The sequence below is a fragment of the Lactuca saligna genome, chromosome 8, assembly GCF_052625555.1.
Source record: "Lactuca saligna cultivar CGN05327 chromosome 8, ASM5262555v1, whole genome shotgun sequence".
Classification (NCBI taxonomy): Eukaryota; Viridiplantae; Streptophyta; class Magnoliopsida; order Asterales; family Asteraceae; genus Lactuca; species Lactuca saligna.
In genome coordinates this window covers 89531687-89675865 of record NC_136424.1, presented here as the reverse complement: position 1 = coordinate 89675865, position 144179 = coordinate 89531687, and the positions used below count along the sequence as shown (strand labels likewise).

The 144179-nt window shown below is 37.0% G+C and overlaps 13 protein-coding genes, 1 long non-coding RNA gene and 6 pseudogenes across 16 annotated transcripts; 6 read left to right on the top strand and 14 right to left on the bottom strand.

The window, feature by feature from the left end:
- Positions 1–126: 126 nt before the first annotated feature.
- On the bottom strand, positions 127–3294 carry LOC145008115 (putative leucine-rich repeat receptor-like serine/threonine-protein kinase At2g19230). The gene is made up of 9 exons (XM_078966731.1): positions 3174–3294; positions 2520–3042; positions 1885–2366; positions 1656–1788; positions 1477–1545; positions 1196–1267; positions 954–1025; positions 624–853; positions 127–508 (listed from the first exon to the last, which is right to left on the bottom strand). The coding sequence occupies exons 1-9, from the start codon at positions 3238–3240 to the stop codon at positions 306–308; spliced, it is 1851 nt and encodes a 616-aa protein (XP_078822857.1). The 5' UTR covers positions 3241–3294; the 3' UTR covers positions 127–305.
- Positions 3295–13522: 10228 nt separating this feature from the next.
- Positions 13523–14320, top strand: LOC145009883 (uncharacterized). Its single transcript, XM_078968508.1, has one exon. The coding sequence runs from the start codon at positions 13523–13525 to the stop codon at positions 14318–14320; it is 798 nt and encodes a 265-aa protein (XP_078824634.1).
- A 26572-nt stretch (positions 14321–40892) lies between these two features.
- On the top strand, positions 40893–45683 carry LOC145012190 (calcium-transporting ATPase 1, endoplasmic reticulum-type-like). Of its 2 annotated transcripts, none has more exons than XM_078970976.1 (9): positions 40893–40996; positions 41554–43029; positions 43126–43198; positions 43294–43415; positions 43519–43800; positions 43930–44307; positions 44380–44489; positions 44562–44790; positions 44884–45683. In XM_078970976.1, the coding sequence occupies exons 2-9, from the start codon at positions 41614–41616 to the stop codon at positions 45460–45462; spliced, it is 3189 nt and encodes a 1062-aa protein (XP_078827102.1). In that variant the 5' UTR covers positions 40893–40996; positions 41554–41613; the 3' UTR covers positions 45463–45683. The 2 variants fall into 2 exon arrangements, with proteins under 2 accessions (XP_078827102.1, XP_078827101.1); XM_078970975.1 differs by having other exon boundaries at positions 40895–41038.
- Positions 45684–50411: 4728 nt separating this feature from the next.
- Positions 50412–51495, top strand: LOC145013379 (deoxyuridine 5'-triphosphate nucleotidohydrolase-like). The gene is made up of 3 exons (XM_078972170.1): positions 50412–50773; positions 50905–50996; positions 51082–51495. The coding sequence occupies exons 1-3, from the start codon at positions 50439–50441 to the stop codon at positions 51324–51326; spliced, it is 672 nt and encodes a 223-aa protein (XP_078828296.1). The 5' UTR covers positions 50412–50438; the 3' UTR covers positions 51327–51495.
- Positions 51496–67716: 16221 nt separating this feature from the next.
- LOC145008278 (histone H4) lies at positions 67717–68466 on the top strand. Its single transcript, XM_078966903.1, has 2 exons — positions 67717–67804; positions 67970–68466. Exon 2 carries the CDS (start codon positions 67999–68001, stop codon positions 68308–68310), a length of 312 nt encoding a protein of 103 aa, XP_078823029.1. The 5' UTR covers positions 67717–67804; positions 67970–67998; the 3' UTR covers positions 68311–68466.
- A 1286-nt stretch (positions 68467–69752) lies between these two features.
- Positions 69753–70514, top strand: LOC145013326 (histone H4). The gene is made up of 2 exons (XM_078972124.1): positions 69753–69805; positions 69966–70514. The coding sequence occupies exon 2, from the start codon at positions 69995–69997 to the stop codon at positions 70304–70306; it is 312 nt and encodes a 103-aa protein (XP_078828250.1). The 5' UTR covers positions 69753–69805; positions 69966–69994; the 3' UTR covers positions 70307–70514.
- Positions 70515–70640: 126 nt separating this feature from the next.
- LOC145009882 (chitinase 2 pseudogene) lies at positions 70641–71573 on the bottom strand (annotated as a pseudogene).
- A 1407-nt stretch (positions 71574–72980) lies between these two features.
- Positions 72981–74017, bottom strand: LOC145011693 (chitinase 2-like). Its single transcript, XM_078970422.1, has one exon. It carries the CDS (start codon positions 73972–73974, stop codon positions 73054–73056), a length of 921 nt encoding a protein of 306 aa, XP_078826548.1. The 5' UTR covers positions 73975–74017; the 3' UTR covers positions 72981–73053.
- A 609-nt stretch (positions 74018–74626) lies between these two features.
- LOC145009881 (chitinase 1 pseudogene) lies at positions 74627–80379 on the bottom strand (annotated as a pseudogene).
- Positions 80380–83333: 2954 nt separating this feature from the next.
- Positions 83334–84428, bottom strand: LOC145011663 (chitinase 2-like). Its single transcript, XM_078970396.1, has one exon. The coding sequence runs from the start codon at positions 84383–84385 to the stop codon at positions 83465–83467; it is 921 nt and encodes a 306-aa protein (XP_078826522.1). The 5' UTR covers positions 84386–84428; the 3' UTR covers positions 83334–83464.
- Positions 84429–85037: 609 nt separating this feature from the next.
- Positions 85038–90766, bottom strand: LOC145009880 (chitinase 1 pseudogene; annotated as a pseudogene).
- A 2954-nt stretch (positions 90767–93720) lies between these two features.
- LOC145011664 (chitinase 2-like) lies at positions 93721–94815 on the bottom strand. Its single transcript, XM_078970397.1, has one exon. The coding sequence runs from the start codon at positions 94770–94772 to the stop codon at positions 93852–93854; it is 921 nt and encodes a 306-aa protein (XP_078826523.1). The 5' UTR covers positions 94773–94815; the 3' UTR covers positions 93721–93851.
- Positions 94816–95424: 609 nt separating this feature from the next.
- LOC145009879 (chitinase 1 pseudogene) lies at positions 95425–101157 on the bottom strand (annotated as a pseudogene).
- Positions 101158–104111: 2954 nt separating this feature from the next.
- LOC145011665 (chitinase 2-like) lies at positions 104112–105206 on the bottom strand. The gene has a single exon (XM_078970398.1). The coding sequence runs from the start codon at positions 105161–105163 to the stop codon at positions 104243–104245; it is 921 nt and encodes a 306-aa protein (XP_078826524.1). The 5' UTR covers positions 105164–105206; the 3' UTR covers positions 104112–104242.
- A 609-nt stretch (positions 105207–105815) lies between these two features.
- LOC145009878 (chitinase 1 pseudogene) lies at positions 105816–111540 on the bottom strand (annotated as a pseudogene).
- Positions 111541–114494: 2954 nt separating this feature from the next.
- On the bottom strand, positions 114495–115589 carry LOC145011666 (chitinase 2-like). Its single transcript, XM_078970399.1, has one exon. The coding sequence runs from the start codon at positions 115544–115546 to the stop codon at positions 114626–114628; it is 921 nt and encodes a 306-aa protein (XP_078826525.1). The 5' UTR covers positions 115547–115589; the 3' UTR covers positions 114495–114625.
- Positions 115590–116198: 609 nt separating this feature from the next.
- Positions 116199–120791, bottom strand: LOC145009877 (chitinase 2 pseudogene; annotated as a pseudogene).
- A 4102-nt stretch (positions 120792–124893) lies between these two features.
- Positions 124894–125988, bottom strand: LOC145011667 (chitinase 2-like). Its single transcript, XM_078970400.1, has one exon. It carries the CDS (start codon positions 125943–125945, stop codon positions 125025–125027), a length of 921 nt encoding a protein of 306 aa, XP_078826526.1. The 5' UTR covers positions 125946–125988; the 3' UTR covers positions 124894–125024.
- A 501-nt stretch (positions 125989–126489) lies between these two features.
- Positions 126490–128754, bottom strand: LOC145008120 (chitinase 2-like). The gene is made up of 2 exons (XM_078966737.1): positions 128647–128754; positions 126490–127527 (listed from the first exon to the last, which is right to left on the bottom strand). The coding sequence occupies exons 1-2, from the start codon at positions 128735–128737 to the stop codon at positions 126683–126685; spliced, it is 936 nt and encodes a 311-aa protein (XP_078822863.1). The 5' UTR covers positions 128738–128754; the 3' UTR covers positions 126490–126682.
- Positions 128755–128876: 122 nt separating this feature from the next.
- LOC145008121 (uncharacterized) lies at positions 128877–129520 on the top strand. 2 transcript variants are annotated; one of them, XR_013663277.1, is made up of 2 exons: positions 128877–129005; positions 129102–129520. It is a non-coding gene; the product is annotated as an uncharacterized LOC145008121 (long non-coding RNA). The 2 variants fall into 2 exon arrangements; XR_013663278.1 differs by having other exon boundaries at positions 128896–129005; positions 129099–129520.
- Positions 129521–144179: the final 14659 nt, after the last annotated feature.

Sequence of the window (144179 nt, the reverse complement as noted above, 5' to 3'; positions counted from 1 at the left end):
ATCAGTTTAATTTTATCAATTAGAGGCATTTTCTTTTTTCTGTAATTTGTTCATTGCTCTAGTGTCTTGATAGTCGCTTATAATAAAATTTGCCGCTCCAAAAAAAGACATGTCATGAACGTTACGTTAAAAGAATGGATGGTTCCTCTTTCTCATATTAACCATTGAAACAATTAAAACACAAACGACCTTACAATCCCACAACACACATATATGCCCTATTTACACACCACCAAAACAAGAAGAATAATGCAATTTCCACATTATAGAAATAAAAAGACATTAAGATCTACGATTCATCGTGGTTATGTACGTACTCCTGTGTCTCCATACATATCGCTAGTTTGACCAGAATTATCAAGTAACGGTGAAGGCGATCCCATAGTTGTTTGCATCCCATGTTCCACTGTCCCATCATTCATCACTTCTTCACTGTTTTTATGCAAGTCATCGGAATTGCCATTTGCTCCGCCACTTGGATTCCCATTTGCTCCGCCGGCTGTATACCCTAAAACGAATTATCATAATGAACAATTAAATCAATATATAGCACAAATCGTCACAAAATTCCCCAAAAGCCTCGCTTTACATGTCAGGTTGCGATTAGGAAAAAATGATCTAACCAGAAGCAATTGGCATAATATTAATGGCCTTGATCACTGGTTTCTTTTTCTTTCGCAAAATGATGAACAAACCCACAGCTACCCAGATGAGAAAGAATATCGGGATCGTAATGCCGAGTACTACTGGTAACATGCTGCTTTTCGTTTTCTTGCTGCGAGTTAAGGTGGTGCTCCCCGGAGAAGTCGAACATGACTTACCGGATGTACACACAGAAGGGTTTCCAGTGACACTGTTCATAATCGGATAAAGAAAATGGAAATTTAAAAATTATTTACAGTGTAAGTAATATAAGAGAAATAACAAATAACAAAGAGAATGATCCAACTTACGTTAATTTCAGTTTGTTGTTCTTTGATAACGAAGTGGGTATGGGTCCACTAAAGTCATTGTCTGCCAAATTCCTATAAAGAAGAGTTAACATTATAATGAGATAAGTTTCTTGACATGCACCATTTGTTTTCACTTGTCACGAAATCATATTTTGGCTTTTGAATTTAGAAATCGTGAGTTCTATTCTATTATTGGAAATTAATTCTAACCAATAATTAATAAATTGACAAAATAGACTTACAGTTGTTGGAGATTAGTCATGGTACCAAAGAAACTAGGAATTTCTCCATCCAAGCTATTATTGTGCAAGTCACTACAAACCAAAAAACACAAATAAAAGTAAACGATAAATTCTGCATTTAATTATAGATTTTCCGATTCTATTATTTAATTAAGAATTGAGATATCGCTTTTCTATATGGAATTTTTTTAAAGCATTATCAATAATCTAACAGGTTACATTAGGTCGAATTTTCAAATGGTCTGATTAAAAAACTAGCAAAATCCGATTGTTAGACTTACATTGTCTGGAGCGCATCCATGGAACTAATGTCTGGAAGTTCGCCCGAAAGCGCGAAGCCATCAAGAAACCTGTAAAATATAAACTTTTCTTATATATAACTCAATCAAGATTCTTTTGTGACGAAAATAAATCCATCACAAATTAATATTGTAAGAGATACTCGCGAAAAGACATTTACAATGAGGTTATGCGAGGTGGTGTCTCGTTGCTACAATTGAGCCAGTCCCATGAGTATGGTGCAGGAAGACACGGGTCACCACTCCATTCTCCCAACACGTCGAATGTGTTTTGTAACAAATATAAACCCTCCACTGGTATGTTTTCCATTCATAACAGGTCAAAAATCAAATCAAACAACATTCAATATACAGATCTAGAAAAAGAAAACATTCCAAAATACTACTCACCATCATTGCTATCAGTCCCATCAGTTAAAAGTCCACTAATATTGAATCCCTCAATGGCGTTTATGAGAGGAGGGAGATCAGAAGTAGTGGTAGCTATTAAAGATATGTTGGTGATGGAATCGACAGAGTAATTATAAAGGTGGCGTTCGAACATACTCCCATAAGGTGGTGAAATTGGATCTGATATTGAACTACTTGATGCAGTTGTCGTCTCGTAAAACCTAAATGACCTCGATTCACCAGTAATGTCGAGGTTGTTTACTTCGGAGAAGTAAGTTGTTATATAGACGAGAGTATTCGATGGGGAAACTGTCGCCAAAAGCAAACTCTCAGCAGTACTGTCTGCTACAATCGCGTTATCAAAAATTCCCGATGGGGGATTATTGGTTCCGGTCGGGTCAACAAAAGTTGCATCACTGGTAACCGCCTTGGTTCCCCCAAGGGCGGGTATCCATATTCGGTCATACGGATCTTGCGGAAATCTGAAATATCAATGTTGTTACAAGTCAATAGTCGGATTGATTACCATTTACCTCCTCCATGTTGTCATGTTTATTTGATGATGTAACGTATATCTTTTCTTTAGATTGAGAAGTTAATTACTTAAAAAGTATATAAGTTCTTCAAAAACGTACCTTAAGGTTCTAGTTGCACCATAGGAAACCCTATTGATCAAGAACAAAGCCCGATTTTCATCGAGTATACTATAAACGTCAGAGTCAACACTACGGACTTCGAGAGCGGACATGAAAGGGAATTGACCGGACTTTGTTTGAGCCACACACACGCTAACGGTGTCTCCTTTTGTAACGTAAGTGACTTCGTACATTTGTAACCCGCTATTCGTAGTCTCGACAGTTGTCCAAAAGTTGCCATCAAAGTGGAGATCAAATGTTGGAGGACTTGACAATCGGTCATAGTTTCCATAATTGAAACTTGCCCGAACTAGCACTTTTTCGCCTTTTGTAACTGGGGTAGAATAACAGTTCTTTTTTCGAGTAGTAAAAACTCTAAGAGAGTCTAACACCGTAGATATCGAGTTAGTTGATTGAACTACTCGAGCAAACCCATTTGAAACTAAAGTTTCATCTGGCGTCCAAACCATTAGGTTACCATCGGTGTATATCTCCGATTCCCCGCAATTTACACTCCAAAACACTAAAATCACATTCAGAAAAAACACGTTTTAACGTTGAAAGGTAAGCATGATACAAGATTTTTAAACCTTAAGTGGTGTGTGTATATAACTTTGTTTATTTATCACCCAAAAAAGATTACGTGATACTTACCCTGACCCGAAACCGAAGATGCAAGTAGGGACAGCAAAACCGAAAACAAAATGAAATGTTCAGCCATGGTTATGAGAGTTTGAAGATTTGATTATATTTGTGAGGTTTATATAGTCGATTTCATAAGTTGACTTTAAAAGGGGAGACTATGGAGGACCTAAATTTTGCTTATCATCGTTTTTGTGTGTGGTATTCGCTGTTAAATGACAACTAATATTCTTCGGTTTAATTTTTGAACAAGTTGGTTAGAGGAAAACCTTAAATTTGCTTACTCTCGTTTGTATGTGTGGTATTTGCTGTCGAATGACAAGTGAGATTGTTCCTTTTTTGGACGTTTCTTTTTAAGGTAATTACACGTGTTGATATTCGATTGGTTATGGGTCGTAAAATTTTAGTCAATCAATCACGTTGACATTAGTGGATGAGTTAACGTTTACTTTGTACTTATATGGAGTCAACTATATGAAAATACGCGCTGTACCAGACCCAGTCGACGCCTCGAACTAAATAAACGAACGATAATTATATAAAAGATATTCTTTATTGTTTTCTATCTTAATAAAAATATTTTCAAGACATCTAAAAATTATGTTGCAAGTATATATTTTTTTTTTCTTAAATCTAATGGAGGGGTTACAGCCAAACTAGTGTTCTGTACAGAAAGGACAGAAAGCTTTGGTTAGCTGGCTGTGTTATATATATAAACAGTAAACTTACAATATGGATTCTAAAAGAAAAAATTACATTTTAAATAATAAAAAATGATTGAAAGTCAACATGAATTCTGAAAAAAAAAAAATGAAATGACTTTTCAAATAATAAATACTCATTGAAAGTATGTTGATTCACTTAGAGCATACGGTGTAGGTGTGTTGCTTCTCGTTATTACCAACGTGGAGGGTAAAAATGGCGTTACAACGAGATCAACCCCTCCCCCCATCTCGTTTATCCTCATTGTGGCATTTCTCGTTCCCAACTCCATCCAATGAAACGAACAAAAAATCGACCGTTACCACTTTAAACCGTTTGAATACGGTTGATTTAATAAAAAATAAAAACTTTAAAATTAATTATTCTTTGCCTATATAAATACCTATTATAACTAAACAATTTTTTAAACACATAACTTCTCTCTTTCTCTCTATAATCTCAATTATCTTCAAAAAAAAATTATGGATCCTTTCGATTCGTCCGATGATTCCAATGACGATATATTCTTCAGGATGATGTATCATTATTATACCAACGAGCTGCTACAACCAGGCTCAGCCCCGTTACGAATAAGACGTGCGATGTTAAACAGAAATCGTGAGGAATGACACGAGCATCGATATCGTGATTACTTTGCAGATAATTGTGTATATGGGTCGAAGGACTTCAAAAGAATATTTCGTTTGAGTAGAAATGTGTTCCTACAGATCGACAACGCTTTGGAAAGTTGGTATCACTTCTTTATTATACTTTTATACAAAAAAAACATTGTAACAGCCCGGATTTTCAGGTATCTTTTATTCGCATATTTTTGGTGTTTTGTGAGGGGACTCGGCGAGTTGGAGCTCGAACTCGCCGAGTAGGGTCGCGGTTCTGGACGCGGGTTCGCGCCTGAACTCGGCGAGTCTAAGGGATGGACTCGGCGAGTCCGCGCTGTTTGATGAAACCGTAATTTTCCGGTCCTAAGCTCTATTTAAAGGACCTTATGGCCCTTCATTGCGGCCACCTTAATCCTTGAGAGCACCAAAGCAGCTAAGGGTTCCTGTGAGTGAGATAAGAGGCTATTGTTCACCAAATTTGTGTGTTTTTGCAAGAAAGGAAGGGGATAAGTCAAGCTAGAAGAGTTGGGAGCTTGGATCTACTTCCATTTCGCCAAGGGAAGCTTCTTGAGGTATCTTTTAGAGCTTATTTTCGTGTTTATGTTGATATGGTCAAATCTAGGGTTTCTTCTTGCCTTATTTGCTTTGTAATTGAAGTGTGAGAGGTCCCATGGAGATATGGTACCTAGATCTGGACCTTAGCAGGTCCAGAAAGTCCCAAATGCTATGCTTTATGTCCTTCCTTTTGGGTTGGAGGCTAGGGTTGCCATATTAGTGATCATTTCTCCAAAAAGAACCTTGTAAGTGTTGCATGGTGGCCAAGACTGTGACTTTATGTGATAAATGAGCTTGGGAGGGCCAGATCTATGAGTTTATGGAGCGGATCTGACCTCAGAAGCAAGTTTGAGTCAATGCATGGCATGGACTCGCCGAGTCTGAAGAACAGACTCGGCGAGTAGCATGAAGATTATCCTTAACCACTTAGTGAGTGGTCCTGCCGAGTTATGGTTGACTCAGTGAGTCATGGGGAGTTAGAGAGGGATTGACAGGTGGACTGAGTCGAGCTGGAACTCGCCGAGTTGTCCTTGCGACTCGGCGAGTTGAGTCGCGATGGCCCTGCGATTCATGACCAGGTGGAACTCGTCAAGTCAGGGGAGTACTCGACGTGTCAAAGGAAATCCTTGCGAGTTGGTGAAAATGCTTAGACTCGCCGAGTCGCTCTAGTGCACTCGCCGAGTCCAGTCAAATTGACCATTCACTGTTGACCAGAGTTGACCGGTGTTGACTTGATAGGGATAGTCAACCTTAGTGGTAAAAGTATTAATTAGAAATATATGATGTTATAGGAGGATTATAGCTTGGGGGTTCGAGCACGAGTGATTTCCAGGGTTCGCGAGTTATCGAGATATACGAGGTGAGTCTTCTCACTATACTGTACCCGGAAGGGTATGACTGTGTGACCGGAAGGTCGAATATGATATGAGATATATGCATTATGTGTGATAAGTTAATCGTTATATGTGTCATGTATGATATGCTTGATATGGGCCGGAAGGCATTATGTTACGGGCCGGAAGGCGAATATGTTATGGGCCGGAAGGCGTTGTGATGTGGACCGTAAGGTTGACGTGGGTAGGACCGGAAGGTTTACCTAGTCGGGACGGAAGTCCCCTGAGACACATGGACCCAAAGGTCAGGGCTTGGAAAGGCATATGTGCGTAAGTTGTATTTTGGGGAACTCATTAAGCATTTATGTTTACAGTTGTTGTGTTATGTGTTTCAGGTACTAGCGAGGACCGTGGAAAGGCGTCGACGTGATCGTACACACACTCGGGGAAAACTATTTTTGTGATCTTTGTTATGTAATCGGTCGTGACAATATTGTTTACATTGGAATCTAAATTATTACTCGATGTTTTGATGTTTGTAAAAATGAAAATTTTGTTTTAAAATTTACATCGTTACAAGTTGGTATCAGAGCCTTGGTTTGAGGGATTCGGGTACACCTTCGGGCGTAATTGAACTCAAACCGGGGATTTGAGAAAATTTTAATTAATAAATCAATAAAATTTGTAAGTGATTTTTGAAACAACCAAAGAAGAAGGAGTGTGTACGGTTAGCCAGCGCCCGAATGGTAAAATCCCCAAAATACTCTTACAATATGTGTTATGAGATATGATATGATATGCATTCTAGTAGACTAGGTATACATATTAGGACTAGAGTGGCCTGATTTGTGATGTCTTAGTCTAGGGAAACCTGCTTCTATGAGGTGCTTTGAGAGCGAGTGGGTAGCTAGTGCATGGCAAGAATAGAGTACTCAGGATCCGGGGTTTGGGGAGGAGGACTTGGGGTGAATGCTGACGCGGTATAGTTCGTAGTATTGGGCCCGTACTACTGAAGACACCGGGTCAGTGGGCAACCCAAGTAAGAATCCCTGGGTATCGGAGACTGAGTAGGACTGCGTTATCGAGTGCGATTATGCTCGATAGAGTCTCTGATATTTTTATGTTGTATTTCAGAGACATCATGGTTGGACCATGCCACAGACCTGGTACGAGTAGTGTGACTAACGAGGAGCTTCGTCAGATGATTCATGAGGACGTAGCTGCAGCGATCCGGGCTGAGATTCCGGATATGTTTGGGTCTATTAAGACCACACTGATGGAGATATTTGATGAGCGGTATGCCGCGTTGACTGAGGCCGCAGTCGCTGCAGCTACCGCAACTGTGGCCGCTGCCAGACCACAGGGAGGTGACTCGTTGTTGTTCCGGGAGTTCAACAACACGAAGCCACCTGAGTTTCACGGGACGCAGGATCCGATTGCTGCGATGAGATGGATTGCTGATATCGAGGGATGCTTCTACACTTGTTCATGTCTGGAGCATCTGAGGGTACGGTTCGCCTTGAACCAGCTCCGCTTGGGAGCAAAGGATTGGTGGAAGTTCGTGACGGCGAACTTCACTCTCGCAGAGGTTTCAGCTGTGACTTGGGAGAGATTTACTGCTATGTTCAGAGTCGAGTACGTTCCCCAGGTGGAGAGGGAACAGTTGGTTTAGGAGTTCTTGACCCTCGAGCAGGGTAATGATTCTGTCACGGTAATCACGCGGAAGTTTCATGAGAGGGCGATGTTCTGCCCCGAGCAGGTGTCCACGGAGCAGGCTCGGATGAGTCGGTATTTGGGAGTGCTGAGGAGGGATATCCGGGAGTTCGTATCGAACTCATCATATCAGACTTTTGCTGAGCTTCAGGTGAATGCCATGAAGCGTGAGATCGAGTTGGAGACCCAGGCCAGGGATGAGGCCGAGTCTCAACGGGTGGATCGGCGGTCGGCTCAGTCTCAGCCGGCAGCCAAGCGGACCAAGTCCGCCGATTCGAGATCCGGAGGTCAGAATGGCCGCACTTGCGGAAAGTGCGGCAAGGGTCACGAGGGGGCATGTCGATCGGGTGCTTGCTACAAGTGTGGCAAGGAGGGGCACATTGCTAGGGATTGCCCCAAGGGATTCATGGTTTGCTTTCATTGCAACCAGACCAGCCACCGGAAGGCCGAGTGCCCTCAGCTTCACCAGGGATCTACGTCTGCTGCCAGGGTTACCAAGATTCGGCCAGTGAAGGCTGAGGCTCCGAAGGCTCGTGGGAGAGCTTTCCAGTTGACTGTGGAGGAGGTCCGCGCGGCGCCTAATGTTGTAGCCGGTATGTATTCTTTCATGTATTTACCTTTATGCTGAGATATTGTGCTTATATTATGATATGCGTAGGTACTTTTCTTGTGAATTATGTACCTGCTTTGGTATTATTTGACTCGGGTGCGAGTCGGTCTTTTGTATCGTTGGCTTTTAGCCAGCACATCAGTATTGATCGGGAGGTGATGAGTTGACCCCTGCGAGTTTTTATAGCAAATGAGAAAGCGGTATACGCCACTGAGGTGATTCAAGGATGCGTGCTCGAGATTTTTGGGGTCGAGTTCCCTATAGACTTGGTTCCTATAGCTATGGGGGATGTCTGCATTATCGTGGGCATGGACTGGTTGAGTAAGTTTGGGGTAGTCATTGACTGCGAGAGACAGCTGGTGACGATTCGAGACCCTAGTGGGGGAGTGCTTACGGTTTATGGCGAAGGGACCCGGTATGGGTCGGCGTTTTGTTCGGCTGCCAGGGCAAGGCAGAGTTTGCAGTAGGGCTGCAATGGATTCATAGCCTACGTGATAGATACTCGAGTGGCTGCGGGGAGGCCCAATTCGATTGATGACGTTCCTGTTGTATGCTAGTTTTCGGATGTGTTCCCCGAAGAGCTACCGGGTGTGCCTCCGGAGAGGCAAGTGGAGTTTCGTATCGATTTGGTTCCGGGAGCGGCGCCCATCGCCAAGGCGCCTTATCATCTCGCTCCACTGGAAATGCAGGAGTTATCCTCGCAGCTTCAGGAGCTGTTGGGAAAGGGGTTCATTCGACCGAGTAGCTCACCTTGGGGAGCGCCGATTTTGTTCGTCAAGAAAAAGGATGGTTCACACCGGATGTGTATCGATTACCGGGAGTTGAACAAGTTGAGGGTTAAGAACCGGTATCCATTACCTAGGATCGACGATCTGTTCGATCAGTTGCAGGGGGAATCTTGGTTCTCCAAGATAGACTTGAGGTCGGGGTATCATCAGATGAGGGTTCGAGAGGAAAATATCCAGAATACTGCTTTCAGAACTCGTTATGGACATTATGAGTTTGTGGTGATGCCTTTTAGGCTCACCAATGCCCCGGCTGTGTTCATGGATCTTATGAACCGGGTGTGCCGGCCGATGCTGGATCGGTCGGTGATCGTATTCATCGATGATATTTTGGTGTATTCGAGGTCTAGGGATCAGCATGAGGAACATTTGAGGGATATTCTTGAGGTATTGAGATCGGAGAGGTTGTATGCCAAATTCTCCAAGTGTGATTTCTGGTTACGAGAGGTCCAGTTCCTCGGGCATCTTGTTAACCAGAAAGGGATATTGGTCGACTCGGCCAAGATTGAGGCGGTATTGAGGTGGGAGGTGCCAAGATCGCCCACTGAGATCAGGAGTTTTCTGGGTTTGGCTGGATATTATCGCAGGTTTATCAAGGATTTCTCCCAGATTGTTGTGCCACTTACTAGGATGACCCGGAAGGGTGATGTGTTTTCATGGGGACCGGAGCAGCAGTCATCATTCGAGACGCTTCGTCAGAAATTGTGCGAGGCTCCGGTGCTTGCACTCCCGGAAGGGATGGAGGATTTTGTGGTGTACTGTGATGCATTTATATCGGGTTTGGGGGTGGTGCTTATGCAGAGGGGTCATGTGATAGCGTATGCTTCGAGGCAGTTGAAGCCTCATGAGTCGAGATATCCAACCCACGACCTGGAATTGGGGGCTGTGGTGTTTGCCCTCAAGATCTGGCGGCATTATCTTTATAGGGTTCGGTGTACCATCTACACGGACCACAAGAGCCTGAAGTACTTGATGGATCAGCCAAATCTGAATATGCGACAGAGGAGGTGGTTGGATGTGGTGAAGGATTACGATTGTGAGATCCTGTACCACCCAGGCAAGGCTAATGTGGTAGCCGACGCGTTGAGCCATAGGACGGAAAGCGCCCCGATCCGAGATATTTGTTTGAGGTTGACGGTAATGACCCCGATTTTGGATACTATTCGAGGAGCTCAGGCTGAGGTTGTGAAACCAGAAAACCAGAAGAGGGAGCGGGTTGTAGGTCAGGTATCAGGATTCGTCACGGATGGCCGAGGGCTTATGACTTTTCAGGGTCAGATTTGGGTACCGTTTGTGGGTAGTGCGCGTGCTATTTTGATGGAGGAAGCGCATCGATCGAAATTCTCGATTCATCCCAGGGCTACGAAAATGTATTTGGACCTAAGGAAGGAGTATTTGTGGCCCTGTATGAAAATGGATGTTGCATGGTTTGTTGAGAGATGCTTGACTTGTCGGCAGGTCAAGGCCGAGCACCAGCGACCACACGGTAAATTGCAGCCGCTAGATATTCCCGAATGGAAGTGGGGAACAAATTGCCATGGATTTTATCACCAAATTGCCGCGGACTGCGAGGGGAGTCGATGCGATTTGGGTGGTCATAGATAGATTGACGAAGAGCGCTCATTTTCTGGCCATCAGCGAGAGCTCTTCTGCGGAGAAGTTAGCGGAATTATACGTGAGGGAGGTGGTATCGCGGCATGGGGTGCCGATCTCGATTGTTTCTGATCGTGATGTGCGTTTCACTTCCAGGTTCTGGAAGAAGTTCCATGAGGAATTGGGTACTAGACTGCATTTTAGTACCGCATATCATCCCCAGACAGACGGTCAGAGTGAGCGGACGATTCAGACGCTTGAGGATATCCTCCGAGCATGCGTTTTGGATTTCGGAGGAAGCTGGGACACCTATCTACCTTTAGCAGAGTTTTCGTATAACAACAGCCATCATTCGAGCATTGGTATGCCACCCTTTGAGTTGTTGTATGGGCGGAGGTGTCGCACCCTCATCTGCTGGGGTGAGGTGGGGCAGCGGGTGATGGGTAGCATGGAGATCGTACTCCAGACGACCGAGCAGATTCAGCAGGTCAGGCAGAGGTTGTTGACCGCTCAGAGCCGACAGAAGAGTTATGCAGACAGACGCTAGTCCGAGCTTGAGTTTTAAGTCGGCGATCTTGTACTCCTGAACGTCTCTCCTTGGAAAGGAGTGATTCGATTCAGGAAGAGGGGCAAGTTGGGGCCCCGATACATTGGTCCTTTCCGTGTGAACGCGAGGGTAGGTCGGGTAGCCTACCGTTTGGATTTGCCAGCAGAGTTGGGGCAGATTCATGACACTTTTCATGTGTCGCAGCTGAGGAAGTGTATAGCCGACGAATCGGCAGTGGTTCCATTAGAGGATATTCAGGTAGATGCAATCCTGAATTATGCCAAGATACCAGTGGCCATCAGAGATCGGAAGATCAAGGTTTTGAGGAACAAGGAGGTACCCCTGGTGTTGGTTCAGTGGCAGCATCAGAAGGGTTCAGAGATGACCTGGGAGCCGGAGCGTGAGATGCGTGAGCAGCATCCGGAGCTATTTGCAGAGCGAGACTTCGAGGGTGAAGTCTAGTTCTAGTGGGGGAGAATTGTAACAGCCCGGATTTTCAGGTATCTTTTATTCGCATATTTTTGGTGTTTTGTGAGGGGACTCGGCGAGTTGGAGCTCGAACTCGCCGAGTAGAGGCGCGGTTCTGGACGCGGGTTCGCGCCTGAACTCGGCGAGTCCAAGGGATGGACTCGGCGAGTCCGCGCTGTTTGATGAAACCCTAATTTTCCGGTCCTAAGCTCTATTTAAAGGACCTTATGGCCCTTCATTGCGGCCACCTTGATCCTTGAGAGCACCAAAGCAGCTAAGGGTTCCTGTGAGTGAGATAAGAGACTATTGTTCACCAAATTTGTGTGTTTTTGCAAGAAATGCTAGAAGAGTTGGGAGCTTGGATCTACTTCCATTTCGCCAAGGGAAGCTTCTTGAGGTATCTTTCAGAGCTTATTTTCGTGTTTATGTTGATATGGTCAAATCTAGGGTTTCTTCTTGCCTTATTTGCTTTGTAATTGAAGTGTGAGAGGTCCCATGGAGATATGTTACCTAGATCTGGACCTTAGCAGGTCCAGAAAGTCCCAAATGTTATGCTTTATGTCCTTCCTTTTGGGTTGGAGGCTAGGGTTGCCATATTAGTGGTCATTTCTCCAAAAAGAACCTTGTAAGTGTTGCATGGTGGCCAAGACTGTGACTTTACGTGATAAATGAGCTTGGGAGGGCCAGATCTATGAGTTTATGGAGCGGATCTGACCTCAGAAGCAAGTTTGAGTCGATGCATGGCATGGACTCGCCGAGTCTGAAGAACAGACTCAGCGAGTAGCATGAAGATTGTCCTTAACCACTTAGTGAGTGGTCCTGCCAAGTTATGGTTGACTCAGTGAGTCACGAGGAGTTAGAGAGGGATTGACAGGTGGACTGAGTCGAGTTGGAACTCGCCGAGTTATCCTTGCGACTCGGCGAGTTGAGTCGCGGTGGCCCTGCGATTCATTACCAGGTGGAACTCGTTGAGTCAGGGGAGTACTCGACGTGTCAAAGGGAAATCCTTGCGAGTTGGTGAAAATGCTTAGACTCGCCGAGTCCGGTCAAATTGACCATTGACTGTTGACCAGAGTTGACCAGTGTTGACTTGATAGGGATAGTCAACCTTAGTGGTAAAAGTATTAATTAGAAATATATGATGTTATAGGAGGATTATAGATTGGGGTTTCGAGCACGAGTGATTTCCAGGGTTCGCGAGTTATCGAGATATACGAGGTGAGTCTTCTCACTATACTGTACTCGGCAGGGTATGACTATGTGACTGGAAGGTCGAATATGATATGAGATATATGCATTATGTGTGATAAGTTAATCGTTATATGTGTCATGTATGATATGCTTGATATGGGCCAGAAGGCATTATGTTATGGGCCGGAAGGCGAATATGTTATGGGTCGGAAGGCGTTGTGATGTGGACCGTAAGGTTGACGTGCGTAGGACTGGAAAGTTTACCTAGTCGGGACGGAAGTCCCCTGATACACATGGACCCGAAGGTTAGGGCCTGGAAAGGCATATGTGCGTAAGTTGTATTTTGGGGAACTCACTAAGCATTTATGTTTAGAGTTGTTGTGTTATGTGTTTCAGGTACCAGCGAGGACCGTGGGAAGGCGCCGGCGTGATCGTACACACACTCGGGGGAAACTATTTTTGTGATCTTTGTTATGTAATCGGTCGTGACAATATTGTTTACATTGGAATCTAAATTATTACTCGATGTTTTGATGTTTGTAAAAATGAAAATTTGGTTTTAAAATTTACGTCGTTACAAACATCTAGTACATGTTTTTTTAATTTTACAACATATACAATATATTTTTAAACTGTAGTTACTATATGTTTAGTTATGAATTTTTCCAATTGAGATATGATGCTAGAGATAGACGAGGGTTTACAACGTTGTAGAAATGTGTTGCGGCCATTCGTTTGATGGCTATGGGGGAGTCACCCGACACCATGGACGACTATATGACAATGTCCGAAAGAACGGCAAGGGAGAGTTTGTATACATTGTCAAGGGGTGTTGTTGAAATATTTGGAAACGTGTATTTGCGGAAACCTTTGTTGCATGATTTGCAAGAATTGTATGTGGTGCATGAAGAACGCCATGGGTTTCCCGAAATGATCGGAAGTATTGGTTGCACACACAAGAAATGGAAAATTTTTCTGGTAGCATGGAAAGGGCAATACGCAAGTGGTCATCACGGATCACCTTCGTTGGTTTTAGAGGTTGTTGCTTCTCAAGATTTATGGATTTGGCATGTATTTTTTTGGGTTGCGGGTTCCAACAACGACGCCAACGTTCTTGATCAGTCGCCAATATTCGACTATCTTTTGAATGGAAAGGCCATGGATGCTCCTTTCACAGTGAATGGAAACGAATACAAACATGGATATTACCTTACAGATGGAATATATCCTCAGTATTCTACATTCGTGAAGGCATTTCGCCACCCGGTTGAAGAACGAGACAAATATTTTAAGAGAATACAAGAAGGAGCACGTAAGGATGTGGAACGTGCTTTTAGAGTGCTGAATGCGAAGTGGTATATAGTTGAACATGCAGCACGGCCATTAGATTTAGAAACTCTACAATATATCATGTATGCATGTATCATAATGCATAACATGGTGGTAGAAGATAAAGAACGAAATATTGCACTGTATCTCAATGGAGCCCAGACACGTTCAGTTTCAACCAGAAACAGCAGAGTATTTGCATCGAGTTGTTGACATTTATGACGCAAATAAACACAGACAACTTCGAGAGGACTTGGCGGATTATATCTTCTATAGTAACAATAACGATAACAAATAGCGTTTAGTTTTAAAAAAATGTTTTTTTTAATGAATAATGTTGTGTGTGTGTGTGTGTGTGTGTATATATATATATATATATATATATATATATATATATATATTTGGAATCTGGATGTTATGTGTCTATGTTAATTTTAATCTTTAAAAATTGTTTTTATTAACATTATGTTTTATTTATTATGTTATATTTTAAAAATATTTGTCTAAATTAAAAATTCGGAAAAAAAATATAAAATGGAAAAAAGTTGGTGTTATAACAAGATGAAATATGGTGACCATTTCCCCAATTGGTGTTATAACACTATTGGTGATGTGGCATGTCGGGTGGCACCAAAATGGTGTTATGATTAGTTGTCTAGACCTTATACTCTTATATTAATTCGTCCAATGAAGATATGAAACAAGACTAAAAGTAATTAACTTCAACGATTATCAATAGCTAGCTTACTAATTAACAACCTAAGATAATGTAAACATATTTTGCAACCATCGCCTCCGGATATAAATATCTCGATTAGGTTTATCACATACTTCTTTGAATGTGGACATAGACTTTGCACACATTTTATATATGTTTTGATTGCAACATTATAAATCATGGATTTTTACCAACTTGCCTACTTTGCATGTTGATTCATTGTTTTTACCGAGGTCTAGCTGAAATGATCCTCATCACTTAGGCGTTATTTGTTTTTTGTAAAATTTTTTGAGATTTCTTATTGTTGTGCGGCGCAATACATGCGCAACATTTTTCATCTCGCAATTGTCTGTTTTTTAGAAGTCTTCGGAATAAAAAACATTTGTGTGTGTTCTGTTTGGGCGACACATGTATTGGCTCTTCTAACATCTTCTTCTTCTTCTTCTTCTTTTTTGCTGAAATCTTAATAAATATTGATTACATGTTGTTGCAATCTTGTTTCATCTTCTTCTTTTTTGTTTGTTTTTTCTATTCTTGCTGAATTATTTTTTTCATTTTTGTTATATTGAATAATGATAATTTATTATTGAAATATCATTATTTTTTGCTAAAATATCATAAATTCTTCTTGAAATGTCATATATTATTAAATTTTCGATATTAAAAACTATTTCCGGTTTATAAAAGAAGTTTATTTTAATTTTTTAATATCTATAGTAACATTTATATGTTAAAAATCAAACACGTCTCTTAGTACAATCTGCAGCCATTTAGTCCACTTATTCTGTTGTAGAGATGATTTGCAAACTTAATTGATCTTTACTTCAAAAAAACAAAGAGTACTTTACAATCTCGGTAGAAAACGATGATCTAAGCATCTTATAGATATCAAGATTGACATTGATTCTCATATCTATTACACCGTTCTCTCCTAATTTATCTCGTTGTTTTATTATGTTATTGTACTATAAAGATGTTTCTAATCACCAAAATAACCATATATCATATGTAAATCAACAAAATAGCCAAAAACAAATTCCAACAAGAGTTTAGAATTTGAATATATATATATATATATATATATATATATATATATATATATATATATATATATATATATATATATATACTAGTTGTGAGACTCATGTATTACATGGGTTAATTTAAAAAAATTAAATATAAATGTCCAAAAATTTGAAAACTTTGAACTTATAAGAAAAGTTAAAAAAATAATAAATTATTATAATGAAAATGTTTTTTATCTTTTAAATATAAACAAATAATTTAAATAAATAAACAAAAAAAACTAATGAGCTTTTATTTTTAAAATTTTGAAATTAAAAAGTAAGCTCATTAATGACATTAATATCCATTTATTACCATATTTATTATAATTATTACATTAAAATATTATGTAGAATTAAAAAAAAAAAAAAAAAAAAAAAAAAAAAAAAAAAACTTGTAAAATAACATGTGAAAAAAATTAATTCAAAATGACATTTGGCAAATTAAATGAATGTGGCCAAGTAGAACAAAACATTAATTTATTAGGAAGTGTGTATGTGTTTGTGTATATATATATATATATATATATATATATATATATATATATATATATATATATATATATATATATATATATATATATATTTTGAGAGTAATATAGTCCTTTTACGTTCAACTACACAAAATGACCATATGCACCATATTTGTAGCTTTGAAACTTGATGCATGCGTCGACTCCGATATCATGAAAGATATAATTTGACTACTTTGAGTAAAAATAATCACTTGTGTATAGTTGGTATCAATAGTTAACGGAAATGTATCCATCAGTCAAAGGCTAAAGGTTCAAATCTTGTTTTAGATTAAAAGATATGCATTTAAGATATGTGTCTAGCAATATCAGGAGTTGACTGAAAGTTTGATATCTTAAAAGAAATATCTCATTACCATGTTGTGCCAATTGCTAAATCGAGTTTACAAGTTTGTTGCATATACACAAAGATAACCGATCATGAGTATGGATGAGAGAAATATCTCATTACCATGTTGTGCCAATTGCTAAATCGAGTTTACAAGTTTGTTGCACATACACAAAGATAACCGATCATGAGTATGGATGAGCATAACCGGGTACTCGCCTGATTTTCACCGAAACAGAACCGGCGATTCCCAAAATATTATAACCTAAACCGGAATGGATTGTATCGATTCTCAATATTTTAGAATCGGAACTGATAACCGCTGGTTTCGTTACCGGAAACCCACTTTCAAAAAAATTACAAAAACATTCCTTTCCAAAAACTAATAACTTGAAACGTTTTACTAGTAAAGAGTTTGAACCAACTCTATATCCAAACTAAAACCAAAAAATTCAAAACTTAACCAAGCAAAAGAGCTTCACCCAACAGAGCAAAACACAAAACTGCTATAAACATAAACAATAACTCAGCAGCCCACAATTGTAGGACACCAAGAAACTATCAAATTCCTTACTCCCCTCTCGAATATAAAGGAGAAACTCTTCTCTTTTTTTCTTTCTAGGCACCGATGTGAGGGGGAACAACCAAATGTTAAACTAATTTTTAGACTTCTTTTTTTGAAAAAAGGTTGTGAATACATAAAAACAAAGGTGCTTTGTTTAATTATAGTTGAATTAAACATTTAAATCTTATTCTATGGTATGAGTACGTAGTTTTGTTAACAATCATTAAAACAAAAATTAAAAACATTCTCATATATTTTCTCCCGAAAGATCATGTGAACATAAGCTTTTACTTTTACCCCTCCACTCATCGTTATATTAACTTTTAGGTGGTTTTAATTTTAAAAAGGATGGATATTTTTAATAAATAACCAAACAGTGAATCATCTATGGTGTGTATATATATATATATATATATATATATATATATATATATATATATATATATATATATATATATATATATATATATATATATATATATATAGTTATGGTTTTATAGTTTGATTTTACATCTAAATACTTACTTCTTAAAATGTGAACCTTCCACATATTCCCTTAACACACACACACACACACACACACACACACATATATATATATATATATATATATATATATATATATATATATATATATATATATAAACCGGTTTAGCATTTGCCTAGCGGATAGCGATTCCAAAAATATGAGAACCAAAACCGCTTAGGTTGATTCCAAAACTTTAGGAACCGAAACTGCTTAAGGTAGTTCCGTCTTAGGAACCGAAACTGCTTAAGGTAGTTCCGTCTCCAGAACCGGCGGTTCAGGTTCCGTAAGCAGATACTCAGTTCCGATGTTCATCCCTAACCATGAGAGAAGACAAGGGCCAAAAGTGAAAGTCGGAATTTGCATTGCTCACTTATAACCCTACATTATAGTATGATTGTCCATATTTCACCCTGAAAATAGTTTTAAGAAACTTTTTAACTCAGACGGTCCCTAAGATATATTTTTGTTGCATGTTTGATCTCTATCAGATGTAAAAAATACTAAATTACCCTTTTATTTTGTTGGGCTTAGAAGATTGCGTCTTTTGGGCTCGTCTTTCTGTATTGTTTTGTATTACGGTATGGGCCTGTCCAACCGTGAGTCTTTTATGCTTTGTATATAAGCTTATGCTTGCATGCATATTATGTTAAGGTTTTTTAGAGATCTGAGAATACGATATTTTCCAGACGACTAAAGGTTTATTTGATCATACTTGTAACCTTCCAATCCTCTACAGTTGATGTTCTTAATCGAGCTCTTCTGAGGATTTGTTTTAATCATTCGACTCGTTTGATTCAATCTTGTTCTATTATTTTACTGTGTTTATACCGTCATTGTTTATTTACTTGTTCAAGATCTAATCGATCTTCATAGATTAAAAGATTCTTTAATCTTATCAATTGGTATCAGAGCAGGAGGCTGTGTAATTGATACACATCTTTTCTGTGAAAAAGATTTTCATTAGGGTTTTTCCGCAATCATTAATATTTATTGAGCCGTCATCTCTTTATTGACGTATCTTGATATTTATTATTTTGCCCTAATCCGCTTTATTACAAGTCTGATCTTTGAACAGGTTTTTACGATCATAATGGACGCGACACAATCAAACGTTATTAATATTTCAAACAGCATTGGTTCGACGACAAGGATTCCGATCTTATACACCAACGATTATGAAGTATGGGCACATCATTTCGAAGACTACGTTATTGGGTCGGAGGAAAATGGGTATTTGATTTGGGAAGCCATCACAAACGGACCGTTCTCTCATTCTGCAACGTCCAGAATCATTAAAACTCAAAAAGAATACAATGATCTGCTCAAGGACGTGAAAGACATTGCACAAGATGAAAAGGACAAGTTCCAATGCAATATCAAAGCACTAAGATTGATCCGGTTCGCCCTTCAGTCCGATACATTCAGATTGGTTAGCTCATGCACGACGGCGAAGGATGTTTGGGACAGACTTCGTGAACTGTACTCTACAGACGAAGATCTCGAACATTCTATTCAAACTCTGCTTCTATCTGAGTTTGGTGAATTCAGACAAGGGGCTGAAGAATCTGTGACCCAGACGTTCGATCGCTTCAATCATCTTCTCAGCAAGATGATCAAACATGATATCGAAAGGAAGCTCATCGAACAGAAGGTTACATTCTTGAATGGTCTAAGGTCTGAGTGGAGAGCAGTAGTTTCCACGGTTAAAGCCCATGAGCAATTTAAATCATACTCTTTGGCGAAACTAGTGGGAATTCTCAAGTCTCAAGAGAAAAACGTGGTGCAAGAGAAGAATGTCGTTTCCGGTCTCGGTTCGTTGGCACTCTTGTCAAAAAGTAAAGCCATTATGGAGGATGAAGACCTCAGCCTGGAAGAATATGATCTCACATCAGAAGATTATGCCTTGATGGTATCCAATCCCAAAAGGTTCATAAAGAAGAAATTTCCCAGCAACAAAAACCGAAACTGGCAGGGAAGTTACAGCTCTGAAAAGGTGGTTAATGAACCGAAAGTTGAGGAGCACAAGAAGGAACCGAAGGTTGACGGTGACTCTGGAGTGAGCTGTTTCTACTGTGGTGGGAAAAATCATTATGCTAAGGACTGTGTTCTCAAGAAAATGGCTGAGAAAGATGATGGGAACGATGAGGAAGCTGTGTTGCAGAAAAGGCTGGATGAGTTGAGAAAGAAGAAGTCTGCTACTAACCCGCCTAGTAATGCTCTTATTGTGCAGGGTTCTGTTCCAGGTGATGAGTTCGGTAGCACGGAAGTTTGGTCTACCGACTCAGAAGACGAGGAAGTGAGGCAGCCTACTCATGGAAAGGCGTTCGTGTCTAAGGAAGAAGGCAGTAGTGGTAAATGCCTTATGGTTTCTGACGTATCTCAATTGAGGGGATACAACACTGATGGAGGCAATGATGGACAGAATGCAAAGGAGGACATGTGCTTCACAGCCAAACCACTCAGCCAGCAGTTCAATGAGCTTGATGAACTGATAAAGAAGGGTTCTGATCCAGGTGATGAGTTCGGTAGCACGGAAGTTTGGTCTACCGACTCAGAAGACGAGGAAGTGAGGCAGCCTACTCATGGAAAGGCGTTCGTGTCTAAGGAAGAAGGCAGTAGTGGTAAATGCCTTATGGTTTCTGACGTATCTCAATTGAGGGGATACAACACTGATGGGGGCAATGATGGACAGAATGCAAAGGAGGACATGTGCTTCACAGCCAAACCACTCAGCCAGCAGTTCAATGAGCTTGATGAACTGATAAAGAAGGTACAATCTGTTTTTATTTCATGTAAAGTACCATCATCCTCTTATGAGAAAGAACTAAAAAGTGTCAATACAAGGATATCTCATCTAGATAGTAGCTTAACTCAAACTCGGGTCACAAATTCTAACCTAACTGATCAATTGAGCAGGACAGCGTCGAAGAGTGAGGAGCGGAGAATGTGGATAGAGTTGAAGGAATCAGAATTAGTCAAAGTTAAAGATGAAAACATTTATTTGCAAAGAGACAATTTGAAATTGTTAAAACAACGAAATGTTTTTTGTTTAATTGCTAAACGTCTGTATTCTAATATTACTCAGCTTCACTTGGATTGTGAAATAGGCCAAAGGATTCACCACATGATCTTGCCCTTCCTAGAATTTAAGGAAGATGAAATCGATGCCGAAGCCTATAATTGTGAAAGTGTGATATCGTCTGATGACATAAATCCCACCTACAAGTATGGACTGGACAAAATTGAGTCCTTCATTAAATCTAAAGACCACAAGCTCATGCTTAAAACTCTTTTGGATGAAAATGACAGACTTAAACTGAGAACCGAAACCATACAAAAATTTGACTCTTTAAACGCCAATGTAAGCTTAGAAAACAAAATTGATGTTGAAAATGCATCTGAGCTTAACGAGGACGACAATATGAGTGAAATTTCTGTAGAGGACATGGTTGACTGCTCAGAATTTATTAAAACCGAGCCAGAAAATCACAAGAATCTAATTTCTGAAAATTCTGTAGAATTCGCTCGGTTGTCCCATCAAAAGTCCCCGAAATTAATTGAGAAAGCTGTTGTGTATCAAAAGGTCAGGACTACTCCAAATCAAGTATACAAGGTAACAGGAGTAACCGAACATCAAACAGCTGAACTTGCAGCTATTATAAACGAAGACAATGCTGATGGTTGTGATGAATACTTCTGGGAAGCTCCCATTGATAATGCAGACGAAACCATTGGTTTATCTAAAAGAACTTCCTGGAAGAGCAAAGGAAGATACATACCCGAACCATTGAATAAGCCAAATAACTTCAATGAGCCGAGCACTAGTGGTACAAAAGATACTCCTCAGAAGGATGCTCACTCACCAAAAGCAGACATTCCTAAGGCTCCTTCAGCTCAAAGTAACTCTACCGCAGTTCAAATGGAACCGGTCAAGGATTCAGCAAAATCGAAAGCAAATGTTCATCATCAACCTTCTCAGATGCGGAACAGGAAGATAGAAAGGAATAATAGATACCAAAAGAACCTTTCTGAGAGGAAACAATTCTGGCGTTCCCAGAATGCATACTTCACTCATCAAGACAAGAATCTAAAGTATGAAAACATTCCTGCTGGAAAAGTTGAAAGTCACAAAAACCGAAAGTCAAGGTTCGGTTCACAAGAAGATATCAACCGAAAGTCAAGTTTCGGTTCACAAGAAGAAACTAACCGAAAGTCAAGTTTCGGTTCACAAGAAGACATCAACCGAAAGCCAAGATTCGGTTTACAAAAGGATAACAACCGAAGGCAGATGTTCAGTTCCAAAGGTAGCTCCAACCGAACGCAAAGGTTCGGTTCTGAAGACAAAAGAGTGCAAAACTCTAAGGTTGGTCCTTCCAATGATAAAAAACAAAAGGGTCACCTAGAGTCTCCTTCTAATTCTAATTCTTCTCATTCTTCTAATTCTTCTTCACCCTCTGTTTCATATCGATCTCGTTCTAAATCTCACTCATCAACTGAGCAAAAGTGGAAGCAGAAGGTCAATAAATCCACACCAGAGACCGAATCTAACTCTACTAATCTTAACAAAATAAAAGTTTACACCATTAAAAGGAAAGATAAAACAACTCTCGTAAAAAGAACTTATCTTGTTGATATCTCTCTCAGTGCTCCTGTTTCAAAGCAAAGCTCACGTGGACCCAAGAAACTTTGGGTTCCTAAATTTGTCTAAATTTTGCAGGTTATAAGTGACGAGCAGTTCGACGAAGAATGGTACATTGATAGTGGCTGCTCACGTCACATGACAGGGAGGGAAGAGGAGCTTAGGGAGTACAGATCTCTTGCAAATAGTGGCAACGTCAAGTTTGGAAACAACTCATTCGGCACCATAAAGGGATACGGGATGATAACCAATGGGGACTTCTCTATAAGGAAGGTGGCTTATGTGGAAGGTCTCCAACACAACCTCATTAGTGTATCTCAACTGGTTGGAGGTACAGGTCTCAAAGTATCTTTCGATGATGAAGGTTCAGAAATCATAGAGAAAAAGTAAAACAAAGTGATTCTTAAGTCGGAGCGAAATGGTGAAATCTTTCCCTTAAACATGAAACCCATCAAAGGAAACCCAACTGTATGCTTGTTGTCAAAAGCGCAATCCGACGAAAGCTGGTTGTGGCACCGAAGATTATCTCATCTTAACTTTAAAGATATCAACCGTCTTGTTACAGGAGGTCATGTAAGGGGCCTTCCCTTACTCAAGTTCGACAGGGATCATCTGTGTGCTGCATGCGAAATGGGAAAGCAGAGTCGTCAAAGTCATCCATCTATAATCAACACAAAAGTTGTTGAACCACTCGAATTAATTCATATTGATTTGTGTGGTCCTTCATCTATCGAAAGCATCGGTGGTAACAAGTATATTCTTGTTATCATTGATGACTTTTCACGATTTACATGGGTGTTCTTTCTAAAGCTCAAATCTGAAGCGACTCAAAAGCTGAAAATGTTTATCAAGCAAATTGAAGTACAGCTCAAGAAGGTTGTTCGCAACATCAGAAGCGACAATGGTCTCGAATTCAAGAACAGGGAGTTTGAAGAGTTTCTTGCAGAAAAGGGAATTAGTCATAATTTCTCAGCTCCCTACACACCACAACAGAACGGAATAGTCGAAAGACGAAACCGATCCTTGTGTGAAGCTGCCCGAACTATGCTAAGTTTCGCTTCTTTACCTCTTTATTTTTGGGCTGATGCTATATCTGCTGCTTGTTTTACACAGAACAGTTCATATCTCAACAAAAGGTTCGCACTCACCCCATATGAGATATTGAACAACAGGAAGCCAAATGTGAAATTTTTCCATGTGTTCGGCTCAAGGTGTTTCATCTTCAACTCTAAAGAACACCGCAACAAGTTTGATGTCAAAGCCGACGAAGGAATATTTCTGGGTTACTCTCTCACATCCAAGGCATTCAGGGTCCTAAACAAGCATTCAAGAAAAATTGAAGAGACGTATTATGTGACCTTTGACGACAACTATGTCAAGAAGCTGCAGGCTAAAGAAAATATCACTGGGGAAATCTTTCCTCCAAATGGCATGGTTACAGTCTCGGTTGCTAATCTATTCGAGACATTTCTGGGACTCTTTGACGAACCAGAGAATGTTTCACTTTCTGAAGCTGGTGCAGCAGATAACAAAGTTGATCACATGGAGCAGATTGTTGAAGATGCTGCAAGGAGAATGTATGAAGAAGTATCAATCTGTAACGACTCTCCTTCCAACGAAGCTCAAGTCGAGGGGGAGCCAAGTGCTCAAGTCGAGGGGGAGCCAAGTACTCAAGTCGAGGGGGAGCCAAACGCTCAAGTCCAGGGGGAGCCAAATTCCACATCTTCAACCGATGAAGTCTCAACACCAGGAAGCTCAGGCCCACTAGAATTACACGAACCTCATATCTTCCAAAGTGCACCAACTGAGGTAGAACGTGATGATGTGACACTCAGTTATGATATCCAATCTGAGCTAGACGAGATAATCAATGCTGAATTAGACCCAACCGTTTATCCAAATTACCCTCCTCTTATCAAATGGACCAGAGATCATCCTGTCTCTCAAGTAGTTGGAGATGTATCTAAAAAGATTCTGACCCGATCACAACTGAAGGCAAAACAAACTTCCTTATTTTCAAAGGTAGAGTTTTGCATGTTCAATTCATTCGTATCAAAAGTTGAACCAAAGACAGTTAACACTGCTCTCGATCACTCTGATTGGGTTCAAGCAATGCAAGACGAGTTGAACGAATTTGAAAGAAACAAAGTCTGGCGCCTAATTCCAACTCCTCCAGATGCTTCGGTTGTTGGTCTCAAATGGGTTTTCAGGAACAAAATGGACAAGGAAGGTAATGTTATACGGAACAAGGCTCGTCTGGTGGTAAAGGGATATTGTCAGGAGGAAGGGATAGACTACGAAGAGACTTTCGCTCCAGTAGCTCGGCTAGAATCTGTTAGAATATTTCTGGCTTATGCTGCTCACAAGAACTTTGAAGTTTTCCAAATGGACGTCAAGTGTGCATTTCTCAATGGAGAACTTGAAGAGACGGTGTACGTAGAGCAACCTCCTGGGTTCGTGAACGAAAAGCATCCAAATCATTGCTATATTCTGGATAAAGCTGTGTACGGCCTTAAACAAGCTCCGAGAGCCTGGTATGAAACGCTTACAAAATTTTTAAAGATGTCTAAATTCAAACAAGGTTCGGTTGACCCAACCTTCTTTCGCAAAAAGGAAGGTAACCACCTTATGATAGTTCAAATTTATGTCGATGATATCATCTTTGGCTCTACGAATCCAAGCTTAACGGCTGAATTCAGAAAGCTGATGGAGACTAAGTTTGAAATGAGCTCAATGGGTCCAATTAACTTTTTCCTTGGTTTAAACATAAGACAGGGACCCGAAGGCATCTTTATTAATCAGGAAGCTTACACGAAGACTCTCCTAGCAAAGTTCGGTATGATGGGAGACTCAAAAGTCAAAGTCCCAATGGCATTCAGCACTAAGCTTACCCCATCTCTACACAAACCAGCTGTTGATATCACGCTCTATCGTCAAATGATTGGATCGTTAATGTATCTTACTGCTAGCAGACCTGATATCATGTTTTCCGTGTGTTATTGTGCTCGATTTCAGGCAAACCCTCGTGAACCTCACATGCTTGCAGTGAAGAACATCCTTAGGTCTATGGTATCCATCCTTAGGTCTATGGTATCCATCCTCTGATGCTGACCTTGGAGGATGTGGACTCGACCGAAAAAGCACGACTGGTGGATGTCAATTTCTTGACGGGAAGTTAGTCAGCTGGCAATCTAAGAAACAGACATGCATGTCGCTATCCACAGCCGAAGCAGAATACATTGCAGCCGCATCATGTACATCACAAGTGATTTGGATCCAAAGCCAACTTCGAGACTATGGACTCAATATGAAGAAGATCCCACTATATTGTGACTCTGAAAGTGCAATTAGGATCTGTCATAACCCAGTGCAACACTCCAAAACCAAACACATAGCACTAAGGTATCCCTTCATCAAAGATCATGTGGAAGATGGAAACGTCGAAGTTCACTTCGTAAGGACCACTGATCAACTGGCTGACGTCTTTACAAAAGCTCTTCCTGAAGCATCATTCAATAAAATATTGCAAGGACTTGGTATGATGGAATCTGAATCAGTGCCAAACTTAAACATAACAACCGAACGTTAGGATTCGTCTCAACTATCTAACCCACTCATTTCTTCAAAGATAGTTTCTCAATGTTGTGTATTGGATGTACAATTCTGTTTTTACCAGTTTATTCAAAAAAAAAAAAAAAAAAAAAAAAAAAAAAAAAAAAAAAAAAAAACTCTTAACTGAAACCAACCAATGGTTCAGGTTCGGTTTATCAAAATTTTCTAGAACCAAAACCAACCGAAGGTTCGGGTTCAGTTTTTCAAAATTTTGTACAACCGAAACCAGCCGAAGGTTCAGGTTCGGTTTTTTAAAATTTTCCAGAACCGAAACCAACCGAAGGTTCGGGTTCGGTTTTTCAAAATTTTGTAGAACCGAAACCAACCGAACGTTCGGGTTCGGTTTTTCAAAACTTTTCTCAACCGAAACCAATCGTAGGTTCACGTTCGGTTTACCTCAAAAAATTCCAAAATTTTTTTTGTTTCTATTTGTTTATGTGGTTACACTTTATGGACTTCCTACTTGTCCCTAGAAGCATGCTGCTGTATGTGTCTCAAGCCTCATAAGATTTTGAATAAAGGCCTTCATGACCTGGTATACACAAACCTTGTCTTCCCAACAAGGCCACTTCATTTATTCTAATCGTGAGCTACCTCATTCTTTTCTCACATGAGTTAAGAACTTCCTGCTTGGTCCTTCTTCTTGCAGTAGAGGTACTTTTGTTATCTTACACCATCTCCTATTACTTCTCCACTACACTCATTCCATCATGGTAACCCTTGAGACTCTCAGCACTTACCACTGAGGTTTATGGTTGCACAACATCTGTGTTTATGATCTTAGTTTTATGACACTACGAACTAAGTGAAACCCAAAATTCAACACCTAAGGAATTGACGGTGAACGATTATATTGTTCAAGCTTTTACTAACGAATTGATGAAAGTACCATTTTATGTGATTCCTATGAAAATGTTATTAACCATAACTTTTCTTCCCCTGGGATCTTGTCCTTATCTTTCTTTCTGAGATTTCATTTAGCCGAATTAAAAGAAGCCTTTCAACATTTCTCAATAAATGGTTGATCGTATTAATAACGGACATTCCTTTTGAAATCCTAAGTTTTTCTTTGTCCTATGGCATTTAATGCGCGTGGTTAAACAGTAACGGCTTGTCCCTATGAAACGGCGATTATTGGGCGGCGTGATCCTAGGAATCTGACACTCTCTCTCCTACGTGATCATCGTCCGTCCCAACTGTCATCCATAAGAGATTTGAAACGATCTTTCTCTCTCTTCCCTCCCACTATAAATAGCCCGTTATACCTCCTTTTACCTCTTTACCACTCTCAAAATTTCCAAACCACAAACTCTCCCATACAGTTTCCTGTTCATCATCTTCTTCACACCTGCATCCATGGCTGACTCTTCTTCAGTTCATGCTACATCCCAAATCCTTCCCATTCGCCCACAGCAATGCTTAGTAATTGATCTTAACCCAAAGGCATACGATCCTTACATGTCGCCGGTTATAGAATGCCTAAAATACTCTCAACTCGAACCAGCACTATCCAGAATCGCATCGGTGCCAATGGTGGCTCTATCGCAGGTCTACGCGACTGCATATTATGACAAGGCTGTCGACCGAGTATTCTTCGAGATTGGAGACCACAAAACCTCCGTTTCTCGCTCTCGTTTCTGCTCTCTACTCGGATTTGCTTCTGACTCATCCAGAGTCCATCCGGAGTCCATTCAAACCAGTCATATGTATAGCATGTTTTACAACATGGGATACACGGAGGTTCTTACATCCGTTGCCAGATTCAAGAAGTCCTGCTTACCGCCTCAATGGAACGGTTTATTTACAGTCCTGTTCAAGGGACTGTCGGAGAGAAGCTCAGGTTCAGACGGTGCCAGTCGTCTGTTCCTTACTATTCTGTATGGAGTTTACAATGGGATCAACCTGGATTACGGGTTCGTTCTATGGCAACAACTTCTTCAGAGCCTCTCATGTTCATCCAGACACTCTGAAGTTTCATTGGCCCGATTCTGGACTCTGATCACCAAATGGGCCATGGAAAGATTCGACGTTCCCATTGCCGAAGGTGCATCGATGACTTCCGTTGGTACTTTTCACACCAAGAAGATCATCATCTCCGATGCCTCCAAATTCTCCTTTATTGGCTCGATTCCGGAGTCCATGTATGGAAGCGTACCTTCGGATAGCAGGCTTATCAGAAAGCTTAAGGAGCTAACACCTTCTGGTCCAAGGGTTCTGACCCCGGACATGCTCAGATCTATCCACGATGCAGATAAACCATTGAGCAAAGGTAAAAAGGCGGATAAAGGAAAGCAAGTAGAAAAACCTTCAAAGGGCCCTTCACCTAAGAAGAGGAAACAGACAAAAACTGCAACTTCCCCCCCACCGAAGAAGAGGAAGACTCAACCAAAGCGAAAGCTCATTATACCCTCCTCTTCGAGTGACTCTGAGGGTGAGAGTTCGGATTCTGACGACTCTCAAGAGGATGCTTCTCCTACACGAGGCAATACACCACCTCGATCCCCTACCCCAGAGATTCAAATTCCCAATTCCCCAATTCCTTCTCCTCCTCAAATCTTTACCACTACCACTGAATCACCCCATGTAGCCGAACCTCCTCAACCCAAAACCCACACAACCGAAACTACCCATATTCAACCACCCACCGAAACTACCCATATTCAACCACCCACCGAAACTACCCATACACAACCACCAACCGACACTACCCATACAGAACAACCAGCCGAAACTACACCTTCACCCCATCAAACTTCTCCTAATAAACCCTCCACACCCCCAACCTCTCCACCCTCTTCTTCTCATGGAAATGCCTCTGAGGGTGAACACCCTTATCTCGGGGGAGAAGACATGGTCTTTGATTCGGTCTACTATAGTCCGTTTCAAATTCAGAGTGACGAGGAGGATGATGCACCTGTCACTAAGAAACATCTCAAACAGCTCAACGAGAAGATTGATCTCCTTCTCGCCTCCTCGTCCAACCAACAATCAATCCTGTCTGAAGCTGCACTTCAGAAGATTGTAGATGCCTTCAAAAGCGCCCAACATGATTCAGCAGCCTCAGCAACTGCTGCAATTCAGGCATCTACCCGAGCATGTGAGGTAGCGACCGAAAAAGTCGATAAACTATTTTCTGATGCCTCTGCTCTACTGCAGTCCATGCAACAAAGTGCAGCTGCCACTAAGGCATCATTGGAACCGATTGTCCAACAATTGGTCTCCTTTGTCACATCGGAGTTGCCATCGTTCGCCAATCTACGTAAAACCATAAGCGACGACAACTCGGCTTTTACAGCCTCCATTGAAGCTCGTCTTGTCAAGCTTCAAGAAGATCTGACATCCGAGCGTTCTTTAATGGACGATCTGGCATTAAAAACAACGGCTCTTGAGGTCAAGACCACTCAACTCTCTCAATCTCAACAAGAGCTGGAAGATCTTCGCTCCGAACGGGAGGTGGTTAAAACGTGTGTTTCGGATGTCCACGCTGTCATCTCAAACATCCTGGAAGCACATGATCCAATATTAAACTTTTCGGTGAGGCGATCCCTTGCTGAAAAGCTCTCTCCAGCCATTGATCTACTAAACAAGGTCGAAGGCCTCCCAAGTTTTGTGTCCATTCCGAAACAAGGGGGAGATAAGAAGCCAAGTTCAAAACCACCTCCTTCCTCAAAAGCTACTCATACAACTGAACCATCTTCAACTCATCAAATTTTAAGTTCAGGTATGAAGAACAAAGATAAAAATATAGCTGAGGACGAAGATGAAGAAGGCGACAAGGAGACCATTGCCGACATTTTGAAACGAAAGAACAGTCGCAAGGTTGGTGATGATGCCAGTCGTGAGGCACGTGAGGCTGCCGAAGCCAAACGTAAGCATAAAGAAGCCCACGATCTCCTTGAGAGCCGAAAGACTCTCTTCCCTGCCTGGACCAGGGAACGCTTGATCAAAGAGGCCATTGAAACTCCCAGCATCCTATGGCTCGAGCCGGTCATATCGTTCGACTGCAGTAATTCTGTCAATTCGCAGTTCGATATGCCACTGACTCGAAAGGCGTTTATCTTTCACGTCTTCTCTAATATTTTTGATGTCCCTCACCCGAACGCTGAGCTTGACAGGGAGCTCATTGACTTTTACCTGAAGGCTGCTCGTCCTCAATTCCTTACATGGAGCGCTCAGAAGATTGTCAATGTTCGGGTGCTAAAGCCTTACTCTGAGGGACGTTTTATAAACGTTCGGTTCAAACTGATTCGGGGATCTGCAAAATCTGTTCATCTCATCTCTCTAGCAGATCTACCGAATCTAAATCCTCATGATTGGATCGTCTTGTATAACATCCTTTTGACCAATGAAGCTGAATATGGTCCCATTCTAGACCATGTCAAAAGGATGTTAATCTGCTATATCATGGAGGTTGCCCTTATGGATCAGGAGGTCGCCACAGTCTTCAAGAAGAAACCTAAAATTGCTCCTGTGGGATCGGCCAGTGATCTAAATCAAATGCAGCTGGGCAAGATTGATCCGAGACGTAACACAGTCATGTTCACTAGAGCGGAAGGACAGAAATGTCTCTTCGCTTTAGCTGATAAGCATCTTTACACCACAACTTGCTTGGAGCATGTGCTTTTTATTGTTAAACGGTGTAAAGAGAATTCAGCTGATGATGTTAAGTATTTTGAAGATATGATCAACTGGTACATCCGGTTTAGACAGACAATTCTTTCCATCACCAAGTGTCTGTTTAGTACCGTGAAGAAGGTACCAGTTTCGGCTGCTGGCCCAAGTAATAAATAAAGATCTCGCTCCAAATTGACGCAAAGGGGGAGATTGTTGGGCTTAGAAGATTGCGTCTTTTGGGCTCGTCTTTCTGTATTGTTTTGTATTACGGTATGGGCCTGTCCAACCGTGAGTCTTTTATGCTTTGTATATAAGCTTATGCTTGCATGCATATTATGTTAAGGTTTTTTAGAGATCTAAGAATACGATATTTTCCAGACGACTAAAGGTTTATTTGATCATACTTGTAACCTTCCAATCCTCTACAGTTGATGTTCTTAATCGAGCTCTTCTGAGGATTTGTTTTAATCATTCGACTCGTTTGATTCAATCTTGTTCTATTATTTTACTGTGTTTATACCGTCATTGTTTATTTACTTGTTCAAGATCTAATCGATCTTCATAGATTAAAAGATTCTTTAATCTTATCATATTTCATTTCTATTTTTTTATTGTGTATTTATCATTTAATTATTAAAAAATTGTTTAATAAATAAGGTAGATCCCAACCCCATACCTTACATTCACCCTTAGCCTCATCTTCATTCTCCACTTCTCCTCTAACATTTACGGCTTCATCTAATTTTAAAAAAAAATAGACGTTGTCTTTAGCTCTCCACCACTAACATACGAATGAAGGCATAGTTGGTTGTTTAGGGCTCCGCCACCAGAGACTGTAGAAGATCTTTGCCCTTGATGATGTTGTAGATCGTTGCCATCGAGTGATGTGAATTATGAGCACTGGTTTGGCATGCGGAATTAAAGAACACATAAAGAACATTGTGATTTTTGTGTTTAAGAGATGCATTTGATTATGAAAGGTGTTTACAAAAAATATCTAGATCTAAATCTACATAATTAACACACACTAACACTCTCAATGTTACATCTCTCAAGCACACCTCTACAAATGGTATGAACCCACCTTATATAGAGGTGTTCACATGTCTCTCTATCTCTATCTCTCATGTCACAAGGCTACTTTACCACATGCAAGTGGGTCTACAAAAGTCAAACCATTTACAAAGTCATACATGAATAACTTTGTACCCAACATTCTCCCCCTCAAAGTTAGGAATGGATGACCCACTTCAAATCTTCCAAAATCGAGTAACTTCATGAACCTAGCCTCAAACGCGACACATGTAGATATGAACTTCAAATCTTCAATTCTTCAATTCTTCAATGACTTTTCAATTTGGAATCTAGAATGTGAGACCATACAAACCAAGCATCAAAAGGTAATTTAGGAGTTCCTTAATCTCCAAAGAAATCACTCAAATCTGAGCATAAAAGCACACCCCAAAAATCTTCAATAAGTCCAAACACATCATGAACCAAAATCACTTCCGAATCTCTAATCAAATCATTTCATAAACTTCAAATACTTGAGGCCTTCGATCGTCAAGTTTGAATAATATGAAAAATTCAACTTTCGAATTTCCATATCTAAATCTATCCCCCTTTTTATAATAAAAAATCGATTATAAAACCAAAAAGGGAATGAGAAAGAGCTCAATTTGGAATTTTTCTATCCAAAACTCCCCCTTAACACATGGCATACGCATTTTGCTTCAATACGGAAAATCCAAAAAATCTTCAATTTTCTGCTTCGTTCACGGACCGCCTTTGACAAAATTTCACAAATTTTTGTAGAAATTGTCAATTTCAAAATTCTGCAGTGACCCGATGCGCCCAAAAACAGCCAAAAATGCAAAGCACTCCCCCATTTTCGAAAATAGGTAGAAAGCGTCAATTCGCATTAACTGTAGGGGGGTGTTTCAAAAATTATCCCATTTCTCAGAATTTTCAGTCCACTTTCGAAGTTAGGTAAATTCTGCCATTTCACACGAACTTCAGAGATTCGAAACGAAGTTTCTTCATTTGCCATTATTTTTTTCACAATTTCAAAATTTGACCTTTTTTGCCACTTTGTTAAAAGAATAGGGGTCCAATTCGAAACTTCCATGTTCTTCTTCACAAAACTTGTCGAAAACAGTCCTTATTTTGAAATGGGTTTAAAGTGTTATGGCTTCGAAGGTTCAAGGGTGTGACATCCCCAATTTCACGGTCAGAAAAGACCGATTTGTTTATGTTTTGTTTTTATAAAATCAAAGTAATCCTTTGATTAAAAGAGTTCCGGAATTTGTTCCCAAAATAAAATATGATAAAATAAAATTTATCAAAGCATTTCTTAGAGAAATCTATTTTCATTAAATAACAAACTCTCGGGATGTCATGTTCTGATACAGACCAAAAGCATAAACAATGTAAATATACCTTACAACAGTTATTTATAACTACTGATCTATAATCCAAAATCTCTCGTCAAGTCCACCAACTTATAGGGTTTTCAACCCACAATAATACATTTTTTATATTCAATTATCAAACAATCAACCCAAATACCCATCCCCATTATTCTCTTTATTTCTTAAGGTTTTACCCTAAGAATCAACTATCCTTTATCCATTCGTTCCTAAGGATTTACCTAAGGAATCGGTACGAAGTCCATTGCTGCCAAAGTTTATCTATCAGGTACTAAATCCATAGCTATCAGGCGCTAACTCCATAGTCACCAAGGTTCACTCAACAAGTGCTAACCCCATAGCCGCCAAGGTTTACTTTAACAGACGCTAACTCCATAGTCACCAAGGTTTATACAATAGGCACGAAGTCACATCGTCACCAAGGTTTATCAATAGGCACTAAGTCACATAGTCGCCAGGGTTTACTCAATAGGCACGAAGTCGCATCGTCACCAAGGTTTTACTCAATAGGCACGAAGTCGCATCGTCACCAAGGTTTTACTCAGTAGGCACGAAGTCGCATCGTCACCAATGTTTTACTCACTAGGCACAAAGTCGCATCGTCACCAAGGTTTTACTCACTAGGCACGAAGTCGCATCGTCACCAAGGTTTTACTCAATAGGCACGAAGTCGCATCGTCACCAAGGTTTTACTCAATAGGCACGAAGTCGCATCGTCACCAACTATTCTATCTACCCATGTTCTACCCAACAATTTTGTAGATATAAATACAAACACAGTTTAAATCATTTAACACCTATATAAAAACATCAATTCCAAGCCCATCTCAAATAGACAAATAATATATAACACATAGCACGTATTTCATAGCTAATACTTTATATTTATGTATTAGAAGAAAGTAACTATACACTCACCCAAAACATATACTTAATACATTCATACAATACTTGTATTAAAATCGTGTTATGAAAGGGACTATACACTCACACATATAAACAACAATATATATACACATAGCATGTATTTTATAAAATACTTCATATCTATGTGTAAGATGAAAGTGACTATACACTCATTTGATCAGAAGATGACCGGACAACACTACGGCTTGTAAAAGTAGTATTCTTCGGTAGATCTGGAAAATCTTCACACACCGGGCTTCTCGCAGGCAGAGCTTCGGCTCGGAAACTCTTTTCTTCTCGGGATCTTCGGGCTTCGGGACTCGCTTCGGGTCTTGGGATTGATACCAGGGATTCGGGGGTATTTCTTTGCACGTAAATCGATGCAATACAGGTGAGAGGTGAGAGAATGAACAACCAAACTCGGCTGACCCTTCAAATCTATTTATAGGGCAAATTTTACCCTTACCACGTCGTGGCACCATTTTCCACGTCGTGGGCTTGGTCGTCACTGCATGCGTCATCGTCCACTTGCTCTGTCAGGCTCCAGAATGTGTCAGAAGTCATGCCACATCGTGGCCACTGTTGCCACGTCGTGGTCTCTGACACAGCTTTGGCGTTCGCGCCCCGAACTTCAAAAATTCATAACTTTCGCATACAAACTCCGTTTTCGACGTTCTTTATATCGACGCGTAGGTGAGATTATGATCTACAATTCTTGTTTAGAATCCATTGGATAAATTTGACTTTATTTTTAATATATTATAAATATATTACTTATATATTATTTTTAGTAGGCCGGGACAGGAAAACTCCGTTATAAATTCATAACTTCTTCATATGACATCCGTTTTCGCCTATCTTTTTATCGTTTCACTACTATTAACGAGATCTTCGATTCTCATTTAGATTGTTTCGGCTAAAAACCGCTCGATCTCAAATCGAGTATTCGGGTTGCATACTGCTAAGTCAAAACTTCAGAAAATCATAACTTCCTCATACGAAGTCAGATTTGGGCGTTCTTTTTATGCACGCTCTCGGTTTAATGAACTATTCAACTTTTGTTTAGATTACTAAGGCTAGATAGCGTTCTATCTTCAATTCGTATTTTACATCATTCAGCGTCGTGTCAGTTCTGTCGCGAAACTTCGACATGTCATAACTTCTTCGTTATAACTTGGATTTTGGCGTTCTTTATATGTACGGAATCCTTGCAACATATACTATAACTTAGTTAAGATTACTCATTCTAAATAATCTTTCATAAAAAAGTCATTTTTGACGCTTATTGTCTCTAAATTGACTAGCCCTGATCTACGGACGTTACAAGGGGTGTGTTTCGAAACTATACATTGTCTTCTTCAATTCAATACCCAGGTAACAAAGACTACACAAACAACCCTCCGCAACATTTATCAACCCTTCGCTTTTAATAACCAAACCTTTTCAATCCGATTCTTCGAAATCAAGACCCAATTTCGAAATCAACTATTTTCCTTTAATTGTTGACTTCTCCCGACTAGTATTTTCCCAATTAATTGCCATCAAAAACTAACAACAACCCAATCCTTCTTTTTCCTTTTAGAACGATCTTGCTTCCCAAATTAAACATCAAACCAAAATCAACAGCAACTTCGCTTTTCATTCACGAATCGTCAACCAGCCATTGATTCCAATTTATCAATCTCAAATCAGTGTGAGTTCGACTTCCTAATGTCGACTCTCAAAACCACACCCTTCGAATTTACATCCATCAGCCATTCATTCGCTTTTCATTCAACCGTTCCAGTCGATGTCCAAAATCGAAGCAAACGTAGTGATTTGAAATACTATTCGATTTTGTCTTCCAAAAAACGTGTCCAACATCAAACATTTTTACCCAAATCGAGTTTTGATTTCTAAATCACATTCAAGAAGAAAACTCAAACTAACTCACAGAGTTTGTCATCAAGAACAAAATCCCATTCAATTTAAAAATTAAACCCAAAATAGACTTGATTTTGACACTCATAGCCAATGTTCACCTTGTATCCAACGATTTCAATCTTCAATTCATTGAATCACCACTTGCAAATTTCATTTGACTTTTTACAATGTTTGACTTTTCGAAATCAACAGTCAACAAACATGAAATTGATGATTAAAACATCAAATTTGAGATCAAAAAGTGTTTATACTATTGTTCTTCATCTCCTTCAAGTGTTCTTGACCAAGATCAACTAGATCAAAGAATCAATTGTCGATTTCTATGCTTCAACATGAACAATATTCGACTGATAATAACCAAATAAAATCCAGTAGATTCACAAGTTCAGAATCATGAATTATTGATCGATTATTAGGAAAGAATAAGTGAAAGTAAAAACGCAGCTGATGAACTCGCTTCGAACATAAGAATGTACAACCATAGAAGCATATGACGAAGTCAAACATTGAGTACCAGCGATATTGATTGAATAGAATTAACAAGTCATTGGGCTCAAACAGTGATTATCTCGTATGAATCGATTTATAGGCTCAAGCAACAATATCGATGGGCTAAAATGTTGTCATGGACAGTAATGAACCTCAAAAACATGGACCCAAGATAACAAAGTGTAACAATGGATCCATAACAGGATTTTTGGGCCAAATTCTTTATTTAAACAAATAATTGTATGAACCGAAAACCGAACCAAATAAGCAATACGGGTTCGATTCGGTTCGGGTATTATTCGGTTCGGTTCGGTTCCGACCCGAATAACCCAAATAACATGTAGAAGATGATTAAGGAACCAAATAACCCGAATAACATTTACAATGTGATTATAAATATTGTATTTTGTATCACTCGAATGGAGTTTGATCATAGTAGAAACTAGAAAACAACGATGATGAGACGATTATTTTTTCCAAACGCAAGGGCCAACTTTTTTTTTTCTTATCGTGAATGTACTTTGAAGTTTGAACTTTGAACCGGTGATGATCGATCAATGAGTCCAGGTTATCGTAAGTCGCAAGGGCAGTAGCCGCAACTATCGATCAAAGAGTAATGTCGTAAGGATGAGAAAACCTCAATCGATCAAAAAGTAATGTCGTCGACTCGTCGATTTGGTGTAATACGGATAATCGAATTCAATTGCGTTGATTTTTTTGGTGTATTGTGTGGGTTTTGTTGGATAACGATCGACAGAAAAGAAGATCGAATAAGCAATCATGTTAGGGAAAAAAATGCGATTTTTCATATTCGGTTCGATCGTTTTGGACCGAATAAGCCCTTATTCGGGTAACCCGAACAGAATAACCCGAAAACCGAATAAGCCTTATATAGATATCCGAAAACCGAATCGAATTGCTTATTCAGGTCTAATTCGGTTAGGTCCGGTTCAGTTTTCGGTTCGGTTCGAATTTTCGGATCAAATTCTCATCCCTTTCTCTATTTAATAAAGAGTCAGAACCTCATTAAGAGAGGAACATTTCTCATCCAAAATGTCATTCAGAAATATAACATTTATCACATTCCTCATGTTTCTACGCAATTAAAAATGAAGAATAATACTTTTTTCATGCATGATATTTCAAGTTGTCATGATCCTCAACCACAAAGTGACCTTTAAGTCGAATTATGTTTAATGGTGTAGTGTTACATATTTGATTTAGCTAACACGAGACATATCAACCCTAAAAACATTTAATATTATAAAAATATAGAAATATCATATCATATTATCCTAAACTTTTATTTTTATTTTAAATAAGACCTAAGAGCTTTTTAGTAAGAATGTGTTTTTATTAAAAAATTGATTGAAAATATATAAGACCCAAACAATTATCGAGAAATTCATATGATTAATTTATTCAAGCATGTTAGGGTCTCATATATTTTTTATTTTTTTTATTTGTAAATGATTGAAAATATATGTGTTGGTCATGTCCTTTTTTATTGATTCTTTGGGTCTAATATATAAATTGAAACTTGAAAACATAAGTATTGTTCCTACTAAATATCTTTAAATTGTGTAATCTATTTAAATTATGAAAAAAAAAACATGTGGATTTAGTCAACAAAATTTTGAATGTCAATTGTGTAATAAGTTTAACAAGTTATGAAATGTTATATAAATTATTAAAAAAAACATATATGAAGATAGAGTCTTCAATTTTAAAGACCAAATTGAGAATTACTTGGATCATTTTGTTATAGAGGCGAAAAAAAATAAAAAATAAAAAAAAATGATATTTTGCTAAATCTGAATGGTGTGGGCAACGTCCACAACGGTTTTTTTTGACGTGGCGTCACTCTCAACATTGTTACCACGCGAAACACTGACCCCTCCTTTTTGTTTTCGTCCGTTGTGAGCCTACCCATTAATCTTTAGGGTTGATAATTCTCGACACGACACGCGACACGACACGAAATAAATGGGTTTGGGTTGAGTTTTTCAACTCGCCAACCCGCTAACCCGTCAACCCGCCAACCTGTTTATTAAACGGGTCATATATGGGTTTCTCAAAAAATAAACGGGTTGACCCGCCAACCCGTTTATACTCTTAATAAAAAAATATATTTTATTTTTAAATGTATTTATGTATCAAGTATGAATATTTAATAAGTATTATATAATATATACCATTGATTCATAGACAATTTGACTGTTTTGACATTTTGAGTCGTGGTGAATGGTCTAAGGTCGTAAGTTGTAACCTATAAGGCTAAGTATGTAACATGTTTCTATGAATGTTTATAATTTTCATTTAGATGTTTAAGACTTAAATGTCTAAAATTCGGACCCACGAACCCAAATTTGACCCACAAACCAGCCAACCTATGAACTCGTATAAATAAATGGGTTGGCGGGTCATATATGGGTTTATGTTCCAAACCCGCCAACACGTGACCCGCCAACCCGTGACATGTATATTTAAAGGGGTCGTGTTTGGGTTGACATATTTTGACCCGCCAACCCGCGACACGCCAACCCGAACACGACACGATTGCCAGGCCTATTAATCTTCGTTGCCCTCGTAACATTTCATAACGTGGAACGACCAGAATTTTGACCGTTGTTGAACGGTAACATGCAAAATAATAATAATAATAATAACTTTATTTTATTTTATCTATAAATACTCTCTCAAACATAATTTTTTTACCAAAGATTCTTTTATCATCTTCAATCTATTTTCAACTTAAAAAAAACTCAATTTTCCTTTCAACCAACCATGGAGCAAAATCCGAACACCTCGCCTCCAAATACAAACACATCCATCTCGATGAGTTTCGCACAATACGAAAGTTATATGAACATCCTCACCTAAAACTCACCCCAATGCAATTTCTTACATTCTCAATGTAATTTCCTACATCCCTTTACATGCAGCAAAACCCAAATCTTCAACAAAACATTTTCAGTGCTTTCAGTTTCATACAACAAACAGTCACACAATCACCACCCACGCAACCACCACTAGAAATTGTTCCTGAAACAGAAGCGGGAGGCAGTTAGAAAAGGAAAGGGAAAGAAAAAGGGAAAAGGAAAGGGAAGGCAATCGCGGATACAAAATAAAAACTCCACTATTTTGGACATCGGAGGAGGAGTATGCTTTGGTGGTGGCTTGGTGCGAGAATTAAAAGAATCCAACCATAAGAAATGATATTCGAAAAGTTAGGTTTTGGGAAGTCGTGCTCGACAAATTCCACACGCTTATGAAGAAACAATTATATCGGAATATCGACATGCTTAACAGAAAATGGACTATGATCAATCGTTGGTGCACCAAATCTAATGGGATTTTCATGAGAGTAGAATCGCAAAAGCAAAGTTGTGCGAATGATTTTGATGTTTGCAAAGCCGCGAGGGAACAATATCAAGCGTAAATGGGGCACGATTTTGAGTTTAAAAATATGGGAGATTGTTAGGCTAGATCCAAAAATAGAATAAGACGTTGATATCAGGGGAGGCACAATCAAAGAGATCACACAATTATAGTTCGTTTGACGTTTCTGACGCACGAACATACGTCGACCTCAACGCATACATGGATGATATCCCCGACGACACCGAAGAGATCCCCCCCCCTTTCATGTCGATTGGTCAGACGCGATAAAGCAAAACGGGCTCAACGTCACGCGGACGAAACTGATAGAAAGGCACAAGAGTTGGCGGAAATGAAAGCAAAGATCGACTAACGCAATCTGATTTCCCAACAAAAGGTTGATGTGCAACGTGAACACTTATAGTTTCTTCGTAAGCAAGCGGAGAAATATCAAATGACGAATGATTTAGCAATTATTCAGACCAGCAAATAAAATATGGGACCACGAGAAGCGCTAGTGTTCCGGAAGATGAAAGAGAAAATCGAAAGTCAATATTTAGATAACTAGTTGATCAGTTTTTAGTGTTTTAGGACTTTTTTTTTTGCGTTCAATGTTGTGTGTGTGTGTTTTTTATATATTTGTGAGTGTAATTTTTTTTTTTTTTAATGTTATGGTTAATCTAGGAGTTAATTAAATTGTATGTTTTGTTTTTTTATTAATCCAATATATTAAAAAAATATAATGAAAAAAAACAATCAAAAATAAATTGAAAACCCAAAAGTAAAAAATAAAAAAAGAAATGATGATATAGAAAATTAAAGACTAGTTGTTTATTTTCTTCTTTGATGTGACAATAACATGACATATGAAATGATAATTTTTAGGAGTTTTTAACTACTTGGTCACACCCATTAGTATAAATAAAACCTCTTATTCTCTTATTTATTTATTTATTTATTATTATTATTATTATTATTATTATTATTTGGAGATAAATGAATCTAACAAATAATCGTAAATCATAATCAATCAAAATTTAATCAAAAGCCCATCACGAGAAGCAACAAAGTTTCATTATTAGATCTCGTCTTATCTCACTCTCCCCGTCTCTCTCACGCAGACTCTTCAAAAGGAGAAGTGAAGCCCAACGCCAAAACCGTAAGCTCACCGCTCTCTCCCATACTCGCCGATCTTCTACCGGTAATTCAATCAACATTTTACACGTTTATAAACACTTTTCAGATTATACATGCCTGTTTTTTTGTGTAATCGCGTGTGATTTTGGTGTTGTGAAAAAGAAATTCTAGATCTTCCGATTGCAACGGTTAGGGTTTTGGATTTTGATTACTGTAAGTTGATTGAGTAGTTGGGTGTTTGTTTGATTTCATCTATGGTTATATAAAGTATTATTGAATCAGAACATTAGGTAATACAATGGGGTACAGACGATGAGACGAATACGTTGGTTGTTTTGGATATCTGAGTTCTGATAAGCGTTTGTTGATAATTTGGTGAAATAAGCCTAGATCGTTAGGTTATCGTAGTTGTTAGGAGTAGGTGATCCGAGCGTAAATGTGATAGATATTGTTTAGTAGTTTAATTCTTCTTGGTTTACATGTATGCGATCCGACGTCTTTTTCTATCGTCTCTGATGGTGTTTCAAAATTTCTTTCAGTTGCTTGATATATTGTATTGATGAATTTGTTTTTATACAGGGGGTTTGCTTGTGGGAAGTTTTGGTGATTCAGTCGATATTTTTTTCTCAGTGAATAGTGATGGGTAAAGGAGCCCAAAACTATGGGAAGAAAGACAACACAGGCAAAGCTTCATCCTCCGATCTAAATAGCTATGCTGCTTGGGCGAAAGAAACACGTGAATGTGAAGAGAAATATAAGGTGGATAGAGAATTTGGTCTATCAGATGCAGAAGTTGAGAAACGATTAGAGATCCATGGGTTGAATGAACTTGAGAAGCATGAAGGACCATCAGTTTTCCGTCTAATTTTAGATCAGTTCAATGACACACTAGTTAGAATCTTACTTGTTGCTGCTGTGATTTCTTTTGTCCTGGCCTGGTATGATGGTGAAGAAGGTGGAGAGATGGAGATCACAGCATTCGTAGAGCCTCTGGTAATTTTTTTGATACTAATTCTTAACGCGATTGTTGGTGTTTGGCAAGAAAGTAATGCTGAAAAAGCTTTAGAGGCCCTTAAAGAAATCCAATCAGAACACGCAACTGTCATACGCAATGGCAGAAAAGTTACAGGCTTACCCGCAAAAGAACTTGTTCCAGGTGATATTGTGGAGCTTCGTGTAGGGGATAAAGTCCCTGCTGATATGAGGGTCTTAAATCTAATCAGTTCAACACTTAGAATGGAACAAGGCTCTTTAACTGGAGAAAGTGAAGCTGTTAGTAAAACCACCAAACCTGTTGCTGAAGAGACTGATATCCAAGGGAAAAAGTGTATTGTATTTGCAGGGACAACAGTTGTAAATGGGAATTGTATTTGTTTGGTCACAGAAACAGGGATGAATACCGAATTAGGAAAAGTGCATTCCCAGATCCACGAGGCCTCACAGAGTGAAGAAGACACACCATTGAAGAAGAAGTTGAATGAGTTTGGAGACCAATTAACCATGCTAATTGGGATAATCTGTGTTTTGGTTTGGCTTATAAACGTGAAGTACTTTCTCACATGGGAGTATGTTGATGGTTGGCCAACAAATTTCAAATTTTCATTTGAGAAATGTACTTATTACTTTGAGATTGCTGTAGCATTAGCAGTTGCTGCTATCCCAGAAGGTTTGCCAGCTGTGATTACTACTTGTTTGGCTCTTGGGACCCGTAAGATGGCCCAGAAGAATGCCCTTGTGAGGAAATTACCAAGTGTTGAGACTCTTGGGTGTACCACAGTGATTTGTTCTGATAAAACTGGCACTCTGACCACTAACCAAATGGCTGTGGCTAAGCTTGTTGCTATGGGTCCTACAGCAAATGCTGTTAGATCTTTTAATGTGGAAGGGTCCACATATAATCCATTAGATGGAAAAATACAAGATTGGCCAGCTGGCAAAATGGATGCTAACCTTCAAACAATTGCAAAGATTGCTGCTTTGGCTAATGATGCTAGCATTGAGCGATCTGACAAAGGGTATGTTGCTGGTGGAATGCCTACTGAGGCAGCACTAAAGGTACAGTAAACAGTAATTTTAACAAGTCTTCATCTTTATTCCCATTGAACCCACACTTGTTTTAATGTATATATATAACCTCTTTCTATTCTTCAGGTTCTTGTTGAGAAAATGGGACTTCCTTCGGGTTTGGATTCTGGTTCATCTAAAAATTACAACGACCTTATGGGTATGTCACAATGGCTATCTTCTTCTCTTCTTCTTATTTTTTTCCTTTTTATGCATATGAGCTGATTCGTTCTCATGTAATGTTGTGAAATAAAGGTTGTTCTCATGCATGGAACCAAAACGAGCACAGGATTGCTACTCTTGAGTTTGATCGTGATAGGAAATCTATGGGGGTTATTGTATCCTCAAACTATGGGAAAAAGTCCCTGCTTGTAAAGGTAAAACAATCCCATATTTGGTTTCAGGGTTTTTTCTCATTTTAGTGTCTAATGTTTGTCCAAATGGAAAGTATTAACAAAATTGGTGCTCAATTTTTTACAGGGTGCTGTTGAGAACTTGTTAGAAAGAAGCTCCTACATCCAGTTGTCAGATGGGTCTGTTGTTGAACTTGACCAGAAGGCAAAATCAGTAATCCTAGACAGCCTTAATGAATTGTCCTCAAGTGCATTACGTGTATTGGGTTTTGCATACAAAGATGACCCTTCAGAGTTTGCAACATATAATGGCGATGAAGAACATCCTGCTCATAAACTTTTACTTAATCCTGCTTCTTATCCTTTAATCGAAAGTAATCTAACCTTCGCTGGCTTAGCAGGACTTCGGGTAAGCAGTTAATACGTGTCTAAATGACCATTTTACCCTTATATTCTAACAAAAAGTTCTTCAGGTTAAGTGTTTAACCCATTAAGTCAAAAAGAAACAAGAAAAGATTCTAAAGTTTTTTTTTCCCAGGATCCTCCTCGTAAAGAGGTGAGGCAAGCAATTGAAGACTGCAGGGAAGCTGGGATTCAAGTAATGGTGATAACAGGAGACAACAAGAATACAGCTGAAGCAATTTGTCGTGAGATAGGTGTATTTGGTCCAAATGAGGATATAAGTTCAAAAAGTATTACAGGGAGACAGTTTATGGAACATCATGACCAAAAAGGTCATTTGGCACAGAAAGGAGGGCTGCTTTTTTCAAGGGCTGAGCCACGTCACAAGCAAGAGATCGTAAGGCTGCTAAAGGATGCTGGTGAGGTGGTTGCCATGACTGGTGATGGTGTGAATGATGCACCTGCTTTGAAATTGGCTGATATTGGGATTGCAATGGGCATTGCTGGAACTGAGGTATATCCGCTTTGAAATATTATCTACTTGTAAACCATAATTTAATGCCAATCTTTTTTTTTTCTTCTTCAGGTTGCAAAGGAGGCTGCTGACATGGTTCTGGCTGATGATAATTTTAGCACAATTGTGGCTGCAGTTGGAGAAGGCAGATCCATTTACAACAATATGAAAGCCTTTATCCGGTTAGTTAATCAAACACTACCATAGTTGAACGTAGTCTGAAATGAAACTAATTGCATTTTTGTGTCTGATAGGTATATGATTTCTTCAAATATTGGGGAGGTTGCTAGCATCTTTCTAACTGCTGCCATTGGGATTCCAGAAGGCCTGATTCCTGTTCAGCTTCTATGGGTGAATCTGGTTACTGATGGCCCACCTGCAACAGCCTTGGGTTTTAATCCACCAGACAAATACATCATGAAAAAAGCCCCTCGCAGAAGTGACGATTCCTTGATTAGTCCTTGGATTTTATTCCGATATCTCGTAAGTTTTTAAAACCCTATGATTTTGAAAAATAATGGAATCGGAAAATTATTATTAAATGGAGTGTAATTTACCATGTCTTTGTTTGTGCAGGTGATTGGACTTTACGTAGGGTTAGCAACCGTGGGCGTTTTCGTCATTTGGTTCACTCACGACTCTTTCCTCGGCATCGACCTCAGCGGAGACAATCACAGCCTAGTCACCTTCTCCCAGCTCAGAAACTGGGACCAGTGTAAATCATGGGAGAATTTTACCGTTTCGCCCTTCAAAGCCGGCGACCAAGTTTTCAATTTCGATTCCAACCCTTGTGACTACTTCCATACCGGAAAAGTCAAAGCCATGACCCTATCCCTTTCCGTATTGGTCGCAATCGAAATGTTTAATTCCCTAAACGCCCTTTCAGAAGACGAGAGCCTGTTGACCATGCCACCATGGGTCAACCCATGGTTACTTCTTGCAATGTCAGTCTCATTTGGGCTTCATTTCTTGATTCTATACGTTCCTTTTCTTGCCCAAGTTTTTGGGATCGTGCCTTTAAGTCTGAACGAGTGGCTGTTAGTATTGGCGGTTGCTTTGCCTGTTATTTTGATCGATGAGGTCCTTAAGTTTGTGGGTAGGTGGACAATTGGGGCACAAACAAGGGCAAAATCGTCAAAGCACAAGGAAGAGTGAGTGATACCACAAGGTTGGTTCAGTCAGTGAAAACAAAACTTGCTCATATTTCTTATAATGCTCGCAATTTAATGACATGGTATTGTGGCATTGATTTATTATACTAGTTTTGACTTCTGATAGAATTAGAAAACTATTTTTCTTTATGTTTTCAGTATTAGTTTTTGAAACAAAACTGGAACATATTAATACCATGTTCTATCATGCCTTGTTTGTTGCAAGCTTTGTTTGTTACTTCCATTTTCTTCCTTTTGCATTGGTTGCAACTTTTAGTGATAGACAAACTTTCAGTTAGAAAATGTAACACTTTATGAAACAGAGTTTATGAATTTATATAACAGTAAAGATCAAGACATTTAAATGAAGCCAACCACCATATAAGTTGGTATCTTTTCTTATGACATTCTACATGTAAATTATTTCTAAGTTGAACATTGTACTTTGATATATAGTATATACTCACTGGCTAGCCTGTTGAAAATGGCATATTACAAATTAACTTGTAATATATTATACGTGTTAGATTATTTTTTATTTTATGAAATATTTTCGAACGTTAAAAGAAAATTACTATTTTTTTTCTTTGTCATGACATCATGTTTCAGGTTTTTATCACTAGTTCATGCTTTAAATTCATGTTATTTGCGAGGCATCGTGCATTTCAAACCTGTTTACAATAAAATGTCATTTCAACAAATAAAACATGTCTTCAAAAATCAACATTTCATGTTTAGATGAGTTAAAACGTGTTTACATAAGATATCATTTCATCACACAGGCTTCAACCTCTAGGATAAATAAATACAATGCTAATTTTACACAATATGTTTAACGCAGACATTAACGTCTAAGGCGAATACCATGCTAATTTTATATAGTGCGTCTAATAAACTAAAAACCCACCAAAATCAAAACCTGAACATATAACTACTCTAAACCAAAACTAAGAAGCAAAAAATTGAAGAAAGACAAGAAAATCTAACGCCGTACATGTTTTTAATGTGAAAAAGTCCACCCTATTCGAAACTCATCCCTTAATAACCTTATATGAAACGCTCATAAATTCGTAGTTATTTTTTCTGATACTTTAACTCACAGATTTTATTTTATTTTATTTATTATTATTTTTTTGTGAGCATAACATGTTTTCCACACAAGTGACGTTAGCTAGCGAAAAAATAATTTGTTTAGCACATATAAAACCGTGAAGCCCATTTAAGATTTGTAATGTAAACCAAACTAAGTGTAATTATTATTATTGTTTGACTAAGAAAGGACAAATAAATAGTTAATTAATACATCTTAGTTATCATCGACTAATCGTACAACGAATAAAAGAGCAAACGGGTAGCAAATTGCGTCGCCAAGCCTTTTTGTATGGTAAACCAATTATTTTGAATACTACATTCATAGATCTAGGATATGGTCCAATCTCCATCTTTGTTTTTTAGCTTTAAAACTTACTTAAAATGTTGATGAAAATGTTTTAAAAGATATCTGAGCATAGAACCTAAAAGCCAAACACTAAAAAGCATCTTTAACGACATAATATATGTAGAGTACAAAATAGAGTTTAGACTTATCCCACTATAAATTTTATTTTATTGTAACGTCCGGTCTCAGGTACGCATTTAAATTTAAGGCAAACTTCATATTTTACTTTTGGACTCGACGAGTTGGCGGCTCAACTCGTCAAGTAGGATCGACTCCAAGTCGGGGGATTAAGTGACCTACTCGACGAGTCGGAAGGCCAACTCGACAAGTAGGAACTATCTGAGTGAAACCGTAAATTGGAGGGTTTGCACACTATTTAAACAACTTATAAGGCTTCCACCCCAGCCTCCATCACCCCAAGCCCTGTCCTCGAAACCCTAAGCAGTTGTGAGCATCTTTGAGCTATTTAGTGCCATTTTGAGTAATCTTGTATAATTTGGAGCTTGTGTGAAGAAGAGAAAGAAGGAAGGCTTCAAGAGAAGGTTGCAGATCCAGGAACAACATCATCTTCTCTTCTATCGGAAAGTCACCGGAGCAGTAGATAGAGATTTCTCACCCAGAGTTTCAGCGGTCAGACATACGAGGTGAGTTTCCCTCCAGTAGGAACGAGTCTAAGGCACCAAGGTCGGCCCGTTTATGTAGTTATAGTATATCGGGGTAAGCCTGATGTCGGGGTTAGCTCGATGCAGTATATATGTTCAGTTTATTCTGGACTTTGGTCCGATGTCGGGGTCAGCCTGATGCAGTTTATATGTGTAGTTTATGTGTTTAGTTTATTCCGGACTTCGGTCCAATGTCGGGGTGATCCTAAGAAGTAGTTTAGTATGCTTGATGTCTTTGTGATTCATGCATGTGTATGTTATGTGTTATGTGTTTCGGACTCCGGTTCGATATAAGGCAAGCTCGATGCAGTTTATGTTAATATGTTATATGTTTGAGTTTATGTTATGATTTAGTTTATTCTGAACTTCGGTTCGATGTCGGGCGGGGCCCAATGAAGTGGGTAGGGCCCAAGTTATTCCGGACCAAGTCCGATGTCGAGCGGGACCCGATGTAGTGGGTCAGGCCCAGTAGTTGTTATATGTGATTTATATGGTATGTGGCTCACTAAGCTTCGTGCTTACAGTTTCAGTTTTTGTTTTAGGTACTTCAGCTAGCAAATGGAATGGCTCGATCTGATGACATGGCACACACCACAGTTGATTAGCCTGGGAGCTTATTCTGATATTTTATGGTACAGTTATTTGTTGACAGATTTTATGAGATTCTAGATACATGTTTGATGATTTTATTTTATGAGGATGAGATTATGTTGTCAAATGATTTTAAAAACAAAATTTTTGGCTTGTATTTTGGGGTGTTTCGTTTACACATTAAAAATAGAATGTGTTGGAGATGATATAATTTATAGTTCAAATTTAGAGTGTCACTATTAATTTTAAAAGATAAAATAAAGCTTGTTGGAACATTAGTATATTCTAAACTGTATTAATAATAATAAAAATAAGTGGGATTGCCTATGCGGCTATGCTCTTAATATACAAAAATGTTTTCAAAGATATTTGAACTTAGAACCTGAACCAAACACATTAAACTTAGGTTGTGTTTGGCGCGCCACAACTAGCTGATAAACTAGCTTATTTTTTTTCGAGCCTTTTTATGTTGTCGTATTTGGTAAGTCAAAAAGTAGCTTATAAGTTAGCGTTTTAAAAAGCTACTTAGACTAGCTTTTTTTAAAAATTTCAAATACATCCCTTAATTAATTATAAAAACGCATACTCTCACATGTTTTTTTATGTAATTTTATATATTTCAACTAGCTTTTCAGTTAGTTTTACCAAACGTCATTTTTTATCAGCTAACTTTTTAGCTATCAGCTAGCTTTTTATTTAACAACTAGTTATTCAGCTATCAACCAGCTTTTCAGCTAACAGTTAAGTTTTAAGCTAGTACGCCAAACATTGTCTTAACTTTATGTATATGTGTAAGGTATTCATTTACAAATGATTGAAATTACATTTTTCACAACAAAATAAAAATATGAATAACCCACTCGTGAATTTTTCACGAACTACACTAAAAAAGTGCAAAGAATATTTTAATCGATTTGACAAGAAAATATTAAACTTTATTTTTTTGATAGAAAAGTCTAAATTATCGGCAGTTTTTGACACTTTTACCATTTTTTCCTGATTAGCCGGTAATTAGGACTTTTTGTCAAAAAAAATAAAGTTTAGGACTTTATTGTCAAATCGTTGAAAATATTAGGACTTTAGTGTGTGTGTGTGTGTGTGTGTGTGTGTGTGTGTGTGTGTGTGTGTGTGTGTGTGTGTGTGTGTGTGTGTGTGTGTGTATATATATATATATATATATATATATATATGAAATTTAATGGTATGATACTGTTTAAGCATAAAAGTTATTGAAACATTCACTAATCTGCTAGATCCTATTAAAATTCTTAACGTTTGCTTCTTGTTAAATTGTTTTTTTAATCTCAACAAACCGACATTGAAAAAATTGAGATAATCAATAAAAAAAGATAGAAAGAATCAGAGTTGTGTTGGTTTTTTGCATCCTTAAAAATGGAGAATTAAGAAACTGAAAAAAAAGTAATTGCCCTTCTTTCCCTTCTCCACATTCACATCCTTTTGACTAGGCATATGTTGTTTGTATTTGTATATAGCCAGGACAATTCCGTTTTTTAGGTTTTTAATTTCTCCATTTTTTAGACTGAAAAAAACCAACACAACCCTGTTTTTTTTTTTATTATTATTATTATTATCTTAATTTTTTTCAATGTCGGTTTGTTCAGATTAAAAAAACGATTTAACAAGAAGTAAACGTAAAATATTTCAATAGGATCTCACTGATTAGAGAATGTTTAAATAACTCTTATGCTTAAAGAGTATCATACCATTAAATTTCTAACAAATATATATATATACTAAAGTCCTAATATTTTCAACAATTTGACAAAAAAGTCTTATTTTTTTTTCTTCAGTAAAGTCCTAATTGATTATTTAACAAGAAAGTCCTAAACTTTATTTTGTTGACAAAAAAAAGTCTTAATAACCGGCTAACCGAGAAAAAAATGTAAAAATATCAAAAACTATCGGTAATTTGGATTTTATTATAAAAAAAATAAAGTTTATGATTTTTTTATCAAATCGATGAAAATATTAAGATTTTACTGTATATATCCATATTTTTTTAGTAAAAAAGGTGTTTGTTTTGTGATATTTTCTATAAAAAATGATTATGAGATGAGTTTGTTAAAGCATCCCAATAAACATGATGAGATGTTATGTGATAAATATTTTTTTTTCTAAACTGTGTTTCACTAACTTTGTAAAGTTACATGTATTATATTTGACAAAATGATAAATTTATATTTTCAATAGCGTACATTTTATTTACACATTTATGGAGGGGCAGATAAACTACCTAGAAGAAAGAGTTCGACTGTTCAAGGGTAAAAGATGGCGGGAACTCTTGGCGCCATACCACGAACCCTCTCTTTGGCGGGCTATTTCATTCCTAGTAAACCCTACCCATATCGCCATTATCGTCCTCCTACATCTCGTTTTTCTCTAGTCAACTTCTCATCCAAACCATTCTTTCTTTGGCCAGTTTCAGCCATGTCCCACAACGGCGGCCCTGAAATCGAAGGACCCATCCCAAAGGTTCAAAAAATCGACGATCGAAATGGAAACTCAGACCACCAACAGCCTCTTTTCAGAGTGAAAAAGCTATCGGAGAAAGCAATTTTGCCTGCAAGAGGTTCGTCTCTTGCCGCTGGTTACGATTTTTCAAGGTATGTAAATCCTTTCTCCCCTATTCCATATAGAAATCCGCAATCAAACCCTAGTTTCGAAATCGACGAAATTCGGATTCGATTGACGATCATACGATTGTATTTAAGATTTTGATTTGCTATTGATTCAGTGCAATTGATACCAAAGTGCCAGCAAGGGGTAAAGCACTGGTTCCCACAGATTTATCCATAGCTGTACCAGAAGGGACATATGCTCGAATTGGTATATATTTTGGTCCTCCTTTGGTTGATTTTCGTAGAGTACTAGGGTTGTGTTACTTACAAACTACAATTTAACTGATTTGCAGCTCCGAGATCTGGTCTCACATGGAAGCATTCAATTGATGTTGGGGCTGGTGTGATTGATGCCGACTACAGGGGCCCAGTTGGGGTTATCTTGTTCAACCATTCTGATAGTGATTTTGAAGTGAAAACTGGTGATAGAATTGCACAGTTGATTATTGAGAAGATAATCACACCTGAAGTCGTTGAGGTTGATGATCTTGATTCAACTGTAAGAGGTGCAGGTGGGTTTGGATCTACTGGCGTTTAACGATTTGTACAAGTAATTGTGCTATTGAGAACTATTATTCAATTTAGCTCTTAGATTTAGGAACTTTACATGATTGTTTGATATAAACTGTTCGTGGTTTTTTGTGGAACATTTCGTCGAGCAGATGGTGGGTGTGTGAAAATGGTCATGTGGTTTTTTTTTCTTTTAAGATAGTGCATAAACCCTTTTAGCTATGATTTTTTTGATTTGATAAATCATCCAATTAAAAAAAATAACATTTATCAAATTGAAAGATACTGTTATAAAGTTAAAAAAAAATTAACATTTGTCAAATTAAATGATTAAATAATAGTGTTATAAGTAGTAAAAAAAATTATTTTATTAAAGAAGATTTTTAGATATTTATGGTTTTTTAATGTTTTTATTTATTTTAATTCAGTTAAATAAATTTAAAATTGATAAACTGTATTTAAATCGTTTTTTATATTTTTTTGTTTTTGAATTGAAAGTGTTAATGTTTTTTTTTTTAAGTTTTATGTCATTAGGGTTTTTATAACATCGTAAGCAACTTTATATTTGTATTTATTATTATTATTATTATTTTGTTTTAGGAATGAAAGTGGGTCTAAACCCGGACTGGATGGATTTGGATTTGAAAAATCCGAAACCGGTTATGGAATTTTGTAGAACCGGAAACCGGATTGGTATATAGGAACCGGTTCCGGTTAGGTTTTTGGTATGGTTCCTAGTAAAGTAGGCTTAGAACCGGAAAATCCGGAACATCAAAATGGGTAGGTTGGAATCGGATAAAGTGGGTTTAGAACCGAAAAATCCGAAAAAATCGATTTTTTTTTGTAATTACTTACTACTTAATGGGTTGAACTTTGAAAATTTTCATATTGATATCTCGATTTTTTGGGGGATTGTAACTTATTGAATATGAAACCAAAATTATAGTATAAAATAATGTATAAACTCTAAAATAAACTATGAAAATAACCGTATGTCAATCCGATTTTAAACGAATGTCATGTGCATATGTTAACATTTTCATATAATACAAACTACAAAAACAAATAGATGAAGAGTTGAAAATTTTCAGTTTTGATATCCCGACTTCGAAGAACTGTAAATCATTGAATAATATTAAATCAAAAATGACAATTATATTATAAAATCATTTACAAACTGTAAACTAAAAGGTGGAAAAAACCATATGTTAATCTGACTTCAAAAAAATTAGATATGCATGTTTTAAACTTTAACCGAATACAAAAAAATTGAAAAACTAAAAACTTACAGCTTTGATATATCGACTTTAGGGGAATGTAAGTCAATGAATATAAAATTGAAAATGACAAATTTATAGTCTAAAATCATGTACAAAAATTCTAAAATACACGTTGGAAAAAACCGTATGTCAATCGGAGTTGAAACGAATGAGATATGCATCTTTTAAACGTTTCACAAAAAAACGGTTCCGGTTCCAAAAACCGGTTTCGGTTTTTAGACCCGGTTTACCAGACCCAATGGACCCAAACCCAGATTACCGGAACCCAGATAAAGCCAATTTTTAAACCCGGAACCGGAACCAATTCTATATATTCCGGTACTAACGGTTCCGGTTCCTGTCCGGTTTTTCGGTTCTAAATATCATCCCTATTTTGTTTTTTGTTTTCTATTTTATTTATTATTTTTCTACTGTTTTTATTTATTTTGATAAGTAACGAAACATAGAAAAACAAAAAACAAAAACTTAAATATTGAAATTGTAATATACTCTATTATATTAATATATTTTATACTTTTCTTTTCTTTATTTTTTTTCGTTTTTTTGTATTTTTTAAAAATTCTTTTTGGTGTTTGAGTTTTTGTTTATTTTGGTTATTTATGATTTTTAACTTTTTTATTTTTATTTTGATTGAAGTAAATAAAAAAGTTATATTTATATTTGAAATTTTGGCTTACTTTTTTTTCTTTATGTTTTTTTCTTCTTTGGTGGTGTTATATATATATATATATATATATATATATATATATATATATATATATATATATATATATATATATATATATATATAAGTTTAAATTGAAGATAATATTTTTTAATTTGATAATAGATTGAAATAAAGAATAAAAAAAATAATAAGAGGCCGACTATACAAAAAAAGTTGCTAATATTTTAAATTGAAGTTTTTTCTTTCATTGAATCAAAATAAATAAAAATATTAGAAAAATTATAAATAACTAAAATTATATATATATATATATATATATATATATATATATATATATATATATATATATATATATATATATATATGTGTGTGTGTGTGTGATTTATATTTATAATTAATATATACAAAATTTTAAATTTATAAAATTACACAAATAGTCATTCATGTAATTTTGCAAATAATAGAGACCAATACCATGACACTTTCATTTAAAGTTAGTAAAATGAGATATTTTACAAGCCATTGGGACCAATTATCAAATTTTGTGATAAAAAAATCACCCATTAATCCTAGCTAGATGCTTTGGTAAAGTCGATGTTATACTTTAGAGCATTTTCAACCCACTCTTATTCTACATTTCTTCCCTCATTCTTTTCCAACTCACCTCTATTTATTCCCTCATTTTGGGGGATATGAATAGTATTACACCAAAGTTATGCCAACAAGCGTCGATCGGACCTGGAGTTCCAGGTCGGGGATATGGTGCTCCTGAAAGTGTCGTCTTGGAAGGGCGTTATTCGATTCATGAAGTGGGGAAAGTTGGGCCGCAAGTATATTGGACCCTTCAGGGTTGTAGCCCGGGTGGGCAAGGTGGCATATAGGTTGGATCAGTCAGTCGAACTCAGTCAGATACATAGCACTTTTCACGTCTCCCAGTTACGGAAGTGTCTCGTGGACAATTCGGCAGTGGTGTCATTAGAGGACATTCAGGTTGATGACAGCCTGAATTACATCGAGCGGCTTCTGGCAATCTTCGACCGAAAGACAAAGGATCTGAGGAACAAGAGAGTCGAGTTGGTGAAGGTGCAATGGCAACACCGAAAGGGTTCGGAATGGACGTGGGAGCCGGAGGATGAAATGAAGGAGCATTACCCCAAGATTTTTCAGGACCGAGCAGCAGACTTCCAGGACGAAGTCTATAATAAGTGGGGGAGATTTGTAACACCCGATTCCTGGTACGCATTTTATTGATGTAATTATCACATTTTGGCTTGGAACTCGGCGAGTTGGAGGCCCAACTCGTCGAGTAGAATCGATTTTGGACACGGGGGTTTAGTGACCGACTCGACGAGTAGGAGTTGTCTGGACAAAACCCTAACATTTAGGGTTTGCACCCTATTTAAACAACTTATATTCCCCCATCTCAGCCTCCATCATCCCTTGTACTCCAAGAAAGGCATTGCCTTGAAACCCTAGCCTTGTTTGAGTGTTCTAAGGCCATTGTGTGCATTTTCGTGGTTTGTGAAGCTTGAGAAGAGGAAAGGATCTTGGGAGCTCAAGTTGGAGCTTGGAGATCCAGAGATTTCGTTCCATTTCCATCTCATTTAAGGTAAAAAGCTCCTATCTTGATCTTCCATGTAAATAATCATCTTTAGGGCTTGGATATTGGTATATTAGGGCTTCTAATCCATTTTCGATTTGTGAAGTGTAATATGGGGTTATGACTTAATATTTGGGGCCATTAGGGGTCTTTATGGCATAAAGATGCCAACTTTGTTGCCATAAACACCCCATGCATCTTGTAGACTATCTTTTATGGCTTTTTGAGCCAAAGATCCCATGCATGTGCACCAAGCTTGAGGCTTTACGTGTAAAATGGACATTAGGAGGCCAAATCTATGGTTTTGATGTGTTAAGAAACATTTAAATCGGCTGTATATTAATGGTCAAGGATGGACTCGACGAGTCGTTCTTAGGACTCGGCGAGTCGGGGAGTGATAACCGCCAAATCCTTTCTGTCGATGGGCCAAATGATAGTGTGGAAAGTCCCCCAGTTGTTTAGGCTATTAAGGGACCTGGGAATCATGGTACTCGACAAGTGCTAGAACAGACTCGGCAAATCCAAGGCAATCTCCCAACCCATGGGGACGGACTCGACGAGTTGTTTATACAACTCGGCGAGTCACAGACTAGACACACTCATATGAGGAAGCTGAACTCGACAAGTTCAAGGAAGAACTCGGCGATTCAGTTAAAGATTGTCCTGATGTTATGATTGAAGGAGAACTCGTTGAGTTCTTTCTAGACTCCACGAGTAGAGTCGGGTTGGGAGCAGATAATGGGATGGGGACTCGACGAGTTGGCGGGCCAACTCGGCGAGTCGAGCCAACTGAAGGATGACTTTAACCTTGACTTTGACTTGGGTTTTGGGTTGAATCTTGTAAGGGTTATTGGTATGCATAGTAATCAAGAAAGATCGTTGTGTAGGGATTTAGGAATCGAGATGAGTTGATACCCGTGCCAAGGATTGTGTGGATACTTCACGACAAAGAGGTGAGTTACCTTCCAGTAGAAGTGGGTCTAAGGCACCAAGGCCGACCCACTAGTATGAGTTATAGTTGAGATGATTGTCTTTGTGATAATTGTATGGTATGTGTGATACGTTAATGATTACGTGTTAGTATGCTATTATGCTATGTGTTATATGAAAATAGGGGTTGGATAGACCCCGATATCGGTCGAAAGGACCAAAGGGTTAGATTGTGCCCAGTCATGTTAGTTATCTTATGTTATTTGCTATGATTTTATGTGATAGTAGTATAGGGGTGAAATAGTCCCCGATGACCGGTCAAGAGGACCGAAGGGGTAGGCCAGCACCCAGATATGCTAGGCTAGGTTACCGGTCGAGAGGACCGAATGGGTAGGCCAACACCCTGGTATGCTAGGCATGGTTACTAGTCGAGAGGACTGAAGGGGTAGGTCAGGCACCCAGATATTCCTGGCATTATGTGTTATGTATGGTATGTGGTATGATGGGGGAACTCACTAAGCTTTGTGCTTACGGTTTCAGTTTTGGTTTCAGGTACCTCTTCGTCTAAGGGATGGAGTCCGCAGTGTAACTGCGCATCACACACACTCATATGGATTCCGCATGGAGGTTTCTGGGATTGTACTTTGATTTTTATTACTTTTGATGATATGGTTTTCATACATGTTGTTATGATTTTTATAAATTGATATGACACTGGCGACGCCCGTATCACTAAGATAGTTGAGTGTGGGCGGGGGGCCGTATTTCCTTAAGTGTGGGCGAGGCTCGTATCTCCTAGTTGCATGTTATATGTTATGAGTATGATATGGGGTAGTTTAGGGGACTCACTAAGCTTTGTGCTTACCGTTTTCAATTTTGGTTTCAGGTACTTCCAGTAGCAAAGGGAAGAGCTCGGGATGATTGCAGTGCACACACCATTCGTTCAACCTGGGATGTTTTTAGACTCTAATATTTTGATGCATGATTTTGATACAACATTTTTTATGATGATTTGAGATACATAACTTATGATTTTACTGTGATGTTTGATGGGTTATGGTTTTTCTTAAATGATTTTAAAACGAAAATTTTGGACTATATTTTTGGGATGTTTCAAATTGGTATCAGATCTTTGGTTTGAGGGATTCGGGCACACACTCTGGTGTATCCGAACTCAAACTGAGGATATGGTATGAAAAATTTCAAAAGAAAATTATTTTTCGATAAAAATAATTTTTAAAAGAGAAAATAACTTTGAAAATAAAAAAGCGTATGGTGCATGCAATCAGCCGAGCTCAAGTAAGTACTCCCAAATTACCCATACAAGTTTATGTTATGATATGTTTATGAGAACTGCATGCAATATTAGGGCTACGGATCTATGAAGGATGCCTTATGTGCCTATTATATGTGTATCAGCTTTATGAACTGCATGCTAGTACATATTAGTCAGTGATATAATGGCCTGATTAGGATCTGCTTGATTATGTTTACTCAATGCTCACATGCTTCTTGCTTTGTGCGTTTAGGATTCTAGTTATCTTGCACTAACTTATAACGAATATGTTAAGTTACATATTGCAAGGACTAAATAATTTCAGAAGGTTAGGTATAACTCTATTTCGCAACTCTTGTTTGAGTCTAACCGTTGTAGGGTAGGATCTCTCATTCGAAGAATTATCTAGTCTTAGTGATATGTAATGTTATTCACGAGCTAGTTAATGGGAGATAACAGGGACTTCTTATGCAGCTCATGGCGGAGAGTGGGATGGTGATTACCACAGGGCAAGCCTAAGAAGAGAGTAGTGTGTGAAGCAGTAGTAGTAGAAAGGACTTGGTGAAGTCAAGTTAGTTCTTGAGGAAAGTATGGATAGATGTGGAAGGTAGTATGGGTCGGTACTACTGAAAGTGGAGGATCAGTACTCGAATGAAGGGAGGCTGAGATGAATTTAGGGAACTTGTAGTATATGTGATCCCTCGATATATGATTAGTATTCTGACGTTTGTTATGATATGTTTTTCAATATGGTGGTACTACACACTAGACCAGTCGGTGGTTTAGGCGTCGGTGAGGGATAAGGCTCGGCCTCTGGAGCCGGGTACCCGGGAAGCTAGATGACCAGACATGGGAGTTCATCTTCTCTGATATCATGCGTAATATCCTGAATCAAACTCATGTGATCTTCGGCACGCTCAAGGAGGATATTTTGGAGATTTTGGATGAGAGACAGAGTGCCTTCCGCACAGAGGTGACGGCCATGATGAGGTAGTGCATACTGACATTCGGGAGTTTAGAGCTTGTGGAGCTCCCGATTAACATGGGGCTCGGGACCCCATTGCAAGCACCAGATGGTTGGCGGATTTTGCCAGCACATTCCGCACTACCAGATGGCCCGAGGGGGATAAGGTTCGACTTACGTATTGTCTTTTGAAGGACAGGGCATGTGACTGGTGGGAGGAGGTTGGACATGTTGTGGGTGATGTTTTCCTTGATACTATGACCTGGAGTGACTTCTCGGTTAGGTTTAGAGTCGATTTTGCACCTGTGATAAAGGTGCAACAGCTTGCTATGGAGTTACAGGACCTTCAGCAGATGATTGAAACGGTGACAGAGATCACCGTTATGTTAAGGGAGAGGGCCCTTCTCGTTCTGCACTATGTAGCGGACGAGGAGATGAAGAAAGCACGATATCATGAGATGTTGCGGAGTGATATTCGCTAGTTTGTGAGCCACTCCAACCACATGACACTAGAGGACATTATTGCTAGGGATCGAGAGAGAGAGGGAGAGAGAGAGAGAGAGAGAGTTGGATTTGGAGATGGAGAGGAAGAGGAAACTAGAAGGGGTTCATACAGGGAGTGAGGGCAAGAAGCCCATGGTAGATTCCCGATGAAAGGGCCAGTAGGGCCGAGGCCGCTGTGGCAAATGTGGCGGGACACATAATGGGGTATGCTGGGCAAGTAGTTCGGGTTGCTTTAAGTGCAGCCGAACTGGGCATTTGAGAAGAGATTGTATCATACCAGATTTGCTTCCAGTACAATCAGAGGGGACACAAGCAGTCCCAGTACCCAAGTTTAACAGCAACAACATGGTAGGTGGCAGCACTCGCTCCTGCTACATTAAGGATTAACGACGGCCTCCAGGGTCGGGCGGATGCGCCAGTGGTGAAGATCAAAGCCTTCCAGTTGACAGTAGAGGAGGCACAAGCAGTTCCCAACGTGGTGACGGGTATGTATCTTCTATGTCTCTTTATTTATATTGATTATTGATTATGTTTATGTGTTTTGTTATATGATCGTTCTTAGTGAAAGGTATATCAGCTTTGGTACTGTTTGATTCGGGTGCCACCCAATCTTTTGTGTCGCTCGTGCTCATCAAGCGATTCACAAGGGCTCCTGGAGAGCTGAGTTGCCCGCTTGATGTGGAGATAGTATACGATAGGATCGTCAGGGTTGCGAGGGTTCACCAAGGATGTACACTGCAGTTATTTGATGATCAGTTTCCTGTGGATCTAGTCCCTATTTCCCTGCGAGGGAATAAGGTTATAGTTGGTATGGATTGTTTGAGCCTCAATAGGGCAATGATCGACTGGGAGCAACAACTAGTGAGGGTTCGAACTCCAAATGGGGGAGGGTTAGTGATTCATGGCGAGAGGCCGCATGGTGGATTAACTTTATGCTCAGCAGCGAGAGCGATACGCTACCTTCGGTAGGGTTGCACGGGTTGTGTCGCATATGTCATGGATACCTGATATAAGGGTAATGCGACAGTCAATGACGTGCCAGTAGCGTGAGAGTGCCCGGACGTATTCCTAGAGGATTTACCTAGGATACCTCCAGAGAGATAGGTGGAGTTTAGGATTGACCTAGTCCCTGGTACGACTCCAATAGTTAAGGAACCATATCGGTTGGCTCCTTCCATGATGCAGGAGTTGTCTACGTGGCTGGAAAAGCTGCTAGACAAGGGATTTATCAGGCCGAGCAGTTCGTCATGGGGAGCCCCGATCCAGTTTGTAAAGAAGAAGGAAGGGTCACATCGCATGTGTATAGACTACCGACAACTGAATAAGATAATGATGAAGAATTATTATCCCCTCCCTAGGATCGGTGATTTTTTTTACTAGCTACAGGGCGCATGTTGGTTCTCCAAGATTGATCTACGATTGAGTTATCACCAGATGTGAGTCAGGGATGAGGATATGCAGAAGACAACTTTTAGGACCCGCTATGGTCACTATGAATTTGTGTTGATGCCTTTTAGGCTCACCAATTCTCCAGCCACATTCATGGACCTCATGAACCGCATGGGGAGCACTTGAGGGAGGTGTTGGAGACACTGAGGAGCACTTGAGGGAGGTGTTGGAGACACTGAGGAGCACCTGAGGGAGGTGATAGAGACACTAAGGATGGAGAGACTTTTTGCAAAGTTCTCCAAGTGTGAGTTCTGGTTGCGTACGGTGCAGTTTCTTGGGCACCTTGTTACCCGTAAGGGTATTTTGGTCGATCTGGTCAAGATTGAGGTTGTGATGCAGTGGGACATTCCAAGGTTTGCAACTGAGATTCGGAGTTTCCTTGGTCTAGCGGGTTATTACTGGAGATTTATTCAGGGCTTCTCCAAGATTGTTGTTCCTTTGACCCGACTTACCAAAAAGTTGGTGACCTTCCGCTGGGGGCCTGAGCAGCAGGCAGCCTTCCAGACTTTCAAAGTTACTTATCGTCTAGAATTGTGGTTTGTTGTGATGCTTCGATTACGGGCATGGGTGCGGTATTGAGCAGTGAGATAAACAAAGGAGCCTACAAGATACATTAAAGTTACTTATCGTCTAGAACTGTGGCTCAACACTTCTTCGATGTATGGACTTATGTCCTTAATTCTAGTGTTGATAGGGTGACTGGGGGGGGGGGGGGTCTGATAAAGTAGGTATGTGTGAATTTTTTTTTCTTTCTTATCCGCTTTGTCAATCATATGTTACCCCCTTTGCGTGATCGGAAGATCCGATCTGGGATGCAACATATGCACCTCTATTTCTATACATATATTTCTATGTTTTTCTCTATATATCTATGTCATTCATATGTAGTCCCCTCTGCGTAATCGGGAGATCTGACATGTGACACAACATATGCATCTCTATATCTATCTTCTCCCTCAAATAATAGAGCACTCACCTAAAGTAAATAGTTATTTGGAATTCCTTGATTGCTAGGGTATGTCGTGTATTGGGGTACACGTTCTGGTGAGCTTAAAATCGAATTGGTTCGGAATTAAAGGTTATCTATAGATATCACTTCTAAATTTAAGTAGACAACAATATCCTTGGTCGTCGTCAACAAAATGGTCTATTTAGGAATATAATCACAATGTCTTGTCGTTTATAATATGCCCAACTTGTCAATATCCTTTGTGTTTGTCACACCCCCAAACCAAGGATGGCGGAAACGTCCGGGGGTGGAGGATTTCATGTATAGCATCATAACCACAATTTCAATAGTAATTCAAGCAAACACAACCAACATATATATAATTGAAAAGTTACATCACTTGCATGAATTACATGTTTCAAAATCAATTACAATATGTTGTCAAAATATGAAAAGTTTGACGCCTCAACGTCCCATCCTCAAAAGCACTTGGTAACACGATTAATGCTTTCCTGTGAATACAAGTTGTTTGAAAAGTGTCAACACAAGGGTTGGTGAGTTCATAAGCTTTTATTAATAATCTTATTAGAAGTCTTTCACATGTAAATGTCGCGTTGTTTCAGAAAAATCCGATATTTTCCTTGAAATCCGAAAAATGTAGCCTTACAACCAAAGACTAGAATGTATGAAAAGTCATCGTTTCTTAGTAGGAATGTTGTGAGTTTAAAATGAATTGGAAAGTAAATTTATTTTATCAACCTAAAACCTACTTTGGTTTTTATGCAACCCCGTAAACTTTATGAATTGTTGTCTCCCTAAGTGAGTCGCTATAATCATACTGTGACTATGTGAACCTGCCACAACGTTTCTTAGGCGTCGCGAAAATGAAATGACATTTGTCACCCGTAGACCTGCAGGTCCCACTGTAGCTAGCAGCAAGGTGTGGGGTGTCAAACCCAATATAGATCTATATACAAGTATCACGTTCTCCCTCAAGGAGATTCTGATTATAACTACCGGGAATTATATCCCGCACTCGGACGTACGGGGAGAGAGAGAGAGAGTCTCACAACATAGGTTAACAAGTTTACTTGAAATGTGTGTGAATATAAATCTTTCTTGTATGAATGTACCCTTTTTGTACGAGTGCGTTGAGTGATGTATCATAAACTATACCTATTATAGTTTATCTAAAATGTATGTAATATGTATGAATTCTTTTATGGAAATGTATTAGTATTGTGAATTTATCAAACTATACATTTTATAGTCTAATAATACGTGTTCCAAAATGAATGAATAATATTTAATATTTAATATGAATGTCTTAATTCCAGTTCATAATGATAAACTAACACGGAAACACATTCAAATATTAGAACTTATGATTATACACTTTGCTCAACATAATACAAAGTGTTGTGATATTTACATGCTGTTGGCTAACTTTAGCCATTCTGCCCTGTATTTGGAAAAATCATAGAAAAATCATACGAAGTCGAAAACTAGATCCGTAAATTTTGAGAGTTCACAAAATGTGTCTAGTTTGCTCATAAATTTTATCTCAATTTATAATGACCTCTAACTTGGGTGAAAAAGTCCAAAATCACAGACTGGTCCGGATTGTTGTTTGAAATGATAGGCAGTTTTGTAAAAATCGCCATAAATTGTAGAAAAATCGTATGGAGATGTGCAAGTAGCCATTTTAAAGCTAAAAACTTGAACTATTTGCACCTTGTACAGTTTTGAAAACAAAAATGTGTAAGATGCCCAAAACAATCCGTGAATGGAGTTGAACTTTTCTGATGAAGGCTGTTAGAAAACTTTTGATAGGTTCTTAGTGTTTTAACTTGTATTCACCCCCTGAAAACTTGAGAAATCATGAAAATGTAGGGGTATGAACTCACCTTGAGTGATTTCAGTAGATGATTGTTGAAGAATGGAAGTGTTTAATTCAAGAACACTTGGAGATGCCTTGAAGGTTTTCGAGAATCTAACATCATAGTTAGGGAGTTTGTGTAAGCAACCAAAGATTTGAGTAGAATGAAGTGAAATAATAATAGGGAGGATGAATTTTTACTTACTAAGTGTGGAAGAACACTTGAATCCAGCCTTGGATCTCGAAAATTTGTGTAGAAGAGTTTGAGAGAAAAAGTGATGTTTGTTACTTAGTGGAATGAGAGAAATGAGAGAAAATGAGGAGTGTGGTTGATTGTTCCAGCTCAAAAACGTGGGAGTGAGTGAAATTTGAGTGTAAGGGAACATTGAAGTGACATAGGTAAGGTGGGGAGGTATGGCTGGTCATAGAGTGGGTGTGGGGTGGTTGCTTGTGACTTTGATTTTTTTTTTTTTTTTTTTTTTTTTTTTTTTTTTTTTTTTAACTTGCAAGGCACAATGGAATATATTACTCCTATAAAGGAAATTGACTCAATCAAGGACGATTTCACAATTAAAGTTCGGATCATACGTCTTTGGACTCAAAAGTCAAGAACAATGTCTTATAATTGTCTATATCCCATTTTTAGTAATTTATTCTCAAAGAACAATGCTATAATCTGTAATTTATCATCTTTTAGTTTAATTTTCTAAATATATGTGTGGTTGTCTATGTGTGTGTATCTCTTTAAAAATTCTGCAATTTCATCATTTTATGACCCCCCATTTGCGAAGTTGAGTATTTATTTCCAAAAATGCGAAACTCCAGGGACAATATTTGAAATCTTCTGTTTTCTTCCCCAATTCGCATTCTACTGTGAAATACTTCGCATCTTCATTCTTACACCCTTCGCATCCCTTCGCATTAATCACCTTCGCATTTTAACCTAATTAATCAAATGCGATTCACAAAATTTTTCATTCCAGATGCGAACACAGTTTAGTTCTTGAACTCTAAACTTGCGAAATCAAAAATTCATATGTTGAACCCATATGCGAATATTAACCCAATTGACTTCAAATTGATTCATAGATGCGAACACTCGATTGTTTTACTTTCGCAAAATGAGCATCAACAACTCCACAATCGAGTTTTTAAATTCTTGCAAACAACAATTTCATAGTCCTTGACTTCGCGTTTTTCTTCACGAATCATTCCTCAATCATCAATCCAATTGCGAATCAAAAACTCATATGTTCTTGCTTTATCGATTCATCGACTACACTCATACAAATGCGAACAATACTCAATTTCAAAATCGATTGAAACTTATAGCAAAGCTAAATCCAACTTCGCATTAATCACCTTCGCATTTTAACCTAATTAATCAAATGCGATTCACAAAATTTTTCATTCCAGATGCGAACACAGTTTAGTTCTTGATTAGTACGAAGGCTTAGGAAATTTTTAACACAAACTTTTCTCCTGTGATGTTTTCCCATTAACATAGCAAGTTATACAATACGAACATAGCATTCCTCCATGTTCACACAGATACTGCGAGTAGTCTCCTTATGATGCAAGGTTGGGTCCTTGAATAACTGTGGTAAGAAGGGTCTTTATGACTTTGTGATACACAAATACTTTTTAGTCACGATTACTTTTCAAGACGCGTTAGTGATTGATAACGAACATTCATTCGAAGGAACAAGAAGTGAATACTATTTTTCAACATTCAAATTTTCAACCCCATAAATCAAGGTGGAGTTGTACTTTAAGTTATGTGAAAAATTTCATTGAAGCCTCCTAAATAAATTCGTTGCTATATGTGAACTTGCTGAAACGATCCAGAAAAATTGGTCTCTCTGTTATTTTCTCTGAAGTTTTCTCATCGCTGCAAGTGCTAATTTTCAAGAATCCTTACAATAAACCTCTACACCCAATGTGTGTTCAAAGTTAGAATTTTAGAAGGAAGTCTAATTGTTCAAGATGAATTCATTCATGCGGAGGTTTATTTGTCCATCTTGAAGTTATGGAGAAATCGAAGATAAAAGCTGAAGCCAAGAACAAAGCGAAGATTGAAAAATAAATGAAAGCTATAAACCAAGGGGAAGATTGTTAGGTCATAAATTATGGTTTAGTCTTTTCTTTTCATAAGCTATTAAAGTTCTTGGTCTAGGACTGAAAACACCAAGTTTTCGTGTTGTTTGAACCGAAATATCATGTAACACCCCGATTCTCAGGTATTGGTTATATAAGATTTGTTGGGTTAAGCTCTACTCGATGAGTTGGTTGACCTACTCGACGAGTTGTTTGACCCACTCATTGAGTAGCACCGGGATGGTATCCCAGGTTAAGTGACCTACTCAACGAGTCCATGTTGGGACTCGGCGAGTAGGAGCTGGCAGTGGAAACCCTAAATCCCGGAGTTTGCACCACTATTTAAAGGTGCCTTAGCCTCCTTTGGCCCGTTTACAATCTTTGAGAGTCTCCTTAAACTCTAATTCGTGTATGTGTGCCTTGGTGTGGTGTTGAAGCTTGAAAAGAGGACCGTGGAGGACGAAAGCTAAGAGTGCAAAGGAAATTGAAGCAAGGAAGGAGTGAGAGGCCGGATTTACCTCAGCAAGCATCCTTTGGAGGTATCAAAGTGCAATTTCTACTTCCCTTTTTCCCTTTTGTTGAGTTCTAGGGTTTTTATGGATTTTTAAGTTGGTATGATGAGCTATGGGCTAGATCTAAAGTTGTAACTTCAGATCTGGACCCTCCTTGGATTTGAGAAGCATAAAGTCATAGTCTTGGTTGTGATTAAGGTCCCTCTTGAGCATGAAGTTCCATTTAAGATCTTAGAATAGACATTTGGAGCCTTTAAGGCCATGCATGCACGTAAAGTTTGCAACTTTACGTGATAAGCATGCCCTAGAAGCTTGGATGCGTGATTTGGAGTCGCTGCCTGGCTCAAACAAGTATGTATGGAAAGAGGACTGATGGACTTGGCGAGTCGCAAGGTTGACTCGGCGAGTCATATGAAGATGGTCGGAAACTCGACGAGATGGATGAACAACTCGGCGAGTCCGATGAATATCGCCATAAGAATCGACGAGTTGAAGAACAACTCGGTGAGTCGGATGTGTTTTCTCTTGGATATGTATGAGTGTGTAGCCGTCGAGTTGCAAGGAGGGAACTCAACGGGTGGCCTTAGAGTCCGAACGAAAATCAAAGGAACTCGACGAGTCACCCCGATGACTCGACGAGTTAGATTGTACTTCATAGAACTCGGCGAGTACGCAAGGGTACTCGGCGAGTTAAGGTCAACATGGACTGTTGACTCTGACTAAGAACTTTGACTTTGACCAGGGGTTGACTAGTGGGTTATGGGGTACCCTATAAGGTTAAGGACTCATGAGTAATCCGAGAGTTGGAGTTTACCCTTTGTGTCGACATCTGTGAGGTGAGTTATCCTGACTATATCGATAGGGTCTACGACACCAAGGCCGACCCTTTAGTTGTTATTGTTATGGTATGTTGCATGTGGTTATGATCTGTTAGTTCGGAATTGAGGTAGACGGTATGTTATGCTCTTATGATCTGTATGGATTGGTGTGTTAGTGACCTGCTAGGTCGGTACTCTAGTTACAGGAGAATTCTATAATTGATGATCAATGTGACATATATGTTTGATGTTTATATATGATTGTATATGATAGTATGCGCACATGGTTATTTGTTCGTGGCTGGGTTGAGGCGGTCATGATTTGTGTTGTAGGCCAATACACCCTATGTGTGGTCCGGGGAGACTGTAGGTCCACGTGGTGGACCAGTCATGCCGAAGGCTCGGAATGGATTCAGACAGACTGTAGGCTTGGTAGGGCGGTCCAGTCAGGCCGATGTCCCAGTATGTATGTTGATTGAATTGATTATTATTGTTGTGGTACTGTCAGTATGACATTGGTATTTTGGAGGTAGCTCACTAAGCCCTCGGGCTTTTAGTTTTCATTTTATTGTTTCAGGTACTTCAGGAGATCATGGAAAGGCGAATGTGTGACCGTACCGCTCCTCATCCTTTTAATAAATTATTTTTAATAAATTATTTTTAATAAATTTTGACTCATGTTACTATAGTTTTTTAAGTATCATTGTTATTGCTTTATATTGCCGTTATAATTGATATATTATTGTAAACCATGGGATCTTGATCTAATAGTGATTTAATGTTACGTTATAGATATTTGGTTATTGTAAGAAATATATTTATATACTCATTTCTAAATCGTGATTTGAAGTTATAAGAAAAAAAAGTATATATATAACATGCGGTGCGGTGCGGTTTGAACCGCAGTTTTATAAATACAAACCGCAAACCACACCGTAAAGTGCGGTTTGATAAAATGATGAACCACAAACCGTTCCGCGAAATTCTAAACCACATTATGCGGTGCGATTTTTTGCACAACCCTACTATGAACATATCCTTAAGAATAGTGATATGATCATGTCCTCGTTTCTGTTTTCGGAATTTCGTTTTATACTGTATTTTCATATAGATGAAAGGGTGATGAATTTTTTAGAGAGCTCGACGATTGGTAAATACATGTGATTATTATTTATCATTTTATTGATCATTATCTATTTTAAAAATAATTTATTTTTCTTATATCTAATTTGTTTCAACTTTCAACGATAGATCAATACATAATTTATTTAGTTTTGATTTATAATTTTTGAGTCAACTTAATTAAACTAAAATCCTCAGCCCGCGTAAATTTCCCACACAAAACCACGCACCTTTTCAATTTACTTTACTCCATGAACACCGTTGCCAAGTCATCGATCCGCATGATATCCCACGACATCGTGATCGTCGGTCATGATTCATCAACGGATAGAAATGCATGTAAGTAGCAGCCTCAGGTTTTAACTCCCCCGCTCACCCACTGTATATACAAACCACCAGTTGACACTCATCAGTCATCACAAGCTTCATCTACTTTTCTTCAGATTTTCAAAATTTCAGGTACTTTAGTTCGATTAACAACTTTTGATAGAATCTACATCCAGTTTAATTTATTTTATTTGCATTTGATTTAATTTGAAGTTCCTACTATTATTCGATTATTTTGATTTCAAAATTTCCACCTTTGTGAAATTTCTAATTTCATTTAGTCTTCAATTGTCATAGATTTCGGAGCAATTTGAAGAAGTCTGAAGATGTCAGGACGTGGAAAGGGAGGAAAGGGATTGGGAAAGGGAGGTGCGAAGCGTCATCGTAAGGTTCTGCGAGACAACATCCAGGGAATCACAAAACCGGCGATCCGCCGTCTTGCGAGAAGAGGAGGTGTGAAACGTATCAGCGGGTTGATCTACGAGGAAACTCGCGGAGTTTTGAAGATCTTTCTTGAAAATGTCATCAGAGATGCTGTTACATACACGGAACACGCCCGCCGGAAAACTGTCACCGCCATGGATGTGGTGTACGCTCTCAAGAGACAAGGCCGAACTCTCTACGGATTCGGTGGTTAGGGTTTTACTAGTGTTGTTGTTATGTTACGGATTTCTACTACTCGTTGAAATCGATTGTTAGTTTTTGTTATGCTCTATCTTAAACCAAACCAGAAGCAATAGACTGTTTCCGTATTTTGACTTCGCCAAATCAAATTCAAATTGGTTGCTTTTTCATTGTGGGAGCTATTTTGTGTAATTTTTTTTTCGAGGACATTGGACACCTATTTAATCTTAAATTACAAACATTATTTTCTCTATTGAAGAGTTAATGATCATTTACCTATTTTATTACGACTCACATTTCATTGAACACTCATTCAATCATAATTATCGTCTTATTCAACTTTTGTACAATTTGCATTGTGGATACTTATATGTAGCTTTTCTTCTAATAACTTATAATTTAATAATTTGTTGGTATCTTTTAAGTTTAAGTGGATTTTATATGAGTTTTGAAAACCATCAAAACTTTGATATAATAGAAATCTCATGGTGTAAATTGTATATTTGTATAAAACAGGATTTTATCTTGAACATGAAGAAATGTGAGGTCAAAAGATAGTGTCCTAAAACCTATGCAAAATTTTTGGAGTTGTTACGGTGGAAAACAAAGTTACGAAGTAGCAAGTTAGTGTGATATGTTTTAACTTGGTCAAACTATCTAATCTAAGGCGAAGAGTTGCAAACTTGTTTGTCACAAACACAGTGATGAACATAATCACGAACATAGTGCAAATACTTGCCGACTAATGATCATTGACATAATACTTGCAGACTTGCTGATCCTACGCACATTATAAAATATGGTATGCACCACTAATGATCATTCATTCACACCTTAACACACAAAGAGAGTGATATTTTCTTGCTATAACATTGACATAATGCATAACACACCCCATCGTTAATAGTATACATCTTAGCTTTAGAAAAGTTGATTACCCTCGTAAATTTATTTGGTTGTGAGGAACCAAAGATCATATAGTTATTGGTCATAGTATTTTTTTCAAACAAATTACATAAATTTATTAGTCCAATTTATATAAAAAATAATTAAATATGTAAAGTTCAAAAACTTCATTACTTTCACATTTCATTATCCTTTAATTTTTAATTGAGTTATTTGTACATGTAAAATGTTTCATGAATAAATGCATAAATTATTTATTTTGATTTATAATTCTGTTTAAAGTACATAAATAATCAAGGCAATTTCTATTGTAATATTGTTATTATAGCCTAATAAGACTTGTTAATTCAAGTGAAAGGGCCATAATTAAACTAAAAGCTTGTCCCGCGTATTTTTCCCGCAATTAAACACCGTTGTCACGTTACCGATCCACGTGACATTTCATATCATCATGATCGTCGATTGCCATCCATCAACGGTTAGCAATGCCTGTAAGAAGCACATCCGGATCCACTCCCCAACTCAACCACTATATATACAAAACCCCCCAATTGTCAACATCACCACTTCTATTTGCATTTCTTCGTATCAACAAAGTTTCAGGTACAGATCCAAATTAACAATCTTTGATGAATCTTCATCCATTTTTTATTTTTGATTCTATTAAAAATTAATTACATTGCTAGATTAGTTTTTTTCCTGCAAATGTCATTCGCCACTCTTTGTGAAGTTCTTAATTCTATTTGATCGTGAAATATCACAGATTTCGGAGTAATTTGAAGAAGTTTGAAGATGTCAGGACGTGGAAAGGGAGGAAAAGGGTTGGGTAAGGGAGGCGCAAAGCGTCATCGTAAGGTTCTGCGAGACAACATCCAGGGAATCACAAAACCGGCGATCCGCCGTCTTGCGAGAAGAGGAGGTGTGAAACGTATCAGCGGGTTGATCTACGAGGAAACTCGCGGAGTTTTGAAGATCTTTCTAGAAAATGTCATCAGAGATGCTGTTACCTACACAGAGCACGCACGCCGGAAAACTGTCACCGCCATGGATGTGGTGTACGCTCTCAAGAGACAAGGTCGAACTCTTTATGGATTCGGTGGTTAGGGTTTACAATGTCCGAAAAGAGTCTGTGGGTATTGGTGTTAGGTTAGTGAATTCTACTGCTTGTCCAAATCAAATGTTGTTAGTACTTAGTGTAAGCCTCGGATCATTTTACCAAAATAGAAGTACTCGACTGATTTCTTATCTCGATGTTTCCAAAATCAATTTGCTTTTGGGCGAAATTAGAATTGCAGTCGGTTGACTTTTGCAACTTCATCTTCTCCATCTGAATCAATAACTGTTATCATCATGATCAAAATGGTACATCCACATAACACACTTTCATAACCAATACATTTAAATAATAATTTCATATATGTAATTGTAAGCTGGAGGATCACACACTAAAATTCTTGTGGCTTGTTGCTAGGATAGCCTGTGATTTCTTTTCATATTTAAAACCTGAAGCTTTTGAATTATCTGCAGACCATACAAAGATCCCACCAAGTTTCCCTTGACTTTTAAGCCTATTACAAGCTTTAAAGAACCCATTTTTAGGTGATAAACCTCCACTTCCTTCGGTTGTGATGCTAGCCAAGATATTTCCACCTGCATAATTATCTATTTGTGTCTGAAAGTATCTCATAAACTGAGAAACAGTTGTCCCCTTATCATATGCATAAAACTGGAAATTGACATAGTCTATGACGTGAGCATAACTATTCCAGAGAGCCATGTAGTTTCTCTTTACTTCATCATCATCATCAAATGGAGCTATAGATGCAAATGTAATGACTCCATTGTTCTTGAGAGTCGTTATAAGCTTCCCAATGCATTCAACAAATGTATCTTGATCTGAAACGAAGTGCTCATAGTCTATATCAATCCCATCCAAGTTATACTCTTGGATGATCTTAGTGAGTGAAGATACAGCATTAGAAACCCATGAATCCACTGATAAAATTGTAAAATTACAAGTTTTTCCTCTCACAGTGTCCCCTCCTAAGCTTAAAGCCACTTTAACATTTGTATGCTGACTCTTGATTGAAGAGACTTGTGAAGGGCTGAGATTATGAGTATCCCAGAAGATTTTGAATTCACCATTTGTTGGTGAGGGAGAAGATGAATTTGTATAATCAATTGCAAATGCAAGTATGTAATGAAACTCCACATTTGGGTTGATGGGTACATCTGAAAATTTTACATTGTTATCTTCTGCTCCTATATATTCACTAAACAGGTATGATTTTGGTACAGTAGGTTGTCTTGATGCCATTGCTAAAAGAGAGTGTAGAGTGAAAAGAAGAATGAAAAGCTCAGAGAAGCCCATTTTTACCAAATAACAGATTTGAAGAGCTTTCTGGCAAATTGGTATCCCTTGTAAGTTATGTTTAGATGTTAATGAAGGAGTTTTTTTGGTTTTAATAATGTTCTCAGCTGCAGTCTTAAACAAGAAAAAACAATTTTGAAGATTCCACATTGTCTAAAAAACGAAGTTTTTTTTTGTCATATCAGAAGGTGCCATTGTGTTTGCTTGTCTTTTCTTGTTTGATGATTCTTACTTAAACTCTTAAACATTGTAGGAGGCACTAGTGTTGTGATATTTAATTACACACTAGTTGAGATTCTTGTTCTTATCTGAAAACAAAGGCTTTGGATTCACCAGCACACTAACAACAAATAAATGGCAAATTACAGAAAAATTACTATGTTTTTAACCTTTTACCTAAAAAATATTATTGTTTTTACAGTAATTTATATATTATTTAATGTTTTTTTTCTTCTTAAAAGACATTGATAACACCCAATAACAACACTATTAAATGTTCCACAAGCAAACGCATCCTAAGGTTGCGTTTAGTTGAAGAGAAACAATTTTTGTTTTCCGTTTTAAGTTTTCATTGAAAACTTTAGAAACTCGTATAGTTAAAACATATTAATTATTTATTTTTCGTTTTTAAAAATTAAGGTTGTGTATTTTTTTATTGGTTTTCATTTTCCATTGGGCCATGGTCTAATAATAACTTGGGTTAAAACATCTTTTATTCATATGATATTTTGGGGCATGGGCTAAGTTTAATGCAGTAATCCATATCATTGATGGACTAGGTTGGGGTGGTCAATGGTCACATCATAGACTATACATGTTGATTACTTGTTTTATGTATATGATAAGAAGACGAATGAGGATGACATTTCCTAACCCACCCACCCTATTCAAAAATCCCATTGTTGAATCTGTTAATTAATTAATGAAGGATCGTTGGTTTGAATCATGTTCTGAGCTGCCACCTTAAAGAAAAAGAACAAAAACCATGTTTGAAGATTAAATCCACAAGGTTTTTCTCCACATGAATACAAAGGGTGACGATGCATTACTTCCTTTTATTTAGTAGTCTTAGGATTCTTTGCACAAGGCTATAAATAAAGTCTTTTAGTCATAATTTTTAATTATTCCATTCTCTGTTTCTCTCTTTCACATTAATGATTTTCTATGCCATGTAATACCTTGTTCTCCAAGTCCATTTATTAAATACAAGTTTGTCTGCCTTGTGGTAGTTTCCACGTCCACCCAAATTAATACTCACGTTCTTGGTTAATGTTATTGCTTCTTGTGCCCATCGTACTTATAAAAAAGATCCAAAACGAGAACTTCAACAAACCTCAAGTTGATGCATATTTTCTACCATTTGATCACAATTCACAAGCAATATATATTTGTATCATTTCACTAGTAGATAATCATATTGTACATACACATACGCTTTTACAACCACATAGAAACACAACAAAATATATACATACATATACTAACGAGGGGCTGCTAGCAAAGCTTGTGATTGCTTCTCATAGCGAAAACCTGAAGCCTTGGAATCATCTGCAGACCATACAAAAATCCCACCAAGCTTCCCTTGACTTTTTAGCCGATTACAAGCAGTGAAGAACCCGTTCTCTGGTGATAAACCTCCACTTCCATCGGTGGAGATACTAGCCAAGATATTACCACCTTTATAGTTGGAGCTTTGTGTCTGAAAGTACTTCATAAACTGAGAGATGGTGGTCCCCTGATCGTATGCATAAAACTGGAAATTGACATAGTCTATGACGTGAGCATAATCCTTCCAAAGAGCCAAGTAGTGGCTTTGAACTTCATCGTCATCAAATGGAGCTATAGATGCAAAAGAGATGACTCCATTGTTCTTGAGGGTTGTTACAAGCTTCCCGATGCACTCAGCAAACGTCTCAGGATCTGCATGAAAATGCTCGTAGTCGATATCAATCCCATCCAAGTTATACTCTTGGATGATTTTAGTGAGGGAAGAAACAGCATTTGAAACCCATGAATCCACCGATGAAGGGCTGAAGTAACAGCTTCCTCCTCCCACACTGTCTCCTCCTAAGCTCAAACCTACTTTGACATTGCTATGCTGACTCTTGATTGAGGAGACTTGAGAAGGGCTGAGATTATCTGTATCCCAGAACACATTGAATTTACCATCGGTTGGGGATGAAGAAGATGAAGTGGTGTAATCAATTGCAAATGCAAGTAGATAATGGAATTCGACATTGGGGTTGATGGGTAGGTCTGTAAATTTGACACCGTTGAATTCTGCTCCGATATATTCACGGAATAGGTCTGATTTTGGTGCATTAATATTTTCTTGTGTTGATGCCACCGCTAAAAGCACTTGTAACATGAGAAGAACAATGAAAAGTTTGGAGAACCCCATAATGATCAAACTTCAATTAAAGACAGATTATGTTGAAGCTTGAAGGCTGTTGAACAGAGATAGGAAATCCGACAATTAAATAGAGGAGCTTTCTGACAAATTGTTTACCATGTGATCAGATTAATTAATGTTAATTAACGTGGCGTAAGTGTGCTTCTACTGTTGTTATACTTTATATGTTTAATAGTATATTTTCTGTCTTGATTAATAGGTTAAAAATCTATTCCAAGTCCCATGTAATTTCTATTTATTTGTTTAATTGAAAGTTTTTTTGTTTTAATCATGTTCTGAGCTTCCGTCTAAAAGTACAAAAACCATGTAGTCAACGCCTCATTGCCACAGACACCAAGTTTTGTCATAACATGACCTTTGTAAGTTGTAACATGACCTTTACAAGTATACAAAAACATGCCATTATGGAAAGAAAATTAATTGTAGAATCTTTTAAATATAACAATTTGTATAAAAAATTTAGGACTCTTTAAAAAATAGGTCCTGGACTGTCGCTTCTATCGCCCACCCTTTGGGACGGGCCTTTTTGCTTCATGAGATTATTTATTATTTATAAAACTAGAGATTGATGAATTTATCTTGATCCTCAGTTTCCATTAATTTTTTTATCGGATCCTATATAATTGGAGTACGAGTAGAATCATTTAGTAGAAATACATGATGTTTTTAAACTTGAAGAAGGCATGATGTTGTGATCCACACAGAAATTCACATAATCAATAACATGTCCATATTTCTTCCATAAAGCCAATTAATTTTTATGAACCGATCCTTCATCTTCATAGGGGGCGAAGCAAATTTGATGGTCCGATTTTTCTTTATAATTGTTATAAGTCTTCCTATACATCCACCAAATTCTAATCACGTGACCTAAAGTGTTCATAGTCGATGTCGATACCATCCAAGTTATATTGCTTGATCATGCTCGTTAACGAAGAAACTGCATTTTGGACCCATGAGTTGATATATTTTGGAGTAAAAAAGACCCTATTTTATCATGAACACTATCGCAACCCAAGCTAACAACCACTTTAACATTTGAGTTCATGGTTTTAACTGATGATGCTATTTCTGAAGGACCTAAATTTTTAGTTTCCCAGAAAACATTGAATTTGCCATTGGTGGGTGATGGGTGATTATCTGAGGTGTAATTGTCACACCCCCAAACCAGACGGCAGAAACGTCCGGGGGCTTGTGCGTGACTTCATCTTGAAATATTATTATAGTGAATATAATTGAAACATAACATCATCATCATCACAGATGTAATATTACAACATTCATTGTTTACATCGAGTATTGTATTTGAATATTACATGTCAAAATAGTAAGAGTATGATAAAAGAAATATCACACAATATCCATTAGTTTGTTTCGTTCATCCTGCTTCAACGGTATCCTGAGAATACAAGTTATTTTGAAAACGGTCAACATAAAAATGTTGGTGAGTTCATAAGCATGTTTGTGAAAATGATTTGTATAACTTTGAAAACCACCAGAAAATCCGATATTTTCTGAAAACTGTTTAGTGTGTTTGTGTTAGTTCTTGTATTAATGCATATATGCTATTGTTTATTTGACTAAAAAGGTAAAGAGAATGTAGAGAGAATGTAAGAGCATGTAAAGAGAATGTTCCCAGAAAACCCGACGTTGCCTAAAAAAAGAAGATGTCTTCCGTAAACTTTATAACGTTAATTCCTTTAAACGAGCCGTCATAACCATACTAAATAATGACAATTTCACCTGTCTTGGCGTAGTTGGACGCCGACGGAAAATAGAATAAGGTTTTCGTCACCCTAGACTGAATAAGTCTAATTGTAGCGAACAGCTGAGGTGTGGGGTGTCAACCCCGTATAGATCTATACACAAATCCCCGTTCTCCCTCCAGGAGACTCTGATTATAACAACAGGCTACGATCGTACACTTAATAGGTGCCAACTGATAAAAACTCGCTAGATCCTTAATAGAATTTATGCGAAGAAAAATGTATAAACTCATTCTAGGACCAATGATCCATGTAAGTGAACCACTAAGGCATCGCTAAACATGTAAATCATTTCAAGACCCAAATGGAATGAGATTATATAACATGGGTCCGAAATATATATGAAAGGACAACTAAGGCCCATTTCACATATAAAGTATTTACAGGCCCAAATAATACACAAATAGTATCCAAGGTCCGTCGCACATGTTAATGGGTAAATGAAGCCCAATAAATATGTAAATAGTATACAGGACGTATCACACATAAAAATGGGTCACTAAGGCCCAATAACCTAGAAAATGATCAATTTAATTCCATTTGTTGGTTTATCATTGGTTTTAGTTCAAGTATTCACTAAAATAACATAAAAAGAAGAACGCATATAAAACCCATTCCCAGGCCCAATAAACATGGAAGTGAACCACTAAGGCTCACTATACGTGTCTATTATTTCAAAGGACAAAAGGAATGTGAATATCGTTATTAATCCGTTTGTTATTGTTTTGTCTATTTTAGCTTGATTATTTACAAAGTTGATATAAAAGCTCTCCTTTTTGTAAAAATGACGTTCTTGGCTCAATAAGCATAAAATTTACAATTAGGCCCAATTTTTGTAAGAATAGCACTTTGATGTCCAATTTTGTTAAAAACTTGTGTTGATGACTACTTTGTGATAAAAATAACATTTTAAACCCATTTTTGGCTTGATTTTTGTGGAAATACATATTTTTCTGGTTTTGGGCTTTTCCGACCTAGTTTTTGGAAAATTTGTAGAAAAATCATCGTATGTCGAAATTTAAATCCGTAAACTCTGGAAGTTTGGAAAACATGTCTACTTTGTTCACAATTTTTCTCAAAATTTTTAATGGCCTCAAACTAGTGTGAAATTACTCACCTTCACAGGTTGGTCCGAAAGTATGTCAAATTTGATAGGCAGTTTTGTAAAATTCACCAAAAATTGTAGAAAAATCGTATGAAAACGTGCGAGTAGTCATTTTAAAGGTATAAACCTGAAATTTATACATGTAAAACAGTTTTGAAAAATACTTCCATTTGGATGGTCAAAACAGTCCGAGATTAGACCAAAACTTTTCTGTCAAGAGCTGTTTTGTGAGTTTAGTTTATAAATCTTTGAACACAACACTCATTTTTGCTATATAAAGTATACAAATCCCAGATCTACATGTTTACATGCAATACTTGTGATAAAACATACTTTTCTCATGTTTCATATGAAGATCCTAGTGATACACTTCAAGTTTCTTAACATATTTGTAGATTAGTGAAGAAATCACACATAATCACCAAATGTTTCAAGGAAATCACACATAATCATGCATATACACATAGATCTACACAAATCAACTTGTATTCTCCCCTAAAAACAAGTAAAAACAAAAAAAAGGGGGTATGAACTCACCTTGGGGTTTGGATTTTGGTTTTGATGAAGATAAGAAGAAGGTGGTGTAAGTTATGACTCTAGCTAGCTTCTTGAAGTGATCTTCGAATCTTGATGAGTTCTAGGGAGCATGGTCACGAATTTGAGGTGGTAAGAGGATTAATTTGAGTTTAAAGATGTAGCAAATCGATTTAGGTTGTGAGATCTTACCAAAGATGATGATCTTTGATGAAAACTCCTCTTAAAACACCCAAAATCTTGAAAATTTAGAGGAGTAGAGAGGAGTTCTTGAGAGAATCTTGAAAGTGTTTGAAAGTGAAATGTCTGTGTGTTTGTGGAGCTTCTTGGCCGTGAGAAAGAAAGAGGGAGAAGATAGGATGTTCCCTAGATGTTTGGTGGGTATTAATCTCCTAGTAACATGGTGGGTTTGTGCATGGATATCCCCCATGCACTAATGAGGTGGCAAGTGCACAAATTTCTTCATTTTTCCTTTTTTTTTGTCAAATAAGCATGGTGGGCCGAGAATTGGGTTTATGAGAGATGAGAATGAAGTAATTTGGCCCATTTTGGTCTTGTCAAATTTTTATGGAGCCCAAGAATTATATATATATATATATATATATATATATATATATATATATATATATATATATATATGTATGTATGTATTCGGCCCATTGGGCTCTTAAGGAGGCTCACGACCCAATTTGGTAAAATGAATGAGTTTATGGTCCATTAGTGGTTAAATAAATTTATTTTAGACCCATTATGGTCCAAAATGTTGAGTTTTATGAGTGTGGGTCCATTTAGAACCCAATTAGGGTCTTTAAGCCCAAAATAGTTCAAGTTGAAGGTTTATTGGTCCATTAGGCCCAATAAGAGAATCCTAGTCCAATGTGAACTTGAACCGAGATGTCTAGGGTTTTCAACTCATAGATGAACATATGAGATGTATTGTATTAGGTTTTGACCTTCATTCAAGAGTTTGGATTTAAATGGATGACGTTGATTGAACATCGGGTATGATATTCAGTTAGAATATAAGCCTCACAATAGATGATGTTTTATGAGAATAGAATTCCCTAGCTAAATTGCTAGTTGTGACAGTAATCAACTGTAAAAGCTAGGATAAAATGGACTTCAACTTTAGAGTTTATAGGAACATCTAATAACTTAACCTAGTGAGATTCGACACCAATGTATTCCCGAAAAAGATTTGAGTTTGCAACTTCATGAGAGGAAGTTATGATTTTTCAAAGTTTCAACATAATAGATTAATAGTATACAACTCAGAAACCGAAATTGAAATCGGTAAATTGTTAGGAAAAACAATCTAAACGAGAATTGAAGATTTCATTAATAGGAGTCTGTCAATATAAATACAGTCGAGAATGGATGTCAGACGAGAGAGTTATGAATTTTTAACTGAGTTTAACAGTCTCAGTCTGTTAAAAAATATAACTTTAAAAATAAAGTCAAAATTAGCCAACGAAGTCTAAATGAAAGTTGTAGATATCGTCGATAGCTACGCATGGATATAAAACACGTCGAAAACAGATCTCATATGAACAAGATGAATTAATTTTTTTTCCGCGCGCAACCGCGCACATAGACAACATGCATGTCATGCATTTGACAACCACTAAGAGTTTGTCACGTGTCACATGCGCGCTCCGACCACCTCGCATTCACTTTTTGGGCCTATATATCCTCCAATTTGCAGCCTCATTTCTCACTCCATTCCTTTAGATCATCTCTTGAATTTCTCTCGTATCTCTAGTCTTTTACTCCTTAGTTTTTGATTACTTTAGCGAGACCATGTAGTGTCAGATATCCGAAAATTAGAAGCTCCCGGGTCAACGTTCTGCTTGCATAATTCCTGGTTTTCATCAAAATACTCTGTAAGTTGAGCTACACTTACTCTACTTTAAGTGTAACTTATAATTATAATCATAGTCGTTATAATGAACCTATAATTGAGACTTATTAGTGATTCCAAAGTCATTATACTGATTGATCTACTTAATGTTTATGTTGGATTTAGCGAGGTGTTTAAGTGAGATTTCCAAACAGTATACTCTATACCAAACGGACCCTACCTCCGATATGATCCTACCTGGTTGTTCCTTACTTGATAAATCTTGTTGTAGACATTGAGATTAGTGAGGAATCTAGACAAATATTAGTCACCAAGAATATAAGACTAAGACTTAGTAACGTGAATCTAGGTTACATTAGGGGAAAAGATAAACTATCGAGACGAAGTTCTACCCATAGATACAAGTATTCTAAATGAGTTTATAGTTACTTGATCAAGTAAGTGCATAGTTACTTTCAACTTACACATAGATACAAGTATTCTAAATGCTTAAACGATATACGCACTGTTTTTGCTGTGTTTGTGTGACATCTCCATTTTCACGGCCAGAAAAGACCGATTTTGTTTATGCTTTATAAAAATTAGAGTACATATTTTAGTGAAAATGTTGCGGAATTTGTTCCCAGTAAAACATGATAAATACGTTATCAAAGCATTTCCGAAGAAATATATTTTTATTCATTTTAAAACATTTGGGATGTTATCGTCAATATAGAAACATAAGAATAAACAAAACTTACATTCATTTACACTAATGATCTACACCTCTTTAATCTCTCAGTGTAATGTAACTTCCTATCGACACCTGTGATACATATAAGCTTAGTGGGTCAGGTTGGGAAACTTGGTGAGTACATAGAGATTTCAATCCCACAATGTTATATCATATATATAATTTAGAACTCACAAAAAATATAATTTCACCATATATATATATATATATATATATATATATATATATATATATATATATATATATATATATATATATAAGCAACTCTTACCCCATACTGTTAATCCTTACAACGAGACTATCCATACTCTCGGACCTTAAATTTTACCTCTTACTTAACACATACTCTCGAATCTAATTCATACTCTCGGATCAATAATTGTGCCCATTCCATACTCTCGGATTAGGGACAAGTGTATATGTGTAAATCCATTCTCCCGGATTAACGACGAATGACTATATCCTATCCATACTCCCGGACCGAGGACGACTGATTGTGTCTTAATCCATACTCCTGGATTAAGGACAACTGACTATGTCTTAATCCATACTCCTAGATTAATCATAGTTAACTATGCCAAATCCATACCCTCGGACTAGGGACAATGATTATGTCTAATCCATGCTCCCAGATAAATGACATATACTAAAATTCTATTCTCTGAGTATAACTCACTCGTACTCGTAAGAAAATACTACCCAATATTCCTCATAATTAATTTAGGTTTACTCTTTATCCTAAATCATCATATATAATTAGGTATGTTATTTAACATATATTTCAGGCAACATCAATTAACTCGCACATAAACATATAATTAATACTTTAATCAATACTTGTATTAAAATCATGTTCATGAAAGGGACTATGCACTCACTTGATAAAGTGGTGACTCGGTACTCGGACGACACTTCGTTTATACTTTAAACAACTCCTTTGACAGAACCTAGTATCATTACTACTAGAGTTTAGTCTAATGCTCAACGAGACTAATTGTTAGTCTAACTATTATTACTGTTATATAAGCGTTAACACAATACTTTTCACCACTATGTACAAACAGGGGCCATACATGGAACACCGGAGGGCAGGATCATTTTGGCATATAGCACTTCTGAAATCCAGCAACCCAAGCGGCCCTCCAAACCAGATTCCCCGTACCGTGAGTGGTTAAAAAGATATTATAATGACACTTATATAACTCATAATAATAACCTAAATATTTATTATATGGTACTAATAACATTACTATATTTAAATAAAAACTATATTTAAAATAGCGTAGGCGTATCTTACCTACGAGGGGGTTTGGCTAGAAGTCGGGCTCTACAGGGGAAGAACTTCTGAGCCGAAAGCGCTTCTTCTCGGAGCCGTCGAGCGCTCCAGGGCTTTCTTCTAGCGCTAAGAGAGTTTTGGGAGGCTTAGAGAGAGTGTAGAGAGAATAAAGAATAGGAAAGGTGTGAAGAAAATGAGGGTGAGAGAGTTTCTATTTATAGGGTAAAATATGACTAAACTTGGTGCCACATGTCAACATCTGGTGGAAAGACTTGGGAAGCAATGGCCAAGATTGTGCCACGTTACGCATTTTCGCACATCACACCTCCGACTTCTAAAATCCGTTACTTTCGCATATGAGCTCCGTTTTTGACGTTCTTTATATCCACGTGTAGGTAAAAATAAGATCTACAACTTTCTTTTTGACTCCGTCGGCTAGTTTTCGACCGATCTTAAATTTAACAGTAGGAGGAGATTATACTGTTAAATGACCGCGAAAAATTCGTAACTCTTTCATACAGACTCCGTTTTCGTCTGTCTTTTTATAGTTGACTTCCTATAAATGAGATCTTCAACTCTCATTTAGGTTGCGTAGGCAAAAAACCGCTCGATCTAAAATTCGAGTTTCGGGTCGTGCACTGCTATGCCAAATCTTAGAAAATTCATAACTTCCTCATACGAAGTCGGATTTGGGCGTTCTTTTTATACACGCTTTCGGATTAACGTATACTACAACTTTTATTTAGGTCAATAAGGCCAAAAAGTCCTCTATCGTGAATTCACTATTTGCGTCTCCCGGTGCCATGCCGGTTTTGCTGTAAAACTTTGACGGACCATAACTTCTTCGTCATAACTCGAATTTCGGCGTTATTTATATGTACGGAACCGGGCATTACATAAGGTTGCTTAAATGGCGTCCAAACCCTAAAATTAGGGTTTATCCCCTGATTGTGTACGCCCAATGTACATGAGGTACACCCATCGTACACACCCTCTTTCTAAAATTTACAATAATGCCCTAAGGACTAAAATTGAAAACTAATTTCACACCACGGGTCCAAGATGAAAAATACCTTGAAACAAGTGTTTCATGCTGAGCGTGAGAGATACAAAGGACCGGGCAGCTCCCGAATCAAACAGAACCAGAGCAGAGATATCGTTCACAAGGAACGACCCTAAAAGTAAAACACAAATATAAGCAGGAAAATCAACATAAATAAAAAAAATAAGAAGAATATACATATCCGTCACCATTTTATAGATTCTAGAATATCTAAAAACATTTTTTTTGTCATTTCTATCTGCACAAGAAAAGAACACAAAAGATGCCATTATGTTTGCTTGTCTTTTCTTATTTCATGATTCTTAGTGTTGAGTTCATTAGTTGAGATTCTTGTTCATACAAAAGCTTTGGGTTCACCACCACACTAAACAAATAAATGACAAATTAAAGAAAAATTACTATGTTTTTAACCTTTTACCAAAAAATTATTATTATTATTATTATTATTAATACAGTTAATCATATATCTTTTTAATGTTTTTTCTTAAAAAAACATTGATAATTTGGTACACCCAATAACAACAGTGCGAAATGCCAAACATAGTTTTTCAATAAAACACTAAAGGTGAGTTTGCTTGGAAAATTTCAAATAAAAATGAAAATTTTGAAAATGACTTTTGTTTAATTTTCAAAAATTTCCAAGATAATAAAAATTTTATATTTTCCAAGTTGTATGTAAACTGAAAAAATGATTTTTATATTTTTACAGGTTTATTGATTTGTTTATTGATTTCTAAAGTTATAGCTCCCCCACCTAAGCTACTCTGACATTAGAATGCCGACTCTTGATTAAAGCTAGGGGCGGATTTTGAGGGGGTCACCGGTGGCACTAACAACCCCTAACTTTTTCGGCTGCAGTGGAAAAATTTTCGTAAATTTTTAAAATTTATATATTTTTTTATTACTGTGCAACCCCTAACTTTCTCCTGTAACCCCTACTGTGAAATTCTGTATCCGTCCCTGATTAAAGCGACTTCGGAAGGCCTGAAATTATGAGTATCCCAGAACACGTTGAATTCACCATTTGTTGGTGATCGAGAAGATGAATTTGTATCATTTCACTAGTAGATAATCATATTGTACATACACATACGCTTTTACAACCACATAGAAACACAACAAAATATATACATACATATACTAACGAGGGGCTGCTAGCAAAGCTTGTGATTGCTTCTCATAGCGAAAACCTGAAGCCTTGGAATCATCTGCAGACCATACAAAAATCCCACCAAGCTTCCCTTGACTTTTTAGCCGATTACAAGCAGTGAAGAACCCGTTCTCTGGTGATAAACCTCCACTTCCATCGGTGGAGATACTAGCCAAGATATTACCACCTTTATAGTTGGAGCTTTGTGTCTGAAAGTACTTCATAAACTGAGAGATGGTGGTCCCCTGATCGTATGCATAAAACTGGAAATTGACATAGTCTATGACGTGAGCATAATCCTTCCAAAGAGCCAAGTAGTGGCTTTGAACTTCATCGTCATCAAATGGAGCTATAGATGCAAAAGAGATGACTCCATTGTTCTTGAGGGTTGTTACAAGCTTCCCGATGCACTCAGCAAACGTCTCAGGATCTGCATGAAAATGCTCGTAGTCGATATCAATCCCATCCAAGTTATACTCTTGGATGATTTTAGTGAGGGAAGAAACAGCATTTGAAACCCATGAATCCACCGATGAAGGGCTGAAGTAACAGCTTCCTCCTCCCACACTGTCTCCTCCTAAGCTCAAACCTACTTTGACATTGCTATGCTGACTCTTGATTGAGGAGACTTGAGAAGGGCTGAGATTATCTGTATCCCAGAACACATTGAATTTACCATCGGTTGGGGATGAAGAAGATGAAGTGGTGTAATCAATTGCAAATGCAAGTAGATAATGGAATTCGACATTGGGGTTGATGGGTAGGTCTGTAAATTTGACACCGTTGAATTCTGCTCCGATATATTCACGGAATAGGTCTGATTTTGGTGCATTAATATTTTCTTGTGTTGATGCCACCGCTAAAAGCACTTGTAACATGAGAAGAACAATGAAAAGTTTGGAGAACCCCATAATGATCAAACTTCAATTAAAGACAGATTATGTTGAAGCTTGAAGGCTGTTGAACAGAGATAGGAAATCCGACAATTAAATAGAGGAGCTTTCTGACAAATTGTTTACCATGTGATCAGATTAATTAATGTTAATTAACGTGGCGTAAGTGTGCTTCTACTGTTGTTATACTTTATATGTTTAATAGTATATTTTCTGTCTTGATTAATAGGTTAAAAATCTATTCCAAGTCCCATGTAATTTCTATTTATTTGTTTAATTGAAAGTTTTTTTGTTTTAATCATGTTCTGAGCTTCCGTCTAAAAGTACAAAAACCATGTAGTCAACGCCTCATTGCCACAGACACCAAGTTTTGTCATAACATGACCTTTGTAAGTTGTAACATGACCTTTACAAGTATACAAAAACATGCCATTATGGAAAGAAAATTAATTGTAGAATCTTTTAAATATAACAATTTGTATAAAAAATTTAGGACTCTTTAAAAAATAGGTCCTGGACTGTCGCTTCTATCGCCCACCCTTTGGGACGGGCCTTTTTGCTTCATGAGATTATTTATTATTTATAAAACTAGAGATTGATGAATTTATCTTGATCCTCAGTTTCCATTAATTTTTTTATCGGATCCTATATAATTGGAGTACGAGTAGAATCATTTAGTAGAAATACATGATGTTTTTAAACTTGAAGAAGGCATGATGTTGTGATCCACACAGAAATTCACATAATCAATAACATGTCCATATTTCTTCCATAAAGCCAATTAATATTTATGAACCGATCCTTCATCTTCATAGGGGGCGAAGCAAATTTGATGGTCCGATTTTTCTTTATAATTGTTATAAGTCTTCCTATACATCCACCAAATTCTAATCACGTGACCTAAAGTGTTCATAGTCGATGTCGATACCATCCAAGTTATATTGCTTGATCATGCTCGTTAACGAAGAAACTGCATTTTGGACCCATGAGTTGATATATTTTGGAGTAAAAAAGACCCTATTTTATCATGAACACTATCGCAACCCAAGCTAACAACCACTTTAACATTTGAGTTCATGGTTTTAACTGATGATGCTATTTCTGAAGGACCTAAATTTTTAGTTTCCCAGAAAACATTGAATTTGCCATTGGTGGGTGATGGGTGATTATCTGAGGTGTAATTGTCACACCCCCAAACCAGACGGCAGAAACGTCCGGGGGCTTGTGCGTGACTTCATCTTGAAATATTATTATAGTGAATATAATTGAAACATAACATCATCATCATCACAGATGTAATATTACAACATTCATTGTTTACATCGAGTATTGTATTTGAATATTACATGTCAAAATAGTAAGAGTATGATAAAAGAAATATCACACAATATCCATTAGTTTGTTTCGTTCATCCTGCTTCAACGGTATCCTGAGAATACAAGTTATTTTGAAAACGGTCAACATAAAAATGTTGGTGAGTTCATAAGCATGTTTGTGAAAATGATTTGTATAACTTTGAAAACCACCAGAAAATCCGATATTTTCTGAAAACTGTTTAGTGTGTTTGTGTTAGTTCTTGTATTAATGCATATATGCTATTGTTTATTTGACTAAAAAGGTAAAGAGAATGTAGAGAGAATGTAAGAGCATGTAAAGAGAATGTTCCCAGAAAACCCGACGTTGCCTAAAAAAAGAAGATGTCTTCCGTAAACTTTATAACGTTAATTCCTTTAAACGAGCCGTCATAACCATACTAAATAATGACAATTTCACCTGTCTTGGCGTAGTTGGACGCCGACGGAAAATAGAATAAGGTTTTCGTCACCCTAGACTGAATAAGTCTAATTGTAGCGAACAGCTGAGGTGTGGGGTGTCAACCCCGTATAGATCTATACACAAATCCCCGTTCTCCCTCCAGGAGACTCTGATTATAACAACAGGCTACGATCGTACACTTAATAGGTGCCAACTGATAAAAACTCGCTAGATCCTTAATAGAATTTATGCGAAGAAAAATGTATAAACTCATTCTAGGACCAATGATCCATGTAAGTGAACCACTAAGGCATCGCTAAACATGTAAATCATTTCAAGACCCAAATGGAATGAGATTATATAACATGGGTCCGAAATATATATGAAAGGACAACTAAGGCCCATTTCACATATAAAGTATTTACAGGCCCAAATAATACACAAATAGTATCCAAGGTCCGTCGCACATGTTAATGGGTAAATGAAGCCCAATAAATATGTAAATAGTATACAGGACGTATCACACATAAAAATGGGTCACTAAGGCCCAATAACCTAGAAAATGATCAATTTAATTCCATTTGTTGGTTTATCATTGGTTTTAGTTCAAGTATTCACTAAAATAACATAAAAAGAAGAACGCATATAAAACCCATTCCCAGGCCCAATAAACATGGAAGTGAACCACTAAGGCTCACTATACGTGTCTATTATTTCAAAGGACAAAAGGAATGTGAATATCGTTATTAATCCGTTTGTTATTGTTTTGTCTATTTTAGCTTGATTATTTACAAAGTTGATATAAAAGCTCTCCTTTTTGTAAAAATGACGTTCTTGGCTCAATAAGCATAAAATTTACAATTAGGCCCAATTTTTGTAAGAATAGCACTTTGATGTCCAATTTTGTTAAAAACTTGTGTTGATGACTACTTTGTGATAAAAATAACATTTTAAACCCATTTTTGGCTTGATTTTTGTGGAAATACATATTTTTCTGGTTTTGGGCTTTTCCGACCTAGTTTTTGGAAAATTTGTAGAAAAATCATCGTATGTCGAAATTTAAATCCGTAAACTCTGGAAGTTTGGAAAACATGTCTACTTTGTTCACAATTTTTCTCAAAATTTTTAATGGCCTCAAACTAGTGTGAAATTACTCACCTTCACAGGTTGGTCCGAAAGTATGTCAAATTTGATAGGCAGTTTTGTAAAATTCACCAAAAATTGTAGAAAAATCGTATGAAAACGTGCGAGTAGTCATTTTAAAGGTATAAACCTGAAATTTATACATGTAAAACAGTTTTGAAAAATACTTCCATTTGGATGGTCAAAACAGTCCGAGATTAGACCAAAACTTTTCTGTCAAGAGCTGTTTTGTGAGTTTAGTTTATAAATCTTTGAACACAACACTCATTTTTGCTATATAAAGTATACAAATCCCAGATCTACATGTTTACATGCAATACTTGTGATAAAACATACTTTTCTCATGTTTCATATGAAGATCCTAGTGATACACTTCAAGTTTCTTAACATATTTGTAGATTAGTGAAGAAATCACACATAATCACCAAATGTTTCAAGGAAATCACACATAATCATGCATATACACATAGATCTACACAAATCAACTTGTATTCTCCCCTAAAAACAAGTAAAAACAAAAAAAAGGGGGTATGAACTCACCTTGGGGTTTGGATTTTGGTTTTGATGAAGATAAGAAGAAGGTGGTGTAAGTTATGACTCTAGCTAGCTTCTTGAAGTGATCTTCGAATCTTGATGAGTTCTAGGGAGCATGGTCACGAATTTGAGGTGGTAAGAGGATTAATTTGAGTTTAAAGATGTAGCAAATCGATTTAGGTTGTGAGATCTTACCAAAGATGATGATCTTTGATGAAAACTCCTCTTAAAACACCCAAAATCTTGAAAATTTAGAGGAGTAGAGAGGAGTTCTTGAGAGAATCTTGAAAGTGTTTGAAAGTGAAATGTCTGTGTGTTTGTGGAGCTTCTTGGCCGTGAGAAAGAAAGAGGGAGAAGATAGGATGTTCCCTAGATGTTTGGTGGGTATTAATCTCCTAGTAACATGGTGGGTTTGTGCATGGATATCCCCCATGCACTAATGAGGTGGCAAGTGCACAAATTTCTTCATTTTTCCTTTTTTTTTGTCAAATAAGCATGGTGGGCCGAGAATTGGGTTTATGAGAGATGAGAATGAAGTAATTTGGCCCATTTTGGTCTTGTCAAATTTTTATGGAGCCCAAGAATTATATATATATATATATATATATATATATATATATATATATATATATATATATGTATGTATGTATTCGGCCCATTGGGCTCTTAAGGAGGCTCACGACCCAATTTGGTAAAATGAATGAGTTTATGGTCCATTAGTGGTTAAATAAATTTATTTTAGACCCATTATGGTCCAAAATGTTGAGTTTTATGAGTGTGGGTCCATTTAGAACCCAATTAGGGTCTTTAAGCCCAAAATAGTTCAAGTTGAAGGTTTATTGGTCCATTAGGCCCAATAAGAGAATCCTAGTCCAATGTGAACTTGAACCGAGATGTCTAGGGTTTTCAACTCATAGATGAACATATGAGATGTATTGTATTAGGTTTTGACCTTCATTCAAGAGTTTGGATTTAAATGGATGACGTTGATTGAACATCGGGTATGATATTCAGTTAGAATATAAGCCTCACAATAGATGATGTTTTATGAGAATAGAATTCCCTAGCTAAATTGCTAGTTGTGACAGTAATCAACTGTAAAAGCTAGGATAAAATGGACTTCAACTTTAGAGTTTATAGGAACATCTAATAACTTAACCTAGTGAGATTCGACACCAATGTATTCCCGAAAAAGATTTGAGTTTGCAACTTCATGAGAGGAAGTTATGATTTTTCAAAGTTTCAACATAATAGATTAATAGTATACAACTCAGAAACCGAAATTGAAATCGGTAAATTGTTAGGAAAAACAATCTAAACGAGAATTGAAGATTTCATTAATAGGAGTCTGTCAATATAAATACAGTCGAGAATGGATGTCAGACGAGAGAGTTATGAATTTTTAACTGAGTTTAACAGTCTCAGTCTGTTAAAAAATATAACTTTAAAAATAAAGTCAAAATTAGCCAACGAAGTCTAAATGAAAGTTGTAGATATCGTCGATAGCTACGCATGGATATAAAACACGTCGAAAACAGATCTCATATGAACAAGATGAATTAATTTTTTTTCCGCGCGCAACCGCGCACATAGACAACATGCATGTCATGCATTTGACAACCACTAAGAGTTTGTCACGTGTCACATGCGCGCTCCGACCACCTCGCATTCACTTTTTGGGCCTATATATCCTCCAATTTGCAGCCTCATTTCTCACTCCATTCCTTTAGATCATCTCTTGAATTTCTCTCGTATCTCTAGTCTTTTACTCCTTAGTTTTTGATTACTTTAGCGAGACCATGTAGTGTCAGATATCCGAAAATTAGAAGCTCCCGGGTCAACGTTCTGCTTGCATAATTCCTGGTTTTCATCAAAATACTCTGTAAGTTGAGCTACACTTACTCTACTTTAAGTGTAACTTATAATTATAATCATAGTCGTTATAATGAACCTATAATCGAGACTTATTAGTGATTCCAAAGTCATTATACTGATTGATCTACTTAATGTTTATGTTGGATTTAGCGAGGTGTTTAAGTGAGATTTCCAAACAGTATACTCTATACCAAACGGACCCTACCTCCGATATGATCCTACCTGGTTGTTCCTTACTTGATAAATCTTGTTGTAGACATTGAGATTAGTGAGGAATCTAGACAAATATTAGTCACCAAGAATATAAGACTAAGACTTAGTAACGTGAATCTAGGTTACATTAGGGGAAAAGATAAACTATCGAGACGAAGTTCTACCCATAGATACAAGTATTCTAAATGAGTTTATAGTTACTTGATCAAGTAAGTGCATAGTTACTTTCAACTTACACATAGATACAAGTATTCTAAATGCTTAAACGATATACGCACTGTTTTTGCTGTGTTTGTGTGACATCTCCATTTTCACGGCCAGAAAAGACCGATTTTGTTTATGCTTTATAAAAATTAGAGTACATATTTTAGTGAAAATGTTGCGGAATTTGTTCCCAGTAAAACATGATAAATACGTTATCAAAGCATTTCCGAAGAAATATATTTTTATTCATTTTAAAACATTTGGGATGTTATCGTCAATATAGAAACATAAGAATAAACAAAACTTACATTCATTTACACTAATGATCTACACCTCTTTAATCTCTCAGTGTAATGTAACTTCCTATCGACACCTGTGATACATATAAGCTTAGTGGGTCAGGTTGGGAAACTTGGTGAGTACATAGAGATTTCAATCCCACAATGTTATATCATATATATAATTTAGAACTCACAAAAAATATAATTTCACCATATATATATATATATATATATATATATATATATATATATATATATAAGCAACTCTTACCCCATACTGTTAATCCTTACAACGAGACTATCCATACTCTCGGACCTTAAATTTTACCTCTTACTTAACACATACTCTCGAATCTAATTCATACTCTCGGATCAATAATTGTGCCCATTCCATACTCTCGGATTAGGGACAAGTGTATATGTGTAAATCCATTCTCCCGGATTAACGACGAATGACTATATCCTATCCATACTCCCGGACCGAGGACGACTGATTGTGTCTTAATCCATACTCCTGGATTAAGGACAACTGACTATGTCTTAATCCATACTCCTAGATTAATCATAGTTAACTATGCCAAATCCATACCCTCGGACTAGGGACAATGATTATGTCTAATCCATGCTCCCAGATAAATGACATATACTAAAATTCTATTCTCTGAGTATAACTCACTCGTACTCGTAAGAAAATACTACCCAATATTCCTCATAATTAATTTAGGTTTACTCTTTATCCTAAATCATCATATATAATTAGGTATGTTATTTAACATATATTTCAGGCAACATCAATTAACTCGCACATAAACATATAATTAATACTTTAATCAATACTTGTATTAAAATCATGTTCATGAAAGGGACTATGCACTCACTTGATAAAGTGGTGACTCGGTACTCGGACGACACTTCGTTTATACTTTAAACAACTCCTTTGACAGAACCTAGTATCATTACTACTAGAGTTTAGTCTAATGCTCAACGAGACTAATTGTTAGTCTAACTATTATTACTGTTATATAAGCGTTAACACAATACTTTTCACCACTATGTACAAACAGGGGCCATACATGGAACACCGGAGGGCAGGATCATTTTGGCATATAGCACTTCTGAAATCCAGCAACCCAAGCGGCCCTCCAAACCAGATTTCCCGTACCGTGAGTGGTTAAAAAGATATTATAATGACACTTATATAACTCATAATAATAACCTAAATATTTATTATATGGTACTAATAACATTACTATATTTAAATAAAAACTATATTTAAAATAGCGTAGGCGTATCTTACCTACGAGGGGGTTTGGCTAGAAGTCGGGCTCTACAGGGGAAGAACTTCTGAGCCGAAAGCGCTTCTTCTCGGAGCCGTCGAGCGCTCCAGGGCTTTCTTCTAGCGCTAAGAGAGTTTTGGGAGGCTTAGAGAGAGTGTAGAGAGAATAAAGAATAGGAAAGGTGTGAAGAAAATGAGGGTGAGAGAGTTTCTATTTATAGGGTAAAATATGACTAAACTTGGTGCCACATGTCAACATCTGGTGGAAAGACTTGGGAAGCAATGGCCAAGATTGTGCCACGTTACGCATTTTCGCACATCACACCTCCGACTTCTAAAATCCGTTACTTTCGCATATGAGCTCCGTTTTTGACGTTCTTTATATCCACGTGTAGGTAAAAATAAGATCTACAACTTTCTTTTTGACTCCGTCGGCTAGTTTTCGACCGATCTTAAATTTAACAGTAGGAGGAGATTATACTGTTAAATGACCGCGAAAAATTCGTAACTCTTTCATACAGACTCCGTTTTCGTCTGTCTTTTTATAGTTGACTTCCTATAAATGAGATCTTCAACTCTCATTTAGGTTGCGTAGGCAAAAAACCGCTCGATCTAAAATTCGAGTTTCGGGTCGTGCACTGCTATGCCAAATCTTAGAAAATTCATAACTTCCTCATACGAAGTCGGATTTGGGCGTTCTTTTTATACACGCTTTCGGATTAACGTATACTACAACTTTTATTTAGGTCAATAAGGCCAAAAAGTCCTCTATCGTGAATTCACTATTTGCGTCTCCCGGTGCCATGCCGGTTTTGCTGTAAAACTTTGACGGACCATAACTTCTTCGTCATAACTCGAATTTCGGCGTTATTTATATGTACGGAACCGGGCATTACATAAGGTTGCTTAAATGGCGTCCAAACCCTAAAATTAGGGTTTATCCCCTGATTGTGTACGCCCAATGTACATGAGGTACACCCATCGTACACACCCTCTTTCTAAAATTTACAATAATGCCCTAAGGACTAAAATTGAAAACTAATTTCACACCACGGGTCCAAGATGAAAAATACCTTGAAACAAGTGTTTCATGCTGAGCGTGAGAGATACAAAGGACCGGGCAGCTCCCGAATCAAACAGAACCAGAGCAGAGATATCGTTCACAAGGAACGACCCTAAAAGTAAAACACAAATATAAGCAGGAAAATCAACATAAATAAAAAAAATAAGAAGAATATACATATCCGTCACCATTTTATAGATTCTAGAATATCTAAAAACATTTTTTTTGTCATTTCTATCTGCACAAGAAAAGAACACAAAAGATGCCATTATGTTTGCTTGTCTTTTCTTATTTCATGATTCTTAGTGTTGAGTTCATTAGTTGAGATTCTTGTTCATACAAAAGCTTTGGGTTCACCACCACACTAAACAAATAAATGACAAATTAAAGAAAAATTACTATGTTTTTAACCTTTTACCAAAAAATTATTATTATTATTATTATTATTAATACAGTTAATCATATATCTTTTTAATGTTTTTTCTTAAAAAAACATTGATAATTTGGTACACCCAATAACAACAGTGCGAAATGCCAAACATAGTTTTTCAATAAAACACTAAAGGTGAGTTTGCTTGGAAAATTTCAAATAAAAATGAAAATTTTGAAAATGACTTTTGTTTAATTTTCAAAAATTTCCAAGATAATAAAAATTTTATATTTTCCAAGTTGTATGTAAACTGAAAAAATGATTTTTATATTTTTACAGGTTTATTGATTTGTTTATTGATTTCTAAAGTTATAGCTCCCCCACCTAAGCTACTCTGACATTAGAATGCCGACTCTTGATTAAAGCTAGGGGCGGATTTTGAGGGGGTCACCGGTGGCACTAACAACCCCTAACTTTTTCGGCTGCAGTGGAAAAATTTTCGTAAATTTTTAAAATTTATATATTTTTTTATTACTGTGCAACCCCTAACTTTCTCCTGTAACCCCTACTGTGAAATTCTGTATCCGTCCCTGATTAAAGCGACTTCGGAAGGCCTGAAATTATGAGTATCCCAGAACACGTTGAATTCACCATTTGTTGGTGATCGAGAAGATGAATTTGTATCATTTCACTAGTAGATAATCATATTGTACATACACATACGCTTTTACAACCACATAGAAACACAACAAAATATATACATACATATACTAACGAGGGGCTGCTAGCAAAGCTTGTGATTGCTTCTCATAGCGAAAACCTGAAGCCTTGGAATCATCTGCAGACCATACAAAAATCCCACCAAGCTTCCCTTGACTTTTTAGCCGATTACAAGCAGTGAAGAACCCGTTCTCTGGTGATAAACCTCCACTTCCATCGGTGGAGATACTAGCCAAGATATTACCACCTTTATAGTTGGAGCTTTGTGTCTGAAAGTACTTCATAAACTGAGAGATGGTGGTCCCCTGATCGTATGCATAAAACTGGAAATTGACATAGTCTATGACGTGAGCATAATCCTTCCAAAGAGCCAAGTAGTGGCTTTGAACTTCATCGTCATCAAATGGAGCTATAGATGCAAAAGAGATGACTCCATTGTTCTTGAGGGTTGTTACAAGCTTCCCGATGCACTCAGCAAACGTCTCAGGATCTGCATGAAAATGCTCGTAGTCGATATCAATCCCATCCAAGTTATACTCTTGGATGATTTTAGTGAGGGAAGAAACAGCATTTGAAACCCATGAATCCACCGATGAAGGGCTGAAGTAACAGCTTCCTCCTCCCACACTGTCTCCTCCTAAGCTCAAACCTACTTTGACATTGCTATGCTGACTCTTGATTGAGGAGACTTGAGAAGGGCTGAGATTATCTGTATCCCAGAACACATTGAATTTACCATCGGTTGGGGATGAAGAAGATGAAGTGGTGTAATCAATTGCAAATGCAAGTAGATAATGGAATTCGACATTGGGGTTGATGGGTAGGTCTGTAAATTTGACACCGTTGAATTCTGCTCCGATATATTCACGGAATAGGTCTGATTTTGGTGCATTAATATTTTCTTGTGTTGATGCCACCGCTAAAAGCACTTGTAACATGAGAAGAACAATGAAAAGTTTGGAGAACCCCATAATGATCAAACTTCAATTAAAGACAGATTATGTTGAAGCTTGAAGGCTGTTGAACAGAGATAGGAAATCCGACAATTAAATAGAGGAGCTTTCTGACAAATTGTTTACCATGTGATCAGATTAATTAATGTTAATTAACGTGGCGTAAGTGTGCTTCTACTGTTGTTATACTTTATATGTTTAATAGTATATTTTCTGTCTTGATTAATAGGTTAAAAATCTATTCCAAGTCCCATGTAATTTCTATTTATTTGTTTAATTGAAAGTTTTTTTGTTTTAATCATGTTCTGAGCTTCCGTCTAAAAGTACAAAAACCATGTAGTCAACGCCTCATTGCCACAGACACCAAGTTTTGTCATAACATGACCTTTGTAAGTTGTAACATGACCTTTACAAGTATACAAAAACATGCCATTATGGAAAGAAAATTAATTGTAGAATCTTTTAAATATAACAATTTGTATAAAAAATTTAGGACTCTTTAAAAAATAGGTCCTGGACTGTCGCTTCTATCGCCCACCCTTTGGGACGGGCCTTTTTGCTTCATGAGATTATTTATTATTTATAAAACTAGAGATTGATGAATTTATCTTGATCCTCAGTTTCCATTAATTTTTTTATCGGATCCTATATAATTGGAGTACGAGTAGAATCATTTAGTAGAAATACATGATGTTTTTAAACTTGAAGAAGGCATGATGTTGTGATCCACACAGAAATTCACATAATCAATAACATGTCCATATTTCTTCCATAAAGCCAATTAATTTTTATGAACCGATCCTTCATCTTCATAGGGGGCGAAGCAAATTTGATGGTCCGATTTTTCTTTATAATTGTTATAAGTCTTCCTATACATCCACCAAATTCTAATCACGTGACCTAAAGTGTTCATAGTCGATGTCGATACCATCCAAGTTATATTGCTTGATCATGCTCGTTAACGAAGAAACTGCATTTTGGACCCATGAGTTGATATATTTTGGAGTAAAAAAGACCCTATTTTATCATGAACACTATCGCAACCCAAGCTAACAACCACTTTAACATTTGAGTTCATGGTTTTAACTGATGATGCTATTTCTGAAGGACCTAAATTTTTAGTTTCCCAGAAAACATTGAATTTGCCATTGGTGGGTGATGGGTGATTATCTGAGGTGTAATTGTCACACCCCCAAACCAGACGGCAGAAACGTCCGGGGGCTTGTGCGTGACTTCATCTTGAAATATTATTATAGTGAATATAATTGAAACATAACATCATCATCATCACAGATGTAATATTACAACATTCATTGTTTACATCGAGTATTGTATTTGAATATTACATGTCAAAATAGTAAGAGTATGATAAAAGAAATATCACACAATATCCATTAGTTTGTTTCGTTCATCCTGCTTCAACGGTATCCTGAGAATACAAGTTATTTTGAAAACGGTCAACATAAAAATGTTGGTGAGTTCATAAGCATGTTTGTGAAAATGATTTGTATAACTTTGAAAACCACCAGAAAATCCGATATTTTCTGAAAACTGTTTAGTGTGTTTGTGTTAGTTCTTGTATTAATGCATATATGCTATTGTTTATTTGACTAAAAAGGTAAAGAGAATGTAGAGAGAATGTAAGAGCATGTAAAGAGAATGTTCCCAGAAAACCCGACGTTGCCTAAAAAAAGAAGATGTCTTCCGTAAACTTTATAACGTTAATTCCTTTAAACGAGCCGTCATAACCATACTAAATAATGACAATTTCACCTGTCTTGGCGTAGTTGGACGCCGACGGAAAATAGAATAAGGTTTTCGTCACCCTAGACTGAATAAGTCTAATTGTAGCGAACAGCTGAGGTGTGGGGTGTCAACCCCGTATAGATCTATACACAAATCCCCGTTCTCCCTCCAGGAGACTCTGATTATAACAACAGGCTACGATCGTACACTTAATAGGTGCCAACTGATAAAAACTCGCTAGATCCTTAATAGAATTTATGCGAAGAAAAATGTATAAACTCATTCTAGGACCAATGATCCATGTAAGTGAACCACTAAGGCATCGCTAAACATGTAAATCATTTCAAGACCCAAATGGAATGAGATTATATAACATGGGTCCGAAATATATATGAAAGGACAACTAAGGCCCATTTCACATATAAAGTATTTACAGGCCCAAATAATACACAAATAGTATCCAAGGTCCGTCGCACATGTTAATGGGTAAATGAAGCCCAATAAATATGTAAATAGTATACAGGACGTATCACACATAAAAATGGGTCACTAAGGCCCAATAACCTAGAAAATGATCAATTTAATTCCATTTGTTGGTTTATCATTGGTTTTAGTTCAAGTATTCACTAAAATAACATAAAAAGAAGAACGCATATAAAACCCATTCCCAGGCCCAATAAACATGGAAGTGAACCACTAAGGCTCACTATACGTGTCTATTATTTCAAAGGACAAAAGGAATGTGAATATCGTTATTAATCCGTTTGTTATTGTTTTGTCTATTTTAGCTTGATTATTTACAAAGTTGATATAAAAGCTCTCCTTTTTGTAAAAATGACGTTCTTGGCTCAATAAGCATAAAATTTACAATTAGGCCCAATTTTTGTAAGAATAGCACTTTGATGTCCAATTTTGTTAAAAACTTGTGTTGATGACTACTTTGTGATAAAAATAACATTTTAAACCCATTTTTGGCTTGATTTTTGTGGAAATACATATTTTTCTGGTTTTGGGCTTTTCCGACCTAGTTTTTGGAAAATTTGTAGAAAAATCATCGTATGTCGAAATTTAAATCCGTAAACTCTGGAAGTTTGGAAAACATGTCTACTTTGTTCACAATTTTTCTCAAAATTTTTAATGGCCTCAAACTAGTGTGAAATTACTCACCTTCACAGGTTGGTCCGAAAGTATGTCAAATTTGATAGGCAGTTTTGTAAAATTCACCAAAAATTGTAGAAAAATCGTATGAAAACGTGCGAGTAGTCATTTTAAAGGTATAAACCTGAAATTTATACATGTAAAACAGTTTTGAAAAATACTTCCATTTGGATGGTCAAAACAGTCCGAGATTAGACCAAAACTTTTCTGTCAAGAGCTGTTTTGTGAGTTTAGTTTATAAATCTTTGAACACAACACTCATTTTTGCTATATAAAGTATACAAATCCCAGATCTACATGTTTACATGCAATACTTGTGATAAAACATACTTTTCTCATGTTTCATATGAAGATCCTAGTGATACACTTCAAGTTTCTTAACATATTTGTAGATTAGTGAAGAAATCACACATAATCACCAAATGTTTCAAGGAAATCACACATAATCATGCATATACACATAGATCTACACAAATCAACTTGTATTCTCCCCTAAAAACAAGTAAAAACAAAAAAAAGGGGGTATGAACTCACCTTGGGGTTTGGATTTTGGTTTTGATGAAGATAAGAAGAAGGTGGTGTAAGTTATGACTCTAGCTAGCTTCTTGAAGTGATCTTCGAATCTTGATGAGTTCTAGGGAGCATGGTCACGAATTTGAGGTGGTAAGAGGATTAATTTGAGTTTAAAGATGTAGCAAATCGATTTAGGTTGTGAGATCTTACCAAAGATGATGATCTTTGATGAAAACTCCTCTTAAAACACCCAAAATCTTGAAAATTTAGAGGAGTAGAGAGGAGTTCTTGAGAGAATCTTGAAAGTGTTTGAAAGTGAAATGTCTGTGTGTTTGTGGAGCTTCTTGGCCGTGAGAAAGAAAGAGGGAGAAGATAGGATGTTCCCTAGATGTTTGGTGGGTATTAATCTCCTAGTAACATGGTGGGTTTGTGCATGGATATCCCCCATGCACTAATGAGGTGGCAAGTGCACAAATTTCTTCATTTTTCCTTTTTTTTTGTCAAATAAGCATGGTGGGCCGAGAATTGGGTTTATGAGAGATGAGAATGAAGTAATTTGGCCCATTTTGGTCTTGTCAAATTTTTATGGAGCCCAAGAATTATATATATATATATATATATATATATATATATATATGTATGTATGTATGTATTCGGCCCATTGGGCTCTTAAGGAGGCTCACGACCCAATTTGGTAAAATGAATGAGTTTATGGTCCATTAGTGGTTAAATAAATTTATTTTAGACCCATTATGGTCCAAAATGTTGAGTTTTATGAGTGTGGGTCCATTTAGAACCCAATTAGGGTCTTTAAGCCCAAAATAGTTCAAGTTGAAGGTTTATTGGTCCATTAGGCCCAATAAGAGAATCCTAGTCCAATGTGAACTTGAACCGAGATGTCTAGGGTTTTCAACTCATAGATGAACATATGAGATGTATTGTATTAGGTTTTGACCTTCATTCAAGAGTTTGGATTTAAATGGATGACGTTGATTGAACATCGGGTATGATATTCAGTTAGAATATAAGCCTCACAATAGATGATGTTTTATGAGAATAGAATTCCCTAGCTAAATTGCTAGTTGTGACAGTAATCAACTGTAAAAGCTAGGATAAAATGGACTTCAACTTTAGAGTTTATAGGAACATCTAATAACTTAACCTAGTGAGATTCGACACCAATGTATTCCCGAAAAAGATTTGAGTTTGCAACTTCATGAGAGGAAGTTATGATTTTTCAAAGTTTCAACATAATAGATTAATAGTATACAACTCAGAAACCGAAATTGAAATCGGTAAATTGTTAGGAAAAACAATCTAAACGAGAATTGAAGATTTCATTAATAGGAGTCTGTCAATATAAATACAGTCGAGAATGGATGTCAGACGAGAGAGTTATGAATTTTTAACTGAGTTTAACAGTCTCAGTCTGTTAAAAAATATAACTTTAAAAATAAAGTCAAAATTAGCCAACGAAGTCTAAATGAAAGTTGTAGATATCGTCGATAGCTACGCATGGATATAAAACACGTCGAAAACGGATCTCATATGAACAAGATGAATTAATTTTTTTTCCGCGCGCAACCGCGCACATAGACAACATGCATGTCATGCATTTGACAACCACTAAGAGTTTGTCACGTGTCACATGCGCGCTCCGACCACCTCGCATTCACTTTTTGGGCCTATATATCCTCCAATTTGCAGCCTCATTTCTCACTCCATTCCTTTAGATCATCTCTTGAATTTCTCTCATATCTCTAGTCTTTTACTCCTTAGTTTTTGATTACTTTAGCGAGACCATGTAGTGTCAGATATCCGAAAATTAGAAGCTCCCGGGTCAACGTTCTGCTTGCATAATTCCTGGTTTTCATCAAAATACTCTGTAAGTTGAGCTACACTTACTCTACTTTAAGTGTAACTTATAATTATAATCATAGTCGTTATAATGAACCTATAATCGAGACTTATTAGTGATTCCAAAGTCATTATACTGATTGATCTACTTAATGTTTATGTTGGATTTAGCGAGGTGTTTAAGTGAGATTTCCAAACAGTATACTCTATACCAAACGGACCCTACCTCCGATATGATCCTACCTGGTTGTTCCTTACTTGATAAATCTTGTTGTAGACATTGAGATTAGTGAGGAATCTAGACAAATATTAGTCACCAAGAATATAAGACTAAGACTTAGTAACGTGAATCTAGGTTACATTAGGGGAAAAGATAAACTATCGAGACGAAGTTCTACCCATAGATACAAGTATTCTAAATGAGTTTATAGTTACTTGATCAAGTAAGTGCATAGTTACTTTCAACTTACACATAGATACAAGTATTCTAAATGCTTAAACGATATACGCACTGTTTTTGCTGTGTTTGTGTGACATCTCCATTTTCACGGCCAGAAAAGACCGATTTTGTTTATGCTTTATAAAAATTAGAGTACATATTTTAGTGAAAATGTTGCGGAATTTGTTCCCAGTAAAACATGATAAATACGTTATCAAAGCATTTCCGAAGAAATATATTTTTATTCATTTTAAAACATTTGGGATGTTATCGTCAATATAGAAACATAAGAATAAACAAAACTTACATTCATTTACACTAATGATCTACACCTCTTTAATCTCTCAGTGTAATGTAACTTCCTATCGACACCTGTGATACATATAAGCTTAGTGGGTCAGGTTGGGAAACTTGGTGAGTACATAGAGATTTCAATCCCACAATGTTATATCATATATATAATTTAGAACTCACAAAAAATATAATTTCACCATATATATATATATATATATATATATATATATATATATATATATATATATATATATATATATAAGCAACTCTTACCCCATACTGTTAATCCTTACAACGAGACTATCCATACTCTCGGACCTTAAATTTTACCTCTTACTTAACACATACTCTCGAATCTAATTCATACTCTCGGATCAATAATTGTGCCCATTCCATACTCTCGGATTAGGGACAAGTGTATATGTGTAAATCCATTCTCCCGGATTAACGACGAATGACTATATCCTATCCATACTCCCGGACCGAGGACGACTGATTGTGTCTTAATCCATACTCCTGGATTAAGGACAACTGACTATGTCTTAATCCATACTCCTAGATTAATCATAGTTAACTATGCCAAATCCATACCCTCGGACTAGGGACAATGATTATGTCTAATCCATGCTCCCAGATAAATGACATATACTAAAATTCTATTCTCTGAGTATAACTCACTCGTACTCGTAAGAAAATACTACCCAATATTCCTCATAATTAATTTAGGTTTACTCTTTATCCTAAATCATCATATATAATTAGGTATGTTATTTAACATATATTTCAGGCAACATCAATTAACTCGCACATAAACATATAATTAATACTTTAATCAATACTTGTATTAAAATCATGTTCATGAAAGGGACTATGCACTCACTTGATAAAGTGGTGACTCGGTACTCGGACGACACTTCGTTTATACTTTAAACAACTCCTTTGACAGAACCTAGTATCATTACTACTAGAGTTTAGTCTAATGCTCAACGAGACTAATTGTTAGTCTAACTATTATTACTGTTATATAAGCGTTAACACAATACTTTTCACCACTATGTACAAACAGGGGCCATACATGGAACACCGGAGGGCAGGATCATTTTGGCATATAGCACTTCTGAAATCCAGCAACCCAAGCGGCCCTCCAAACCAGATTCCCCGTACTGTGAGTGGTTAAAAAGATATTATAATGACACTTATATAACTCATAATAATAACCTAAATATTTATTATATGGTACTAATAACATTACTATATTTAAATAAAAACTATATTTAAAATAGCGTAGGCGTATCTTACCTACGAGGGGGTTTGGCTAGAAGTCGGGCTCTACAGGGGAAGAACTTCTGAGCCGAAAGCGCTTCTTCTCGGAGCCGTCGAGCGCTCCAGGGCTTTCTTCTAGCGCTAAGAGAGTTTTGGGAGGCTTAGAGAGAGTGTAGAGAGAATAAAGAATAGGAAAGGTGTGAAGAAAATGAGGGTGAGAGAGTTTCTATTTATAGGGTAAAATATGACTAAACTTGGTGCCACATGTCAACATCTGGTGGAAAGACTTGGGAAGCAATGGCCAAGATTGTGCCACGTTACGCATTTTCGCACATCACACCTCCGACTTCTAAAATCCGTTACTTTCGCATATGAGCTCCGTTTTTGACGTTCTTTATATCCACGTGTAGGTAAAAATAAGATCTACAACTTTCTTTTTGACTCCGTCGGCTAGTTTTCGACCGATCTTAAATTTAACAGTAGGAGGAGATTATACTGTTAAATGACCGCGAAAAATTCGTAACTCTTTCATACAGACTCCGTTTTCGTCTGTCTTTTTATAGTTGACTTCCTATAAATGAGATCTTCAACTCTCATTTAGGTTGCGTAGGCAAAAAACCGCTCGATCTAAAATTCGAGTTTCGGGTCGTGCACTGCTATGCCAAATCTTAGAAAATTCATAACTTCCTCATACGAAGTCGGATTTGGGCGTTCTTTTTATACACGCTTTCGGATTAACGTATACTACAACTTTTATTTAGGTCAATAAGGCCAAAAAGTCCTCTATCGTGAATTCACTATTTGCGTCTCCCGGTGCCATGCCGGTTTTGCTGTAAAACTTTGACGGACCATAACTTCTTCGTCATAACTCGAATTTCGGCGTTATTTATATGTACGGAACCGGGCATTACATAAGGTTGCTTAAATGGCGTCCAAACCCTAAAATTAGGGTTTATCCCCTGATTGTGTACGCCCAATGTACATGAGGTACACCCATCGTACACACCCTCTTTCTAAAATTTACAATAATGCCCTAAGGACTAAAATTGAAAACTAATTTCACACCACGGGTCCAAGATGAAAAATACCTTGAAACAAGTGTTTCATGCTGAGCGTGAGAGATACAAAGGACCGGGCAGCTCCCGAATCAAACAGAACCAGAGCAGAGATATCGTTCACAAGGAACGACCCTAAAAGTAAAACACAAATATAAGCAGGAAAATCAACATAAATAAAAAAAATAAGAAGAATATACATATCCGTCACCATTTTATAGATTCTAGAATATCTAAAAACATTTTTTTTGTCATTTCTATCTGCACAAGAAAAGAACACAAAAGATGCCATTATGTTTGCTTGTCTTTTCTTATTTCATGATTCTTAGTGTTGAGTTCATTAGTTGAGATTCTTGTTCATACAAAAGCTTTGGGTTCACCACCACACTAAACAAATAAATGACAAATTAAAGAAAAATTACTATGTTTTTAACCTTTTACCAAAAAATTATTATTATTATTATTATTATTAATACAGTTAATCATATATCTTTTTAATGTTTTTTCTTAAAAAAACATTGATAATTTGGTACACCCAATAACAACAGTGCGAAATGCCAAACATAGTTTTTCAATAAAACACTAAAGGTGAGTTTGCTTGGAAAATTTCAAATAAAAATGAAAATTTTGAAAATGACTTTTGTTTAATTTTCAAAAATTTCCAAGATAATAAAAATTTTATATTTTCCAAGTTGTATGTAAACTGAAAAAATGATTTTTATATTTTTACAGGTTTATTGATTTGTTTATTGATTTCTAAAGTTATAGCTCCCCCACCTAAGCTACTCTGACATTAGAATGCCGACTCTTGATTAAAGCTAGGGGCGGATTTTGAGGGGGTCACCGGTGGCACTAACAACCCCTAACTTTTTCGGCTGCAGTGGAAAAATTTTCGTAAATTTTTAAAATTTATATATTTTTTTATTACTGTGCAACCCCTAACTTTCTCCTGTAACCCCTACTGTGAAATTCTGTATCCGTCCCTGATTAAAGCGACTTCGGAAGGCCTGAAATTATGAGTATCCCAGAACACGTTGAATTCACCATTTGTTGGTGATCGAGAAGATGAATTTGTATCATTTCACTAGTAGATAATCATATTGTACATACACATACGCTTTTACAACCACATAGAAACACAACAAAATATATACATACATATACTAACGAGGGGCTGCTAGCAAAGCTTGTGATTGCTTCTCATAGCGAAAACCTGAAGCCTTGGAATCATCTGCAGACCATACAAAAATCCCACCAAGCTTCCCTTGACTTTTTAGCCGATTACAAGCAGTGAAGAACCCGTTCTCTGGTGATAAACCTCCACTTCCATCGGTGGAGATACTAGCCAAGATATTACCACCTTTATAGTTGGAGCTTTGTGTCTGAAAGTACTTCATAAACTGAGAGATGGTGGTCCCCTGATCGTATGCATAAAACTGGAAATTGACATAGTCTATGACGTGAGCATAATCCTTCCAAAGAGCCAAGTAGTGGCTTTGAACTTCATCGTCATCAAATGGAGCTATAGATGCAAAAGAGATGACTCCATTGTTCTTGAGGGTTGTTACAAGCTTCCCGATGCACTCAGCAAACGTCTCAGGATCTGCATGAAAATGCTCGTAGTCGATATCAATCCCATCCAAGTTATACTCTTGGATGATTTTAGTGAGGGAAGAAACAGCATTTGAAACCCATGAATCCACCGATGAAGGGCTGAAGTAACAGCTTCCTCCTCCCACACTGTCTCCTCCTAAGCTCAAACCTACTTTGACATTGCTATGCTGACTCTTGATTGAGGAGACTTGAGAAGGGCTGAGATTATCTGTATCCCAGAACACATTGAATTTACCATCGGTTGGGGATGAAGAAGATGAAGTGGTGTAATCAATTGCAAATGCAAGTAGATAATGGAATTCGACATTGGGGTTGATGGGTAGGTCTGTAAATTTGACACCGTTGAATTCTGCTCCGATATATTCACGGAATAGGTCTGATTTTGGTGCATTAATATTTTCTTGTGTTGATGCCACCGCTAAAAGCACTTGTAACATGAGAAGAACAATGAAAAGTTTGGAGAACCCCATAATGATCAAACTTCAATTAAAGACAGATTATGTTGAAGCTTGAAGGCTGTTGAACAGAGATAGGAAATCCGACAATTAAATAGAGGAGCTTTCTGACAAATTGTTTACCATGTGATCAGATTAATTAATGTTAATTAACGTGGCGTAAGTGTGCTTCTACTGTTGTTATACTTTATATGTTTAATAGTATATTTTCTGTCTTGATTAATAGGTTAAAAATCTATTCCAAGTCCCATGTAATTTCTATTTATTTGTTTAATTGAAAGTTTTTTTGTTTTAATCATGTTCTGAGCTTCCGTCTAAAAGTACAAAAACCATGTAGTCAACGCCTCATTGCCACAGACACCAAGTTTTGTCATAACATGACCTTTGTAAGTTGTAACATGACCTTTACAAGTATACAAAAACATGCCATTATGGAAAGAAAATTAATTGTAGAATCTTTTAAATATAACAATTTGTATAAAAAATTTAGGACTCTTTAAAAAATAGGTCCTGGACTGTCGCTTCTATCGCCCACCCTTTGGGACGGGCCTTTTTGCTTCATGAGATTATTTATTATTTATAAAACTAGAGATTGATGAATTTATCTTGATCCTCAGTTTCCATTAATTTTTTTATCGGATCCTATATAATTGGAGTACGAGTAGAATCATTTAGTAGAAATACATGATGTTTTTAAACTTGAAGAAGGCATGATGTTGTGATCCACACAGAAATTCACATAATCAATAACATGTCCATATTTCTTCCATAAAGCCAATTAATTTTTATGAACCGATCCTTCATCTTCATAGGGGGCGAAGCAAATTTGATGGTCCGATTTTTCTTTATAATTGTTATAAGTCTTCCTATACATCCACCAAATTCTAATCACGTGACCTAAAGTGTTCATAGTCGATGTCGATACCATCCAAGTTATATTGCTTGATCATGCTCGTTAACGAAGAAACTGCATTTTGGACCCATGAGTTGATATATTTTGGAGTAAAAAAGACCCTATTTTATCATGAACACTATCGCAACCCAAGCTAACAACCACTTTAACATTTGAGTTCATGGTTTTAACTGATGATGCTATTTCTGAAGGACCTAAATTTTTAGTTTCCCAGAAAACATTGAATTTGCCATTGGTGGGTGATGGGTGATTATCTGAGGTGTAATTGTCACACCCCCAAACCAGACGGCAGAAACGTCCGGGGGCTTGTGCGTGACTTCATCTTGAAATATTATTATAGTGAATATAATTGAAACATAACATCATCATCATCACAGATGTAATATTACAACATTCATTGTTTACATCGAGTATTGTATTTGAATATTACATGTCAAAATAGTAAGAGTATGATAAAAGAAATATCACACAATATCCATTAGTTTGTTTCGTTCATCCTGCTTCAACGGTATCCTGAGAATACAAGTTATTTTGAAAACGGTCAACATAAAAATGTTGGTGAGTTCATAAGCATGTTTGTGAAAATGATTTGTATAACTTTGAAAACCACCAGAAAATCCGATATTTTCTGAAAACTGTTTAGTGTGTTTGTGTTAGTTCTTGTATTAATGCATATATGCTATTGTTTATTTGACTAAAAAGGTAAAGAGAATGTAGAGAGAATGTAAGAGCATGTAAAGAGAATGTTCCCAGAAAACCCGACGTTGCCTAAAAAAAGAAGATGTCTTCCGTAAACTTTATAACGTTAATTCCTTTAAACGAGCCGTCATAACCATACTAAATAATGACAATTTCACCTGTCTTGGCGTAGTTGGACGCCGACGGAAAATAGAATAAGGTTTTCGTCACCCTAGACTGAATAAGTCTAATTGTAGCGAACAGCTGAGGTGTGGGGTGTCAACCCCGTATAGATCTATACACAAATCCCCGTTCTCCCTCCAGGAGACTCTGATTATAACAACAGGCTACGATCGTACACTTAATAGGTGCCAACTGATAAAAACTCGCTAGATCCTTAATAGAATTTATGCGAAGAAAAATGTATAAACTCATTCTAGGACCAATGATCCATGTAAGTGAACCACTAAGGCATCGCTAAACATGTAAATCATTTCAAGACCCAAATGGAATGAGATTATATAACATGGGTCCGAAATATATATGAAAGGACAACTAAGGCCCATTTCACATATAAAGTATTTACAGGCCCAAATAATACACAAATAGTATCCAAGGTCCGTCGCACATGTTAATGGGTAAATGAAGCCCAATAAATATGTAAATAGTATACAGGACGTATCACACATAAAAATGGGTCACTAAGGCCCAATAACCTAGAAAATGATCAATTTAATTCCATTTGTTGGTTTATCATTGGTTTTAGTTCAAGTATTCACTAAAATAACATAAAAAGAAGAACGCATATAAAACCCATTCCCAGGCCCAATAAACATGGAAGTGAACCACTAAGGCTCACTATACGTGTCTATTATTTCAAAGGACAAAAGGAATGTGAATATCGTTATTAATCCGTTTGTTATTGTTTTGTCTATTTTAGCTTGATTATTTACAAAGTTGATATAAAAGCTCTCCTTTTTGTAAAAATGACGTTCTTGGCTCAATAAGCATAAAATTTACAATTAGGCCCAATTTTTGTAAGAATAGCACTTTGATGTCCAATTTTGTTAAAAACTTGTGTTGATGACTACTTTGTGATAAAAATAACATTTTAAACCCATTTTTGGCTTGATTTTTGTGGAAATACATATTTTTCTGGTTTTGGGCTTTTCCGACCTAGTTTTTGGAAAATTTGTAGAAAAATCATCGTATGTCGAAATTTAAATCCGTAAACTCTGGAAGTTTGGAAAACATGTCTACTTTGTTCACAATTTTTCTCAAAATTTTTAATGGCCTCAAACTAGTGTGAAATTACTCACCTTCACAGGTTGGTCCGAAAGTATGTCAAATTTGATAGGCAGTTTTGTAAAATTCACCAAAAATTGTAGAAAAATCGTATGAAAACGTGCGAGTAGTCATTTTAAAGGTATAAACCTGAAATTTATACATGTAAAACAGTTTTGAAAAATACTTCCATTTGGATGGTCAAAACAGTCCGAGATTAGACCAAAACTTTTCTGTCAAGAGCTGTTTTGTGAGTTTAGTTTATAAATCTTTGAACACAACACTCATTTTTGCTATATAAAGTATACAAATCCCAGATCTACATGTTTACATGCAATACTTGTGATAAAACATACTTTTCTCATGTTTCATATGAAGATCCTAGTGATACACTTCAAGTTTCTTAACATATTTGTAGATTAGTGAAGAAATCACACATAATCACCAAATGTTTCAAGGAAATCACACATAATCATGCATATACACATAGATCTACACAAATCAACTTGTATTCTCCCCTAAAAACAAGTAAAAACAAAAAAAAGGGGGTATGAACTCACCTTGGGGTTTGGATTTTGGTTTTGATGAAGATAAGAAGAAGGTGGTGTAAGTTATGACTCTAGCTAGCTTCTTGAAGTGATCTTCGAATCTTGATGAGTTCTAGGGAGCATGGTCACGAATTTGAGGTGGTAAGAGGATTAATTTGAGTTTAAAGATGTAGCAAATCGATTTAGGTTGTGAGATCTTACCAAAGATGATGATCTTTGATGAAAACTCCTCTTAAAACACCCAAAATCTTGAAAATTTAGAGGAGTAGAGAGGAGTTCTTGAGAGAATCTTGAAAGTGTTTGAAAGTGAAATGTCTGTGTGTTTGTGGAGCTTCTTGGCCGTGAGAAAGAAAGAGGGAGAAGATAGGATGTTCCCTAGATGTTTGGTGGGTATTAATCTCCTAGTAACATGGTGGGTTTGTGCATGGATATCCCCCATGCACTAATGAGGTGGCAAGTGCACAAATTTCTTCATTTTTCCTTTTTTTTTGTCAAATAAGCATGGTGGGCCGAGAATTGGGTTTATGAGAGATGAGAATGAAGTAATTTGGCCCATTTTGGTCTTGTCAAATTTTTATGGAGCCCAAGAATTATATATATATATATATATATATATATATATATATATATGTATGTATGTATTCGGCCCATTGGGCTCTTAAGGAGGCTCACGACCCAATTTGGTAAAATGAATGAGTTTATGGTCCATTAGTGGTTAAATAAATTTATTTTAGACCCATTATGGTCCAAAATGTTGAGTTTTATGAGTGTGGGTCCATTTAGAACCCAATTAGGGTCTTTAAGCCCAAAATAGTTCAAGTTGAAGGTTTATTGGTCCATTAGGCCCAATAAGAGAATCCTAGTCCAATGTGAACTTGAACCGAGATGTCTAGGGTTTTCAACTCATAGATGAACATATGAGATGTATTGTATTAGGTTTTGACCTTCATTCAAGAGTTTGGATTTAAATGGATGACGTTGATTGAACATCGGGTATGATATTCAGTTAGAATATAAGCCTCACAATAGATGATGTTTTATGAGAATAGAATTCCCTAGCTAAATTGCTAGTTGTGACAGTAATCAACTGTAAAAGCTAGGATAAAATGGACTTCAACTTTAGAGTTTATAGGAACATCTAATAACTTAACCTAGTGAGATTCGACACCAATGTATTCCCGAAAAAGATTTGAGTTTGCAACTTCATGAGAGGAAGTTATGATTTTTCAAAGTTTCAACATAATAGATTAATAGTATACAACTCAGAAACCGAAATTGAAATCGGTAAATTGTTAGGAAAAACAATCTAAACGAGAATTGAAGATTTCATTAATAGGAGTCTGTCAATATAAATACAGTCGAGAATGGATGTCAGACGAGAGAGTTATGAATTTTTAACTGAGTTTAACAGTCTCAGTCTGTTAAAAAATATAACTTTAAAAATAAAGTCAAAATTAGCCAACGAAGTCTAAATGAAAGTTGTAGATATCGTCGATAGCTACGCATGGATATAAAACACGTCGAAAACAGATCTCATATGAACAAGATGAATTAATTTTTTTTCCGCGCGCAACCGCGCACATAGACAACATGCATGTCATGCATTTGACAACCACTAAGAGTTTGTCACGTGTCACATGCGCGCTCCGACCACCTCGCATTCACTTTTTGGGCCTATATATCCTCCAATTTGCAGCCTCATTTCTCACTCCATTCCTTTAGATCATCTCTTGAATTTCTCTCGTATCTCTAGTCTTTTACTCCTTAGTTTTTGATTACTTTAGCGAGACCATGTAGTGTCAGATATCCGAAAATTAGAAGCTCCCGGGTCAACGTTCTGCTTGCATAATTCCTGGTTTTCATCAAAATACTCTGTAAGTTGAGCTACACTTACTCTACTTTAAGTGTAACTTATAATTATAATCATAGTCGTTATAATGAACCTATAATCGAGACTTATTAGTGATTCCAAAGTCATTATACTGATTGATCTACTTAATGTTTATGTTGGATTTAGCGAGGTGTTTAAGTGAGATTTCCAAACAGTATACTCTATACCAAACGGACCCTACCTCCGATATGATCCTACCTGGTTGTTCCTTACTTGATAAATCTTGTTGTAGACATTGAGATTAGTGAGGAATCTAGACAAATATTAGTCACCAAGAATATAAGACTAAGACTTAGTAACGTGAATCTAGGTTACATTAGGGGAAAAGATAAACTATCGAGACGAAGTTCTACCCATAGATACAAGTATTCTAAATGAGTTTATAGTTACTTGATCAAGTAAGTGCATAGTTACTTTCAACTTACACATAGATACAAGTATTCTAAATGCTTAAACGATATACGCACTGTTTTTGCTGTGTTTGTGTGACATCTCCATTTTCACGGCCAGAAAAGACCGATTTTGTTTATGCTTTATAAAAATTAGAGTACATATTTTAGTGAAAATGTTGCGGAATTTGTTCCCAGTAAAACATGATAAATACGTTATCAAAGCATTTCCGAAGAAATATATTTTTATTCATTTTAAAACATTTGGGATGTTATCGTCAATATAGAAACATAAGAATAAACAAAACTTACATTCATTTACACTAATGATCTACACCTCTTTAATCTCTCAGTGTAATGTAACTTCCTATCGACACCTGTGATACATATAAGCTTAGTGGGTCAGGTTGGGAAACTTGGTGAGTACATAGAGATTTCAATCCCACAATGTTATATCATATATATAATTTAGAACTCACAAAAAATATAATTTCACCATATATATATATATATATATATATATATATATATATATATATATATATATATATATAAGCAACTCTTACCCCATACTGTTAATCCTTACAACGAGACTATCCATACTCTCGGACCTTAAATTTTACCTCTTACTTAACACATACTCTCGAATCTAATTCATACTCTCGGATCAATAATTGTGCCCATTCCATACTCTCGGATTAGGGACAAGTGTATATGTGTAAATCCATTCTCCCGGATTAACGACGAATGACTATATCCTATCCATACTCCCGGACCGAGGACGACTGATTGTGTCTTAATCCATACTCCTGGATTAAGGACAACTGACTATGTCTTAATCCATACTCCTAGATTAATCATAGTTAACTATGCCAAATCCATACCCTCGGACTAGGGACAATGATTATGTCTAATCCATGCTCCCAGATAAATGACATATACTAAAATTCTATTCTCTGAGTATAACTCACTCGTACTCGTAAGAAAATACTACCCAATATTCCTCATAATTAATTTAGGTTTACTCTTTATCCTAAATCATCATATATAATTAGGTATGTTATTTAACATATATTTCAGGCAACATCAATTAACTCGCACATAAACATATAATTAATACTTTAATCAATACTTGTATTAAAATCATGTTCATGAAAGGGACTATGCACTCACTTGATAAAGTGGTGACTCGGTACTCGGACGACACTTCGTTTATACTTTAAACAACTCCTTTGACAGAACCTAGTATCATTACTACTAGAGTTTAGTCTAATGCTCAACGAGACTAATTGTTAGTCTAACTATTATTACTGTTATATAAGCGTTAACACAATACTTTTCACCACTATGTACAAACAGGGGCCATACATGGAACACCGGAGGGCAGGATCATTTTGGCATATAGCACTTCTGAAATCCAGCAACCCAAGCGGCCCTCCAAACCAGATTCCCCGTACCGTGAGTGGTTAAAAAGATATTATAATGACACTTATATAACTCATAATAATAACCTAAATATTTATTATATGGTACTAATAACATTACTATATTTAAATAAAAACTATATTTAAAATAGCGTAGGCGTATCTTACCTACGAGGGGGTTTGGCTAGAAGTCGGGCTCTACAGGGGAAGAACTTCTGAGCCGAAAGCGCTTCTTCTCGGAGCCGTCGAGCGCTCCAGGGCTTTCTTCTAGCGCTAAGAGAGTTTTGGGAGGCTTAGAGAGAGTGTAGAGAGAATAAAGAATAGGAAAGGTGTGAAGAAAATGAGGGTGAGAGAGTTTCTATTTATAGGGTAAAATATGACTAAACTTGGTGCCACATGTCAACATCTGGTGGAAAGACTTGGGAAGCAATGGCCAAGATTGTGCCACGTTACGCATTTTCGCACATCACACCTCCGACTTCTAAAATCCGTTACTTTCGCATATGAGCTCCGTTTTTGACGTTCTTTATATCCACGTGTAGGTAAAAATAAGATCTACAACTTTCTTTTTGACTCCGTCGGCTAGTTTTCGACCGATCTTAAATTTAACAGTAGGAGGAGATTATACTGTTAAATGACCGCGAAAAATTCGTAACTCTTTCATACAGACTCCGTTTTCGTCTGTCTTTTTATAGTTGACTTCCTATAAATGAGATCTTCAACTCTCATTTAGGTTGCGTAGGCAAAAAACCGCTCGATCTAAAATTCGAGTTTCGGGTCGTGCACTGCTATGCCAAATCTTAGAAAATTCATAACTTCCTCATACGAAGTCGGATTTGGGCGTTCTTTTTATACACGCTTTCGGATTAACGTATACTACAACTTTTATTTAGGTCAATAAGGCCAAAAAGTCCTCTATCGTGAATTCACTATTTGCGTCTCCCGGTGCCATGCCGGTTTTGCTGTAAAACTTTGACGGACCATAACTTCTTCGTCATAACTCGAATTTCGGCGTTATTTATATGTACGGAACCGGGCATTACATAAGGTTGCTTAAATGGCGTCCAAACCCTAAAATTAGGGTTTATCCCCTGATTGTGTACGCCCAATGTACATGAGGTACACCCATCGTACACACCCTCTTTCTAAAATTTACAATAATGCCCTAAGGACTAAAATTGAAAACTAATTTCACACCACGGGTCCAAGATGAAAAATACCTTGAAACAAGTGTTTCATGCTGAGCGTGAGAGATACAAAGGACCGGGCAGCTCCCGAATCAAACAGAACCAGAGCAGAGATATCGTTCACAAGGAACGACCCTAAAAGTAAAACACAAATATAAGCAGGAAAATCAACATAAATAAAAAAAATAAGAAGAATATACATATCCGTCACCATTTTATAGATTCTAGAATATCTAAAAACATTTTTTTTGTCATTTCTATCTGCACAAGAAAAGAACACAAAAGATGCCATTATGTTTGCTTGTCTTTTCTTATTTCATGATTCTTAGTGTTGAGTTCATTAGTTGAGATTCTTGTTCATACAAAAGCTTTGGGTTCACCACCACACTAAACAAATAAATGACAAATTAAAGAAAAATTACTATGTTTTTAACCTTTTACCAAAAAATTATTATTATTATTATTATTATTAATACAGTTAATCATATATCTTTTTAATGTTTTTTCTTAAAAAAACATTGATAATTTGGTACACCCAATAACAACAGTGCGAAATGCCAAACATAGTTTTTCAATAAAACACTAAAGGTGAGTTTGCTTGGAAAATTTCAAATAAAAATGAAAATTTTGAAAATGACTTTTGTTTAATTTTCAAAAATTTCCAAGATAATAAAAATTTTATATTTTCCAAGTTGTATGTAAACTGAAAAAATGATTTTTATATTTTTACAGGTTTATTGATTTGTTTATTGATTTCTAAAGTTATAGCTCCCCCACCTAAGCTACTCTGACATTAGAATGCCGACTCTTGATTAAAGCTAGGGGCGGATTTTGAGGGGGTCACCGGTGGCACTAACAACCCCTAACTTTTTCGGCTGCAGTGGAAAAATTTTCGTAAATTTTTAAAATTTATATATTTTTTTATTACTGTGCAACCCCTAACTTTCTCCTGTAACCCCTACTGTGAAATTCTGTATCCGTCCCTGATTAAAGCGACTTCGGAAGGCCTGAAATTATGAGTATCCCAGAACACGTTGAATTCACCATTTGTTGGTGATCGAGAAGATGAATTTGTATCATTTCACTAGTAGATAATCATATTGTACATACACATACGCTTTTACAACCACATAGAAACACAACAAAATATATACATACATATACTAACGAGGGGCTGCTAGCAAAGCTTGTGATTGCTTCTCATAGCGAAAACCTGAAGCCTTGGAATCATCTGCAGACCATACAAAAATCCCACCAAGCTTCCCTTGACTTTTTAGCCGATTACAAGCAGTGAAGAACCCGTTCTCTGGTGATAAACCTCCACTTCCATCGGTGGAGATACTAGCCAAGATATTACCACCTTTATAGTTGGAGCTTTGTGTCTGAAAGTACTTCATAAACTGAGAGATGGTGGTCCCCTGATCGTATGCATAAAACTGGAAATTGACATAGTCTATGACGTGAGCATAATCCTTCCAAAGAGCCAAGTAGTGGCTTTGAACTTCATCGTCATCAAATGGAGCTATAGATGCAAAAGAGATGACTCCATTGTTCTTGAGGGTTGTTACAAGCTTCCCGATGCACTCAGCAAACGTCTCAGGATCTGCATGAAAATGCTCGTAGTCGATATCAATCCCATCCAAGTTATACTCTTGGATGATTTTAGTGAGGGAAGAAACAGCATTTGAAACCCATGAATCCACCGATGAAGGGCTGAAGTAACAGCTTCCTCCTCCCACACTGTCTCCTCCTAAGCTCAAACCTACTTTGACATTGCTATGCTGACTCTTGATTGAGGAGACTTGAGAAGGGCTGAGATTATCTGTATCCCAGAACACATTGAATTTACCATCGGTTGGGGATGAAGAAGATGAAGTGGTGTAATCAATTGCAAATGCAAGTAGATAATGGAATTCGACATTGGGGTTGATGGGTAGGTCTGTAAATTTGACACCGTTGAATTCTGCTCCGATATATTCACGGAATAGGTCTGATTTTGGTGCATTAATATTTTCTTGTGTTGATGCCACCGCTAAAAGCACTTGTAACATGAGAAGAACAATGAAAAGTTTGGAGAACCCCATAATGATCAAACTTCAATTAAAGACAGATTATGTTGAAGCTTGAAGGCTGTTGAACAGAGATAGGAAATCCGACAATTAAATAGAGGAGCTTTCTGACAAATTGTTTACCATGTGATCAGATTAATTAATGTTAATTAACGTGGCGTAAGTGTGCTTCTACTGTTGTTATACTTTATATGTTTAATAGTATATTTTCTGTCTTGATTAATAGGTTAAAAATCTATTCCAAGTCCCATGTAATTTCTATTTATTTGTTTAATTGAAAGTTTTTTTGTTTTAATCATGTTCTGAGCTTCCGTCTAAAAGTACAAAAACCATGTAGTCAACGCCTCATTGCCACAGACACCAAGTTTTGTCATAACATGACCTTTGTAAGTTGTAACATGACCTTTACAAGTATACAAAAACATGCCATTATGGAAAGAAAATTAATTGTAGAATCTTTTAAATATAACAATTTGTATAAAAAATTTAGGACTCTTTAAAAAATAGGTCCTGGACTGTCGCTTCTATCGCCCACCCTTTGGGACGGGCCTTTTTGCTTCATGAGATTATTTATTATTTATAAAACTAGAGATTGATGAATTTATCTTGATCCTCAGTTTCCATTAATTTTTTTATCGGATCCTATATAATTGGAGTACGAGTAGAATCATTTAGTAGAAATACATGATGTTTTTAAACTTGAAGAAGGCATGATGTTGTGATCCACACAGAAATTCACATAATCAATAACATGTCCATATTTCTTCCATAAAGCCAATTAATTTTTATGAACCGATCCTTCATCTTCATAGGGGGCGAAGCAAATTTGATGGTCCGATTTTTCTTTATAATTGTTATAAGTCTTCCTATACATCCACCAAATTCTAATCACGTGACCTAAAGTGTTCATAGTCGATGTCGATACCATCCAAGTTATATTGCTTGATCATGCTCGTTAACGAAGAAACTGCATTTTGGACCCATGAGTTGATATATTTTGGAGTAAAAAAGACCCTATTTTATCATGAACACTATCGCAACCCAAGCTAACAACCACTTTAACATTTGAGTTCATGGTTTTAACTGATGATGCTATTTCTGAAGGACCTAAATTTTTAGTTTCCCAGAAAACATTGAATTTGCCATTGGTGGGTGATGGGTGATTATCTGAGGTGTAATTGTCACACCCCCAAACCAGACGGCAGAAACGTCCGGGGGCTTGTGCGTGACTTCATCTTGAAATATTATTATAGTGAATATAATTGAAACATAACATCATCATCATCACAGATGTAATATTACAACATTCATTGTTTACATCGAGTATTGTATTTGAATATTACATGTCAAAATAGTAAGAGTATGATAAAAGAAATATCACACAATATCCATTAGTTTGTTTCGTTCATCCTGCTTCAACGGTATCCTGAGAATACAAGTTATTTTGAAAACGGTCAACATAAAAATGTTGGTGAGTTCATAAGCATGTTTGTGAAAATGATTTGTATAACTTTGAAAACCACCAGAAAATCCGATATTTTCTGAAAACTGTTTAGTGTGTTTGTGTTAGTTCTTGTATTAATGCATATATGCTATTGTTTATTTGACTAAAAAGGTAAAGAGAATGTAGAGAGAATGTAAGAGCATGTAAAGAGAATGTTCCCAGAAAACCCGACGTTGCCTAAAAAAAGAAGATGTCTTCCGTAAACTTTATAACGTTAATTCCTTTAAACGAGCCGTCATAACCATACTAAATAATGACAATTTCACCTGTCTTGGCGTAGTTGGACGCCGACGGAAAATAGAATAAGGTTTTCGTCACCCTAGACTGAATAAGTCTAATTGTAGCGAACAGCTGAGGTGTGGGGTGTCAACCCCGTATAGATCTATACACAAATCCCCGTTCTCCCTCCAGGAGACTCTGATTATAACAACAGGCTACGATCGTACACTTAATAGGTGCCAACTGATAAAAACTCGCTAGATCCTTAATAGAATTTATGCGAAGAAAAATGTATAAACTCATTCTAGGACCAATGATCCATGTAAGTGAACCACTAAGGCATCGCTAAACATGTAAATCATTTCAAGACCCAAATGGAATGAGATTATATAACATGGGTCCGAAATATATATGAAAGGACAACTAAGGCCCATTTCACATATAAAGTATTTACAGGCCCAAATAATACACAAATAGTATCCAAGGTCCGTCGCACATGTTAATGGGTAAATGAAGCCCAATAAATATGTAAATAGTATACAGGACGTATCACACATAAAAATGGGTCACTAAGGCCCAATAACCTAGAAAATGATCAATTTAATTCCATTTGTTGGTTTATCATTGGTTTTAGTTCAAGTATTCACTAAAATAACATAAAAAGAAGAACGCATATAAAACCCATTCCCAGGCCCAATAAACATGGAAGTGAACCACTAAGGCTCACTATACGTGTCTATTATTTCAAAGGACAAAAGGAATGTGAATATCGTTATTAATCCGTTTGTTATTGTTTTGTCTATTTTAGCTTGATTATTTACAAAGTTGATATAAAAGCTCTCCTTTTTGTAAAAATGACGTTCTTGGCTCAATAAGCATAAAATTTACAATTAGGCCCAATTTTTGTAAGAATAGCACTTTGATGTCCAATTTTGTTAAAAACTTGTGTTGATGACTACTTTGTGATAAAAATAACATTTTAAACCCATTTTTGGCTTGATTTTTGTGGAAATACATATTTTTCTGGTTTTGGGCTTTTCCGACCTAGTTTTTGGAAAATTTGTAGAAAAATCATCGTATGTCGAAATTTAAATCCGTAAACTCTGGAAGTTTGGAAAACATGTCTACTTTGTTCACAATTTTTCTCAAAATTTTTAATGGCCTCAAACTAGTGTGAAATTACTCACCTTCACAGGTTGGTCCGAAAGTATGTCAAATTTGATAGGCAGTTTTGTAAAATTCACCAAAAATTGTAGAAAAATCGTATGAAAACGTGCGAGTAGTCATTTTAAAGGTATAAACCTGAAATTTATACATGTAAAACAGTTTTGAAAAATACTTCCATTTGGATGGTCAAAACAGTCCGAGATTAGACCAAAACTTTTCTGTCAAGAGCTGTTTTGTGAGTTTAGTTTATAAATCTTTGAACACAACACTCATTTTTGCTATATAAAGTATACAAATCCCAGATCTACATGTTTACATGCAATACTTGTGATAAAACATACTTTTCTCATGTTTCATATGAAGATCCTAGTGATACACTTCAAGTTTCTTAACATATTTGTAGATTAGTGAAGAAATCACACATAATCACCAAATGTTTCAAGGAAATCACACATAATCATGCATATACACATAGATCTACACAAATCAACTTGTATTCTCCCCTAAAAACAAGTAAAAACAAAAAAAAGGGGGTATGAACTCACCTTGGGGTTTGGATTTTGGTTTTGATGAAGATAAGAAGAAGGTGGTGTAAGTTATGACTCTAGCTAGCTTCTTGAAGTGATCTTCGAATCTTGATGAGTTCTAGGGAGCATGGTCACGAATTTGAGGTGGTAAGAGGATTAATTTGAGTTTAAAGATGTAGCAAATCGATTTAGGTTGTGAGATCTTACCAAAGATGATGATCTTTGATGAAAACTCCTCTTAAAACACCCAAAATCTTGAAAATTTAGAGGAGTAGAGAGGAGTTCTTGAGAGAATCTTGAAAGTGTTTGAAAGTGAAATGTCTGTGTGTTTGTGGAGCTTCTTGGCCGTGAGAAAGAAAGAGGGAGAAGATAGGATGTTCCCTAGATGTTTGGTGGGTATTAATCTCCTAGTAACATGGTGGGTTTGTGCATGGATATCCCCCATGCACTAATGAGGTGGCAAGTGCACAAATTTCTTCATTTTTCCTTTTTTTTTGTCAAATAAGCATGGTGGGCCGAGAATTGGGTTTATGAGAGATGAGAATGAAGTAATTTGGCCCATTTTGGTCTTGTCAAATTTTTATGGAGCCCAAGAATTATATATATATATATATATATATATATATATATATATATATATGTATGTATGTATTCGGCCCATTGGGCTCTTAAGGAGGCTCACGACCCAATTTGGTAAAATGAATGAGTTTATGGTCCATTAGTGGTTAAATAAATTTATTTTAGACCCATTATGGTCCAAAATGTTGAGTTTTATGAGTGTGGGTCCATTTAGAACCCAATTAGGGTCTTTAAGCCCAAAATAGTTCAAGTTGAAGGTTTATTGGTCCATTAGGCCCAATAAGAGAATCCTAGTCCAATGTGAACTTGAACCGAGATGTCTAGGGTTTTCAACTCATAGATGAACATATGAGATGTATTGTATTAGGTTTTGACCTTCATTCAAGAGTTTGGATTTAAATGGATGACGTTGATTGAACATCGGGTATGATATTCAGTTAGAATATAAGCCTCACAATAGATGATGTTTTATGAGAATAGAATTCCCTAGCTAAATTGCTAGTTGTGACAGTAATCAACTGTAAAAGCTAGGATAAAATGGACTTCAACTTTAGAGTTTATAGGAACATCTAATAACTTAACCTAGTGAGATTCGACACCAATGTATTCCCGAAAAAGATTTGAGATTGCAACTTCATGAGAGGAAGTTATGATTTTTCAAAGTTTCAACATAATAGATTAATAGTATACAACTCAGAAACCGAAATTGAAATCGGTAAATTGTTAGGAAAAACAATCTAAACGAGAATTGAAGATTTCATTAATAGGAGTCTGTCAATATAAATACAGTCGAGAATGGATGTCAGACGAGAGAGTTATGAATTTTTAACTGAGTTTAACAGTCTCAGTCTGTTAAAAAATATAACTTTAAAAATAAAGTCAAAATTAGCCAACGAAGTCTAAATGAAAGTTGTAGATATCGTCGATAGCTACGCATGGATATAAAACACGTCGAAAACGGATCTCATATGAACAAGATGAATTAATTTTTTTTCCGCGCGCAACCGCGCACATAGACAACATGCATGTCATGCATTTGACAACCACTAAGAGTCTGTCACGTGTCACATGCGCGCTCCGACCACCTCGCATTCACTTTTTGGGTCTATATATCCTCCAATTTGCAGCCTCATTTCTCACTCCATTCCTTTAGATCATCTCTTGAATTTCTCTCGTATCTCTAGTCTTTTACTCCCTAGTTTTTGATTACTTTAGCGAGACCATGTAGTGTCAGATATCCAAAAATTAGAAGCTCCCGGGTCATCGTTCTGCTTGCATAATTCCTGGTTTTCATCAAAATACTCTGTAAGTTGAGCTACACTTACTCTACTTTAAGTGTAACTTATAATTATAATCATAGTCGTTATAATGAACCTATAATCGAGACTTATTAGTGATTCCAAAGTCATTATACTGATTGATCTACTTAATGTTTATGTTGGATTTAGCGAGGTGTTTAAGTGAGATTTCCAAACAGTATACTCTATACCAAACGGACCCTACCTCCGATATGATCCTACCTGGTTGTTCCTTACTTGATAAATCTTGTTGTAGACATTGAGATTAGTGAGGAATCTAGACAAATATTAGTCACCAAGAATATAAGACTAAGACTTAGTAACGTGAATCTAGGTTACATTAGGGGAAAAGATAAACTATCGAGACGAAGTTCTACCCATAGATACAAGTATTCTAAATGAGTTTATAGTTACTTGATCAAGTAAGTGCATAGTTACTTTCAACTTACACATAGATACAAGTATTCTAAATGCTTAAACGATATACGCACTGTTTTTGCTGTGTTTGTGTGACATCTCCATTTTCACGGCCAGAAAAGACCGATTTTGTTTATGCTTTATAAAAATTAGAGTACATATTTTAGTGAAAATGTTGCGGAATTTGTTCCCAGTAAAACATGATAAATACGTTATCAAAGCATTTCCGAAGAAATATATTTTTATTCATTTTAAAACATTTGGGATGTTATCGTCAATATAGAAACATAAGAATAAACAAAACTTACATTCATTTACACTAATGATCTACACCTCTTTAATCTCTCAGTGTAATGTAACTTCCTATCGACACCTGTGATACATATAAGCTTAGTGGGTCAGGTTGGGAAACTTGGTGAGTACATAGAGATTTCAATCCCACAATGTTATATCATATATATAATTTAGAACTCACAAAAAATATAATTTCACCATATATATATATATATATATATATATATATATATATATATATATATATATATATATATATATATATATAAGCAACTCTTACCCCATACTGTTAATCCTTACAACGAGACTATCCATACTCTCGGACCTTAAATTTTACCTCTTACTTAACACATACTCTCGAATCTAATTCATACTCTCGGATCAATAATTGTGCCCATTCCATACTCTCGGATTAGGGACAAGTGTATATGTGTAAATCCATTCTCCCGGATTAACGACGAATGACTATATCCTATCCATACTCCCGGACCGAGGACGACTGATTGTGTCTTAATCCATACTCCTGGATTAAGGACAACTGACTATGTCTTAATCCATACTCCTAGATTAATCATAGTTAACTATGCCAAATCCATACCCTCGGACTAGGGACAATGATTATGTCTAATCCATGCTCCCAGATAAATGACATATACTAAAATTCTATTCTCTGAGTATAACTCACTCGTACTCGTAAGAAAATACTACCCAATATTCCTCATAATTAATTTAGGTTTACTCTTTATCCTAAATCATCATATATAATTAGGTATGTTATTTAACATATATTTCAGGCAACATCAATTAACTCGCACATAAACATATAATTAATACTTTAATCAATACTTGTATTAAAATCATGTTCATGAAAGGGACTATGCACTCACTTGATAAAGTGGTGACTCGGTACTCGGACGACACTTCGTTTATACTTTAAACAACTCCTTTGACAGAACCTAGTATCATTACTACTAGAGTTTAGTCTAATGCTCAACGAGACTAATTGTTAGTCTAACTATTATTACTGTTATATAAGCGTTAACACAATACTTTTCACCACTATGTACAAACAGGGGCCATACATGGAACACCGGAGGGCAGGATCATTTTGGCATATAGCACTTCTGAAATCCAGCAACCCAAGCGGCCCTCCAAACCAGATTCCCCGTACTGTGAGTGGTTAAAAAGATATTATAATGACACTTATATAACTCATAATAATAACCTAAATATTTATTATATGGTACTAATAACATTACTATATTTAAATAAAAACTATATTTAAAATAGCGTAGGCGTATCTTACCTACGAGGGGGTTTGGCTAGAAGTCGGGCTCTACAGGGGAAGAACTTCTGAGCCGAAAGCGCTTCTTCTCGGAGCCGTCGAGCGCTCCAGGGCTTTCTTCTAGCGCTAAGAGAGTTTTGGGAGGCTTAGAGAGAGTGTAGAGAGAATAAAGAATAGGAAAGGTGTGAAGAAAATGAGGGTGAGAGAGTTTCTATTTATAGGGTAAAATATGACTAAACTTGGTGCCACATGTCAACATCTGGTGGAAAGACTTGGGAAGCAATGGCCAAGATTGTGCCACGTTACGCATTTTCGCACATCACACCTCCGACTTCTAAAATCCGTTACTTTCGCATATGAGCTCCGTTTTTGACGTTCTTTATATCCACGTGTAGGTAAAAATAAGATCTACAACTTTCTTTTTGACTCCGTCGGCTAGTTTTCGACCGATCTTAAATTTAACAGTAGGAGGAGATTATACTGTTAAATGACCGCGAAAAATTCGTAACTCTTTCATACAGACTCCGTTTTCGTCTGTCTTTTTATAGTTGACTTCCTATAAATGAGATCTTCAACTCTCATTTAGGTTGCGTAGGCAAAAAACCGCTCGATCTAAAATTCGAGTTTCGGGTCGTGCACTGCTATGCCAAATCTTAGAAAATTCATAACTTCCTCATACGAAGTCGGATTTGGGCGTTCTTTTTATACACGCTTTCGGATTAACGTATACTACAACTTTTATTTAGGTCAATAAGGCCAAAAAGTCCTCTATCGTGAATTCACTATTTGCGTCTCCCGGTGCCATGCCGGTTTTGCTGTAAAACTTTGACGGACCATAACTTCTTCGTCATAACTCGAATTTCGGCGTTATTTATATGTACGGAACCGGGCATTACATAAGGTTGCTTAAATGGCGTCCAAACCCTAAAATTAGGGTTTATCCCCTGATTGTGTACGCCCAATGTACATGAGGTACACCCATCGTACACACCCTCTTTCTAAAATTTACAATAATGCCCTAAGGACTAAAATTGAAAACTAATTTCACACCACGGGTCCAAGATGAAAAATACCTTGAAACAAGTGTTTCATGCTGAGCGTGAGAGATACAAAGGACCGGGCAGCTCCCGAATCAAACAGAACCAGAGCAGAGATATCGTTCACAAGGAACGACCCTAAAAGTAAAACACAAATATAAGCAGGAAAATCAACATAAATAAAAAAAATAAGAAGAATATACATATCCGTCACCATTTTATAGATTCTAGAATATCTAAAAACATTTTTTTTGTCATTTCTATCTGCACAAGAAAAGAACACAAAAGATGCCATTATGTTTGCTTGTCTTTTCTTATTTCATGATTCTTAGTGTTGAGTTCATTAGTTGAGATTCTTGTTCATACAAAAGCTTTGGGTTCACCACCACACTAAACAAATAAATGACAAATTAAAGAAAAATTACTATGTTTTTAACCTTTTACCAAAAAATTATTATTATTATTATTATTATTAATACAGTTAATCATATATCTTTTTAATGTTTTTTCTTAAAAAAACATTGATAATTTGGTACACCCAATAACAACAGTGCGAAATGCCAAACATAGTTTTTCAATAAAACACTAAAGGTGAGTTTGCTTGGAAAATTTCAAATAAAAATGAAAATTTTGAAAATGACTTTTGTTTAATTTTCAAAAATTTCCAAGATAATAAAAATTTTATATTTTCCAAGTTGTATGTAAACTGAAAAAATGATTTTTATATTTTTACAGGTTTATTGATTTGTTTATTGATTTCTAAAGTTATAGCTCCCCCACCTAAGCTACTCTGACATTAGAATGCCGACTCTTGATTAAAGCTAGGGGCGGATTTTGAGGGGGTCACCGGTGGCACTAACAACCCCTAACTTTTTCGGCTGCAGTGGAAAAATTTTCGTAAATTTTTAAAATTTATATATTTTTTTATTACTGTGCAACCCCTAACTTTCTCCTGTAACCCCTACTGTGAAATTCTGTATCCGTCCCTGATTAAAGCGACTTCGGAAGGCCTGAAATTATGAGTATCCCAGAACACGTTGAATTCACCATTTGTTGGTGATCGAGAAGATGAATTTGTATCATTTCACTAGTAGATAATCATATTGTACATACACATACGCTTTTACAACCACATAGAAACACAACAAAATATATACATACATATACTAACGAGGGGCTGCTAGCAAAGCTTGTGATTGCTTCTCATAGCGAAAACCTGAAGCCTTGGAATCATCTGCAGACCATACAAAAATCCCACCAAGCTTCCCTTGACTTTTTAGCCGATTACAAGCAGTGAAGAACCCGTTCTCTGGTGATAAACCTCCACTTCCATCGGTGGAGATACTAGCCAAGATATTACCACCTTTATAGTTGGAGCTTTGTGTCTGAAAGTACTTCATAAACTGAGAGATGGTGGTCCCCTGATCGTATGCATAAAACTGGAAATTGACATAGTCTATGACGTGAGCATAATCCTTCCAAAGAGCCAAGTAGTGGCTTTGAACTTCATCGTCATCAAATGGAGCTATAGATGCAAAAGAGATGACTCCATTGTTCTTGAGGGTTGTTACAAGCTTCCCGATGCACTCAGCAAACGTCTCAGGATCTGCATGAAAATGCTCGTAGTCGATATCAATCCCATCCAAGTTATACTCTTGGATGATTTTAGTGAGGGAAGAAACAGCATTTGAAACCCATGAATCCACCGATGAAGGGCTGAAGTAACAGCTTCCTCCTCCCACACTGTCTCCTCCTAAGCTCAAACCTACTTTGACATTGCTATGCTGACTCTTGATTGAGGAGACTTGAGAAGGGCTGAGATTATCTGTATCCCAGAACACATTGAATTTACCATCGGTTGGGGATGAAGAAGATGAAGTGGTGTAATCAATTGCAAATGCAAGTAGATAATGGAATTCGACATTGGGGTTGATGGGTAGGTCTGTAAATTTGACACCGTTGAATTCTGCTCCGATATATTCACGGAATAGGTCTGATTTTGGTGCATTAATATTTTCTTGTGTTGATGCCACCGCTAAAAGCACTTGTAACATGAGAAGAACAATGAAAAGTTTGGAGAACCCCATAATGATCAAACTTCAATTAAAGACAGATTATGTTGAAGCTTGAAGGCTGTTGAACAGAGATAGGAAATCCGACAATTAAATAGAGGAGCTTTCTGACAAATTGTTTACCATGTGATCAGATTAATTAATGTTAATTAACGTGGCGTAAGTGTGCTTCTACTGTTGTTATACTTTATATGTTTAATAGTATATTTTCTGTCTTGATTAATAGGTTAAAAATCTATTCCAAGTCCCATGTAATTTCTAATTTTCTATTTATTTGTTAATGAAAGCTTGTTTGTTTTATTCATGTTATGAGCTTCCGCCTAAAAGTACAAAAACCATGTCGTCAACCCCTCATTGCCACAAACACCAAGTTTTTATCATAACATGACCTTTACAAGTATACAAAACCTGCCATAATTGTCTTTTGTTGTTTCATGATATTATTTGTTATATATAAACCTGGAGATTGATGAATTGATCTTTATCTTCAGTTTCCATTATTTTTTTTATTGGATCCTATATAATTAATTGAAGTCGGAGTATAAACGTTTGGTAGAGATACATAATGTTTTTAAACTTGAAGAAATCATGATGGATGTTCCGATCCATTTATTGCAATACATTACGAATATGATTCAACAGACAGTATCTTATTTCTTATTTGGAAGGAAGAAGAAAGGAAACTACGGACATATGAAATCGAACGTATATATATGCCCATATATGCATGCATGATGAAATAAAGATGATGATCATGCTGCCAATAAAGCCAGAGCAGCTTTTTCATATCTAAAACCGAACTCTTTGGATTCGTCTGCACACCAAACAAATATGCCTCCGAGCTTTCCATCTCTCTTCAACTCTTTGCAGGCCTCAAAGAATCCCTTATTTGGAGGCAAACCTAAGTTACCTTTGCTTATGAAGCTCGCTAGAAGCTGACTTCCTTTATAACTTGAAGCTTGTTGATGATGAAAGTGTTTTACAAACTGTGAAACACTAATCTGATCATACGCATAAAACTGGAAATTCACATAATCAATAACATGTCCATATTTCCTCCATAAAGCCAAGTAATTTCTTTGAACCGGTCCTTCATCTTCATATGGGGCGATAGAAGCAAATTTGATGATCCGATTTTTCTTTAGAATTATTATAAGCCGTCCTATACATTCAACAAAGGTTTCCTCATCATGCGACCTAAAATGTTCATAGTCGATGTCAATTCCATCCAAATTGTATTGCTTGATCATGCTTGTTAATGAAGAAACTGCATTTTGCACCCATGAGTTGATAGATTTTGGAGAAAAAAAAACCTTATTTTTATCATGAACAACACTATCGCCACCCAAGCTAACAGCCACTTTGACATTAGAGTTCTTGGCTTTGACCGATGCTATTGCCGAAGGACCCAAATTTTTAGTTTCCCAGAAAACATTGAATTTGCCATTGGTGGGTGATGGGTGATTATCTGAGGTGTAATCAATTGCGAACGCTAAGATAAAATGGACTTCAACTTTAGAGTTGATAGGAACATCTGATAACTTAACCGAGTCAGATTCAGCACCAATGTACTCCCGGAAGAGATTTGAGTTTGCAGCTGTATGATCAAAAAGCAGATGAAAGCATTAGCTTTAGAGAAACTAGAACAATTAATACAAGCGCTAAGGTGTTGAAACAGGCTTACCACTGCAAGATGAGATAATTAGAAGCACAAAGAGTACAGCCATGGGAACACGGGAAAACACCATGTTTTTTCTACTATATATGAATCGAGAATATGGATTGATGTTTAACCAAGTGCTTATATAGCAGATTTGATCTTTGTTTTCTACTGTGTGAACTAGATTATGATACCGATTTAGGTTTGGGTTTTGGCGTAATGTGTGGTGCTGGACTTATCAATTAGCAGAAAAAAATTCCTTGTTATATCCAGAGATTTTGATGTTTGTTTTAGGTAGAATCCGTATAGGCGGTACCTCCATGACTGGGATGAAGACCGGAATCTTCAATATGGATTGATGTAGAGTTGATTAAAATTAGAGCACCATAGATTCTAACGTGGATGCATGTTCGTCCGAAAGGATGCAACAAATATAATGAATTATATATTGTTTGTTGGTCAAACAGTAGGCTTGTTTAAGATCCAACTATAAAAATAACAATGTTCGCAACTTGAAAGGAGACCGATAATTTTTCAAAATGCTATTGTTTTAGGGAAAACCATTCGAGATAATAGGATCCACTATGGTTTAATAGATTTGGTGTAAAGAAATTGAATGTCTACTTGACGTTTAATGGAATAAAACCAACTATAATAAGATGTACCAAGTTGATATTATATAGATTTGAAGTTGAGTGTTTTGTAAAAAAAAAAAACAATCTCTTTATTATTATTAGGGAAAATGACATATATATCCTATTAGGTTTCTAGGGTTTACCTATTTAGTCACTTAATTTATTTTGTGGTTTTATGAGGGAACAAATTATTTGTAACCTAACAATCTAATCCCTAGCTTTCACATATTATAGCCGGTTTCTATTACCACATAAGCATAAGCTAACATGTAAGCGATGACATGATAAGAATTCAAAGCGTCCCAAAAAATCCAAACTACTGGTTTACATCTTTCTCTTTCTCATAAAAAAAAACCCTTGTACCCTTTCTACAATCCAAAACTAGACAGAGAAAAAAAGAGGATCGGTAATCGGAAAGTACCCATCAATAAATGAAATGGTGAAGTCAGCGACAGAAACGAAATCATAAAGCACAATTGGAAACCCACCTTCAACCTCCAGTTCCACCCCATTGATTCCCACCTTCTACAACGACCCAACTTTCAGATATTCTAAATTAATCGCCTATTCTGAATTAGTCGCAAGTATACCCCTTTGAAACGGTTTAATCGCAGGTATACCCCTTTTTTCTATTCTGAATCAATCTTAATCGATCCCCCTTCTGTAGAATTGAGTGATGCGACAGTGAATGAAGGAAAGTTGTTGATCGATAATTTCGAAAGTGAGAATTCTTGTTCGCTTCTTGTTGATCGTGGATGCTTCCTTGTTAGATGGAAAAACGTATCTATCTTCTCTGTTTTTGCTTAGAAGTTTATATGACAGATGGAAAGATGTTATTGTAATGATAACATCTGATATGTTTGTCCTTTTAAGCAGGTTGATTAGCATCTAATTGCCATTGAAGAAATCGATAACAGGGTTACTATCTAGTTGTACATTTCAACTATATTGTAATCGCAAGATTTGTGATTGTATTACATTCAGGTTAGTGATGTTTTCTTCAAAGCAATTGGATATCTGTAAACCTGAAGATGATGATCGTTCTTACAAGTTTGAGGAACTCAGAAAAGATGAACATGAACTGATGTAGGAGGTGACATTTTTGGTGGTTGAAAATAGTAATGGTTGTACTGGTGGTTAATAGGAGAGGGATAATTTTGAGTAAATGAAGCTTTACATTTTGTGGTTATCAGTTTCTTTAAGGAGATAAAAGATGGTTTTCTTTATTTTTAATTGATTCAGATGTAGAAGACAATCGAAAAGAAAAGAGAGTAATAAATAAAAGATTGTTTTAAGGGTAGTTTTGTCATTTTGTAATTTCTTTTTGTCATAAACACCTTTACATGTAGATTAACACAAAGTGAAAGGAAAAGTGGACTTTTGAAGGTCAAAGTCCACATCATCAAAATAACCAGATGACCGTTTCATTTATTCGAAAAAGACTTAATGGATCTGATAAAAACAAGTTTGTTCCCTAATAAAACATGAAAAACACTTTAAGGACTGAATGAGTAAAACTTAGAAACTTAATAGGGCATATATATATATATATATATATATATATATATATATATATATATATATATATATATATATATATATATATATATATATATATATATATATATATATATATATATATATATATCATTTTCCCTTATTATTATTATTTTTAAAATTTCCCTTGAACTATGTGAAGTTCAATTAATACATTGTATATAGAATTTAAATGGTAAAATGATATGAAGCATGAAACGAGGATGTCCCATTTTATTAAACTTAAATATAATGTACAGTGGATGCCTATTATTTTTATTGGGAAATTTAGCTTTCTTGCCCTCTTTCTTATGTTGTCTTCTATATTGAATATCAGGCAAATGCATAAGTGTTGTGCAAGTTAAAATTTTGAAAAGTATATACGGTTGGTTGAAATTTATTAACATTACCTATATAATAATAATTCTTATAATAGATGAAATTAAAACTTTTTTTAACAATATGATTAGATAGACATCTATTAAAATCACATTTCACACAAATAACCTCCACCTAATCTTTTGCATGAATAAAATAAAATATAACTATTGATTTAGTATTATTTTTAACAATTGTTATAATTAATTAATTTAAAAACTATAAATTTGATTGGATATTATTTTTAATTATTGTTATGGTTAATTAATTATAAAAATAATTTATTTGATCAATGTTAAAACCTAATGAAGCACATTTACATGAATTACTTCAAAATCTAAACTATAAAAAAACACATAATAATAATAATACAAAATATTACCTGTGTGAAACATATTCAGTTTTTCATGACTTTCAATTGAAAACATATCATGTGCATTACTCATCTCGTTTACAATTAGTAATTATTAATCATTATATATTATTCATGTCATACATCATCTTCTAAAAAACTTTTTGATTATTTTGGACTTTAGTTTTTTTTAATAGTTTGTAAAATGACAACAAATAATATAACTTTCAAATTGAAAATAGGGAATCAAAAAACTATATTAAAATAACAAACAAAAGCCTAAATTCTAATAATAGAAACAATATGACAAATAAAAAAAGAAGTATAATATGAAGAAAAAACAAAAATAAAATAATAATAATAATTTCTGTGACCAATATGTCTATCACAAAAAACTAAATTGTTGCTTATGTTATAACCTATAAAGTAGAGTTTTTTAAAAATAAGAAAAAAAACATATAATCTAATAATAGAAAAAATGAAGTTTAATATAAAGAAAAAACAAAGATAAAATCCTAATAATAGTTTATTTGAGGGAAAATGACTTATATAGATAACTATGTTTCAAAATCATTCAAAAAATATCATTCAGGTTTGGTGTGTTCAAAAATACCATCAAAGTAAAGCATTTGTACAAAAAACATCAACGAAGTATATTCTTTGTTAAATTTGACATTGTGGTAACTGACAATTACCGGTAAAAAATAAGTAAAGAAAAAAAAACAAGGTATACTCCTAACTTAAACAAGTCTATGCATACGCCAATTATATGCTGAAGCCTAACTTAAACAAGTCCATGCATACGCCAATCATATGCTGAAGCCTCTGCGATCCAGATTTCAATCCAGTACTCCCGGCATACTCCTAGCGTACACCCAGCGTACTCGGCTAGGGTCAAAAACCACAAATCTTCCGAAAGTCATAACTTCTTCATTCTAAGTCCGATTTCTTCATTCTTTATATCCACGGGAAGGAAACAAGAAGCTCTACACTACTATCAACTCTCCCTTGCCTTAAAAATTTTCTAACATAAACCTAAACTTCATAAAGGCTCGAATTGATACTTAATGATATACCCTTAGGCTCCAATACAAACCGAACACTCGGTCCCCACAATCTACATTATCCATAACCAAATGGGCGTTACAGACACCACGACTTGTTACGAACGAATATAAATTCGAATACATCATACACAAGTATCGGAAGCATATCCCAAGAAACATGTAAAATAAATGGTACAGAACAATAAAATAACAAGGAAAGGATAAGAGACGTGCTAGTCTGTAGACCATTTAATAAATGAAGGACCGGTCAAGACTATAAACTCTTCTAACAACGAGCAACCTATAAATACCCCAAAGACATGATATCCGAGGAAAAGTAAAGTAAGGCAAAAAAAGATAGCATACATAGCATTAAAGTAACACTAAGAATCGCAATCTAATTTAGGCATCAGAGAGCTATGACTGGGTTCCAATTAGATTGCAATTTCATTGTCGAAGGCCATAATCGTCGGTTGGACCCCAAAATGATGAAATCTAATTTAGTATTAAGGTAACACTAAGAATCGCAATATGAATGCCATAACCCTCGGTATGGCTGTCTGATGCCTAAATTAGCTCTCATGGATATAAAGAATGATGAAATCGGACTTAGAATAAAGAATTTATGACCTTCAGAAGATTGGCGGTTCTTGACCCTAACCGAGTACGCTGGGCATACGCTAGGAGTACGCCGGGCGTACTAGCTCGACATCCAGACCGTAGAGGCTTCATCATATGTTGGGCATATGTTTGGACTTGTTTAAGTTAGGCCTCAGGACCACCTAATTGTAGCATATAATTTTTTGGGCTTAAGGTCATGTTGGAGATTCTTGGGCCGTATTGGGCCTTAAAGTGTAACATCCCAATTTTCAAGACCAAAATTTCATTTTGATATAACGATTTAGAAAACATTTATAAAAAAACATCATCGATTTTCATCATTCCATAAAACCATAATCACATGTTTCAAAACCATATCATACAAATAATAACAATATTAGTGTACAATCCCAAGAATCTCATAATGTGGAAATCCTGTGTGTGTGTGTGTGTTGTGCTGCTACCGTGTCGGCTCCTTCCCTTTCGATGAAGAGGTACCTAAAAACAAAGCTGAAAACTATAAGCACAAAGCATAGTGAGTTCCCTATCATACCGCACACCATACATAACACATACTACCAGACATATCTTGGTACCCGACCTACCCTACTGAGCATACCGGGGTGCTCAACCTACCCCTACTAGGCATACCGGGGTGCCTAACCTACTCTTGTCAAACATACCGGGGTGTCCGACCTACCCCTCCGATTTATCTCAATCAGTTACGGGGACTATTTCACCCCTACTACTATAACATAAAGACATAACATAATCATACTATCAGGCATACCGGGGTGCCCGACCTACCCTTTGGTCCTATCGACCGGATATGTGGATTATTCCCCATACTACCACTATCACATAACATCATATCATACTAGCATAGAAAACATAACATATAGTGGCAAACTAGACAATTATCACAAAGACAATCATCTCAACTAGAATCAACTACTAGTGGGCCGACATTGGTGCCTTCGATCCATATCTACAGGAAGGTAACTTACCTCAATATTGTGAAGTGTCTGAACTGTACTTGATGCATGGATCAACTCCTCTCAACTCCTACACATAACAATCTTCCCTAATTACCATTTCCCACTCTTAACCCCTTTCAAGGGTCAACTTAGGTCAAAGTTAAAGTTAAGGTCAACACCTTGGTCAAAGTCAACTTTTGGTCAAGGTCAACATCTGGTTGACTCAACTCGCTGAGTTGATCCATCAACTCGCCGAGTTCCATAATCCTTAGAATGCTAAAATCTTCGACCCTACTTGTAGAGTCCTTAAAGGACTCGTTGAGTTCTCCTTCGTACAGAATTGAGGCCTTCTACAACCGACTCGCCGATTTCATCCTTTAACTCGTCGAGTCCTGCTTCATGCAAGTTGGCACGTCTAGTCCTGGACTCACCGAGTTCTCCATGAACTCGTCGAGTTCTTCTTCATGAAGTTGGGACTTAGTCTTGAACTCACCAAGTTTGTTCTTGAACTCTCTGAGTTCCATGATCCTCAGGTCCATAACGAACCCAACTGGCTGAGTCTTCTTTCAACTCAACACATTGCTCGTTATCAGAAGAGGTTTAGGGAAAACTGCGACGTGACTCATCAAGTCGTATGAGCGACTCGTCGAGTCCCTCCATGTCCAAAACTATTATGTCGATTTCAGTCAGCCTTAATGCATCCAAAATGTAGATCTAGTCGGTTTCCGTCAGCCTTAATGCATCCAAAATGTAAATCTAACCTCCTAGGATCCATATTACATGTAAAGTCATAAACTTTACATCCATGCATGGGTCTTCAAGCTTAAAAGACCCAAAAATGAGGTCCACAAGGTGCATGGGACTCCCATGGCCATAAAGTTGGCACCTTTATGTCATGGGAACCCTCAATGGTTCAAGACCTGACGTTATACTCCCTTAGAACCCAACATCCCGAAAATAGCCCTACTAAAGCTTAGAAACGGTAGAAACTTGCCCTAACTAGAGATCTAAGAGATAAATGGTCAAGGTTGAAGCTTTTTACCTTAAACAAGCTGGAATTATGCCAAAACTTCTGGATCTACTTGCCTTCTCTTGATCTCCGAAGACTCCTCTTTCTTCCCAAGCTTCAAACACACAGAAAATGGCACAAAGAGCTCAAGAGCACTCAAAATCGATTAGGGTTTCGTGAGGATGGTCTGAGGGTGCTGGAGGCTGTAAAGGAAGCCATTTAAGGTGTTTAAATAGGGTGCAAACCCTTAAAATTAGGGTTTCACCCTAGCAGCTCTACTCGTCGAGTCGGGGCTTCTGACTTGTCGAGTAGATAACTTAAGTCCCACGTCCCATTCCCAATCTACTCGACGATTTTGGGCCTCCAACTCATTGAGTCCATAAAAAATGAACAACTTAGTATAAAAAATACATACCAGGATTGGGATGTTACGATTCTCCCCACTTATTCTCAACTTCGTTCTTGAAGTCTGTTGCATATGGGAATAACTCGGGGTAGTGCTCTCTCATCTTGTCCTCCGGCTCCCAAGTCAATTCCGAGCCCTTGCGACCCTCTTGTTCCTCAGATACTTCGACTTCCTATCGAGGATAGCTATTGGCCGCTCGATGTAGTTTAGACTATCATCCACCTGAATATCCTCTAGAGGTACCACTGTTGAGTCGTTTACCAAGTACTTGCGCAGCTGGGAGACATGGAAAATTGTGATATCCCAAAATCACAGCCAGAAAAGACCGGTTTTTTTTATACTTTATTTCAAAATTAGAGTAACCTTTTAATAAAAGAGTTGCGGAATTTGTCCCAAAAAAATAATATGATAAAGATTTATCAAAAGCATTTCCTTAGAAATGTATTTCATTAAAAGACTCGGGATGTCATGTTTGATACAGTAATAAGTATAAACAATACAATATAATCCTTACTACATTATTTCATATCTACAGGCCTATATCCGTAATCCCTCATCCCAACACATCACAACTATGCTCGAGCGCCACTACCGGTAATACATAAAACTGAGTGCGTCAGGCTTGGGAGACTGGTGAGCCCATAGGGTTTTCAACCCACAATAATTAAGTTTATTAATTTCAATAACCAATAATAACCCGATTACCCGTTCCCATTATCCTCACATTACGTCCCTAAACACCTATCATAAGGGACTTATCCTAAGGATCATCATCGGGATGGACACTACTGCTAAGGGGGTTCCTTAGCAATAAATGTCCTAAAGGCAACCATGTGGGGGATGGAGTACACCGGTGAACACATCGTTCACAACACTTACAGGTTGTGAGCATGCCAACATTCCACTGGACTATCTAGAAGAGTCTGTGGTCGTCATCTATACTCCGCTAGATGACTGGATCAACAACAACAACATCGAGGCCTCTCATCATTTTATCACACATCACCTATTACATCTACGCATGTTTTACCCCAACATTTTCGTAGATATAAAATACATATACAGTTTAAATCATTGAAAACTTGTATAAAAATGTTCATCCAGCATAGATAGCAAGTATTCAGATAATATGCACACATAACACGTAATTTATATAAAATACTTCATATCTATGTGTAAGCTGAAAGTAACTATGCACTCACCTGAAAGCTGGTGACTCAGCACTTGGATAGCGCTTCGATACTCTCAAAAAAAATTTTCCTTCGATAAAACCTAGTATCAATAACACTAGGCTTTAGTCTAACGTCAACCATAACTAATTAATAGTCTAGCTATTATTATTATTATATAAGCGTTAAATAACACTCAATATAACTCATAATAATAGCCCAAATAATTATTTTAAGGACCTAATAACATTACTATAATTATTTGAAAGCTATATTAAAAATTGCGTAAGCGTAGCTCACTTACATCGGATTTTAAAGAAAACCAAGCTTTGCTCAGAGCAGCGTTTCAAAACCGAAAGACCCTTTTTCTCGGGACTCCGAGAGCCTCAGGGCTTCATTCGGGTGCTAGGGATCACCTAGGCTTAGGGGAGGGTTAAAACCCTTAGAGAGAGAAGGTAATTTAGAGAGAGAAAGAGAATGGTGTGAAAAATCCGGAGACCCTCACATCTATTTATAGTGCCCAACAGCCTCGGTTACGCTGCACGTTGAGAAGCTACGCAGGGAGTAGTCTTCGGATAAGATCGCCAGCTCGCAGCCAGCTGTCTCGCATCTTCGTTGTATGGGTAAGGAGTGAAGGTACGCTAGGCGTACCAACCTCGGATGCGGGTCGTAGCAAAGGGAGGCGTGTCCGAATCTGAAGCGTTCACTGATCAACAATGGATGACCCACAACGCGCCATGTCACCAAGTTCTTATCAGCCTTCGCAAATTCGACCATAAACTTTAAAATTTCATAACTTTCGCGTATGAGCTCCGTTTTTAATGTTCTTTATATCCACACGAAGGTGGGAACGTGCTCTACAGCTTTCGTTTAGACTCCGTCGGCTATTTTTGACTTTATTTTAAAAGTTACATTATTAACAGGCCAAGACAGGATTGGTCCGTTAAATTCTCATAACTTCTTCATTCGACGTCCGTTTTCACCCATCTTTTTCTCGTTATGCTACTATTAACGAGATCTTCGATTCTCGTTTAGGTCGTGTTGGCTAAAAACCACTCGATCTATTATTCGAATTTCGGGTTGTACACTGCTAAGCCGAAACTTCGAAAAATCATAAATTCTTCATACGAAGTCAGATTTGGGCATTCTTTTTATGGACGCTCTCGGTTTAACGTATTCTATGACTTTCATTTAGACCGCTAAAGCTAAAACTCGCTCTATCATAAATTAACTATTTACGCTTTCCGGTATTATGCCAGATCCTTCGCGAAACTTCGTTCTCAAAGTCTGTTGCATATGGGAATAACTCGGATTTTGGCGTTCTTTATATTCCCGGAATCCTTGTTTTGACCACTAGAACTTTATGTAGAGATATTGGGCTTATCTCACACTTCAACTTTTGACGCTTATTTTTATTCTTTATTTATTAAACAGTTATAAATACATAATAAGCATAAAAATTCACATAATTCACATAATACTCAAATATTTCATCTTTATTACTTCAAAATGAGTTACAATAGTTAACCTAGACTATTACATCGTCTAAAATGCTTAGCCCCGAAACCTAGGCATTACAAAAATGTTGTGGATCTGGCTAAGTTCGGTTGGCAGATAAAATCTATACGCCACCTTACCCACCCGGGCTGCAACCTTGAAAGGCCCAATGTACCTGGGACCCAAATTTCCCCGCTTCCTTAATCGGATGACACCTTTCTATGGTGACACCTTCAGGAGGACCATATCCCCGACCTAGAACTCTAGGTCCGAACGACGCTTGTCAGCATAACTTTTCTGCCAACTCTGAGCAGTCTGAAGCCAGCTCCGAACCTGCTGGATTCTCTCCATCGTCTTGAGTACCACTTCGGTACTCCCCATGACCCTCTGTCCAACCTCACCCCAGCATATCGGGGTCCTGTACTTCCTCCCGTATAACATCTCGAAGGGAGGACGATCAATATTCGTGTAGTAGTTATTATCGTAGGAAAACTAAGCCAAGGGAAGGTAGGTATCCCAACTACCACCAAAGTCTAAAACACATACCAGAAACATATCCTCTAATGTTTGAATGCCCCGCTTGCTCTGACCATCCATCTGCGGGTGAAAAGTAGTGCTAAAGTGTAGAGGAGTACCCAACTTGGTGTAAAACTTATTTCAGAATCTGAAAGTGAACCGCACATCTCTATTAGAAATCACAAAGACTATCACTCTTTGTACTGCTACAACCTCTCGAATGTAGATGTCGGTCATCTTCTTGGCCGGGATACTCTCCTGGATCGGTATGAAATGGGCGCTCTTGGTCAATCGATCTACAATAAACCAAATCGAATCCATTCCCCGTGCGGTCCTAGGAAGCTTTGTGATGAAATTCATAGTAATGTCTTCCCATTTCCACATAGGGATATCTAACGTTTGTGTCTTACCGTGAGGCCTCTGGTGCTTGACCTTGACCTTTCTACATGTCAGGTATCTCTCAACATATCAGGCTACATCCCGCTTCATGCAGGGCCACCAGTAGTCAGGACGAAGATCTCAGTACATTTTCGTCGCCCCAGGATGGATAGAAAACCTGGATTTGTGGGCCTCATCCATCAAAATCTTCTGTACTCCTCCCTAGTACGGAACCCAGACCATTCCATGAAGGGTCAACAATCCACGACTCTCATAGTCAAACGAGGCCACCTAGCCTATGATTCGCTCACACTTCCGGCGCTCCTCCTTCATACCCTCAACTTGCGCCTCTTGGATCCGCTCCAAAAGTGGAGTCACCACTGTCATACTCAAGCAAATATCTCTAATCAAGACTACCTTGCGACTAAGCGCATCAGCCACAACGTTGGCCTTCCCCGGGTGGTAGAGGATCTCAAAATCTTAATCCTTCACCACATCTAGCCACCGACACCGCCTCATGTTCAGATTCGGCTGATCCATGAGGTACCTCAAAATCTTGTGGTCTGTGTAAATGGTACATCAGAACCCATAGAGGTAGTGTCGCCAAATCTTGAGGGCGAAGACAACCGCCCCCAACTCCAGATCGCGCGTCAGGTAGTTCGCCTCATGAGGCTTCAACTGCCTTGAAGTGTAGGAGATAACATGCCCTCTCTGCATCAATATCGCACCCAACCCTGAGATTGATGCATCACAGTATACCACAAAATCCTCCACGCCCTCTGGTAGGGCGAGGATCGACGCCTCACATAGTCTCTCTCTCAAAGTCTCAAACGCTGCCTGTTGCTCAAGCCCCCAACGAAAGACCATGACTTTCTTCGTCAATTGGGTCATGGGCATGACTATCTTAGAGAAGTCCTGAACGAATCTCCGATAGTAGCCTGCCAATCCTAGGAAACTCGGAATCTCAGATGGAGACTTCAGAACCTCCCATCTCATCACAGCCTCTACTTTGGACGAGTAAACCAGAATACCGTTCTTAACCCCTTTCAAGGGTCAACCCCTCACAACTCCTACACATAACAATCTTCCTTAATTACTATTTCACACTCTTAACCCCTTTCAAGGTTCAACTCAGGTCAAAGTCAAATTCGAGGTCAACACCTTGGTTAAAGTCAACTTTTGGTCAAGGTCAACATCTGGTTGACTCAACTCGCCGAGTCCTTCAAGGACTCACAGAGTTCTCCTTCGTACAAAATCGGGACCTTCTACAACTGACTCGTCGAGTTCATCCTTGAACTCGTCGAGTCCTGCTTCATGCAAGTTGACATGTCTAGTCCTGGACTTGCCTAGTTCTCTATGAACTCATCGAGTTCTTCTTCATGAAGTTGGGACTTAGTCTTGAACTCACCGAGTTCCATGATCTTCAGGTCCATAATGAACCCAACTGGCTAAGTCTTCTTTCAACTCAACACATTACTCGTTATCACAAGAGGTTTAGGGAAAACTACGACTTGACTCGTCGAGTCGTATGAGTCCCTCCATGCCCAAAACTATTTTGTTGATTTCAGTAAGCCTTAATGCATCCAAAACGTAGATGTAACCTCCTAGGGTCCATATTACATGTAAAGTCACAAACGTTACATCCATGCATGGGTCTTAAAGCTCAAAAGACCCAAAAAGAGTTCCACATGGTGCATGGGACTCCCATGGCCATAAAATTGGCACCTTTCTGCCATGAGAACCCTCAATGGTTCAAGATCTGAGGTTATACTCCCTTAGAACCACAACATCCCGAAAATGCCTTACTAAAGCTTAGAAAAGGTAGAAACTTGCTGTAACTAGAGATCTAAAAGATAAATGGTCAAGGTTGAAGCTTTTTACCTTAAACAAGATGGAAATGTGCCAAAACTTCTAGATCTACTTGCCTTCTCTTGATCTCCCAAGCCTCCTCTTTCTTCCCAAACTTCAAACACGTACAAAATGGCACAAAGAGCTCAAGAACACTCAAAATCGATTAGGGTTTCGTGAGGATGGTCTGAGGGTGCTGGAGTGTAACGCCCGTGTTTCTGGGCTTGCCATTTTTAGCAATGTAATAGTCTAGGTTAACCTTTGTAACTAAATTTGAAATAATAAAAATGTATTATTTGTGAATTATGTGAATTATGTGATTTATGTGTTTATTTTCTTGATTTTTATAATTTAATGAATTAAGAATAAAATAAGCGTCAAAACTAAAGTGTGAGATAAGCCCGACATCTTTGCATAAAGTTGTAGTGGTTGAAACAAGGATTCTGGAGATATAAGGAATTCCAAAATCCGAGTTATAACGAAGAAGTTATGACCTGTCGAAGTTTCGAGACAGAACCGGTACGACGCCGAGCGACGTAAAATATGAATTTAAGATAGAGCGATATTTAGCCTTAACAATCTAAACGAAAGTCGTAGATTTCGTTAAACCGAGAGCGTGCATAAAAGGAACGCCCAAATCCGACTTCGTATGAGGAAGTTATGATTTTCTGAAGTTTCGACGTGGGAGTATGCAGCCCAAATACTCGATTTGAGATCGAGCGGTTTTTAGCCGAAACAATCTAAATGAGAATCGAAGATCTCGTTGTTAGTAGCAAAACGATGACAAGTTAGGCAAGAATGGATGTCAGAGGAAGAAGTTATGAATTTATAACGAAGTTTTTCTGTCCCGGCCTTCTAAAAATAAATAATAAAAATAAAAGTCAAAATTAGCCGACGGAGTCTAAATGAAAGTTGTAGAGTATGGTCTGACCTTCGCGTGGATATAAAGAACGTCGAAAACGGAGCTCGTATGCGAAAGTTACGCAATTTAGAAAATTGACAAGTCAATTACGCCCCGCGTAATTTGAGTACGCCCCGCGTACTCAGTCGGATGCAACTTGTCTGACCAATACTCGAGTGCCACCAGTCGACGCACGCAGTGACGTCAAAGTACGCCCCACGTAACGCGAGTACGCCCCGCGTAATTTGAGATTACGCCCCGCGTAATCCCAGACCCAGCAGCCTATAAATAGAACTCGAATTCAGCCATTTTCTCTTGTTCAAACTCTTCTCTCTCTCTCTCTAAGTTTTGCCTCGTTTTGCGTGCCGTTTATACCCTGAAGCCCCGGTAATATTCCCGAGCCCCGAAGCAAGATCCAAAGCCCCGAGAATCTCGAAGAGCGTTATTCCCGAGCCGAAACGCTGCCCGCGAGGAGCCCGATTTGTGAAGATCTTCCAGATCTACGGAGAAACACCTCTTCTGCAAGCCGTAGTGCTGCCCGATCATCTTCTGATCAGGTGAGTGTATAGTTACTTTCATTCCAACACAATATTATGAAGTATTTTATATAAAATACGTGCTATGTGTATATATTTTGTTGTTATATATGTGAATGTATACTCACTCTCTTCTATCGTATAGATCTGATTATTTCTCTATGAAATACGTGTTATGTGTGTGTGCCTCATCTGTTATGTGAAAAATGTTTTGATTGAGCATGCTATACAGGTTTTGAAACTACGTATAAAAATGTATATTTTATCTACTAATATGTTGGGTAGAATATGGGTAGATAGTTGGTGTGTAATAAACAGATGAGAGGCCTCGATGTTGTTTTGATCCAGTCATCTAGCGGAATTTAGATGACGACCACATACTTTTCTAGACAGTCCAGTGGAACGCTAGCAGGCTCATAACCTGTAGGTGTTAATGAACTTGGGTGTTCATTCGCTGTATTCCATCCCCCCCCATGGTTGCCTTATTTGACTTATATTGCTGAGGAACCCCCAAAGCATGTGTAGTCGCCCCGATGAAATATTCTTAGACTAGGTCCCTTGTGTTAGTTATTTTAGGGACATAAAGTGAGAATAACGGGAATGGGTAACTGGGTTATTGTTGGTTGATAATAATTAATTTAATTATTTATTGTGGGTTGAAAACCCTATATGCTCACCAGGCTCCCAAGCCTGACCCACTCAGTTGATTTATTTTACAGGAAGTGGCGCAAGAGCTTAAGATGGGCGAACATCAAGTTGTTTTGTTTACAAGTCTGTATATGTATATATTTGTTGAAAGACTTGTAATGCTATCGTTTATGCTTTATGATCTGTATCGGAACATGACATCCCGACTTTTGATTATGAAATGAAATCATATTTCTTTATGAAATGTTTTGATAAATATCTATTTTATCATGTTTTGTTTTTGGGAACAAATTCCGCATCTCTTTTAAAATTAAAAGGATTTACTCCGAAAATTATTTTAAAAAGCATAAATGAAATCGGTCTTTTCGGGCCGAGATTTTGGGGATGTCACATGGAGGCTGTAAAGGAAGCCAATTAAGGTGTTTAAATAGGGTGCAAACCCTTAAAATTAGGGTTTCACCCTGGCTGATCTACTCGTCGAGTAGATAACTTAAGTCCCGCGTCCCATTCCTATTCTTGTCGATGAGTTTGGGTCTCCAACTCGTTGAGTCTATAAACAAAATGAACAAATTAGTAGAGAAAAATACATACCAGGATCAGAGTGTTACATAAAGGCCTTGTAGTTGGGCTTGGACGCCTTTTTAGGCTTTTTATGGATTTGGGCCTTAGGGGAGGGAGGCCCATTGAGTCAGGGGTAAAGGAGATCTTTTTTCCTTAAGTCAAGAATTAGGGTTTTGGACTTGAGTTTGAGATCATCACTTTAGAAGAAGAAGAGCAATCATAGGAGAAGAAGAAGTCATTCGTTCATGAAGAAACATTAAATCGATTTTTAAAGGTGGAATATATCGTTTATTGTTTTGTCAATAATTACTATGCCATGTCATAATAGTTAAGCCAAGTCATCATTTACTCTGTAAGAGCCAGTTACCGATGGGTAATATTTGAACAAAACATATTGTTAGTTGGTATTTCTTGTACAAAAAGTTTACTTGGATGGTGTTTTTTGAACATACCAAACTTGAATACTGTTTTTTGAACGATTTTGAAATATAGTTTCCCCTTTGATTCATTTCCTCTTGTTTTATTCCTTTACTTATTTTTTACCGATAATTGCCGGTTACCACAATATCAAATTTGAACAAAAAATGTACTTCGTTGGTGTTTTTTGTACAAATGTTTTACTTGGGTGGTGTTTTTTGGACACACCAAACTAATGATATTTTTTGAACGATTTTAAAACATAGTTACCCATATAAGTCATTTTCCCTTTATTTGACCACCATACTTATCACAAAAACTAAACTATTGGTGATGTTCTAACCTCTAAAACTGAATTTTACGTCTTCTTATAAAGTCTTCAATCTACCACACAATCACCAATAATTCTCCAAATCTACCAACATAATTTCACTAGTGTGTGTGTGTGTATATATATATATATATATAGACACACACACACACATACACTAGTGAAATTAAAAAGGTCGTTGTAACAGCCCAAAACCAGGAGAAAATTTTTCATTTTTAGATAAGGTTTACAATCGTGAGATTGATTCGAAAATCCATTACATAATCATCATCCTATAAAATCATTAGAGTGACAATATCAATAATTGCATAAAATGGTAGGGAGTGAATGTTGTGCCATCAAGCCGGACACTTCACTTTAGAACCCACAATACAACTGGAAGCAACAACTTAATGAGTTTTCCCAAAAATATCACATACCAAACATATAATTGGGCCAAGCCCTGAGTATAATCCAACCCAAATAGCAAGTATGGCCCCCGCCTTGGGGTATACTCTAACCCGATCATGTCATAATGGGCCCCGCCCTATGGTATATTTCAACCCGTACATATCATATTGGGCCCCGTCCTGGGGTATATTTCAACCCGTCATATCGTATTAGGCCCCGCCTTGGGTATATTTGATCCCGATCATGCAGGCACAACATATATCACACAACAACTAGCATACTACATAACCGGATAGTGGGCCGACCTTGGTGCCTTCGACCCATAGATATATGGAGGAAACTCACCTTGGTCTGCTGATAAATACTAGCTGCTCGGCTACTGATCCGGGAAATCCTGCACTGAACATAGACAAATTACCCTAATTAGGAAAAGGGTTAAAAATCATGATTGTGGGCCT

Excerpts from the sequence above, each read along its gene's own strand:
- LOC145008115 (XM_078966731.1), bottom strand. The coding sequence starts at position 3,240 with ATGGCTGAACATTTCATTTTGTTTTCGGTTTTGCTGTCCCTACTTGCA. Across the intron at positions 1,789-1,884 it reads TGGGACTGATAGCAATGATG|TGGAGGGTTTATATTTGTTA; the intron begins GTGAGTAGTATT and ends AAAACATACCAG. Across the intron at positions 1,546-1,655 it reads CCACCTCGCATAACCTCATT|GTTTCTTGATGGCTTCGCGC; the intron begins GTAAATGTCTTT and ends TATATTTTACAG.
- LOC145009883 (XM_078968508.1), top strand. The coding sequence starts at position 13,523 with ATGGGGGAGTCACCCGACACCATGGACGACTATATGACAATGTCCGAA.
- LOC145012190 (XM_078970976.1), top strand. The coding sequence starts at position 41,614 with ATGGGTAAAGGAGCCCAAAACTATGGGAAGAAAGACAACACAGGCAAA. Across the intron at positions 44,308-44,379 it reads TGGGCATTGCTGGAACTGAG|GTTGCAAAGGAGGCTGCTGA; the intron begins GTATATCCGCTT and ends TTTCTTCTTCAG. Across the intron at positions 44,490-44,561 it reads AATATGAAAGCCTTTATCCG|GTATATGATTTCTTCAAATA; the intron begins GTTAGTTAATCA and ends TGTGTCTGATAG.
- LOC145013379 (XM_078972170.1), top strand. The coding sequence starts at position 50,439 with ATGGCGGGAACTCTTGGCGCCATACCACGAACCCTCTCTTTGGCGGGC. Across the intron at positions 50,774-50,904 it reads GCTGGTTACGATTTTTCAAG|TGCAATTGATACCAAAGTGC; the intron begins GTATGTAAATCC and ends CTATTGATTCAG. Across the intron at positions 50,997-51,081 it reads AGGGACATATGCTCGAATTG|CTCCGAGATCTGGTCTCACA; the intron begins GTATATATTTTG and ends ACTGATTTGCAG.
- LOC145008278 (XM_078966903.1), top strand. The coding sequence starts at position 67,999 with ATGTCAGGACGTGGAAAGGGAGGAAAGGGATTGGGAAAGGGAGGTGCG.
- LOC145013326 (XM_078972124.1), top strand. The coding sequence starts at position 69,995 with ATGTCAGGACGTGGAAAGGGAGGAAAAGGGTTGGGTAAGGGAGGCGCA.
- LOC145011693 (XM_078970422.1), bottom strand. The coding sequence starts at position 73,974 with ATGGGGTTCTCCAAACTTTTCATTGTTCTTCTCATGTTACAAGTGCTT.
- LOC145011663 (XM_078970396.1), bottom strand. The coding sequence starts at position 84,385 with ATGGGGTTCTCCAAACTTTTCATTGTTCTTCTCATGTTACAAGTGCTT.
- LOC145011664 (XM_078970397.1), bottom strand. The coding sequence starts at position 94,772 with ATGGGGTTCTCCAAACTTTTCATTGTTCTTCTCATGTTACAAGTGCTT.
- LOC145011665 (XM_078970398.1), bottom strand. The coding sequence starts at position 105,163 with ATGGGGTTCTCCAAACTTTTCATTGTTCTTCTCATGTTACAAGTGCTT.
- LOC145011666 (XM_078970399.1), bottom strand. The coding sequence starts at position 115,546 with ATGGGGTTCTCCAAACTTTTCATTGTTCTTCTCATGTTACAAGTGCTT.
- LOC145011667 (XM_078970400.1), bottom strand. The coding sequence starts at position 125,945 with ATGGGGTTCTCCAAACTTTTCATTGTTCTTCTCATGTTACAAGTGCTT.
- LOC145008120 (XM_078966737.1), bottom strand. The coding sequence starts at position 128,737 with ATGGGGTGGAACTGGAGGTTGAAGGTGGGTTTCCAATTGTGCTTTATG. Across the intron at positions 127,528-128,646 it reads ACCATTTCATTTATTGATGG|CTGCAAACTCAAATCTCTTC; the intron begins GTACTTTCCGAT and ends TTGATCATACAG.